General features: G+C 42.5%; 1 protein-coding gene across 6 annotated transcripts; it reads left to right on the top strand.

Moving 5' to 3' along the window:
- Window positions 1-25,299: 25,299 nt before the first annotated feature.
- On the top strand, window positions 25,300-106,589 carry LOC127423031 (sterile alpha motif domain-containing protein 14-like). 6 transcript variants are annotated; one of them, XM_051667013.1, is made up of 11 exons: window positions 25,300-25,533; window positions 26,858-26,907; window positions 65,416-65,489; window positions 67,942-68,099; window positions 69,107-69,350; window positions 69,457-69,495; window positions 69,702-69,789; window positions 70,167-70,235; window positions 70,350-70,485; window positions 83,049-83,153; window positions 106,302-106,589. In XM_051667013.1, the coding sequence occupies exons 3-11, from the start codon at window positions 65,438-65,440 to the stop codon at window positions 106,467-106,469; spliced, it is 1,059 nt and encodes a 352-aa protein (XP_051522973.1). In that variant the 5' UTR covers window positions 25,300-25,533; window positions 26,858-26,907; window positions 65,416-65,437; the 3' UTR covers window positions 106,470-106,589. The 6 variants fall into 6 exon arrangements, with proteins under 6 accessions (XP_051522973.1, XP_051522969.1, XP_051522971.1 ...); XM_051667009.1 differs by having other exon boundaries at window positions 69,005-69,350; XM_051667011.1 differs by lacking the exon at window positions 65,416-65,489 and having other exon boundaries at window positions 69,005-69,350.
- Window positions 106,590-118,345: the final 11,756 nt, after the last annotated feature.

The raw sequence follows: 118,345 nt of genomic DNA, 5'->3' as shown, positions 1-118,345 counted from the left end.
GTATGAGAGTGACAGTGCTGTGAGTTGAAAGCGATGGACGAAGACAATTTATGGTGCGTAAGTGGAAGTAAGCAGTCCGGGTAATATTATTTACATGTGCTTCAAAAGAAAGAGTGCTAACCAGAATGACACCCAGACTCTTAACTTTGAAACAGGGAAGGACAGTGGAATTGTCAATGGTCAGAGCAAAACTTTTTGAATTGATAGGATTATGCTTAGTACCTACAAGAAGTACCTCAGATTTATTACTGCTGAGTTTGAGGAAATTAGAAGAAAACCATGATTATATTTCAAGGAAACAGTTATGAAGGGAAAACAGTGGAAGAGAAGAATTTAGCTTGGTGGACATATAGAGCTGGGTGTCATCTGCATAGCAGTGAAAGTGGATTCCAAATTTCCTAAAAATATAACCAAGAGGTAGAAGATAGATTATAAATAATAAAGGGCCTAAGACTGATCCCTGTGGAACTCCAATAGTAACTGGAGAGCACTGTGAACGAAAATATTTCAATTTAACGAACTGAGTGTGACCAGAGAGATAAGATTTAAACCAAGCGAGAGAAGTGCCTGTAATACCAATGGATAATAATCTCTCTAATAGAATATTGTGTGAGATAGTGTCAAAAGCTGCACTTAAATCAAGAAGAATGAGTATAGACAGAAGTCCTGCATCAGCTGAAATTAACAGATCATTAGTGATTTTGACCAAAGCAGTTTCAGTGCTGTGATGTGGGGAAACCTGATTGGAACTGTTCATAAAGGTTATTAGCTTGAAGATGTGTGTGAAACTGAGAAGCAACTATCCTTTCTAAAATGTTTGAAAGAAATGGTAAATTGGAGATAGGTTGGTAATTATCAAGTATTTGAGGATCTGAACCAGGTTTCTTCAGTATAGCACTGATCACAGCAGTTTTAAAAAATGACGGTACACACCCTGAAATAAGAGAGGAGTGTATAATTTTAGTTATAATGGGGAGTAGGGAAGGTAAACAGGCTTTAACCAAATATGTAGGGAGGGGATCTAGCTGAGAAGTAGATGATTTGGAACTATGAATAAAATGAGATATTTCAATACCTGTCAGGAGATCAAAACTCATAATATTTATTAAAATTATAGCTTAATTTTACTTTAGAAAAACAGTAATTATTCAATTCATAAAAAAAAAAATAAAAAAAAGATGAAATCTTACACACAAAAAACAGGTGACTGAGACTTTCACTCTCGCTTTTATAAAATGTATCACTCTCATCACAGTATTTGGATAGAAGTGTATTACATGGGTAGATTTTGTGCAATATTTTAAAATTAACTTCTTTGATTTTATTAGATATTCAATACTTATATGTTATCAACCATGTTTTCCTCCAATGAATATAATTAATAAGAGAAGTCCAAAAGAATTTCCCTCTTGGGGAAATTGAAGAATGTAATAATTGCCAAATAAACTTATTATTACAGGATTTACTCAACAACAAGGCTCCTATCAAAGACAGTTGAGGCAATTGTTTATGGTATATCTCATAACTTGAAGATTTCATAAAAAAAAAAATGACACCATTCGGATGGCTTTTATAATGGAGTGAATTCTTTAAAAGGAACAGGGTGTTGGTAAATCTTCATAAACTCCTTGTACGATAACAGATCACCTTTACTATCAAATAAGTCTGCAACAAGTATTATATTTTTACTGAACCATTTGTCCAAAAGAACTGACCTGTTTTTAGTCTTGATATCACCATTATTCCAAAGAATAGTTTTGTGGGGGGGAAAGTTGTGATTGTATAATAACTTCCAAGCTAACAAAACTTGCTGGTGAAATTGAGCCAATTTGATAGGTCATTTGCCTATAGAATAGTTTAATTTCATTAGAAAAGAGAGGCCACCATTTTTTAAAAGATATTATTGGGAATAAAATACCATAAGAGTCATTGCCAAGTATACATCTTTGCAACCAGTTAACTCTGAATGTGTTGTTAATATCATCATAATTAAGAAATATTTTTTTTTAAATTTCTTTTTTTTAGTTTGTGTGATTTAATTTGCCAAATAAAATCAAGGAATACTCTATTAATTTCTTTTGAGATTTTGTTGTCAAAATCCCCTGAGGGGGGGAAGCGACATAACTAGCATGGGAGCAGGCCACGCCGGCCTTTTCTTTCTATGTTTTCTCTCCACAGAGTATTAGATCCGGCTGGGGCCATCTAACACTATTATACACATCGGGGAAGGTGTTCTTTTCCATTCCTATTCTTTCAGGGAGAAAAGACCCCGCAGAGACCACATCCTGCCCAAAGGGGAGGTCAACATGTGGCAATACAACACATGGACTCACCAGCCACACATGGAAGGGGCGCGGTGGTAGGTCCTTCCTCGAAGGGGAGGAGCTCTACAAACACGGCAGCCAGGGGCAGAGAGGGCCATGCCCAAGGGACACGCGAGTCTGCTGACAGGGAGACCGTACCATGGAAAATACATCACAGGGGGTTACCTGAGTAATCGGCACCTATGGAGCACCTATCCCAGTACAGGGCATATTAGTACCCATAGTGGGTCTGGCTGCGAACTTCTCCACTGAATCCGCAAGCCATGGGGCTAGGGAGGAAGGACATCCAGGGTCCACGACTTTGTGAACTCGACTGGGGGTAAAAGTGCAGGCTTTCGCCTCAGGGAAGGGGAAAGGCACTATACGCAAGCGATACACCCGGCTAGTTGTTCCGTATTACCAAACTCTACCTGTTCGTACCTGACAAAACACTGGACGAAACCGGCTCAACCTGGAGATTGTAAAATCTCGCAATGGTATTGGGTGTAGCCCAGCCCGCTGCTCTGCAGATGTCTGCTAGAGAGGTGCCATGGGCCAGTGCCCACGAGGATGCCACACTCCTAGTAGAGTGTGCTCGTATTCCCAAAGGGGCGGGCATGGCCTGGGCCTGGTATGCCAGAGTGATGGCATCCAGGATCCAGTGGGCAAGCCTCTGTTTGGAGACAGCGTTCCCTTTCCACTGTCCGCCGAAGCAGACAAAGAGCTGCTCAGAGCGTCTAAAGCTCTGCGTGCGATCCAAGTAGGTGCGCAAAGCACGTACCGGACACAGCAACAACATGGTTGGGTCTGCCTCCACCCGGGGCAGCGCTTGCAGGCTCACCACCTGATCCCTGAAGAGGGTCATGGGAACCTTGGGCACATAACCCGGCCGGGGTCTCAGGCTCACATGAGATTCTGCCGGACCGAACTCCAGGCAAGTGTCACTGACAGAACCTGATGATCAAGTCGTGCTTCCCTAGGGACTTACCATTCACTGCGTCATGGTTGGCCGATATAGCGGCTACATATACCTTCAAGGTGGAGGGGGACAGCCGCTCCTCCAGCCTCTCCTGCAGGAAGGAAAGCACTGACCCTACTGCGCATCTCTGGGGGTCTTCGGCTCGGGAAGAACACCAATTCGCGAACAAGCACCACTTCAGGGCATAAAGCTGCCTTGAGAACCAAGTCTGGGCCAATATGGGGCCACGAGGGTGACTCGTTCCTCGTCCTCCCTGAACGTAGGCTCAATGGGGGGAACGCATATTTGCGCAGCCACCGGGGCCAGCTGAATGCAAGTGCATCTGTCCCGAGGGGGGCTCCCGTCAGGGAATACCAGTGCGGGCAGTGGGAGGATTCCCGGGAAGCGAACAGGTCTACCTGTGCTTTGCCGAATCGACTCCAAATCAGCTGGACTACCTGGGGGTGGAGTCTCCACTCTCCGCTGAGTGTCACCTGCCGCAACAGCGCATCAACTGTAGCGTTGAGGCTGCCCGGGATGTGAGTGGCCCGCAGTGACCTCAGCCACCGCTGACTCCAAAGAAGGAGATGGCGGGCGAGTTGCGACATGCGAGGAGAGCGTACGTCGCCTTGGCGATTTATGTACGCTACTGTCGCTGTGTTGTCCGACCAGACCAACACATGCTTGTCCCAGATCAATGGCAATAGCCTCTGCAGGGCGAGCAGTACAGCCAGCAACTCTAGGCAGTTGATGTGCCAACCCAGTCGCGGTCCTGTCCAGGAACCAGCGGCTGTGTGCCCGTTGCACACGGCACCCCAGCCCAACTTGGAGGTGTCTGTGGTGACCACGACACATCTGGACACCTGCTGTATGGGAACTCCTGCCCGCAAAAACATGAAATGTGTCTATCCAAGGGCTGAATAAGTGGCGGCAGAGCGGCGTGATAGCTACATGATGTGTGCCGTGGTGCCATGCCCATCTCGGGACTCGAGTCTGAAGCCAGTGCTGAAGCGGTCTCATATGCATCAACCCGAGTTAGAGGCACTAAAGGGACAATCGTGTCTGACGTACCTGGAGGTGGGGCCTCGCGGCGGGGAGGAGCAGGTGACGCCATGTCGAGGAGCATTGCTTCGTCCCGAGTTGGCTGCGCTGAGGGGGACCTTGAAGCATTTACCTTGCTCTGCATATCCGGCATAGGGCAGGTTAGCAACTGAGGAGGAGGACCTCTCGGGTCGTCCTCAAGACCCGTCACAACCGGTTGGCCGTAGGCATGGCGCAGCCGGGCGTGCGAAAGTGGGGAGACCGCATTCGCAGGGCCCTGGCTGCGAGTGCTCGGTGTCTGGTCGCCGTGAGAACGGCGGTCGTGAACACCGATTATGTGACCCAAGAGTGAGGAAACCGCTCTTTTTTTGACAAAAAAGAGAAGGAAACAAAAGATTTACCTCCCGGCCCTCCACCGGGGGATTGAGGCCGAGAGCTGGGCTCGGGCGGAGCCGCCTGGGCTTATGCCATTGCAGGGGGACGTCCTCAGCAAGCAGACGGGGTGCGGGATCTTGAGCCACGCCGTGGCAAGATATGCTGGATGGCCTCCGTCTGCTTCTTCGCTGCCAAGAACTGCTGGGCGAAGTCCTCAACGGTGTCGCAGAAAAGTCCAATCTGGGAGATGGGCAAGTTGAGAAAGCGTGCTTTGTCGACATCCCTCATCTCGACCAGATTCAGCCACAGGTGGCGCTCCTGGACCCCCAAGGTGGACATCGCCTGCCCGAGTGCTCGTGCCATGACCTTCATTGCCCGGAGGGCGAGGTCGGTCACCGAGCGCAGCTTCTGCAGCACATCGGGATCAGGAATACCCACGTGCAGTTCTTTTAGTGCCTTTGCCTGGTGTACCTGCAGGAGGGCCGTGGCATGCAGGGCGGAGGTGGCCTATCCAGTGGCAATGTAGGCTTTGGTCGCCAGAGATGACTGCCCCACCGTCGAGGGTAGTGGGAGCGCACGAACCCTGAAGTCTGTTTCGGGCAGCGAAAGGTGCCCTCCACGACCTCGTCAGTTCGTTGTGCACCTCTGGGAAGAAAGGAACCGGGGGGGTGTGACCATGAGCACCGCCCCAAACCCAGGAACCAATCATCAAGCTGCGAGCGCTCAGGGGAGGGTGGAGGGTTCCAGTCCAACCCGATACTCGCGGCATGGTGGTCAGCTCTGTGTCAGCCTCAGACTGGGCGGGCAGACCCGAAGGTGGCAGCCCAGTCGAGTCCTCAGCGTCCGACATCGCCAGTGCGCTCTCTGATGCAGTGATCGAAGACTCATCATGCTCGCAGGCCCTGAAAGAGACGTCAAGCTGGCCATGAGGCTTGCTGCTCTCATTTCGGAACCGGACGGGAGTAAACGAGCGTGTTGGGGAACGGGAGGTCCGCGGGGAATTACCCGGCGAGACCGCACCCATTGAACTCCCCAAATCGCCTCCAGCGCCAGCCGGGCCGGCCTCATACCCGTGGGTAGAAGTCGCAGTGCGGGGGCGGCTAGAGTGGACATTGACGACATTCTCATCTACTCACAAGACATGGAACAACATATCCAGCAGGTCAAGACAGTCTTATCACGTCTCCAGGAACACCAACTATTTGTCAAGGCAGAAAAATGTGAGTTCCATACCTCCCATACCACTTTCCTAGGTTACAATATCAGCCATCAAGGTGTAGAAATGGATGTCTCTAAGGTAACAGCAGTCACCGAATGGCCTCGACCTTCCAAAATCAAGGAACTACAGTGGTTCCTGTGCTTTGCCCACTTCTATCGCCGTTTCATAAGGAATTACAGTATCATTGCAGCACCACTCACATCGCTGCTCAAGGGAAAGCCCAACAAATTGCCATGGAACGATGCCGCATACCAGGCCTTCATCTCACTCAAGTCAAGCTTCACAACCACTCCGATACTGAAACATCCTGACCCCAATCTTCTCTTCATCATTGAGGTAGACACTTCAGATTGCGGAATTGGAGCGGTCCTGTCACAACGTCACAGAACCCCAGGCAAGCTTTACCCTTGTGACTTTTTCTCCAGAAATTTGAACTCAGCAGAACGTAACTATGATGTGGGGAATAAGGAATTACTTTCCATGAAGGCAGCACACAAAGAATGGTGTCACTGGTTAGAGGGGGCAGTCCACCCATTCCAAGTTATCACTGATCACAAGAATCTTGAATATATCAAGGCAGCCAAGAGATTGAACCCATGTCAAGCCCAATGGTCATTGTTTTTCTCCAGGTTAAATATACAGTCACTTACCGCCCTGCAGGCAAGAACAGCAAGGCAGATGCACTTTCACGCAGACATGATCCACCCCACCTCCAACCTCACCCTGGGTCCATTCTGCCACCATCTGTCATCATAGCACCAATTAGTTGGGACATCATGGAAGAGATACATTGAGTAAAACAGCATGAACTGTCACCACCTAACTGCCCCCCGACCAAGCACTACGTACCCCAAGCTCCACATCAGAGGACTATCCAATGGGTCCACACTTCCTTGAGCACAGGACACCCTGGCATCCAAAGAACTGTTACCATGGTACGTAATTCCTTCTGGTGGCCATCTTTGATTCATGTGTGACTAACTATGTGAAGTCTTGTCAGGTGTGTGCCCAATCCAAGACCCCCAGAGAACTGCCCACGGGGTTGCTCCAACCACTGCCAATACCACAAAGACCATGGTCCCACCTGTCTATCAACTTCGTCATAGACCTGCCAAACTCCAACGGATACACTACCATTCTGGTGATAATTGATCGTTTTGTTATTACAATTTTTATTGATTCATAAATTATATGATTACATAGATGACATCATGATGGTGCCGCAGATGGCCGCCTCGGTGTGGAGCGCTTCTATTGTTTTGTTATTTTTGTTTGTTTGTCCTGTGTTTAGTAATCTTTTTTCAGTCAGTTTTACCAGAGACGAACTGCTGAACATTCGACAGAATACACCAGTCAATATTTTCCCGGATTTTGAATATTCTGACGTTTTGTTTGACATTCTATTTGGAAGCGCAGCTGTGTTGTTTAAACGCGCTAGGAGACGCAGGCGAGGGAGACGAGCAGGCGAGCTGGTCAGGCTCCATCGGCGCGGCTTTCGAGCAACGCTGCCGAGTGTTCATCTTGCGAATCTCCGCTCTCTCCCTAACAAAACGGACGAACTACATCTCCTCACCTGCACAAACAAGGACTTTTCAAACTCTGCTGCCTTGTGCTTCACAGAAACCTGGCTGAGTGAAGCCATTCCGGACAGCGCGTTACATCTGCCGGGCTTTCAGCTGTTCAGAGCGGATCGCATTGTGGAGTTAACGGGGAAAACCAGAGGCGGTGGAACATGCTTTTACATCAGTGAAAGTTGGTGTACAGATGTAACAATGTTAAAGAGGATGTGCTGTCCTAATTTGTAAACGCTCTTTATTAACTGTAAGCCTTTCTACTCGCCGCGGTAGTTGTCCTTGTTTATTCTGGTGAGTGTGTATATCACGCCAAATGCGTGTTTGAATGCGGCGCTGCAACAGCTGGCTGATCAAATCACAGACACAGAACAACAATACCCGGACTCAGTTATTATTATTCTTGGGGATTTTATCAAAGCAAACCTCACACGTGAACTGCCCAAATACAATCAGCACAATACATGCCGCACCAGAGACAGAAATATATTGGATCACTGCTACAAAATAATAAAGGATGCATATCACTCTGTTCCTAGAGCAGCTTTGGGACTATCTGATCACTGTCTGGTTCATCTTCTTCCAACCTACAGACAGAAATTCAAATCTGCTAAACCTGTATTAAGGACTGTAAAGAGATGGACCAACGAAACAGAGCTGGAACTACAAGCCTGCTTTGACTGCACTGATTGGAGTGTTTTTGAGGCTGCAGACATCAATCTGGATGAGCTCACAGATACTGTTACATCATATATCAGTTTTTGTGAGGATATGTGCATTCCTACTAGGACTTATTTAACATTTAACAATGACAAACCATGGTTTACAGCAGAACTCAGGCAGCTTCGTCAGGCCAAAGAGGATGCTTACAGAGTTGGGGATAAAGTCTTGTACAATCAGGCCAGGAACACACTGAACAGGGAAATCAGAGTGGCTAAAAGAAGATACTCTGAGAAGCTGAAAAACAAGTTTTCAGCTAACAACACTGCATCAGTGTGGAGTGGCATGAAACAACTTACGAGCTATAGGACTCCTGCCCCCAACCCTGTGGTGGACCAACAACTGGCTGACAACCTGAATGTGTTCTACTGTAGATTTGAAAGGCCCAATCTCACACCCCACACCCACTCTGACCTTCACTTCACACAAACACCAACACCTCCTGCAACCCCCTCCTCCCGCCTCCTTCTACTCAACCTGCACTTAAGATCTGTGAAGATGATGTGAGCCAGGTCTTTCGACAGCAAAGATAAGGAAATCACAGGGCCCAGATGGCGTTTCACCTGCATGTCTTAGATCCTGTGCTAACCAGCTGGCCCCCATCTTCACACAGATCTTCAATAGATCACTGGAGCAGTGTGAAGTCCCATGCTGCTTCAAACGTTCCACTATCATCCCCATCCCAAAGAAACCAAAAATCACAGGACTTAATGACTACAGACCTGTCGCCCTGACGTCTGTGGTCATGAAATCATTTGAGAGACTGGTGTTGGCCCACCTGAAGAACATCACTGGACCCTTTCTAGATCCCCTTCAATTTGCTTATCAAGCAAACAGGTCTGTGGATGATGCAGTCAACATAGGATTGCATCATATCCTGCAACATCTGGACAGACCAGGGACATATGCAAGGATCCTTTTTGTGGACTTCAGTTTGGCTTTCAACACCATCATCCAGCTATACTCCAGAATAAATTACACCAACTCTCTGTTCCCTTGTCTGTCAGTGGATTACCAGCTTTCTGATGGACAGGCAGCAGCTTGTGAGACAGGGGAAACTCACTTCCAGCACCTGTACAATCAGCACTGTGCCCCCCAGGGATGTGTGCTCTCCCCACTACTCTTCTCCCTTTACACCAATGACTGCATCGCCAAGGACCCCTCTGTCAAGCTCCTGAAATTTGCAGATGACACCACTGTCATCGGCCTCATCCGAGATGACGATGAGTCTGCATACAGAAGGGAGGTTAAACAGCTGGCTGTCTGGTGCAGTCAAAACAACCTTGAGCTGAACACGCTCAAAACGGTGGAGATGATTGTGGACTTTAGGAGGAACACCCCAACACTGAACCCCCTCACCATTCTAAACAGCACTGTGGCAGCAGTGGAGTCATTCAGGTTCCTGGGCACTACCATCTCACAGGACCTGAAGTGGGAGACCCACATTGACTCCATTCTGAAAAAGGCCCAGCAGAGGTTGTACTTCCTTCACCAGCTGAGGAAATTCAACCTGCCACAGGTGCTGCTGATACAGTTTTACTCAGCAGTCATTGAGTCTGTCCTCTGCACTTCAATAACTGTCTGGTTTGGTTCAGGTATGAAATCAGACATCAGAAGACTACAAAGGACAGTTCGGACTGCTGAGAGGATTATTGGTTGCCCCCTGCCCCCCCTTCAAGAACTATATACTTCCAGAGTAAGGAAAAGGCCCGAAAAATCACTCTGGACCCCACTCACCCTGCCCACTACATTTCTGAACTGTTGCCTTCTGGCCGACGCTTCAGAGCTCTGAGCACCGGAACCGTCAGGCACAGGAAAAGTTTTTTCCCTCAGGCTATCCATGTCATGAACAGTTAAATTGCCCCATTGAGCAATAACTATGTGCAATACACAGACTAAACTTTCTTATATTTATCCAACACATCCAACCTCTTCTGCCATTTCATTCCTCTGAAAAAAAACAAAAAAAAAAACATTTGAACGCATAGTAATAAAACAAAATCTTAGGTAGGCCTAGCCCACCTTTGTCAATAGGCCTATGTAACATGTTGAAATGTAACCTGGGACGCTTTCCATTCCAAATGAAGGACTTCACTATGCTATAAAATTGCTTGTAAGAGAGGGGGACATCTACAGGGACAGATTGTAGTAGGTAGTTGAATTCTGAAATACAATTTATTTTAATAACATTAACAATCATCGATAAATGTAATGAAGCCCACAAGAGCTTGACAAAATCCATTTGTTTGTACCGCCACTACAGGGTCAAATCAAAATCAAATCAAATCAAATCACTTTATTGTCACACAGCTATATACACAAGTGCAATGGTGTGTGAAATTCTTGGGTGCAGTTCCGATCAACATAGCAGTCGTGACAGTGATGAGACATATACCAATTTACAATAACATCAAATTAACACAACACAATTTAAACATCTGTTATACATAATTACACTCAACTTAAAACATCAAATTAACACAACACAATTTAAACATCTGTTATACACATAATTACACTCAACTTAAAACATCAAATTAACACAACACAATTTAAGCATCTGTTATACACATAATTATACTCAACTTAAAACATCAAATTAACACAACACAATTTAAACATCTGTTATACACATAATTACACTCAACAATATACAAATAATAACATACACTGTACAGTATACAATATGCTGTTTTTGTTTTTTGTTTTTTTGTTTTTTACTATATAGATACACATTATTCAATAAAAATTAAAAATTACTATATATATATATATATATATATATATATATATATATATATATATATATATATAAAAAGTATATATATATATATAGAGAATGTACAGTATTGTACTGTATTGACATTCAGGCTGTCGGTTGATAGTCAGTTGTTAAGAGAGACATAATATAATAATAGTAATATAATTTATGACAGTCCGGTGTGAGATAAAAGAGTAATAAAGTGCAGGGCTGATGTATTTTGATCATGGGAGATCAAAAGTTCAAAAGTCTGATTGCTTGGGGGAAGAAGCTATCATGGAGTCAGCTGGTGCGGGTCCTGATGCTGCGATACCGCCTACCTGATGGTAGCAGTGAGAACAGCCCATGGCTCGGGTGGCTGGAGTCTCTGATGATCCTCCGAGCTTTTTTCACATACCGCCTTGTATATATTTCCTGGAGGGAGGGAAGCTCACCTCCAATGATGTGTTTGGCAGTTCGCACCACACTTTGCAGTGCTTTGCGGTTGTGGGCGGTGCTATTGCCGTACCAGGCGGAGATACAGCCAGTCAGGATGCTCTCCACAGTGCAGGTGTAGAACCGTGTGAGGATGTGGCAGTTCATTCCAAACTTCCTCAGCCGTCTCAGGAAGAAGAGGCGCTGATGAGCCTTCTTCACAACGACTTCAGTGTGGACGGACCATGTGAGTTCCTCAGTGATGTGGACACCCAGGAACTTGAAGCTGCTGACTCTCTCCACTGGTGCTCCATTGATGGTGATGGGACTGTGTTCTCTGTCTTTTCTTCTGAAGTCCACCACAAGCTCCTTTGTCTTACTGACGTTGAGGGAGAGATTGTGCTCCTGACACCAGTGTGTCAGAGTGTGCACCTCCTCTCTGTAGGCTGTTTCATCATTGTCAGTGATCAGACCTACCACCGTCGTGTCATCAGCAAACTTAATGATGGCATTGGAGCAATGTGTTGCCACACAGTCATGTGTGTACAAGGAATACAGTAGTGGGCTGAGAACACAGCCCTGCAGGGCTCCAGTGTTGAGGGTTAGTGATGAGGAGATGTTGCTGCCTATTCTAACCACCTGGCGTCTGCTTGACAGGAAGTCCAGGATCCAGCTGCACAGCGAGCTGTTTAAGCCCAGAGCCCGGAGTTTCTCATCTAGCTTGGATGGGCACTATGGTGTTGAATGCTGAGCTGTAGTCTACAAACAACATTTTCACATAAGTGTTCTTTTTTTCCAGGTGGGAGAGAGCAGTGTGTATTGTAGATGCAATGGCACCATCAGTGGAGCGGTTGTTGCGGTAAGCAAACTGCAGCGGGTCAAGATTGAGTGGCAAGACAGAGCAGATGTAATCTCTGATTAGTCTCTCAAAGCATTTGCTGATGATGGGGGTCAGAGCAACAGGACGCCAGTCATTTAAACAAGTTATTTTTGATTGTTTTGGAACAGGCACAATGGTGGATGTTTTAAAGCATGTGGGGACTACAGACAAAGAGAGGGAAAGGTTGAAAATGTCCGTAAAAACACCAGCCAGCTGGTTCGCGCATGCTCTGATGACGCAGCCCGGAATGCCGTCTGGACCCGCGGCTTTGCAGATATTCCCCCGTCGGAAGGATCGGGTTACATCCGCTACAGAGACGGAGAGTGAACTAACCTCTGTAGCTTCGGCCGTGAGAGCTCTCTCCGCGCGGGTGGTGTTATTTCCCTCGAAACGAGCATAAAAAGTATTTAGCTCATCTGGTAGAGAGGCAGCGGTGTTCATGGCGGAGTTTTTATTCCCTTTAAAGTCCGTGATGATGTTAATTCCCTGCCACATGCTTCTAGAGTTGGTGGTGTTAAACTGTCCTTCAATCTTGCTCCTGTACTGGCGTTTTGCTGTTTTGATAGTTTTCGGAGGGCATAACTGGCTTGTATATGCTCCTCCGCGTTCCCGGAATTAAAAGCGGAGGTCCGCACATTAAGTGCCGCGCGAACATCGCTATTGATCCACGGCTTCTGATTCGGATAGATTCGTACAGTTCTGGTCGGAATCACTTCCTCTACGCACGTTCTGATGAAACACATTATGCTATCAGCGTAAAGCTCGATGTCGTCATCAGAAGCGGACCGGAACATCTCCCAGTCCGTGTGATCAAAACAGTCTTGTAGCGTAGAGTCTGATTGGTCCGACCAGCACTGGATCGTTCTGAGGGTGGGTGCTTCCTGTTTCAATTTCTGCCTGTAAGCGGGCAGAAGCAGAATGGAAGAGTGGTCTGATTTGCCAAATGGTGGGTGGGGGAGGGATTTGTAGCCATCCCGGAACGGAGAGTAGCAATGATCCAAAACCCGGTCCCCTCGTGTGTTGAAACTAATGTGCTGGTGATATTTTGGTGCGACTGATTTTAAACTGGCTTTATTAAAGTCCCCGGTCACAATGAACGTGGCCTCAGGGTGCGCGGTTTCCTGCTCACTTATAATCCCATACAGTTCCTTGAGTGCCCGGTCTGTGTCGGCTTGTGGGGGAATGTACACAGCAGTGATAATGACCGCTGTGAATTCCCTCGGTAGCCAGAATGGTCGAAACAGAAGCATAAGAAATTCCAGATCAGGAGAACAGAAAGACTTGATGGAATGTATGTTCCTCTGATCACACCAGGATTTGTTGATCATAAAACATACACCACCTCCTCTAGTTTTACCTGAGAGGTCTTTCGCTCTGTCCGCTCGGTGCATGGAGAACCCCGCGGGTTCAATGGCTGAGTCTGGAATCTCCGCAGACATCCAAGTTTCCTTAAGGCAGATAATGCAGCAGTCCCTCGTCTCTCGTTGGAAAGAGATCCACGCTTTCAGCTCGCAGAGCTTGTTATCCAGAGACTGAACATTTGCCAGTAGAATAGTGGGTAGCGGGGGTCTATTTGCGTGGCGTCTTACTCTGATGAGAACGCCGGCTCTGTTTCCCCTTTTCCTCCTGCGTTTCCGCGGCCGTGCTGCCCAGACAAAGGGCTCCGCTTGCGTGTTTGTAAACAGCGGGTCGGCATTGAGGAATGTGAAGTCCGGTTTTCGGTGTGAGATCGCTGAACCAATGTCCAAAAGTGTTTGTCTGTCGTAGACAATAAGGCAGACAACATCCAAGACAAAAAACATAAGAATTGTAAACAAAACAAACAAAACATTGCTATGTTGTGTCGGAGCTCGCAACGCAGCAGCCATACTCGGCGCCATCTTGAGTCCTATATATTGGGTGTCTATAAAGTAACTTAATCCATCCAATAAAAGTATTTCCAAACCCATACATTTCCAAAATCTTAAAAAGATAATCCCATTCTACCATATCAAATGCCTTTCGGTGTCAAGTGAGATGGCAGCGACCGGAGTCTGATCATTCGCCACTGACCACATGATATTAATGAAACGCCTAATGTTGTCAGAAGAGCTGCGGCCCCTAATAAATCCCACCTGATCTATATGTATAAGAGATGTCATAACTTTACTTAATCGATTAGCCAGAATTTTTGCCAACATTTTTACATCTAGCTGGATCAGGGAAATTGGACAGTAACTTTTACACTCGCTTGGATCTTTGTCCTTTTTAAGAATCAGACTGATCCGGGCTTGTGTCATGGTTGGCGGAAGCTTTCCATTCTTTAATGATTCCGTATAAACTTCTAACAAAAGTGGAGCCAGTTCTATAAGATCTAAAAAATTCAGCGACAAAGCCATCTGGCCCCGGAGCCTTGCCTGTAGGCAGGGCCTTAATTACCTCGTCAAGCTCCTCCAAGCTTATCTCAGAATCAAGAAAATTTTTTTGCTCAGTCATCAATTTAGGGAATTCTAGAGGTTCCACAAAGTTTCTAATATCTTCATCAGTAGACGAAGACATGGAACTATAAAGATCAAGATAGAATTCTTTAAAAGCATTATTAATATCAATGGCCAAGGTAAATATTTCACCACCAGCAGATTTCACTGAGGGAATGGTAGAAAAAGACTCTCTCTGCTTTATATATGTAGCCAACAGCTTCTCTGCTTTGTCCCTCGACTCAAAGTATGACTGTCTTGCCCTGAATAATCAAAACTCCACTTTCTGTGACAAAATAGTATTATATCTGTATTTCAATCGGGTCAATTTGCTGAGGCCATTAGACGACATTCGTTGCTTCAGCTCTGCTTCTGCACTTTTAATATTCCCTTCCAACTCCACAAGTTCTCATGCTTTGGATTTTTTGTGAATGAGGCATACTGTATGATCTGACCCCTAAGAAATGCCTTAAGTGCCTCCCAAGCCACACCCATAGAGGATACTGAGGACCAGTTGGTCTCCATATAACATTGATTTCAGCATTTAACATTTGTTGGAAATCAAAACTATATGATTTCTTTTTCTCCGTATGTGGCAACACCTCTAAACACACCAGGGCATTTTCTGAAACTAAGATATTTCCAATTGAGCAGTCAACAACAGATGAAATGAGGGACTTAGATATAAAATTAAAAAAAAAAAATCAATTCTAGAATAAATCTTATAGACTGATGAAAAAATGTATAGTCCCTATTAGATGGGTTCAAAAGTCTCCAAATATCTGTAAGACCAAGATTTTTACACATCCTGTGAAGTGTCAGTGTTACTCTAGGGGGCTTACACACTTTTGCTTCACTATAATCAAGGACTGAGTCTATCAATAAATTAAAGTCTCCTCCCAATATTATATCATGAGGGGTGCCAGCAGCCTGCAGCATCCCTTCAAGATCTATAAAAAAGCCTTGATTATCAGCGTTAGGTGCGTAAATATTAGCCAAAATCAAACTTTGCCCCTGAATTTCTGCTAAAACAATAATAACTCTTCCTAATTTATATACTTTGTTTGAGACATTTGAATTGTAGATGTTTATTTATCAATATAATGACTCCCCTACTCTTACTTGAGCCAGCACTAAAGAAAACATGTCCACCCAATATCTTCCCAAATTTTTCAGCTTCCTGCGGGGAAAGATGCGTTTCTTGAAGAAACACTATATCATATTTTTAACGCTTAAGAAAAGAAATAACCTTCCTTCTTTTTATGGGGTGCCCCAACCCATTCACATTCCATGTGGAGAGAGATAATCCACTCATATTAACAACTGACATATTGATATAATAGAAAAAAATAAATTTTGTGTCAAAATCAAGATTATAAAGACCACATTCCCCATTAAAGCAACAATAAAACCTCAAACTTCCCCCCAAACTAAACAAACAGAAAAAAAGAAAAACATGCGCATTAACCCCGTGCACGACAGCGCCAACCAGCATCCATCCCTCTAAACTCAAAAGGTCCATGTACGCATGCAAGAACCCCCGTGACAACTTTGCCATCGGATTGCTCAAGTCCAGTGCTTCTGCACAAATTTTGTGAGGCAAAATGCTTTGTAAAACAGACCCCAGCCAACAGGCAGAATAAACACAAAGAACATGTAGACTCATTCACAGAACTGTTGCGAAGGTGTGTTCCTCCACAAAACAACTTCCAGCTGATATAAAGCTGTTCAGTTTCCTCGGACAGACAGACAATTGTTCAGTGAGCCAGCTGTTATGAGTGCAGCAGATGACGAAATCATTCCAATGTCTCGTGAAAATACTCCACAAAAACAAACTCCAGCCGCTAGGCGGAACCAGCATGAAAAGAAACAAAACAGGCATCCCAGTTCCTCGGATGATCAAGAGCCAAACTCACTCGGAGGCCGCATAAAAAAGTACATCATGACTTATTCAGCCATAAAAGACGTCCATTATATGAGCATGTAGATATGTCGCGGTTATCCATAGTGTCCATTCTCAATCTGTCCGGGAACTTCAGTGTAAAAGCGATCTTCCGTCAATGCAAAAATTTCTTGAAGGAGTGTTATTCCACAAAACAAACTCCAGCCACTAGGCAGAGCCAAAGAAACAAAAATGTTTCAAAAAGAAACAAAAATGGCACCCAGCTTCCTCAGACAATCAAGTCACTGAACAGCGTGTCAGTCCACTAATATAAGAAACATCAAATGGCTTACTCACTCCAATGTATTTATAAAGCAGAGTGCCTGTTTGGGGCATGTAAATACTTGCTGCCATCCCTGGTTTTTATTCTCAGTTTGGACGGAAACATCAGTGCAAAAGTGATCTTCCGTTGATGTAAGAGTTTTTTACATTCCTTGAACTGATCGCGTTTCACTCTTGTCGAACTCGCAAATTCCGGGAACAAGAAAATATTGTGACTCCTCCAAGAAAGCTTTCCTTTGCTCCTCGCCTGGCGCAACACGAATCTTTATCGGATGATCTCAGAAATTTGGCCAGAATTGATCGGGGCCTGTCTTCCTCAGCAGATCTGCGGGCTGGGACTCTGTAAGCTCGCTCGATTTCCAGTTTATGGCCTGTTATGTCGAGCAGACTCGGAAAGAGCTCGTCAAGGAATTTCACCATATCTCTGCCCTCTTCATGCTCAAGAATTACAACAATTCGTATGTTATTCCTTCGGCTCATATTTTCGAAATATTCAAGTTTTTCCAAAATGTGTTCCAAGTCTGTTTTGGATGCGGTCGGACTAGCGGATAATTCCCTTTCCGTTGACTCCAGATAATTGATCCGTTTCTCAACATCCGACACTCTTGTGACCAACTCAGAGAATTTTAGTTTCCATTGCCATAATCGAGCAACGTATTACAGCGAGATCCTCCAAGTCAGCAACAACCTTCGTCAGCATCACCGAGATGTTGGACAGTTGACGCTGAATTTCTTCTCCCAACGTGCTTTCCAAATCGAGTCCCTGGCTCGCAGTCCCATCAGAGGCCTCAGCTTGAACACGTAAGTGTCTTTTAATGTCTCCAGAGTCTGAGGATTTTGACTTCTTTGCCATGTTTACCTCAAAGAGCAAATATGTAACTGGGTGTATCGAATCTCCCACATGAAAATAATAAAAAAAACTAGCAAAGTGCACAGAGCTAGTTGCTCACACGTTTGCTTCTCGCATGGCGTCACGTGTCCCCCCATAATTGATCCATTTTCTAAATCAGGTAGACTTTTTCCACCAAGTATTTAGGGTCTATGGCTTACCAGAGGACATCGTGTCCGATCGAGGTCCACATTTCACGTCCCGAGTTTGGCAGGCATTCTGCAAGCAACTGGACATCAATGTGAGTCTCACCTTTGGCTATCACCCTCAAGCCAATGGACAGGTGGAACGTCTAAACCAAGAGATTGGCAGATATCTTCGGAGCTATTGTAGCCGTGAACAGGAGAAGTGGAGCGACTGCCTGCCCTGGGCCGAATATGCACAGAATTCTCTCACTCATACCTCTACGGGTCTAACCCCCTTCCAATGCGTGCTGGGCTACCAACCCCCGATGTTCCCTTGGTCAGGAGAATCTTCTATGGTGCAGCGGTGGACGATTGGATTAGGCGAAGCGAGAGGGTGTGGGACAGCGCACATGTCCGGCTACAGCGAGCGGTCCGAGCACAACGCTGCCAGGCTGACTGACGGAGGCACCCCCAACCCAACTATCAGCCAGGACAGAGGGTCTGGTTGTCCACAAGGGATCTCAAATTGCGGCTACCCTTTAGGAAGCTCAGTACAAGGTATGTGGGTCCTTTCAGATTTATCCGTCAAATAAACCCAGTTACTTACCGTTTAGAGCTTCCTGCTAATTACCGCATCTCTCCTTCCTTCCATGTGTCCTTGCTGAAACCCGTCCACCTGGCATCTGACTCTGGAAACATGGATTCTGAGTCTCCACCTCCATTGGAGGTAGATGGAGCCCCAGCGTATATGGTCAGAGAGATCATGGACTCAAGACGACGAGGGAGCCAGATGCAATACTTGGTTGACTGGGAGGGCTAAGGACCAGAGGAGAGATCATGGGTAGCTGCCAAGGACATATTGAACCCGTCCCTGATCCAAGAATTTCATCATACCCATCCTAATCATCCAGCAACACAACCAAGGGGACGTCCCACCAGAAGAACACCAGGAGTTGTTCGTGGGGGGGGGGTTCTATAACATCCGAGGTTGTTACCCCTCCTACCAACCACCAGAGGGAGCCCTCTCCCGAATACTGATCATCGCCCATTTCTTCTCTGCTCATTTCCTGTTTACCCCATGTATAAATAGCCATTCACCTCCATTGTTTCTTTGCGAAGTATTGCCAGTTAACCCTGACTTTCCAAGCATTTTTCCATTGCTAATGCTGATTGTTTCATGTTATGACCATTGCCTGTTTTTCTGAAATTACTGCCTTTTGGATACCCCTTTGTATTGTTTGCCTTGTTGGACTGTCTTTTTGGTATATTGGATTTTACCACCATCTTAACGACTATGTCTATTTGCCTGCCGATTTGGATTGTTTGCTTGTGTTCTTAATAAACTTCCTGCACATTATGGATCCTAACACTGTCTCCATGGCCAGTTCATTACAATAGCATATTAAACAGAAATATGTTCACTACCTTTCACTGTTGAGGCTGCTGCCATATTGTTTTTTTCACATGACGTCACAACTGTCAAGTCGGAGCTTTCATTGAATTACAAGTTTACGACGTGTAATTACGAGCTCTGTGGAGACGTGAACGCTCTTTACAAGTCGGCCTCTTGTAATTACGGTAATTCCAATATGATGTGAATGCACCTATACTATTTTTAACATATTAGTCATATACTGTATACTGTCTACCACAAACTGATGAGCCTAATTTTAAACAGAAATTGAGCTTTAAAAACGGAAAAGTTTAATTATGGGAAATAAAATGCATGATGCTTAATTTTTTGTCAAAAGTGTTGTTTATTAAAACTGTAAATTGCTAAAAATGTGGTTCTCCCAGGTCGTTGTATTAAAGCGGTTTTCATTTTAAGTGTATAGGGGCCGTTCACACCAAACACATTTTTGCGTCTGTCCGCGTTATTTTTCAATCGTCTTACAATGTAAACAAGCTCTAAGTGGGCCTGTTTTTTTTTTTTTTTTTTTTATTAACATTTTTATTGATTCATAAATTAACACAAAAAATACAACAACATCTATATAATGAATCAAACACTTTAAACATTAAACCCCCACTATATCCCCTCCCCCTACCAAACTCTCAACCCACCCTGACCCCCCCACGAACACCCCGTGGTCAATAGAATATAGACACACACAGAAAACTAAAACAACAACATAAAATAACATACAATAATCAAGTATAATAATAAAAAATCAAAAAAATTCTAAATTACTTCCTCCACTGCCCCACCTCGAGATTCCCTCAAAAATGCTAAATAATTGCCCCATTTCTTATTGTAAGATTCCCTAACCCCCATCCTAATGCTTGACCCCTCCTCGAAGGCAGCCACCCTCCCCATCTCCGCGCACCACTCCAGGAGCGAGGGTGCTCCATCCGACTTCCAACTCCTCAAAATAACCTGCCTACCAATCATCACACTGGTCAAAACCCAGTCCTTCATGTACTTATCTACCAAATCAATGATCTCCCTATCTCCCAAAATACAGAGTCTGGGGCAGAACGAGACCTGAGTGCCCAACACATCACACACAAAACTTTGCACCTTCTGCCAAAATTCTTGGATCTTAAGGCACCCCCAAAAAACATGGATGGTGTCTCCATCTTCAGTATGGCATCACCAGCAGATGGGTGTGTCCATAAGACCAAGCCTATACAATCTAAAGGGGGTCCAAAAAAATCTATGTAAAATCTTAAATTGCATAAGGCGAACCCTTGCATCTCTAGATGCAGACTTTATGTTTTTTGCACACTCCCTTAAACTACTCTTAAATGCACACTCCCTCCTCCAATACCAAGTTTAAATCTTTCTCCCATAATCTTTTGAGAGAATTTAAAGCTCCATCCCCCAGACTCTGAATTAACAGGGAGTAATACACTGATGCCTCACGACCCTTCCCAAAAGCAGCAATCACCACTTCCAGAGTATCTGCCACTCTAGGGGGGTGTATGCTACTCCCAAAAACAGAGCAGAGCAGGTGGCACAGCTGTAAATACTTATAAAATTGAGATCTGGGAATCCCAAAATGTTGAATCAAATTTTCAAAAGATCTCAATACTCCACCCTCATACAGGTCACCAAGTGTATTAACCCCCCTCACAATCCAATCTGACCAACAGAAAGGGGACTTATTAATACATAGTTTAGGGTTCAGCCATATGCTTGAGGCTATGTTTAAATAAATATCAGAATTAAACACTCTGGACACTTTTGTTCATATCGAGTGCAAATGCAAAATAATGTCAAGAGAGATGGCAGCAACTGGAGATTGATCATTCGCTACTGACCACATGATATTGATGAGACGCCTAATATTATCAGAAGAGTGACGGCCTCGAATAAACCCCACCTGATCTATATGTATAAGAGATGTCATAACTTTACTTAATCGATTAGCCAGAATTTTGGACAAAATTTTTACATCTAACTGGATCAGAGAAATTGGGCGGTAACTTTTACACTTGCTTGGATCTTTGTCCTTTTTAGAATCAGACTGATTCGGGTTTGTGTCATGGTTGGCGGAAGCTTTCCGTTCTTTAATGATTCCGTACAAACTTCTAACAAAAGTGGAGCCAGTTCTGTAGAATAAGATTTGAAAAACTCAGAGGAAAAGCCATCAGGCCCCGGAGCCTTGCCTTTAATGAATGAGGCATACTGTATGATCCGACCCCTAAGAACTGCCTTAAATGCCTCCCAAGCCATGCCCACAGAGGATACTGAGGACCAGTTGGTCTCCATATAAACACTGATTTCAGTCTTTAACATTTGTTGGAAATCAGGATTTTGCAAAAGGGACACATTAAGGCGCCAACTATATGATTTCTTTTTCTCTGTATATGGCAACACCTTTAAACTCACCAGAGCATGATCTGAGACTAAGATATTTCCAATTGAGCAATCAACAACAGATGAAATGAGGGATTCGGATATATATATAAAAAAAATCTATTCTAGAATAAATCTTATGGACTGATGAAAAAATTTATAGTCCCTACCAGATGGGTTCAAAAGTCTCCAAATATCTGTAAGACCAAGATTTTTACACATCCTGTGAAGCGTCAATGTTGCTCTAGGGGGCTTACACACTTTTGTTTCACTATTATCAAGGACTGAATCCATCAAAAGATTAAAGTCTCCTCCCAATATTATATCATGAGGGGTGCCAGCGGCTTGCAACATCCCTTCAAGATCTATAAAAAAGCCTTGATCATCAACGTTAGGTGCGTAAATATTAGCCAAAATCAACCTTTGCCCTTGAATTTCAACTAACACAATAATTACTCTTCCTAATTTATCTTTAATCTGTTTGAGACATTTGAATTGTAGATGTTTATTTACCAATATAATGACTCCCTTGCTCTTACTTGAGCCAGCACTAAAGAAAACACGTCAACCCCGTATCTTCCCAAATTTTTCAGCTTCCTGCAGGAAGAGATGTGTTTCTTGAAGAAACACTATATCATATTTCTTACGTTTAAGAAAAGAAATAACCTTCCTTCTTTTTATGGGGTGCCCCAACCCATTTACATTCCATGTGGAGAGAGATAGTACACTCATATTAACAACTGACATATTGATATAATAAAAAAAATAAACTGTGTGTCAAAAACAAAATTATACAGACCACATTCCCCATTAGTGAAACAATCAACCCACGAACATCCCCCCGAACAAAACAAACAGAAAAAAGAAAAACGTGCGCATTAACCCCGTGCATGAAAGCGCCAACCAGCGACAATCCCTTTAAACTCAAAAGGTCCATGAATGCCCACGAGCCCCCACGACAACTTTGCCATTGGAATGCTCAATTTTTACATAAAATTACATAAAAGAAAATACTTTGTAAAATAAACCCAGTCAATAGGAAGAATGAACACAAAGAACGTGTAGATTCATTCACAGAACTGTCTCAAAGGTGTGATCTTCCACAAAACAAATTCCAGCTGATATAAAACCGTTCAGATTCCTCGGACAGACAAACATATATTCAGTGAGCCAGCTGTTATGAGTTCAGCGGATGACATAATCTCGTAAAAAAAAACTCAACAAAACAAACTACAGCCAGTAGGAGGAATAAGCACGAAAAATGAACAGATTAATCCACAGCTGTTCCAAAGGAGTGTTATTCAATAAAACAAGCTCCAGCCGCTAGGTGGAACCAATACAAAAAGAAACAAAACCGGCATCCCGGTACCCCGGATGATTGAGTCAATTCACTCGGAGGCTGCATAAAAGTATATACCATGACTTACACAATCCGTCAACTTTATAAAAGACATCCTTTGTGTGAGCATGTAGATATTTTGCGGTCATCCATAGTGTCCACTCTCAATCTGTCCGGGAACTTCAATGCAAAAGTATTCGAACGTTATTCCTGCGGCTTCTATTCTCAAGATCTTCAAGCTTTTCAAGGAGATGTTCCAAATCAACTTTGGTCGCAGGTGGATTAGCTGTTAATTCCCTCTCCGAAGATTCCAAAAAATCTATTCGTTTTTCAACATCAGTCACTCTTGTACCTAACTCAGAGAATTTTATTTCCATCGCCGTAATCGATCGACATATTACAGTGAGATCCTCCAAATCAGCAAGAATCTTCGTCAACATCACCGACATGTTGGACAACTGACGCTGGATTCCTTCTCCCGCCGCGCCATCCAAATCGAGTCCCCGGTCTGTAGGCCTGTCGGGACTTTCATCCTGAACACGTAAGTGTCTTTTAATGTCTCCAGAGCCCGAGGATTTTGACTTCTTTGCCATGTTTTGCAACAAAGGGCAAATGCGTAACTGGGTGTGTCAAATTTCACCAGATTATAACATGAGAATAATCGAAAATTCAGCAAAGTGCACAGAGCTCGTCGCTCACACGTCTGCTCCTTGTATGGCGTCACCCTAAGTGGGCCTCTTTAACCATTGCCCAGTATCTCATGCCGGAGCCCTGCTGGATTATTTTATTCCTATTTAAAGGTGCTGTGATTTTTGCATGGAAATGTATGCAAAAATTTTTACTACTCCCTGAAAGATATTAATTAAATAATTGACCTGAGATATCTCACCAGTCTCTGTGACAGTTCTACACTCTGAAAACAGCAAACATATTGACACTTTCGACTTGTCAATCATTTCTTGCGTTCTCATAATGTTGTAGTTTCAGCGAATTATCGAGGCATAATGCCATTTTTATGCCAACAGTTGTCAGTTGAGGGCACTATTTTGCTGCTGTTGTTTTTGACAACCGTTTCCGCTCTCAGTAAAGCTCATTTGGTATCTTTGGAGTGTGGCTGAAATCGCTTACAGCACCTTTAAAGCTGGATTGTCCCGTGTATTGGCTTTTAGAATGTTGGCAACCCTAGTAACCTTACGAAAGCTGTTTTATTCTACATGGAGAGGGTCTCCTCACGGGGGCTGCCATGTTAGAATCACATGACCAGCCGAATACTACTCACTTAATCTCATTAACCATCCTGTTATTGGACACTTTCACTCATTGATTAAAGTAATCACATGTGACTGTGAATACTACATTTCTACAATGGCATCTGAAAATGACAACGATTGATTTTAAATGATACTGCATCCACATCGCTATAGAGGATAAAGAAAGTTTCCAACCATCTTTTCATTTTTGCATTTGGATTTTTGGTCTGAAAACAGAACTGTTAAGCATTAGACAGACCCTTTAACAGTGAAAAATATCAATGATAAGTGTCAACAGTATACTACATACCACATATCAAGAATTTCACACACCATTGCACTTGTGTATATGGCTGTGTGACAATAAAGTGATTTGATTTGACATATTATTTAGGCTTCAAGTTTACACTGTTGTCACTGTTTGCATTTGCATTATGTTTGCATTGTTTTTGCAAAATATTTGCACTGCTGTCATTATATTTCTACTGATAGAAAATTATTTATAGAATGAGAATTTGTGGATTAAACAGGCTAAATTAAATCATATTTTAGGTATTTAGAAAGTTTGAAGTAATTTCTTCAAATTATTTTTATTAATTTCATTATTATCAACAACAACAATAATAATAGTCGTAGTAGGAAAAAAATATTAAAATCATTTAGATGCTTTAAGAGTAGTAAGTTTGATTGCATTCTTTAAAGATGATAATAATCAGTCTTAATATACACAGATGAAAAGAACATCCATACACACAAGTCTGTTTTCATTTTAAATGAATTCATAAGTGAAGCAGGCACACACAGACAGATACCAAGATTAGATATCTGTTGTGACGGGGCATACAAGCTGATTGGCTGTTGGAGTGGTAATAACATTGATTCATGATGCACATGTGCTTCTACCCCCCTCCCATCTCTCTCTCTCTCTCTCTCTCTCTCCTTCATTTCATCGCTGTCCTTGGGTGTGTTTAGCAGTGTATGACATTCTGTTGCTGACAACACTCTCTCTCTCTCTCTCTCTCTCTCTCTATGTGTGTGTGTGTGTGTGTGTGTGTGTGTGTGCGGGCAGAGCAGCTCTATGACTTTGTAAATTTGTGCTCATCCAGGAACAGGAGTCCTCCGGCAGCAGCAGCATCATTATCCTGTGAGCAGGACAGAGGAGCAGTATGTCAGTGAGCTCTGTGTGTGATACGCAGCTATATAGAGGTGAGTCTGTTTATCCAGCTTTCTAATCCATCCATTTGTCATAATGAAATATTCATGATTTACAGCCTATTTCTGTCCTGATTGTCATCTGCAACCATTATAGCAGAGGTGAGCTATATTAATTCTTTCTTTAAAGACTGTAAGTACGTCTTTCAGACATTTTCATTATCCAGCATACAAGGTTATATACAGCTACGTTGGCCAGGAAATGTTGGTGAGCATATATTATTTTTGTTGTTTTAGCCCTGCAGTGCAAGTAAGCTGTTATTTGCTGATATGAGCACACAGGTCAGATTCGTTCCCTCCCATCTCAATATTGATTTGTTTGCTATTGCCATTCCCTGCCTGTCAGCTACTTAACAGCCCTGCCCCCTTATTCTTATAGATGGGGTAATGTGTGGTGTATAGGGCAGTTTTATGGCCATTATCTTAACATATCTCCATCTCACTGAGATGACTTGAAACTGAGGCATTCACAATGACAGAGTCAGTTGCCTAGACGGTTAGACTGGAGTACTTTCTCAATAAGAAAAAAAAGTCTGACATTTGTACATTGTTGTCCTGTTTTGTGTGTATTCTGTATTTGGTGGATATTTAGCTCTAGAAGAGGCTCTGATTAATGGATCAGGGTTTTGAACTGTACAACAGGGGAGATGAACCTTTCAACCACCTCACAATCCTGTTCTGCTCTCTCTTTCATAAGGATTAACAGGAAAGGATGGATCAGTCCAGATAATGCATAAATGGTTAGATTTGTTGGATAGACAATTAGATCAGCTGGGTACATACTGTAGATAGTTGGATCAGTTGGGAAGACAGATAAATCTGATAGTAATATAGATAGTTAATGAGTTGAGTATATAGATAGCTTGATCTGTTGGGTTTATAGATAGTTAGAGAAAGGGCATAGCCTGTGTTGAAGGTGCAGGGCAGCAGATGGCACAGGGGCATGTTGTCTGGACACAGTGCATGTGCCAACCAAATCCAACCTGGCCAACTGTGCAATGTACATTTGTGTGCCCCTAAAGTGTGAGTTTGTGTTAAATTAAACAATCATATACAATATATATAATACATATTACACGTAATGATACATGTAAATGATTTTAAGTAATATAAAAAAACAGGTGGAAAACAAACACAGAATGGAAAAGGCAATAAAGAGACAAATAAATGATTAATAATACATGTGCATTGTCTTGTAATAGCTTGGTGCAGTAAAACACTCTTAGTGTGTAGCTGCTCTTTATTATTTGTGTGCACAGAAATATTCTCTCATCCATATGCAACTACATTGTAATTGTTCACAATTTGCCTCTTTCAGATTGAAGATGTCCTCCACTCCACTGGCCGAGGCAGAGGAGGATGTGTTTGGTGAGTGACCTCTCTCTCCCGTCAGCCCACCCCCACCCATTAATGCCCAGATCTTAATTTCCACACTCCCAATACACTGCATTACAGGAGGAAGCAGGGTCTGAATACACTCTGAGCATGTGGAACACTTTGTTGTTTGAGTTGTAAATATTTTATTAAACATTTCTGTGAAATTTAAAGGCCATTTACAGTGGCAGAGCAGTAATGGTAGACATGGTGGGAACATTGAGAAGCCAACCTCTTCATATAATGTCTGTCATGTGATTTTAGTACAGACTTTGGTGCAGCCTGCTGAGTCAGTGTCAACACCATCACACACTTTAGTGCAGAGATCTGAAAACAAGTTTGGGAAGGAAAGAGTAAGGGTTTGGCTGTGGAGCTTAATAGAGGTGAAGTATGGTGAAAACTGCTTATGGAGGAAGGCATTTCCTGGTGGTACTTTTGGGGTCTCTAGCTCAAACCCTTTAGTGCCACCAACTGATCAAACTTTTTAGTTTTTCTTTTTTACTCTGACACATGAAAAAGCTATTAAAACTTTTTTATTATTATTGAATTTAGCATCGACAAACAATATGCTCTTAAATCAGACATATGAATGTGTCTGCATTACAGTATTGAAAATTGAGATTATGAATAAAGAGCAGAGAACCTTCTTGATTATTAATGTTATATGCTATGAATGCATAAAATGACATAGTATAAAAGTAATAATTACACAAGAAGCATGTTTAACAGTTTTATTTCTCATATTCTCTGAACACTGTTAATGAAGTGAGCTAAGACAGTGAGCAGCAGAACAAAATCTATAATAAAACAGTTTAAAGATCATTTGCAATGGAGGGAATCCCATGGCAGGCGCTGAACCTGAGAAACAGATAAAAGCGAAATTTCAGGGAAATATTCTTCCATTATTTTGAGCTCAGTTACAGGTTAACAAATACCTGTACATAGTCCAGTCACAGTAACATATTTTATGTCTTTATCTATACAGAGTAGCATTTGCATATATTTATTTTACCGACAGCTTAAAGAAGAAACATTTAGCTGTATTATTTAGCGTGCTACAATGTGTTGTTGTTTGTAACATACCTTTGCGTGGCAATAATGTGGTTGTCTTCTTGATTGTTCTTTCTCACTGGTAAACGTTGTTGGGCCTCATGTATTCAGATAGAAGACAAAGGCAGGCCTAACACAGTCGTAAAACCTGACTGAGGCCCACACAGAGTCATAAATCTTACTGATAAAAACCGTGCCAAAATCAAACAAAGGGAGTCCAAAACAGACTACAAATCCCATGAAGCCTTGCTCACTAAATGATCGAACTCTCAACTCCTATTGGATGAGGCACATGAGAGAACGCCCCTCAACCATGATGTCATCAGGAATAGAAATACCTCAGATCCTTCCGGGAATTGCTTTCAGCAACTTTGCTCGCCGTGTGTAGACGCAGCTCATCGCTGCTCTCAGGTGTAGCCTCGTGGCACAAGGAAGTAAAATCCGACTTGAAACTGTGGCTATACAATCTCTATCTCGTTGGATGAGTTGAGATTACTCTGTGTTCCACCGAAGGAGACCACCGAGCAATCCGCATCTTCATCCGTTTGCCTGCAGAAGTGAAGAGAAAAAGATTTCTCTTCCCTCTTCAATCAAGTCGACATCGCTGATTTCTCCGCCAGCCCGCCGAGAATCAGCAGCCGTACCGCCCGCCAACAGAGCGAGGAAACGGCCTCCTGTCATCACCCGAGCCTTGAGGAACTGAGTCGGAGTTAAAGGACGGATGAACACACATTCTACCTGCGTCCTCATACGATTCAAGTAAGAGGTTTACGTCTGGGCAGAGATAGAATATTATAGTGTGGTATTCTTGTGCATCAAGGTTATTGCTTGTACAGTTTACAGACTGCCGAGTCTGCTCATTGCTGCTAATAATACTCAAGGTATTACTGTAATGTACTGTTATCATGAATGAGATCTGCTGTGTTGTATTCCAACCACATTGGACTGTTGTGTATTTCCGCCATCGCGGGTGAGACCGGCACACTGAGTTTATCCATTAAAGAACCAAAGACCGCGGGACGGTTTATGAGCCATCCACCGCGTCTCTGAGTGATAAACTAACAGCTGCTTTCTCTCCCACGATCGCGAAACTGGCTTTGATGCCGCCACTTTATTCTCTCTCACTCGTACTAACCACACACACACACACGCGGCCCCTCCCAAACATTCTCGCACACACTTTTAGCTAGTAGATAACTTCGTGATAAAGTTCAGCTTTGTCCCTAAGTTATCGTACAAGCGGAGACACGCGGTAAATGGGCAGACGCCATTAACTGGCGTTAATGTATTATTGGATTATTTTGGTTACCATATCTAATCATGTCACTATTTAGTTTGTAGTTGTAAGTCGGAAGTTTATTGACTGCATTGTATTGATTATTAATTGATATTACTGCATAAATAAACTTTGTTATATTTCAAAGAGAAGTGTTTTGGTTTGTTTTGCATACACCTGTGTCAAATGCTGGCAGGGGATGTCAGTGCTCGGATTCAAGCCTTCATTGTTTCCTTTTGAATGTCGATTTTCTTAAGAGAACAATCTAATATTGAGACTGTTATACTGTCTGGTTATTAGTCCCTGATTCCAGGGTGGTGCCCCGGCGATATTAATCCTTATTAATATTCTGTATTTTGATAATTGATAATTATCTTTGATGATTGTTGAATTTGAAGGATCAATATGCTAGTGTTTTTTTTTTTTTTTTTATTTACAATTTTTTACAATGAATTGTAAACATACACACACACACACACACACACACATATATATTTTTATTATATAAAATCAACATTTAAACCCCACAACCCCGCCCCCCCAACCCCGCCCCCCCCAAAAAAACAACCCTGTGGTCAATATACATACCTACATATACAAACATAAATACATATATATACACATACATACACACGCACACATAATAATCACACAAACTATAATACACTACTCTCTCCACACCCCACCCGAGAGCCCTCCAAAAACTCCAAATACCTGCCCCAACTTATCCAAGCCACCCCTTCTTCCAGATGACACCTCCTCATAAGCTGCCACCCTTCCCACCTCCTTGCACCACTCTGGATATGGGGGCGCACCAACTGACCTCCAACCCCTCAAAATAACCTGCCTGGCGATCATCACACATGTCAGAACCCAGTTCCCTATATGGCCATCCCCCACATTGATGACCGCCCCATCGCCCAGAACACAAAGTCTGGGGCAAAATGAAACCTGAGTGCCCACCACGTCGCACACAAAATTCTGAACCTTCGACCAGAATTTTTGGATCTCGACATACCACCAAAAAACATGGGCCATGTCTCCATCCTCCGATTGGCATCTCCAGCAGGTGGGTGTGTCTTTAAGATCAAGCCTATACAGTCTAGAGGGGGTCTAATAAAATCTATGCAAAATTTTGAATTGTATAAGATGCACCCTTGCATCACTAGATGCAGACTTAATGTTTTTAAGAATCTTAGCCCACACTCCTTCCTCCAATGCCAAGTTGAAATCTTTCTCCCATACTCTTGAGAGAAGTTAAGGCTCCATCCCCCATACTCTGAATTAACAGGGAATAGTACACTGATGCCTCATGACCTTTTCCAAAAGCTGCAATCACCTCTCCCAAAGCATCTGCCTCCTTAGGGGGATGTGTGCTACTCCCAAAAATAGTGCAAAGCAGGTGGCACAGTTGTAAATGCCTATAAAACTGAGGTCTGGTGATCCCAAAATGTTGGACCAAGTTTTCAAATGATCTCAACACACCACCTTCATATAGGTCACCGAGTGTAGCAACCCCCCTCACAATCCACTCTGGCCAGCAGAAAGGAGACTTGCCAATACATAGTCTTGGGTTCTGCCATATGCTCGAGGCAGCATTTAAATGAGTGTCCAATTTAAACAATCTGGACACTTTAGTCCATACCGAGTGTAAATGCGAAATAACGGGGTGTAACTTAACTTTTCCGATTAGTTTGATAGAGATGCTTTGTAATGGCGAAATAGGGGCAAGAACTGCCTGTTCAATAACAAACCAGGGAGGGGCTCTCTCAGGTGGAAGTGACCAATAAGCCAAATGTCTGAGACTGAACGCATAGTAATAAAACAAAATCTTGTGTAGGCCTAGCCCTCCTTTGTCTATCGGCCTATGTAACTTATTAAAATGCAATCTGGGACGTTTACCATTCCAAATGAAGGACTTTGCTATGCTATCAAATTCCTTGAAATAAGAGAGGGGGACATCTACAGGGAGAGATTGTAGCAGGTAGTTACATTTTGGAATACAATTCATTTTAATAACATTAACCTTCCCAATCATCGATAAATGTAATGAAGCCCACCTGCTGACATCGCTCGAAACCCGGATGAAAAGCCGTTACTGGGCAGTACGCTGTCAAAGCCAAAGCTTCGGATTTAGCCCAACTGAATTTGTATCCTGAGAACTTGGAAAAGGAATCAATAATTCTGTGGAGGCAAGGCAAAGCTCTAGTAGGTTCAGAGACAAATAATAAAATATCATCTGCGTAAAGCAGAAGCTTATGCGGCACACCTCCCGCCACCACCCCTGGAAAATCATCCTCCTTTCTTATCGCGGCTGCTAATGGTTCCAGGGCAAGACAGAACAATAATGGGGAAAGAGGGCAACCCTGATGAGTGCCCCTATTCAAAGTAAAATAATCTGAGATTAATCCATTTGTTTGTACCGCTGCTACAGGGTGTCTATAAAGTAACTTAATCCAACCAATAAATATACTCCCGAACCCGTACATTTCCAAAATCTTAAAAAGATAATCCCATTCTACCATATCAAACGCCTTTTCGGCATCAAGTGAGATGGCAGCGATTGGAGACTGATCATTCGCTACTGACCACATGATATTGATGAGACGCCTGATGTTATCAGAAGAGCTGCGGCCCTGAATAAACCCCACCTGATCTATATGTATAAGAGATGTCATAACTTAATCGATTAGCCCAAATTTTTGACAATATTTTTACATCTAGTTGGATCAGGGAAATTGGACGGTAACTTTTACACTCGCTTGGATCTTTGTCCTTTTTAAGAATCAGACTAATCCGGGCTTGTGTCATGGTTGGGGGAAGCGTTTAATTCTTTAATGATTCAGTATAAACTTCTAACAAAAGTGGAGCCAGTTCTGTAGCATAGGATCTAAAAAATTCTGCTGCAAAACCATCTGGCCCCGGAGCCTTGCCTGTAGGTAGGGACTTAATTACCTCGTCAAGCTCCTCCAAGGCTATCTCAGAATCAAGAGAGTTTTTTTGCTCAATCGTCAGTTTAGGAATATCTAATGGTTCCACAAAGTTTCTAATATCTTCATCAGTAGACGAAGACGTGGAACTATAAAGATCAATATAGAACACTTTAAAGGCATTATTAATATCAATGGTTGAGGTAAATATGTCACCACCAGCAGATTTCACTGAGGGAATGGTAGAAAAAGACTCTCTCTGCTTTATATATCTAGCCAAAAGCTTCCCTGCTTTGTCACCCGACTCAAAGTATGACTGTCTTGCCCTGAATAACCAAAACTCCACTTTCTGTGACAAAATAGTATTATATCTGTATTTCAATCGGGTCAATTCTCTGAGGCCATCAGCTGACATACGGCGCTTCAGCTCTGCCTCTGCACTTTTAATATTTCCTTCCAACTCCATAAGTTCTTGTGCTTTGGATTTTTTGATGAATGAGGCATACTGTATGATCCGGCCCCTAAGAACTGCTTTAAGTGCCTCCCAAGCCATGCCCACAGAGGATACTGAGGACCAGTTGGTCTCCATATAAACATTTATTTCAGTCTTTAACATTTTTGGAAATCAGGATTTTGCAGAAGGGATACATTAAAGCGGCAACTATATGATTTCTTTTTCTCTATATGTGGCATCACCTCTAAACTCACCAGGGCATGATCGGAGACTAAAATGTTTCCAATTGAGCAATCAACAACAAATGAAATTAGGGATTTGGATATCAAAAAAAAAATCTATTCTAGAATAAATCTTATGGACTGATGAAAAAAATGTATAGTCCCTACCAGATGGGTTCAAAAGTCTCCAAATATCTGTAAGACCAAGATTTTTACACATCCTGTGAAGCGTCAGTGTTGCTCTAGGGGGTTTACACACTTTTGTTTCACTATGATCAAGGACTGAATCCATCAAAAGATTGAAGTCTCCTCCCAATATTATATCATGAGGGGTGCCGGCTGTTTGCAACATCCCTTCAAGATCTATAAAAAAGCCCTGATCATCAGCGTTAGGTGTGTAAATATTAGCCAAAATCAACCTTTGCCCTTCAATTTCAGCTAAAACAATAATTACTCTTCCTAATTTATCTTTAATCTGTTTGAGACATTTGAATTGTAAATGTTTATTAATCAATATAATGACTCCCTTGCTCTTACTTGTGCCAGCACTAAAGAAAACATGTCCACACCATATCTTCCCAAATTTTTCAGCTTCCTGCGGGGAGAGATGTGTTTCTTGAAGAAACACTATATCATATTTCTTACGTTTAAGAAAAGAAATAACCTTCCTTCTTTTTATGGGGTGCCCCAACCCATTTACATTCCATGTGGAGAGAGATAGTACACTTATATTAACAACTGACATATTGATATAATAAAAAAAAAGAAATTGTGTGCCAAAAACAAAATTATGAAGGCCACATTCCCCATTAGTGAAACAATCAACCCCCGAACATCCCCCCGAACAAAGCAAACAGAAAAAAGAAAAACGTGCGCATTAACCCCGCGCACGACAGCGCCAACCAGCGACAATCCCTCTAAACTCAAAAGGTCCATGAATGCCCTTGAGTCCCCACGATCCCAAACAACTTTGCCATCGGATTGCTCAATTTAATTACATAACAGAAAATACTTTGTGAAATAAACCCAGTCAATAGGAACAATGAACACAAAGAATGTGTAGATTTATTCACAGAACTGTCTCAAAGGTGATTCAGAATCCTCGGACAGACAAACGAATGTTCAGTGAGCCAGCTGTTATGAGTTCAGCAGATTACGTAATCATTCCAATGTCTCGTAAAAAACTCCAAAGGAATGTTATTCAACAGAACAAGCTCCAGCCGCTAGGTGGAACCAATACAAAAAGAAACAAAACCGGCATCCCGGTTCCCCCGGATGATCGAGTCAATTCACTCAGAAGCTGCATAAAAGTATATACCATGACTCACCCAATCCGTCAGCTTAATAAAAGACATCCTTTGTGTGAGCATGTAGATATTTTGCGGTCATCCATAGTGTCCACTCTCAATCTGTCCGGGAACTTCAATGCAAAAGTTTCTTTAAGGAAAAGTGTTATTCACAAAACAAGCTCCAGCCGCATGGCGGAGCCAACGCAAAAAACCTAAAATGTCGCCCAGCTTCCTCAAGAGTAAGTACAGCGAGTCAGGCTCACTCACATGAGAAACATCCAATGGTTTACTCAGACATTGATTCTATAAAAGACATTGCCAGATTTGGACATGTAAATACTTTGCGACCATTTTTCATTTCTATTCTCAGTTTGGCAGGAAACATTGAAGCAAACGAGATCTTTTTCTGATGTAAGAGTTTCTTGCATTCCTTGAACCGATCGCGTTTCTTTCTTGTCAAACTCGCAATGTCCGGGAACAAGAAAATATTATGGCTCTTCCAAGAAAGCTTCCCTTTGCTCCTCGCCTGGCGCAACACAAGATCTTTATCGGATGATCTCAGAAATCTGGCCAGAATCGATCTGGGCCTATCTCCCTCAGCAGATCTGTGAGCTGGTACTCTGTGAGCTTGCTCGATTTCCAGCTTGTGGCCTGTTATGTCGAGCAGACTCGGGAAAAACTCGTCTAGGAATTTCACCATATCTCTGCCCTCCTCATGCTCAGGAATTCAAACAATTCGAATGTCATTCCTGCAGTTTCTATTCTCAAGATCTTCAAGCTTTTCAAGAAGATGTTCCAAATCAACTTTGGTCACGGGCGGATTACCGGTTAATTCCCTCTCCGAAGATTCCAGAAAATCGATTCGTTTTTCAACATCAGTCACTCTTGTAGCTAACTCAGAGAATTTTGTTTCCATCGCTGTAATCGATCGACGTATTACAGCGAGATCCTCCAAGTCAGCAAGAATCTTCGTCAACATCACCGACATATTGGACAACTGACTCTGGATTCCTTCTCCTGCCGCGCCATCCAAATCGAGTCCCCGGTCTGTAGGCCTGTCGGGGCTTTCATCCTGAACACGTAAGTGTCTTTTAATGTCTCCAGAGCCCGAGGATTTTGACTTCTTTGTCATGTTTTGCAACAAAGGGCAAATGTGTAACTGGGTGTATCAAATTTCATCAGAATATAAAATGAGAATAATCGAAAATTCAGCAAAGTGCTCAGAGCTCGTCGCTCACACGTCCGCTCCTTGCATGGCGTCACATGACCCAATAAGCTAGTGTTAATTCTAAGCAATGTTCCATTGATTTTAATAATTAATGATTATCTTTGATAACAATTAATATTCTATTGAATTTGATGGTTATCTTTGATTGTTGATGTGAAGGATTAAAAGAGATAACATTGATTCAAATCAATGTTCTATTGATTTTAATAACTGATAATTATCTTTGATAATTAATTATTGATTATATATTATAAAATAATAAATTACAAAAAAAAAAAAGAAAAAAAAAGAAAAAAAGTTCCACATATTAATTAATTTACATATATTTAATCAAAATTGTCCCTCTCCACTGCTCCTCAGTGGCAGCCTTCTAGGAAGGCCAAATAAGTGCCCCACTTCTTGCCATAAGCACCCAAACTGCCCAGCCATCTACACTACCAGTCAAAGGTTTTGAAACAATTACTCATTCTTTATTATAATTTTTTTTTTTTTTTCACATTTTAGAATAATAATAAAGTCATCAAAACTATGGAATAACATAAATGGAACTATGGAAATTATGTTGTGAATAATAAATCAAAACTGTGTTATATTTTAGCATCTTCAAAGTAGTCACACTTTGCCTAGAATTTGCAGACATGTACTCTTGACATTTTCTCAACCAACTTCTTGAGGTATCACCCTGGAATGCTTTTTAAACAGTATTGAAGGAGTTCCCATCTATGTTGGGCACTAATTGGCTGCTTTTCTTTATTATTTTGTCCAAGTTATCAATTTCAAAAACCTTTTTTTTTTTTTAAATACAATTGTAGTTTTATAATGAAATAAATTAATATGGTGGCACAATTATATTTTTGTCTACAAAACTAATTTCAAACATTTAAGCATACGCCTTCAGATCAAAAGATTTTTAAGATCGTGAGAAACATTTCAGTCAAGTGTTTCAAAACTTTTGACCGGTAGTGTATGTGACATCTCTTCAAGAGCCGCCACTCTGCCCAACTCGATGCACCACTCATGAAATGAGGGCACAACAGCCGACTTCCATCTCCTAAGAATTACCTGCCTACCGATCATCACGCTGGTAAGGAACCAGTTTTTTTATATGTTTGTTCCTTATGTTAATACCCACCCCATCACCCAAAATACAAAGTCTGTGGCAGAATAAAATCTGAGTGTTCAAGAACTCTCTAGGTGAAGACAATATGTCAAAGAACTCAAAATCCTCGGGCTCCAGAGATATTAAAAGACACCTATGTGCTCAAGCTGATACCCCTGAGCAACAGGCCTCAGACCGGGGACTCGGTTTGGATGGTGCGGTGGGAGAGATTCAGTGTCAACTGTCGAGCATGTCGACAATGATGGTGAAGGCCGTTGCTGACTTGGAGGATCTTGCTGTAATACATTGTTTGATCACTGCCACGGAGACGAAATTCACTGAGTTAGTTGCAAGAGTGGGGGACGTCGAGAAACAGACCGATTATCTGGAGTCATCGGAGAGGGAATTTGCTGCTAACATGCTAGTGACCAAGACGAACGTGCATGTTTGGGAAAAGTTGGAAGACTTGGAGAATCGTAACCGGCGAAACAATGTCCGAATTGTTGGAATTCCTGAGAACGAAGAAGGCCGAGATATGGTGAAATTCCTAGACGAGCTCTTCCCATGTCTGCTCAAAATAAAAGGCCATAAGCTGGAAATTGAGTGAGCTCACGGAGTTCCAGCTTGGCAGTCTGCTGAGGGAGACAGGCCCCGATCAATTCTGGCCAAATTTCTGAGATGATCTGATAAAGATCTTGTGTGAAAGGAAGGCTTTCTTGGAAGAACCACAGCATTTTCATGTTCCCAGACTTTGCGAATTCGACAAGAGAGAAACGTGATCGATTCAAACTCTTACTTCAACGGAAGGTCGCTTTTGCACTGATGTTCCCAGCCAAATTGAGAATAGATACTAAGGATGGCCGCAAAATATTTACATGCCCACATCAAGCGATGTCCTTCATAAAGTCAATGGAATGAGTAAGACATTGTGTGATGCTCTCGATGCAGCCGAGTGGACCTGACTCACTGAACATTCACTTGACCGTCCAAGGAAACTGGGTGCCTTCTTTGTTTGTTTTTGTGTTGGAGTTTTGTGGAATAACACTCCTTCGGGACAGTTTGTGGATGTATCTGTACATTCTTTGTGCTAATGCCTCCTATTGGATGGAGGTTGTTTTGTTGAATATTTCTTTCAAATCATTAGAGTGATTAGGGCATGTGTTACACTCATGTAACAGCTGTAGGGCTTTACTGGTTGTTTAGATCAGTGTTACTATCAGAAATAATTGGTAATTATTTCTTTAGTTGTTAATTAATATTTAAATTAATTAATTTAATCTAACTCATTAAAGTCTCATATGGGGCTCCATTAAATGTAGTGCGCTATGTTTAGGAGCGGGTTTGGTTATTAGCAATAATTAATAATTATCAAAGATAATTAAATTATAAACCCCCTTACACTGGTGTAAGGGGGTTTAGAGGAAAGGTGGAGGCGAGAAGCGGCTTGACAACTTAAATAATAATTTATTAACCAAAAACCCAACCAAAAACACACAACTAAAAACACAGCACAGCTGTCTGTAATTCTCTCTCTCTCGAACTGTCGTCCCCGGCCGCCTTTATCCCTCGTGCGCCCCACCAGGCTGATTGGGGACCGGGTGTGTCTCATTCCAGCCCGGCCCCGCCCTCCTCAGCTCTACAGTTACATAGGCCGATTGACAAAGGTGGGCTAGGCCTACCAAAGATTTTGTTTTATTTTTATGCATTTGGTCTCAGACATTTGGCTCATTGGTCACTTCGACCTGAGAGAGCCCCTTCCTAGTTTTGTATTGAACAGAAAATTCTTGCCACTATTTTGCCATTGCAAAGCCTTTCTATCAAACTAATCGTAGAAGTTAAGTTACATCCCGTTATCTCACATTTGCACTCGGTATGGACAAAAGAGTCCAGAGTGTTTAATTCTGACATTTATTGAAATGTTGCCTCAAGCATATGGCTGAACCCTAAATAATGTATTAATAAGTCACCTTTCTGCTGGTCAGAGTGGATTGTGAGGGGGGTTACTACACTCGTGACCAGTATGAGAGTGGAGTGTTGAGATCTTTGAAAATTTGGTTCAACATTTTGGGATACCCAGATCTCAGTTCTTTAGGTATTTACAGCTGCGCCACCTGCTCTGTATTGTTTTTGGGAGTAGCATAATAGTAAAACAAAATCTTGGGGAGACCTAACACACCTTTGTCATTTGGCCTATGTAACCTACTTGAATGCAACCAAGGGCGTTTACTATTCCAAATAAAGGATTTAGCTATACTATCAAATTGTTTAAAATAAAAGAGGGGAACTTCAATGGGGAGAGACTGTAGTAGGTAGTTGAAATTTAGAATAGAATTCATTTTTATAACATTAACCTTCCCAGTCATAGATAAATGTACTGAAGCCCACCTGTCCACATCACTCAAAAACCTTTTTAATTAATGAAACGCCTAATGTTATCAGAAGAGCTACGGCCCTGAATAAACCCCACCTGATCTATATGTTTAAGTGATGTCATAACTTTACTTAATCGGTTAGCCAACATTTTTGACAATATTTTAATGTCTAGCTGGATCAGGGAAATTGGACGATAATTCTTACACTCACTTGGATCTTAGTCCTTTTTAAAAATCAGACTGATCCGGGCTTGTGTCATGGTTGGTGGAAGCTTACCATTCTTTTATGATTCCATATAAACTTCTAGCAAAAGTGGAGCCAGTTCTGTAGCATAAGATCTAAAAAATTCAGCGGCAAAGCCATGTGGCACCGGAGCCTTGCCTGTAGGCAAGGTCTTAATTAACTCACCAAGCTCCTCCAAGGTTATCTCAGAATCAAGAGAATTGTTTTGTTCAGTCGTCAGTTTAGAAAGTTCTAATGGTTCCACAAAGTTTCTAATATCCTCATCAGTAGACGAAGACGTGGAACTATAGAGATCAAGACAGAATTCTTTAAAAACATTATTAATATCAATGCCATGGTAAATATTTCACCACCAGCAGATTTCACTGAGGGAATGGTAGAAAAAGACTCTCTCTGTTTTAAATATCTAGCCAGAAGTTCCCTATCTGTCACTCACTCGACATTGTGTTGATGTAGTGACACTAGGGGTCACTCTTGGGAGCCCGAAACACCTCTGGTCTTTGATAAAAGACTAATGAAAATTGGCGAGTGGTATTTGCATGCCACTCCCCAAGACATACGGGTATAAAAGGAGCTGGTATGCAACCACTCATTCAGATTTTCTCTTCGGAGCCGAACGATCATGCTCATTGAGCTAAATTCTCACGACTGTTCATTCACCTCTGCTGGATCTGACGGCGCATTTCAGCGGCTTCTCCGTCCTCTGCACTGGTGCACTGCAGAGAACACCCCTGGGCGCTTCGGCAGAAAAAAGAGAGTATATTTTTCTGAAAGAGTATATTTCTCTAAAAGAACGGCACACACGGAACATCTTTTTAAAGACGTGTCTTTTTAAAGATGTCTTTCCGATTGTGTGTTATTCCTGGTTGCAGTCATTACCTCTCAACATCAGATGGTCACGATCGTTGTCTTTCGTGTCTGGGCGTGACCCACACGGAGGCAGTGTTCGTGGATAGTTCGTCACTGCGAGAACATGACCATGGCAACGTTGTGGTAATGGCTTGCCACCCCAGCGGCTCCCCGCCTCGGTCCTTCTACCTATGGGTTTGAGGCCAGCGCGGCTAGCACTGGGGGCGATTTGGGGACTCCAATGGGTTCGCCTCTGCCGGGTATCCCCCCGCGGACCTCCCGTTCCCCAGCACGCTCGTCTGCCCAATCGGACTTCCGGATGAGTCCGCTGGCTCGTCTCATGGCGCGTTCGACCTCTTGTTCGGAGCCCGCGAAGCTGATGAGCTCTCAAGCGCAGCATCGGAGAGCGGGCTTGTCCAGTCAGACACAGAAGCCTCAGCTTGGCTCCCCCCTTCGGGGTCGATTGCCCAGTCACAGGCTGATGCAGAGATGACGGACATGCTTTCCCGGGCAGCCGCGAGTGTCAGGCTAGAGTGGAACCCTCCGCTCTCCCCTGAACCCTCGTGGCTCAATGATTGGTTCCTGGGCTCGCTGCACCGCTCAAAGCAGCCATGCCCCGCTCCAGTGCCTTTCTTCCCGGAAGTGCACGAGGAACTGACGAAATCGTGGGAGGCACCTTTTTCTGTCCGGTCCTGATTTCTCAGTTCCCCCACCCTCACTACCCTCGATGGCAGGGTGGCCAGGGGCTATACGGCGATTCCCCCAGTGGATAAGGTGCTCATGGTGCACCTATGCCTGCAGAGCGCCGCCACCTGGCGTGGACGCCCAAAGCTCCCGTCCAAGCCCTGTAGGTTCACGTCGTCCCTGACAGCCAAAGCCTACAGCGCTGCTGGACAAGCCACCTCTGCCCTACACGCCATGGCTCTCCTGCAGGTCCACAAAGCCAAGTCACTAAAAGAACCGCATGAGGGTAGTTCCGCCCCAGATTTGATGCAGGAACTGCGCTCGGCGACCGACCTCGCTTTCCGAGTGACGAAGGTCATGGCGCGGTCTCTCGGACGGACGATGTCCACATTAGTGGTCCAGGAGCGCCACCTGTGGCTCAACCTGGTCGAGATGGGTGAGGCTGACAAGACATGGTTTCTTGCTGCCCCCATCTCCCAGGCTGGCCTATTCGGCGACACCATCGAGGACTTTTCCCATCAGTTTTCGACGGTGAAGCAGCAGACGGAGGCTATCCAGCATATCCTGCCCAGATGCGGCTCAAGATCCCGCACCCCGTCTGCTCGTCGCCAAGGGCGTCCCCCTGTGGTGACTGCACCGGGTCCGCCACAATCCACCCCTTCGGCCCGGCCCCGGCGTGGAGCCCACCGCAGGAAGCAGATGCCACCTGTCTCACAGCCGGCCACTAAGAACCCACGAAGGTCGTCAATGCGCCCCTGAGATTTGTTGTCGTTTCTGTGTCCGGTGTGCGCTTTACGCATCTATTACGCAGAGCTTTAGGATCTCTGAGCAGCTTTGTCTGCTTTGGTGCACAGTGGAAAGGAAGCGATGTCTCCAAGCAGAGGATCGCCCACTGGCTCATTGGCGCCATAGCTATGGCATATCACGCCCTGGATGTGCCGCCCCCGGTAGGGCTACGAGCCCATTCTTCCAGGGGTGTGGCAGCTTCCTGGGCCCTGGCCAGGGGTGCCTCTCTAACAAACATTTGCAGAGCAGCAGGCTGGGCAACACCCAACACCTTCGCAAGGTTCTACAACCTCCGGGTGGAACCGGTTTCTTCCCAGGTAGTAGCACACAATACAAGCAGATAAGCCCAAGATAGCTGGCTGGGTGTACCGCTTGCACATAGCGTCTTTCACCTCCTCTGAGCTGAAGACGTGCGCCATTAATTCCCAGTAGTGTTCACAAACTATGTTCCGGTGTCCTCTCCTTGGGAGGGACACCCCCGAACTAGACCTGGCGGCCCAGTCAGATAATCTCCCTTCTTTTTTAGAGAGTAGAAAAAAAGAAGGGGAAAAGGGGCCATGACTGGGTTAGCCTGTCTCTATCTTTTGGGTAGTCAACTTGTCCCCAAAGGGCCATTCGACACTCATAACTATGTTGGGGAAGGTTACGTGTCGGCCTGGTGCGCTGGCTACGAGGCACACAGTGGTCTGCCCGTCACACACCGCCAGTTCACGTAACACAGTTCAGCCAGTTGCGGCGTTTTGTATAGGGACCCCTAGTGTCACTACATCGTCACAACGTCGAGTGAGTGACAGATAGGGAACGTCCTGGTTACTTGCGTAACCTCCGTTCCCTGATGGGGGGAATGAGACATTGTGTCCCTCCCACCACAACACTGACCTACCCGCTGAAATGGCCAGACCTTGTCTCAGCTCCTCAGCATAAAACCTGAATGAGTGGTCGCATATCGGCTCCTTTTATACCCGTATGTCCGGGGGAGTGGCATGCAAATACCACTCGCCAATTTTATCAAAGACCAGAGGTGTTTCAGGCTCCCAAGAGTGACCCCTAGTGTCACTACATCGACACAATGTCTCGTTCCCTCCATCAGGGAACAGAGGTTATGCAAGTAACCAGGGCATTTTTCTGCCTTGTCCCCTGACTCAGAGTATGACTGTCTTGCCCTGAATAGCCAAAACGCCACCTTCTGTGACAAAATAATATTATATCTGTATTTCAATCGGGTCAATTCCCTGAGGCCATTAGATGACATTCGGCACTTCAGCTCTGCCTCGGCACTTTTAATATTCACTTCCAATTCCACGAGATCTTGTGCTTTGGATTTTTTGGTGAATGAGGCATACTGTATGATCCGACCCCTAAGAACCGCCTTAAGTGCCTCCCAAGCCACGCCCACAGAGGATACTGAGGACCATTTGGTCTCCATATATAGACATTGATTTCAGCCTTTAGCATTTGTTGGAATTCAGGATTTTGCCAAAGGGATACATTAAAGTGCCAACTATATAATTTCATTTTCTCCATATGTGGCAACACCTCTATACTCACCAGGAATGATCTGAGACTAAAATGTTTCCAATTGAGCAATCAACAACAGATGAAATGAGGGACTTAGATATAAAAAAAATCTATTCTAGAGTAAATCTTATGGACTGATGAAAAAAATGTATAGTGCCTACCAGATGGGTTCAAAAGTCTCCAAATATCTGTAAGACCAAGATTTTTACACATCCTGTGAAGCGTCAGTGTTGCTCTAGGGAGCTTGCACACTTTTGCTTCACTATGATCAAGGACTGAGTCCATCAAAAGATTAAAGTCTCCTCCCAATATTATATCATGAGGGGTGCCAGCGGCTTGCAACATCCCTTCAAGATCTATAAAAAAGCCCTGATCATCAACGTTAGGTGCATAAATATTAGCCAAAATAAGACTTTGTCACTGAATTTCAGCTAAAACAATAATGACTCTTCCTAATTTATCTTTAATCAGTTTGAGACATTTGAATTGTAGATGTTTACTTATCAATGTAATGACTACCCTGCACTTACTTGAGCCAGCACTAAAGAAAACATGTTTAATTGCGAAACGGAATGCGGCACAATAATCGTTTTATCTCGATTTTCTTGTTTTCATAATTGTTGAAAGCCTAAATCATAATTGAAAATAAAATTGTATTAATCACCCAGCCCTACTACACCACCACTACTCTAGTATTCACCTTATGTGCCAGAGAAACTAACGCACAGCCATATTGAAAAATTTGTCTCGGAACTTCCGTTCTAGCGGTTCTATATAGATATCTATGGTGTTTGAGCATTAAACCGGGATGGGGGGAAGGGTGACACTATATTTACACACACACACACACACACACACACACACACACACACACACACACATATACATACATGTGAAAGTGTATGTTTTATTTTATATTCCGTTTACAACAATTTTAATCACATTTAAGCCTCTAAAAATGTCAGGTGACAAATTAATTTTAAAAAGTACAATTGTAACTTCCTTTAATGTTGAACTTGCATGTGTAATAATACGAGCTGTCACTGTTGGAAATTTCATGTCAACTACACATTTTGACACAAATTATTAACAAGTTGATACCTAAAAATTAAGCAAATTTACATATATAAAAATTAAATGCTTGTATTATGAAAAAGTGCAGTGTGTCATAGCTGTCTGAATGTGATCTGCCAGGTCCAATTTACCTCCGCAGGTGTCGGAAAAAACTAACATTTTGAGTGACAGAAAAAACACCATCAGCATTTTCACGTAGTAAAGTGGTGCTGTAGACTCACACCATCAACTCTTGATGAAAAATACTTTCTGTGCTCCCACACATAATCCATTTTGATCGACTCTTCTTAGTAGATTCAATACAAACAGGAAGTTAGATGACAAAATGCAGAAGAACAGAGTGTGGAAAAGGAGTGGGGCTGAAAAAGGTGAACATTTAGTTTCCCCAGGACTAGTAGTACTTTTCATCATTTTCGCACCTAAGGAACTATAGTTCCTCATAGCCGTTTTAAGGGACATTTTTAGCTCCTACTCCGTTGGTACTTTTGCTTTTTAAACTGTTCAGAGACCAGTTTCCTTAAGAGTTCCATTCATTAAAAAATGCTGTCGTTTAAACCATTAACTGATTAGGCAGCTGCCTACGTTTTCAGATGCAGCCAAAGTTTGTGTAAAATAGCCCTCACAAAAGTGTAGCTCAGATCATGGCGTCCTCCGTCGGTGTTGTTGATTTTGTTGTTGTTGTTGCTATGGAATCGTGTGTAAAAACGGCAGAAGAAAAATTGTCGATACTAGATGACTTCACTATGGGGTTACTTTTGTGAGTGCTAATGCATGAGGGTAAAAGTCTCCTCAGGTGTCCCATTCCTCTTAAAGGGATAGTTCACCCAAAACTGAAAATTCTCTCATCATTTACTCACCCTCATGCCATCCCAGATGTGTACAGGTGCATCTCAATAAATTAGAATGTCGTGGAAAAGTTCATTTATTTCAGTAATTCAACTCAAATTGTGAAACTCGTGTATTAAATAAGTTCAGTGCACACAGACTGAAGTAGTTTAAGTCTTTGGTTCTTTTAATTGTGATGATTTTGGCTCACATTTAACAAAAACCCACCAATTCACTATCTCAAAAAATTAGAATATGGTGACATGCCAATCAGCTAATCAACTCAAAACACCTGCAAAGGTTTCCTGAGCCTTCAAAATGGTCTCTCAGTTTGGTTCACTAGGCTACACAATCATGGGGAAGACTGCTGATCTGACAGTTGTCCAGAAGACAATCATTGACACCCTTCACAAGGAGGGTAAGCCACAAACATTCATTGCCAAAGAAGCTGGCTGTTCACAGAGTGCTGTATCCAAGCATGTTAACAGAAAGTTGAGTGGAAGGAAAAAGTGTGGAAGAAAAAGATGCACAACCAACCGAGAGAACCGCAGCCTTATGAGGATTGTCAAGCAAAATCGATTCAAGAATTTGGGTGAACTTCACAAGGAATGGACTGAGGCTGGGGTCAAGGCATCAAGAGCCACCACACACAGACGTGTCAAGGAATTTGGCTACAGTTGTCGTATTCCTCTTGTTAAGCCACTCCTGAACCACAGACAACGTCAGTGGCATCTTACCTGGGCTAAGGAGAAGAAGAACTGGACTGTTGCCCAGTGTTCCAAAGTCCTCTTTTCAGATGAGAGCAAGTTTTGTATTTCATTTCGAAACCAAGGTCCTAGAGTCTAGAGGAAGGGTGGAGAAGCTCATAGCCCAAGTTGCTTGAAGTCCAGTGTTAAGTTTCCACAGTCTGTGATGATTTGGGGTGCAATGTCATCTGCTGGTGTTGGTCCATTGTGTTTTTTGAAAACCAAAGTCACTGCACCCGTTTACCAAGAAATTTTGGAGCACTTCATGCTTCCTTCTGCTGACCAGCTTTTTAAAGATGCTGATTTCATTTTCCAGCAGGATTTGGCACCTGCCCACACTGCCAAAAGCACCAAAAGTTGGTTAAATGACCATGGTGTTGGTGTGCTTGACTGGCCAGCAAACTCACCAGACCTGAACCCCATAGAGAATCTATGGGGTATTGTCAAGAGGAAAATGAGAAACAAGAGACCAAAAAATGCAGATGAGCTGAAGGCCACTGTCAAAGAAACCTGGGCTTCCATACCACCTCAGCAGTGCCACAAACTGATCACCTCCATGCCACGCTGAATTGAGGCAGTAATTAAAGCAATAGGAGCCCCTACCAAGTATTGAGTACATATACAGTAAATGAACATACTTTCCTGAAGGCCAACAATTCATTAAAAATGTTTTTTTTTATTGGTCTTATGATGTATTCTAATTTTTTGAGATAGTGAATTGGTGGGTTTTTGTTAAATGTGAGCCAAAATCATCACAATTAAAAGAACCAAAGACTTAAACTACTTCAGTCTGTGTGCACTGAATTTATTTAATACACGAGTTTCACAATTTGAGTTGAATTACTGAAATAAATGAACTTTTCCACGACATTCTAATTTATTGAGATGCACCTGTATGACTTTCTTTCTTCTGCTGAACACAAATGAAGATTTTTTGAAGAATATCTCAGCTCTGTAGGTCCTCACAATGCAAGTGACTGGTGACCAGAACTTTGAAGCTCTTAAAAGCACATAAAGGCAGCATAAAATTAATCCATAAGGCTCCAATGGTTTAATCAATGTCTTCAGAAGCAATCCAGTTGGTTTTGGGTGAGAACAGACCAAAATATAACTCCTGTTTCACTGTACATCTTGCCATTTCAGTCTCTAGGTATGATCATGACTTCCCTCATAATTGTGACAGGGCGTGTTTGATGACATAATCGAATACTGTCTATAATATGATGCTTAATTAGTATTGAGGGTTTGTTTTATACAGTAGTAATATATTTCTGTTATATTGACTTCACCTTCACTTGGAGCTTTTATTTTGACAGAACAATGATAGTGCACTGCAGTGAAACAGATTTCTGTGCGTGAACACAGAAAAGCACATCACCCTTTGAGTGTTTTGCCATCTGACCGGGGGCCCCTGACATTGCATGACTGGCTGCAATGTCCTGAGTGTACAGGACCAGACAGAGTCACCTACTGCTCAAAACATCATCAAATTATTATAACTTTAGAATAAACAGCTTCATGTTTCCAAATAACGCTGAATTCTTGCAGCACTATGATAACCAATTTTCCAAGGTCCGTTTTATGGCTTTTTGCCATTTTTAACTGAATCTTGTAAATTTTTTTTCTCCTCCTTTGACAAAATTGGCTCAGACCAATTGGTTTTTGGTGTCCAAAACCATTTTCCAAACACTAAACTGTAAGCCGGCATCACACTGGCAGACTCCAAACAACTACGTTTTGTCAAGGGTCATTGACAAGGGTGACACACGTACCCCTGCAATGCTGAGATCTCGCTCTCTTACGCCTGTTCAACTTAAGTCTCTGCCTGGAGAGAGTGCCGGTGCTCTGGAAAACATTATGTCTGGTTCTGGTACAAAAGAAAGGGCGCCCCACCTTCCTTAATGACAACAGACCAGTAGCACTGATTTCTGATATCATGAAGACGATGGAGAGGTTGGTCTTGGTTGACATGCGACCCCTGATAGACTCATGGATGGCCCCTGCAGTTTGCCCACTGGTCTCAGGTGGTTGTGGACGATCCTATCATCTACATGCTGCAGAAGGTCTACTTCTTTAACTTCTCCAGTGCCTTAAATACCATTCAGCCAGCATTACTGGGAAGAAAACTGGAAGTAATGCAGGTGGACACCTCTATGATCACCTGGGTCACTGACTACCTCAAAGAACTGTATGTTTGAGCCTTCACACTCTCATGACCAGTGGTCACTTGGGGGACTTTTTGCCTACACTACTGAAATGTCACTCTCATGCCATATATTCAATTCATCACTCAAATTCCATTGGCTCTGAGAGCTGTGAACCCCCCCCCCCCCCCCACACACACACACCCACACACACACCCACACACCACCACCCAAATATAGTTACAGAGAATGATTTACAAAATTTCATATTGTCATATTGTTGATAATTAGACTTTATGCTAATCCTACTACTGATGTTGTTGCTGTTATACCTCGTCTTCCATTCTAAGACTCCCTTGTCCATCTTATCAAACTCTTAGTATTATGTCCCTTTATAGTAAGTCAGTAAAATCCTCTCACCAATATACCTGACTCCTGATGCACAGAACACTTTCACTCACTCTCTGACCTGGTGCCTTGTTATTGTTATAGTATTGTCTATATATTAATGTGCTAAATACACAACTCGTGTAAAATAATGTATAAAACTCTACTTTGTTTCATCTGTAAACTAATATGAATATTATTTTTTACTTAAAATATGCTTTACTTGCAAACACAATGTTATACATTACTTCCTCCCATGACAAATTATGTTGAGGGAAGTCACAGTGTGCACTGTGCAGGATCTTTTGCTATATATTTTCATCATGATTCAACCACTTGCTTGCTGGTGTTTTGAATCCAGCTTTGCAAAGAAACACTCCCTTTAGCAGTGTCCCTCCACTCTTTCTGTCTCTATCTTCTTTTTTGTGAAGGTGTGGTACTATAAACAGTGTGCAACACACAATGTGAACATATACAATATGCACAGCATGATGTGATGCCTGATATGCAGACCTGGTGTTATTTAAAATGATGCCGAAAAATTCCAAGGTTACTAAAGTGTTATGTCTTCATTGCTATTTTTATATATATAGGACTGACATAGGCTTTATATATGTATGTACACTTTAATACACAGTATATTGTAGAAGACAGCTTGCTTCATATATTCAGTTATCATTTATATTATAACTTTATGATTTAGCTGTGTAGCAATTGTAGTAATTGGACAGCCTACGTTTAAGTTAAAATAACTACAAAATGAAAGAAGCATATACATTTTTAGGGACTTATGTTAGTATAATCTAATGCACATTTTTTAACGCATTTGGGCCTGCTCAAGCAATGTCAGTAATAATTTATGCAAATTTTGGACACATTTGGACCTGCTCAAGCGCTCCTCCCCGTCACGCCTAATCTGCTGCCCTGCAAAACAAGAGATGAAACACAACAGTCAAAGATGGTCATCTAGCACGTTTACATAAACAAACAATAAATAAATTATGAAGAGAGTGTTTTACTATCCATCATGTATTAATCTCTTTGATGCTGTGGATGAAAAGCATCTGCAAAATGAATATTTGCAAATATAATTTCTTTCTGCAGAGGGCCACCTCAGCCCAGCAGGGCAAAGGGGCAGTGGCTTGGGCCACCGAGCCACCCCCCGTGCACGTCCCTGATGGAGAGGAACACTTTAAGTGATTAAAACCTTTAGTTTCACTCTGTTCCTCACACTGAGCTATCGTATGGTTTCAGAAGACTATCTCTGTTTCTCTTTACTCTCTATACCTCAGACTTTAAATACAACTCAAAATCATGGCGCCTACGTAAGTTGGTACAGATTACTCTGCTGTTGTTGGTTGTATTAAGGGTGGGCAGGAGACCGAGTATAGGACACTGGTCAACAGCTTTGTGGAGTGGAGCAAACCACCTATAAATTAATGTCACAAGAACAAAGGAATTGGTTATTGATTTCAGAAAGTAAAAGGACTAACCCTCTCCTGTCTCTATCTATGGCAGTGACGTGATAATAGTGGATTCATATCGGTATTTTAGAATTCACATAGATGACAGACAGAAATGAACAAAAAGGGCCAGAGATGGCTCTACTTCTTGAGAAGACTCAGGTCCTTCAGTGTGTGTAGCAAGATGCTTCATATCAGTCTGTCATTGCTAGTGCAGAATGGTGGCAAACGGAGTGGTGGTGGCATAGTGGGCTAAAACACAGAACTAGCTAGCTGATTCGATTCCCACAGACACCACCATTATGTCCTTGAGCAAGGCACTTAACTCCAGGTTGCTCCGGGGGATAGTCCCTGTAATAAGTGCACTGTAAGTCATTTTGGATAAAAGTGTCTGCCAAATGCATAAATGTAAATGTAGTGCCTTGTTCTCACTGTAGTGTGCTGGGGTGCAGGGATTAAAGCTGGTGATGCCAACAGGCCAAATAAGATCATTAGGAAAGCAGGCTCTGTTATTGGAGTAGATCTGGACATGCTGGAGGCTGTTTCTGAAAGGAGAATGATGTCTAAACTGCTGACCATCATGGACAACTCCTCTCACCCCCTCCATGACCTGCTTGCTTGAATGAGGAGCACATTTAGCAATCGACTGATACAGCCCCGGTGCTACAGAGAATGCAATTAGACTTTCATGCCATTAGACTGAACAATTCATTTACCATGTTGTAACAGAGTTCATAGTTTTGGGGCAAATGGAGGAGTCAGGAGGCAGCGGAACAGTCAACATGAGTATTTTTAATACTCCTTTAGCATCAGACAGAACTTAAACAACAAGAGCTCTTTGTGGGCAAATAATCACACAGGCAAGTCAAATGAGAGTTCACATCAATATTCGTAGTCACACACAGCTGACTCTCTCCTTGCTTCCTCTTTCTGCCGACTGATGCCCTTTTCGGCCATTTCATGTCTCCCTCTGCCATCACTATAACGAGAGACAGGTGTTAATGATAATGACAGCCCAGGTTAAGAGCCTTACCGCACTCCCTCTCCCGCAGACAGACACACGACCATGCTCGCATTCCCACATTTCCCCACCGCCTGACTCAGGCCGCAGCAACATCTGGCCTGCCAACTCCCCACCTATTTCTGGAGAGAAAGTCAGCCACAGCCATCTGCGCCCCCGGTCTGTGGATTACCTCGAATTTAAATGGCTGAAGTACCAGGTACCAACGGGTGATCAGCATGTTGGTATCTTTCATGCGGTGGAGCCATTGGAGTGGGGCGTGATCTGAACAGAGGGTGAAGGCCCGCCCCAGCAGGTAGTAGCGGAGGGTGAGAACATCCCACTTGATCGCAAGAAACTCCTTCTCGATGATACTGTACTTTGTCTCCCTCAAGGAGAGCTTGTGACTTATGAACAGTACCGGCCATTCCTTCCCTCCCACCTCCTGTGAGAGCACTGCTCACAGCCCCTGTTGGATGCATCTGTCTGCAAAATAAAGGGGAGAGAGAAGTTAGGAGCATGTAAAAGTGCAGACTTTACTTTTAGGAAAGCCTGTTGGCAAGACTCCGTCCACTGAACCGGATCGGGGGCCATCTTTCTAGTGAGATCAGTCAACGGGCTGGTGACATCAGAGTAACTAGGAACAAACCTTCGGTATTAGCCAGCCAGCCCCAAAAACTGTTTTACCTCCTTTTTGGTCTTGGGCCTTGGGCAAGCCACGATCACTGTGGTTTTGTTAACCTGGGGTCACACCTGCCCATGACCCAAGTGGAACCCCAGATACCGAACTTCCACCCGGCCAATTGTGCACTTCTTTGGGTTGGCCATGAGTCCCGCCCATCGCAGCGACCTCAGGACAGCTCTCAGATGTTTCAAATGCCGCCACAAGTCATTACTATAAATAATAATATCATCTAAATATGCGGCGGCATATGCTGTATGTGGTCTGCAAATTTTGTCCATGAGATGCTGAAATGAGGCCAGGGCCCCGAACAAACTGAATGGAAGAGTCACAGGTTGGTGTAAGCCGAACGGTGTGGAAAAAGATGTTTTTCGGGAGATTGGAGTTAAAGGGATCTGCCAATAACCCTTTGTTAAGTCCAGTATTGAATACATTTACATTTACATTTACATTTATTCATTTGGCAGACGCTTTTATCCAAAGTGACTTACAAGAGAGAATAATATTGAGCCACGCCCAACTGATCGAGCAACTCATCAATCCGAGGCATTGGGTATGCATCAAATTTGGACACCGCATTCACTTTACAATAGTCTTCAGAGAACCGGACCGTCCCATCACTCTTAGGTACCAGAACCACCGGGCTGGCCCAATCGCTGTGCGACTCTTCTATTATGCCTCGAGCAATGCCTCTAATTCTTCCTTAACAACCCTTTTCTTGTGTTCAGGAAGGCGATAAGGGTGGCTACGAACCACCACCCCTGGGGTGGTCTCGATATGGTGTTCTATGAGGCTCGTGTGACTGGTGAGAGTGATTCTGCTTGCAACTTGTCCACGTCTTGAGCTACGATGGTGAGAGGTGTTCTCCACACGGAACCGGGGTGAATACATTTTGTTTGAGAGCCACCTCCGGTCCGAGTTCTGCCCTCTCTGGAACTTCCGTCACCAAGGCCACAGGGACCACCTCCCTCCATGATTTTAGGAGGTAGAGGTGGCAAATTTGACGTGCCCTGCCCCTGTCCATTCTACTAACCTCATAATCAAGATCTCTGACTTGCCATGTGACCTCAAAGGGCCCTTGCCACTTGGCAAGTAATTTAGAGCTTGAGGTGGGCAGTAATACAAGTACTTTATCTCCCGGTGTGAATTCCCATAGTCAAGTGCCCCTGTCATACAGTCGGCTTTGATGTTCTTGAGCTTGGAGCAAATTCTCCTGTGTTAATTGACCCAAAGTGTGGGTTTGAGAGGTAGAAGAGAAAGAGAGAGAAGAGAGAGAAGAGAGAGAAGAAAGAGCATCTGGTTCACAGCCTCCTGGAAACGTCGTCATGTAGTCTTCTGCCATGCTGGGCGGTGGCACTGGACCCACTCGGCCATCCCCCATGGGAGTTGAGAGATGAACTGCTTCAGTGTCATCAGGTTGACGGCATCCACGGTGCTGTGGGTTCCCTCAGCCAGCAGTCATAATCGACAGGCATCCCAGAGCTGTTGCACAAAGGGAAACGGGTGGCCATGCTTCCCAAACTTCAGGGTCCTGAAGTGCTGGTGGCTCTGCTCAGGACTACGGCCAACCTGTTGCACTATCGCCTTATTCAGGTCTCTGTAGTTGAGGAGGCTGATGGCAGGAAGTTGCTGGGCTGCTAGCTGCGCTTCCCCGGAGAGCAAAGGTAACAGGCGGGCCGCCCATTTGTCGAGTAGCCATCTCCACACCTCAGCCATCTTTTCAAATGAGTCGAGGTAGGCCTTGGAATTATCGCTTGGCCCCATCTTGATGAGGGTAACAGGGGTTATGGGCTCCAGGGTCACAGCTGCAGCCCCCTCTCTGGTGATCAGGCTCCGGAACGCCTGCCGATCCTCGGCTTGGGCCTGGAGCAGGAGTTGGAAATGCTGTTCCTGCTCCAGGCATAAATCCATGAGGGCTTGGTGTTGGTTTTGCTGGATACTGGCGAGGGACTTGATTACTTCGTCCAGTGGTGAAGGGTCCATGACGATGTTATCCTCCAGGTTCCTGGGTTTCGGCACTAGTGTAACGTAGTTTCAGGGCAAATGGAGGAGTCAGAAGGCAACGGAACAGTCAACGTGAGTATTTTTATTTAATGACAATGACGGCCCAGATGACGAGCCTTACCGCTCTCCCTCTCACGCAGACAGACACACGGCCACGCCCCCATCCCCACATATGTTTAGAGGCATCATTGACCATCAAGCTGGCATCACACTAGCCAACTCAACTCGTTTTGGCCGAGTGATTTAGGAAGCGATTCACGGAGAGACCTTACCATGTGAATGTGTGTAAATTGTGTATTTATCCCCTCAGGTAAATCTAAACTGCCAGTTCTGCCTCCGCTTTCTGATTTAATTCATCATTTTAGTGTAGGAGAACCCCAGAAAAAATGCTTGGTAACAGAATCACTATGGATTACAGTCGGCGTTTGTGATGATGTGCAGTTATTAGTGTGATCGCTGATGAAAAATTTCAGATCAGCAAGACGTCTTGTCAGTTCTTCAGTAAAAAAAAGCCCATTGGTCACTTGACAAAACCACAAGAGCCCGGCCCAGTTCATGTTCAATTTGCTTCAGTTGCCGGAGCCATTAACTCAGCAGGGAGTTGCGTCAGTCAAGGGATTAAGGACCTCCTGCTGGCAGATGCTAATTCGTTCTCTTAATCCCTCCTTCTGGCCTGGAATTATGTAAATGAAGCTTACACCTGAAAATCAGAGGAAAAATTGGCTAGTGTGACGCCGCTTTACATGTACCACAATGCCCACAGAAATTTGGTACAATGCCACCTACTGGTCAGAAGTTATAGATATTGGTAACTACTTTCCTAAATTCACCACTGGAAAATCCATGACCAAATAAATCTTCTAAACCTTTCATTGTCCTTGCCACACTGTGTGCTTGGTGCTGTAATGTTCTGTCCAGCTCAACATAGCAACAATAGCTGCTTTCCCACCATCGGGCCGAATGGTTCTGAGCATGGTGAGCAACAGTTCAAGTAGAATTTCCACTTGAGCATGGTTTGGCACAGCACAATTACAAACCATTCTCAACTTGGATTTCTCAGCACGTTTAGCTAACTGTGCTTAATCATGCTTAACCATGCAGGTGGAATGGCTTTAGTACGTGGCAACTCACGATTGCCAATTTGCTAACGTCAAAGTAACTAATTTGTTTCTAGGTAGATGGCAAAGTTCGCTATGGTGAGGTTAATACAATTTTATTAAAAAAATATATTGTATGTGTGGTGTATCTTCATGATTTTATAATGATTGTTTAACTAGTATAGTACATACAGTCTCCGGCCACTTTAATATGTACACCTGTACATCTACTTATTTATGCGATTATCTAATCAGCCAGTCAAGTGGCAGCAGTGTAATGTATAAAATCAGGCAGATATGGGTCAGGAGCTTCAGTTAATATTCACATCAACTATCAGAATGGGGAAAAAATGTGATCTCAGTGATTTTGACTGTGGCATGATTGTTGGTGCCAGACGGGAGTGGTTTGAGTATTTCTGTAACTGCTGATCTCCTGGGTTTTTCACACACAATAGAAAACACAATACATGCACAATAAAAAACATCCAGTGAGCAGCAGTTCTGTGGACGGAAACGCCTTGTTGATGAGAGAGGTCAACAGAGAATGGCCAGACTGGTTTGAGCTGACAGAAAGGCTATGGTAACTCAGATAACCACTCTGTACAATTGTAGTAAGCAGAATAGCATCTCAGAATGCACAACATGTCGAACCTTGAGGCGGATGGGCTACAACAGTAGAAAACCACATTGGGTTCCACTTCTGTCAGCCAAGAACAGAAAACTGAGGCTGCAGTGGGCCTACCATTTGTGTACTTCAGCAGAAATCCATATTTGTCAGACCAGGGGATGTTTTTCCAATAGTCTACTGTCCAGTTTTGGTGAGGCTGTGCCCACTGCAGCCTCAGTTTCCTGTTCTAAGCTGACAGTAGTGGTACCCAGATGGGTCTTCTGCTGCTATGTTCGACATGTTGTACACTACCGGTCAAAAGTTTAGGGTCACTTACTCATTCTTTATTATTATTATTTTTAAAATGTAAGGATAATAGTAAAGTCATCAAAACTATGGAAGAACAGAAATGGAACTATAGGAATTGAGTTGTTTCTAAAAAAAATCAAAAATAAATAAAAACTATGTAATATTTTAGCATATTCAAAGTAGCCACCCTTTGCATAGAATTTTCAGAAATGTACTCTTAACATTTTCTCAACCAGCTTCTTGAGGTATCACCCTGGGATGCTTTTTAAACAGTTTTGAAGGAGTTCCCATCAATACTGGGCACTTATTAGCTGCTTTTCTTAATTACTCGGCCCAAGTCATCCATTTAAAAAAAAAAAAAATTTTTAATAAAATTTTTGTTTTGTAATGAAATAAATTAATATGTTGGCACAATTATGTTTTTGTCTACAAAACTAATTTCAAACATTTAAGCATATGTCTTCAAATCAAAAGGTTTTTAAGATCATGAGAATAATTTCAGTCAAGTGACCCCAAACTTTTGTACGGCAGTGTACATTCAGAAATGCTTTTCTGCACAGAACTGTTGTAACATTTGTTTATTTGGGTTACTGTCACCTTCCTGTCAGCTTGGACCAGTCTGACCATTCTCCTCTGACCTCTGTCATTAACAAGCCACTGGATGTTTTTTTTTTTTTTTTTTAATATATAACAAAATAAAATAAAAAAACACAACATATATAAACTGAATCAACATTTCACATTTAAGCCCCCCTAATACTCCTCCCACTCACCAAACCCACCCTAACCCCCAACGAACACCCCTGTGGTCACAAACAGATACACACAAAAAAACCAAACAAACAAACATAATAATCATATATAAATAAAACAAAAAATCTATCTCCCCAGCCCCTCCCTGAAAGTCCCCCCAAAACACCAAGTAATTACCCCACTTCCTGTCGAACACATTCTGAACACCCAGCCTTCTGCTTGACATCTCTTCAAAAGCAGCTGCTCTCCCCATCTCTGCACACCACTCTGGAAATGAGGGTGCCCTTATCCGACTTCCGTCCCTTTTAAATAATTTGCCTGCCCACCATAATGCTGGTCAGAACCCAGTTTTTTATGTGTTTATCCCCCAAATGTATGACCGTTCCATTGCCCAGAATACAGAGTCTGGGGCAGAGTGAAATTTAAGTGCCTAAAACATCACAAAAAACTCTGAACTTTCAACCAAAGTTCCTGGATCTTAACACACCCCCAAAAAGCATGGGTTGTGTTTCCGTCTTCTGACTGGCATCGCCAGCAGGTGGGTGTGTCTTTAAGACCAAGCCCATACAATCTAGAGGGGTCCAATAGAATCTATGTAAAATCTTAAATTGCATAAGGCGCACCCTTGCATCTCTTGATGCAGACTTGACATTTTTTAGAATCCTAGCTCACATTCCCTCCTCCAATACCAAATTTAAATCTTTCTCCCATAATCTCTTGAGAGTAGTTGAAGCTCCATCCCCCAGACTCTGATTTAGCAGGGAGTAATACACTGATGCCTCATGACCTTTTCTGAAAGCCGTAATCACCTCTCCCAGAGTATCTGCCACTTTAGGGGGGTGTGTGCCACTCCCAAAAACAATAGAGAGCAGGTGGCGCAGCTGTAAATACCAATAGAACTGAGATCTGGGAATCCCAAAATGTTGAACCAAATTTTCAAAAGATCTCAACAGTCCACTCTCATATAGGTCACAGAGTGTATTAACCCCCCTCACAATCCAGTCTGACCAGCAGAAAGGGGACTTATTAATACATTATTTAGGGTTCAGCCATATGCTTGAGGCAATATTTAAATAAATGTCAGAATTAAACACTCTGGACTCTTTTGTCCATACCAAGTGCAAATGTGAGATAACGGGATGTAACTTAACTTCTACGATTAGTTTGATAGAAAGGCTTTGCAATGGCAAAATAGTGACAAGAACTTTCTGTTCAATACAAAACCAGGGAGGGGCTCTCTCAGGTGGAAATGATCAGTGATCCAAATGTCTCAGACCGAATGCATAATAATAAAACAAAATCTTTGGTAGGCCCAGCCCACCTTTGTCAATCGGCCTATGTAACTTATTGAAATGTAATCTAGGACGCTTACCATTCCAAATGAAGGACTCTATGACGCTATGCTATCAAATTGCTTGAAATGAGAGAGGGGGTCACCTACAGGGAGAGATTGTAACAGGTAGTTAAATTTTGGAATACAATTCATTTTAATAATATTAACCTTCCCAATCATAGATAAATGTAATGAAGCCCACCTGCCCACATCGCTCGAAAAACTTTTTATTAAGGGGTCAAAATTAACGAAATCAGACAAATTTGCTGGGAATAAAATGTCCAAATACTTAATGACCTGTTTGGGCCACCGGAAGGTGTCCAGCTGAAAAGTTACTGGGCAGTACGCTGTCAGTGCCAAAACTTCGGATTTAGACTCTATATCCTGAGAACTTAGAAAAGGATTGAATGATTCTGTGGAGGCAAGGCATGGATCTAGTGGGGTCGGACACGAATAATAAAATATCATCAGCGTAAAGCAAAAGCTTATGCGCCATACCTCCCACCACCACCCCTGGAAAATCATCTTCCCTTCTTATTGTGACTGCTAATGGTTCCAGGTTAAGGCAGAACACTAATGGGGAAAGATCCAGAGTAAAATAATCTGAAATTAATCCATTTGTTTGTGCCGCTGCTACCAGGTGTCTATAAAGTAACTAAATCCATCCAATAAAAGTATTCTCGAACCTGTATATTTCCAAAATCTTAAAAAGATAATCCCATTCTACCATATCAAACGCCTTTTCGGCGTCAAGTGAGATGGCAGCGATCAGAGTCTGATCATTCACTACTGACCACATGATATTGATGAAACGCCTAACGTTATCAGAAGAGCTGCGGCCCCTAATAAACCCCACCTGATCTATATGTATAAGAGATGTCATAACTTTACTCAGTCAGTTAGCTAGAATATTTGACAATATTTTAATGTCTAGCTGGATCAGGGAAATTGGATGGTAACTCTTACACTTGCTTGGATCTTTGTCCTTTTTAAGTATCAGATTGATCCTGGCTTGTGTCTTGGTTGGCAGAAGCTTTCCATTCTTTAATGATTCCATATAAACTTCTAGCAAAAGTGGAGCCAATTCTGTAGCATAAGATCTAAAAAATTCAGCAGCAAAACCATCTGGTCCCAAAGCCATAATATTTCCTTCCAACTCCACGAGTTCTTGTGCTTTGGACTTTTTGATGAATGAGGCATACTGTATGATCCGAGCCCTAAGAACCGCCTTAAGTGCTTCCCAAGCTATGCCTACAGAGGACACTGAGGACCAGTTAGTCTCCATATACACACTGATTTCAGCCTTTAACATTTGTTGGAATTCAGAATTCTGCAAAAAGGATACATTAAAATGCCAACTATATGATTTATTTTTCTCTGTATGTGGCAACACCTCTAAACTCAACAGGGTGTGATCTGAGACTAAGATGTTTCCAAGTTAGCAATCCACAACAGATGAAATGAGGGACTTAGATATATATATATATAAAAATCTATTCTAGAATAAATCTTATGGACTGATGAAAACAATTTATAGTCCCTACCAGATGGGTTCAAAAGTCTCCAAATATCTGTAAGACCAAGATTTTTACACATCCTGTGAAGCGTCAATGTTGCTCTAGGGGGCTTACACACTTTTGCTTAACTATGATCAAGGACTGAGTCCATCAAAAGATTACAGTCTCCTCTCAAAAAAAAAATAAAAAAAAATACAAAATAATAATAATATATATATATATATATATGTTTTTTTTATTTATTTTTTATTTTTATTATTTTGTATTTTATTTCTCCCCTTTTCTCCCCAATGTGTGCCCAATTCCCAGTGTGCTCTAAGTCCTCATGGTGGTGTAGTGACTCGCCTCAATCCAGGTGGCGGAGGACAAATCTCAGTTGCCTCCGCATCTGAGACTGTCAATGCGTGCATCTTATCACATGGCTTGTTGAGCACATTACCACATAGTGCATGTGGAGGCTTCACGCTATTCTCCGCGGCATCCACGCACAACTCACCATGCACCCCACTGAGAGCGAACCACATTATAGCGACCACTAGGAGGTTACCCCATGTGAATTTACCCTCCCTAGCAACTGAGGCAATTGATTGCTTAGGATACCTGGCTAGAATCACTCAGCACGCCCTGGATTCGAACTCGCAACTCCAGGTGTGGTTGTCAGCATCAATACTCGCTGAGCTACCCAGGCCCCCAGTCTCCTCCTAATATTCTATCATAAGGGGTGCCAACGGCTTGCAACATCCCTACAAGATCTATAAAAAAAGCCCTGATCATCAATGTTAGGTGTGTAAATATTAGCCAAAATCAACCTTTGGCCCTGAGTTTCTGCTAAAACAATAATGACTCTTCCTAATTTATCTTTAATCTGTTTGATACATTTGAATTGTAGATGTTTACTTATCAATGTAATGACTCCCCTGCTCTTACTTGAGCCAGCATTAAAGAAAACATGTCCACCCCATAACTTCCAAATATTTTCAGCTTCTTGCGGGGAAAGATGTGTTTCTTGAAGAAACACAATATTATATTTCTTATGTTTAAGAAAATAAATAACCTTCCTTCTTTTTATGGGGTGCCCCAACCCATTCACATTCCACGTGGAGAGAGAAAATCCACTCATATTAACATTTTACATTTTGACATATTAGAAAAAATAGATTGTGTGTCAAAAACAAGATTATAAAGACCACATTCCCACATTACTGCAACAATCAAACCTCAAACTTCCCCCCAAACCAAACAAACAGAAAAAAGAAAAATGTGCGCGATAACCCTGCGCACAACAGCACCATCCGGCGTCCATCCTTCTAAACTCAAACAGTCCATGTAAGCCTACGAGAGCCGCCGCGACAACTTTGCCATCGGATTGCTCAAGTCTATACAAATTTTGTGAGACAGAATTACATAACAGAAGAAAATCTTTAAAACAAACTCCAGTCAATAGGCAGAATAAACACAAAGAATGTGTAGATTCATCCACATACTGTCCTGAAGGTGTGTTCCTCCCCAAAACAAGCTCCAGCCTCTAGCGGAACCAGCACACACACACACACACACACACACAAAAACTTTCAGTTTCCTCGGACAGTCAAACGAATGTTCAGTGAGCCGGCTGTTTCATAAGTGCAGCAGATGACCTAATCATTCCAATGTCCTGCAAAAAATTATTCCACAAAACAAACTGCATCCAATAGGAGGCATAAGCACAAAGAACGTGCAGAATCATCCACAACTGTCCCGAAGGAGTGTTATTCCACAAAACAAACTCCAGCCGCTAGGCAGAACTAGCACAAAAAGAAACAAAGAAGGTGCCCATTTTCCTCGGACGGTCAAGTGAATGTTCAGTGAGTCAGTTCCACTTGGCTGCAAAGTGAGCGCCACACAATGACTTACTCATTCCCTTGATGTTATAAAGGACAATGCTTGTTGGGGACAAGTAAATACTTTGGGGCCATCCTTAGCATCTATTCTCAATCTGGCCGGGAACTTCAGTGTAAAAGACACCCTCTGTCGATGCAAAAGTTCCTTGAAGGAGTGTTATTCCACAAAACAAACTCCAGCCACTAAGCGGAACCAACACAAAAAGAAACAAAAAAGGCGCCCAGCTTCCTCAGACAGTCAAGTGAATTATTAGTGAGTCAGGCTCACTTTGCAGCAACGTGAGAATCACACCATGGCTTACTTATTCCACTGACTTTATGAAGGACAATGCTTGCTGGGGAAATGTAAATACTTTGCGGTCATCCTTAGTATCTATTCTCAGTTTGGCCGGGAACATCAGTGCAAAAGCGATCTTCCGTTGATGTAAGATGTTCTGTTGATGTTTCTCTCTTGTTGAATTCGCAAAGTCTGGGAACAAGAACATTTTGTGGTTCTTCCAAGAAAGCCTTCCTTTACTCCTCGTCTCGCGTAACACAAGATCTATATCTGATGATCTCAGAAATTTGGCCAGAATTGATTGGGGCCCGTCTCCCTCCATGGATCTCTGAGCCAGGACCTTGTGAGCTCACTCAATCTCCAGCTTATGGCCTGTTATGTCGAGCAGACTCGGGAAGAGCTCGTCTAGGAATTTCACCATATCTTGGCCTTCTTCATTCTCAGGAATTCCAAAAATTCGGCCGTTGTTTCGCCGATTACGATTTTTCCTAACTTTTCCCAAACACATTCAAGTCTGCCTTGGTCGCTAGTGGGTTAGCAGCTAATTCTCTCTCCGATGACTCCAGATAATCAATCCGTTTCTCGATGTCTGACTCTCTTGTAACCACCTCAGAGAATTTCGCCTCCATGGCCATAATCGATCGACGTATTACAGCAAGATCCTCCAAGTCCGCTACGACCTTCGCCAGCATCACCGACATGCTGGACAGTTGATACTGAATCTCTATCACCGCACCGTCCAAATTGAGTCCCTGGTCTGTGGCCCTGCCAGGGGTATCAGCTTGAGCACGTAAGTGTCTTTTAATGTCTGTAGAGCCTGAGGATTTTGAATTCTTTGACATATTGACTTCATAGAACAGTTATAGAACAGGATGTATCAAATCTCACTGGTTTATGACACAAAAAGAATTAAAAACTAGCAAAGTGCGCAGAGCTCGCCATTCACACGTCCGACCCTCGCGACCCGCCTTTTTAGCTAGTCTTGGAACTTTTACCTCTCTGTGTGTTAGTGTGGCATACACAACCCCTCAGCAAATAATGATAAACCTCTCGCCCTTTCTCTTTGCTTTCTTTTTTGCAATATGCAAAATGTCTTTTCTGTGCATTAGCAGAGTAAAAACCAGGGGAAAAAGCAGTCCTAAAAACTGGAATATGTGATTATCGTCCATAGAGCACTCGTTTCGATTTTTACCTCTCACGCCGTCGCCAACTGATGTATTTGTTACATACATTTAAGCACCACAGTGGAAAAAGAAACTGTAACCGTGCCAACTTGCCCGGATCAACATGGAAAGGCATGGTTTTACAACAAAAACTGTGGCTATTAACTTGACCAATGGTGTGAACTTTGGGGTGGGACTATCTGTTTTCCGACCAATGGCAGAATGGGGGAACCTTTTATTTTTTCCATAATGTTTGACACTAGTGGTGCAAAAATTACACACTTCTGTTTTAAATTAAACTCACTCTGAGGATTACTGGATTGCAGCTTTTATCTCAATGTTGATTTTGGTGTCTGTATACTTTGCTAGATCAGGGATTTTCAAACTTTCTAATGTCAAGGACCCCCAAATATGATGTTCCCCTTGCGGGTGCCCCCCTTTCTATAGGCAGCTACAGTATAATTTATTTTACACCGACCCATTTGCATTATTTAAGAAAAATAGTAGACATGATATTAAGACATTAATATTAAACATGTTGTTTCTGAAATTAAATAATTGTCTTTAATTAGTTATCGTACTGTCAAGTCGTCATTTTTATTTGTAAAGTGCTTTTCAACATTGTTCAAAGCAGCTTTACAGAAAATTATGCTATAACAGAAAATTAAGCTGTATGGAGTCTGTGTGGAGCGGGACGTGGTCATGTGTCTGTCATTGGGGAGAGAGGAAGCAGTAAGGCCCATCACCTGGTGATTATTGATGCTTAACACCTGTGTCTCATTACAGTGACGACGGAGACAGGCTTGAAAAGGCCTCCGAGAATGCCAGAGAGATTGAGAGATGCTGAGGCACACAAACACCGAACCTGAATGCCGAAAAGCTGTTACTGTGACCGACGTTGTGCTATTTAGTGTAATTAATGAAGCTGTGTGTGCTAAACAATAGAGACTAGAGATATTTGTTGTGAAGCTGAAAAGCCAAAGACTGTGTTTGTGAAGCTGAAAAGCCATTAAAGGTTGATTTACCTGGACTGCAATCCCGCTTCCCGCTTCCTACCTACTTGAATCTTTTACAGTCTGTAATGTCTTAAAGTCATCATTGTGCAGTTTTAATGAATAATGTGATTGTAGATTATGCCTTAAAAACTATATTATTTGTATTTAGAGCCCCATAACCCTTTATTTTGTGGCTGATGAAGGCATTAGTTGGTAATTAATTTATTATTTAGGTTATTTAGAACATCCCCTTTTCACAGAGATTAAATGAAGCCCAACTCTATGATCTTTATTTCAGCTCCCAAAGCAGCCAAGAAACTGCACCTGGAACCCCCAAAACCTTGTAAAAGGAAGTCCCTAGATGCTTCTTCCACCCCTCAAAAATCATTCCTGCATCCCAAGGTGCTACCACAGCATCGCCATTCCTCAATCCATTAATTTCCCCAAACAGCAGAACAGCCATCACTGCCATGTCAGCACTTCCTCAAGCTGCCGTCTCCATCGTAACCAGCCCCGCCCCTTTCACATGCCCTCCTGTACTCCCTTCTCACTAGGCTGCTAGCTCAGTTCCAGATCCTACCACCATGCTTACTAACTTCAGACAGCAAAACAAAATATCAAGCCCTGCCCATCCCTAACGAAGCCCTCCTCTACCAGAATCCTTTTGCTATCCCTCCAGTCCCTTTCCCACCTGCTCCCGGAGAGAATACCACCATGAGGCTGCCTTCACAATTAACAAGCGCTCTGGGTTTAACCTCCTACAGCCCAGTTCTCACTGTTCCTCCTCCACTCTCCAATCTCCCTCATGCAGGGGCCGATCACAGCATACGGTTACTTCCGCAAGCAGTAACTGCCTCCGCTTTCCCTACAGCAGCAATGCTTGCCAAAACCCAACAAAGCCTCCTTCCTACACTCTATTTACAGCTACTCCGGTAGCAGTTCCCTCCCACACCGTTGCTATGGAGCCATTGCTTGTCTCTAAAATCCTCTGCTCCCAAATACTACCAGGTTTGGATGTGGATCTTGCCTCCCGACTGTCTTCTATCCCACATAAAGGGTTGCATCGCTCCATGGACTGCATTTCCTTCTCCGTCACCTTGAAAGATTTAACCCCCAGCTCAAACCGCATTCTCTCTTTCGTGGAATTCTGCCTGGTATTCACAGGATTTTCAGAAATAATCTGTTCTGCCTTTCTGAACAGATGTTAAGAACTAAATTATTACGTCCATCATCACTGAATTGTCTCTTTCTTTTGATGGTAGCCACTTCTATACCTACCACAAATTCCGCCAAATGTGCCGTGAGAGTCACACAGTGGAACCAGTGTCCTCACTGGGGGCCCTGGATTTCAATCTCTATAACAGAGTCTTCCAGGGATGTCATAACATCTCCTTGCTATATGCCGATAAACTGATCACCCCTCATCCACCTGCCCCTTGATTTGCCAGAATCCTTCAAATCTAAATCCAGCCACTGTACCCATCAAATCCATCTCCTACGTACCGCAGTCCAGGAATGAGAGCACCTCTTCGAGACCAAACTCAAATCGCTCCACCGCCTCCACTTCAAGTTTCCAAACCTGCAACAATTTTAATGAATTAAGATGTTATAGACAGCGCTGTCAATTCTTGCTACATTAAACATTAGACAATCTCTTAGTTGCCCAGGAATGTTCTCTCAGTGCTCGCCATGCAGATTGTACTCCAAGGCCGTCCGTTTATTTCCCACCTGCTTTTTATAGCTTCAGCTGTCCCATCTCTAAACGACCCCATATCCCTGAATTCCCCCTGCAAAACAGACATGAAACTTTGGATTTCGTTCCTCAGAAAATGGAACAGACTCACCTTCTTTTACGAAGATCACATCTCTCTCGCCTCAGACCTCCATTTATTCACCAATGCAGCCCCATCCGGCGGTTTCGGTGGATACTATCAAGGTCGCTGCTTCACGTCTCACTGGACTCCAGAGCTTACCAATTTTGCGCCTTCATCCTCATCCTCCATGCTCTATGAATTGTATCATATCGTTGTGGAAAAGAGTGGTCGTCTAAAAGCGTGCTATTTCACTGTGACAATGTGGCTGCAGTTTATAGCATCAATAAAAGACAATCTAATTATCCTGATTTAATGTTGTTCCTGAGACGTCTAATTTGGATCTCCGCATGCAACCAATTCATTGATAAAGCTGAACATATTCCAGGATATAAGAATCAAATTGCTGACTCACTTTCCCGTTTTGCCTTTCAGAAATTCAGGACATTGGCTCCTCATGCAGACCCGTCACCCACCCCAGACCAACCATTTTTGGAGATGTCATTCCAGTAAATCATCCACTTATCACCTTTGCAGTTTATCAGTAGATTTAATTCTACAAGCAGTATCCGCCAAAACACTCCAGTATTATTTCACAGCATGGAAAAGCTTCAAATATTTCCATTCAGTCAATAAACTCCTTTTCCCTTTTAGTCTCCTCTTTCGCAACCTACATACATCAAATAAAACACAACCAAGCCGGAACCATCAAAGCTTACATTAGCGGCATCCACTTCTTCTTTCATTTTCGGCCAGCTATGTCCCATTATAAACAATCTACAAATCTCTCTTGATCAAAGTTATCCAAAAATCCCAACCCTGCCAATCAGATTCCAGGTTACCACTTACCTTGGATCTGTTAAGCAGATGCTTAATCACTCTTCGCTCAGGGTACCACTCAGGAAACATAGCCAGAACTCTCAACACCCTATTCACCCTGGCTTTTTTGGGGTTTCTCGGATGTGCAGAATTTACGTGTAATTCCAAATTCTACCTAAGCATACACCCCAATTTTTCTGACATCCAGGTAGTGGATAAGGACACTATCAGTTTCAACATCATACAAAGTAAAAAAGATCAAACTAAAAGAGGCAATGCCATCATTGTTTTGAATTTACCTTCACCCATTCAGCCTTTCCAGTCACTCTCCTCATATTTAGACTACAGAAGAAAACAAATTAAAGCCATTTCCGATCTGCTCTTTGTAGACGATTCCAATAATCCAGTTTCTAGAAACTGGTTCCAAAAACATCTGTCCTTCTCAAATCAGAATTCCAGACAAATCACTACTCCAGCCATTCCTTCCGTTTTGGCGCAGCAACTGCAGGCGTGCAAAAAGGCTTGCCCGTACTCCTAATCAAATCACTCTGCAGATGGTCTTCAAATGCATTTCATTCATACATAAGAACCAATGTATCACACATTAGGCAAGCACACCAGGCTCTCGTTTGCTAAAATTAAATAACCCCCTACATATACTTCTACTGCAGCAGCAGTAGAATTCTTCCAAGCCCTTGCAGGAGCCTATCTTATTCATCCCTAAAATTTTTGCCTCTACAGTAAGATCACCCCAGCTCCTGCAGGAGCCTATCATTTTGTCCTGAATTTTTGGCTGTCACAGCAGTTCGTTTTCCTCAGTTCCCACAAGATCTTCGTCCATTCTGAATATTTAATTGCCGCAATTATGATATTAATATTTAATTGCTTTTATTATGAAATAAAAGTCACCAAATTAAATAACCAAGCACTGTTTACTTTTGGGACAATGCCAAATTAAATTACCTTTACCCTAATCCAAATCCAAATTAAACAACCAGCTTGCTCCTATTCAGTAAAATATTTTTCCCAATTCGAGTATCGATCTCGAGCCCCTTCGACAGAGACAACAAGACAATCCTGTTTACCCATATGGTCACTCTACCTTCAAGGGCTGGATGGGCAGGTGAACTTGTGAATTATTATTAGTACAATTGGTTAATAAGTAGTTATTAATAATAATAATTGTGTCCAAAGCAGCTGAAATAGTGTCTAATAACCGGTGAGCTAGCAAAGAAGAAAACAGAAAAAAAAAAGAAAAAAACTAGAAAGATACCAAATGTGCATATTTATGTTGCAAGGAAGGAAAGATGAATACTTTAAAATTATTTTTCTTTTCCTATTTGCAGATCTGTTTTTTTATTATTTACCATTTTCTCTCATATTTTCTGTGGACCCCCTAGCAGCCACCTTGTGGCCCCCTGGGGGTCCTTGGACCCCAGTTTGAAAACCCATGTGCTAGAAACATTAACTGTTTAATATGGAAATATATTAGACCACAGTATAATTAGTCCATAGTGGTGAGTTTACAGAGCAGTACTGTATATACCACATCAAATTTACATTTGCACTTATGAACTAATGCTGGGAGCATTTATGTTGTGCAGTTTGGCTTTTAATAACACATTTATTCTGTAAACACAAAGACTTGAAATATTTCAGTAACACATTCATAATAATAAAAAAATCCTTGTAGATCTTGGAATTGGGTTTGTGATTTACATGGATTTACACTGGCTACTGCCATTCTATCAGTCTGTAGTTGGAAGTATTTCTGTGTGTGTATGTGTGTGTTTGATTCACTCCCTGACCTGCACATACACCCCCAGGGCTCACACTAGGAATGGTGGCCCATCATTCATATAAGTAATCTGGGCTGCCTGACAGCTTCATAGCACTTCAGGCTGCTTTACAGTGTCACTGTGCTTTTATGAATTGTAACGAGAACACTAATATGTGTGTGAGTGTGTCATGAGCACTGCAGCACTCTTTTATCCTATTTTTTTTATTTATCTTTTTTTTTTTTTTTTATCATATTTGTGATGTTTTTTTGTGTGTCTATGTGTGTGTTGTTTGTCTCTAAATATTTGGGATCAAAGCAACTCAGGCAGTAAAAATATGTCAGAGTGTTTTATACCACATCAGATCTGACGGAGGTGGTTCCTGAGACCGAACGACTTGACAGCAGCCTACAGAAAGCCAAAGCACAACTGTCAATCAAAACCAGGAGGCACCGCCCCTCTCGAACCCGCCTGAGAGACAGTTTGAGCTCCATAGATGGAGATGACAGCATTGATAGAATGGTGTGTGTGCTGTATATTTCATGCATCTGATTATAGGAATAGTTCACCCATAAATGAAAATTCTTTCATTATTTACTCACTCTCATGTCTTTTAAAATCCATATAATTTTATTTCTCCCATTGAACACTACAAGAGAATTTTGGAAGAATATTGAAGCAGCTCTTTTCCAAACAATGACAGTTCATAGTGACCATGTCTGTCAAGCTCCAAAAAAAGACCAAAAAACACCATCAAAGTAGTCCATATGTACGAATGGAGAATGAGATTTAACTATGAACTCTCATTGTATGGAAAAGAGCTATGTGAAAATTCTTCAGAATTCTCCTTTTGTGTTCCAGAGAAAAAAATACAGGATTAAAACATGAGAAAAGTCAAAATAATTTTTGTTCTGAGTGAATTAGTTCTTTAATAACTACCAATATTGATCTATCAATAGATGACCAAATCTCATTCTAAATATCTGATTGGAAACATTATACTTTGTCATAACTGAGAAATAACATTATTATTGTATTATTAATAAAATATTCATAATGTATATTATGTTTTATGTCTGATGATGATTATTTAGCTATCATTGTTTCAAAAAGCAGAAATAGGTTAACTTAAAGAAATCTGAGGATTTTAGTGGTGCAGAAATCTGGAAAATAACTGTATGACTGTATGTCAACAGTATGAACTAACATGAACTGACAATGAAGAATTGTATTTTGATAAATTAACATAAATCAAGATGAATAACTGCTGTAAAAAATATTGTTTACTGCTAGTTCATGATACCTAATGCATAACTAATGTTTACAAATAAACGTGTTAACAAAAACATTATGAGCTGATCTCTGCTGTAGATTTCATGCACCCTGGAGACTCATGGGACACGTGTTTGTTTGTGCATTTGCTCTAGAGTTTTGGAGGTTCACTGCAGACCTCCTGTTCTTCTCATCACCCCTCCTTTCACTGCTCCTCTCCCTCCTCCGACCTCCTCCTCTCCTCCCCTTCCTCACAGAGAGACCGAGACTTCACCTTTGACCTCTGCACTGTGGCTGGAGACAGGGATGTACACGATGAGAGGCGGAGCTACAGACACCTCCTGAACACCTCCTCTCAGGTGGCTTTACCTCACACCCCATCTAAATCCCCCACCAAACCCTGCAGCATCCATTCAGAGACGTCTTCTCCAGCACACCTGTGTCAGATGCGTGAGGGGAGTCAACCGCTCCTACACTATGGAGAATACTCACACAGTGAAGGTTTGAGCAGCTCATCTCACATTACTGTACATCATACTACATGACAGGTTCCATGTGTGTTTGATATGATCATATATTATAAATATTTGATATGGCATGTTTACAGTGTTCTTTGGAGAAAACCACCAAGTCATCATGACTACTTGTAAGTGTAATTTAGTGAATTTCATTTTACATTCTGAAACTGATCAAGAGTCTTATTTTGATTCCAGTTCTGATTCTGGTCTGGATTTTATTCCAATTCTGGATCCTTATTCTGATTTCAATTCTAATTCAGAGTTTGGTTCTAATTTTGATTCTGATCAGGATTTAATTCTATTTTAAATTCTCATTTTGATGATATGTTTTCAGATGACAGTCACGACACAGGTCCTGATGAACCGGACAGTCCAACAGTGCTGCTGGATAAGAAAACCAGGAGACGATTTCTTGATCTGGGGTCTGTGTCTTCAGCAAATAAATATGTTTGATTAAGGCTGGTTTAATGTGCACAGAAGACTATAAATAAGCCACTTCCTGAAGAGTGTCTCTGTGGCGCTCTGTTTCGTTGACTGGTGTGACATATCAGCTTCTGGCTCAGCCAATGGTGTTAGTTTGGGGTGGGTCTACCTGTTTGGCTGATCAATGGTAGACATGGGCAGGGCTGGAGGAGTGTTAGTTGTGTGCCACTAAACATTTGACCTTTAACATAGAAGTACATGATATCAGTGTTTCTTGTGCTCTCTTTTAGATGAATACTAACAGTCTTCAGACACTGTAATCACGGACTGAACATCTAGTGACTCTAAATGTTAGCTGTTTTTTTCTTTGACACAGGGTCACTTTACGTCGCACGTATGGGAAGGTCAAGAAAGACAGATCGAACAGACTATCAGCAGAAAATCGGTATGAGTGTGTTTGTGTGCACCAGTCATCTGAACACCAGCATGTTTTCTTGTGTATATGTAGCTGTATAGATACAGACGTGTAAAGTGTTTTGTGTGTTTGTATGGGCTTCAGGGATTCAGAGAGAACAGAGAGCCAGTCCTCACGTTCTTCTGGTCCACCGTTTGTGCCTTTCTCCTGGTTCAGTGAAAGAATCAGAGGCTCTGGCTCCCCCAAGAACACACAGTCTCCAAACAAACCTTTCACACAGGTAACCTCAACTAGACTCAATATTATTGTAAGTGTGAAACGGTGGCAGAAAATAACATTTTCTACATCAAAACACAGTTGTAAAAACAAAGTTATGAAAACTTGAGTTTCATGTTTTGCTGCAAAAGAACGCAGATAACATAATAAATGGACCTCAGGGAAAAAATAAAATCCTAAAAAATGTGTGATATGATCACTGATACAGTTGAAGTCAGAAGTTTACATACATTTAGGTTGAAATAATTAAAACTCATTTTTAACCACTCCACAGATTTAATATTAGCAAACTATAGTTTTGGCAAGTTGTTTAGGACATCTACTATGTGCAAGACATGAGTAATTTTTCCAACAATTGTTTACAGTCAGATTGTTTCACTTTGAATTGACTATTGCCTTAAAGCAGCTTGAAAAATTCCCAAAAATTATGTCAAGCCTTTAGACAATTAGCCAATTAGCTTCTGATAGGAGATGTACTGAACTGGAGGTGTACCTGTGGATGTAGTTTAAGGCCTACCTTTAAACTCAGTGCCTCTTTGCTTGACATCATGGAAAAATCTAAAGAAATCAGCAACAACCTCAGAAACAAAATTGTAGACCTCCAAAAGTCTGGTTCATCCTTGGGAGCAATTTTCAAATGCCTGAAGGTACCACGTTCATCTGTGCAAACAATAGTACGCAAAAATAAACACCATGGGACCACGCAGCCACCATACCGCTTAGTTAGGAACGAAGTTTGGTGCAAAAAGTGCAAATCAATCCCAGAACAACAGCAAAGGACTTTGTGAAGATGCTGGAGGAAACAGGTAGACAAGTATCTATATCCACAGTAAAACGAGTCCTATATCGACATAACCTGAAATGCTTCTCAGCAAGGAATAAGCCAGTGCTCTAAAACCACCATAAAAAAGCCAGACTACAGTTTGCAAGTGCACATGGGGACAAAGATCTTACTTTTTGGAGAAATTTCCTCTGGTCTGATGAAACAAAAATGTAACTGTTTGGCCATAACGACCATCATTATGTTTGGAGGAAAAAGGGTGAGGCTTGCAAGCCGAAGAACATCATCTCAACCATGAAGCATGAGGATGGCAGCATCATGTTGTGGGGGTGCTTTGCTGCAGGAGGGACTGTTGCAGTTCACAAAATAGATGGCATAGCGAGGAAGGGAAATGATGTGGATATATTGAAGCAACATCTCAAGACATCAGCCATGAAGTTAAATCTCGGTCACAAATGGGTCTTCCAAATGGACAGTGACCCCAAGCGTACCTCCAAAGTTGTGGCAAAATGGCTTAAGGACAACAAAGTCAAGGTATTGGAATGGCCATCACAAAGCCCTGACCTCAATCTGATAGAAAATTTGTGGACAGAACTGAAAATGTATGTGCGTGCAAGGAGGCCTCCAAACCTGACTCTGTTACACCAGTTCTGTCTGGAGGAATGGGCCAAAATTCCAGCAACTTATTGTGAGAAGCTTGTGGAAGGATACCCAAAACATTTGACCCAAATTAAACAATTTAAAGGCAATGCTACCAAATACTGACAAAGTGTGTTTAAACTTCTGACCCACTGGGAATGTGATGAAAGAAATAAAAGCTTAAATAAATAATTCTCTCTACTATTATTCTGACATTTCACATTTTTAAAATAAAGTAGTGATCCTAACTGACCTAAGACAGGGAATGTTTTCTACGATTAAATGCTAGGAATTGTAAAAAACTGAGTTTAAATGTATTTGGCTAAGGTGTATGTAAACTTCTGACTTCAACTGTATACATGAGTAGTGTTGCATATCTTAAAACCTTTTATTCTGTTGTTTTAATCAGGGCAGATAAAGAATGTTAAACTTATCCTGCATTTCAAAAGCAACAGTGCCCATGTTGCTTACAATTAGGGTTGCCAACTTTCTGCCAGCCAACTACAGGACAATGCAGCTTTAAATATGGGACTTTTTTTCAGCTGATCTCAGGTGTGAGAGGATGCGCAACGGTTAAAGAGCTCCACCTAGAGCTTGTTTACATTGGAAAACAATTTAAAAACAGTGCAGATGGACTCAAAAACACTTAGAACCAAATTTATATCAATCTTCACTTTTAATAAACATTACTTTTTTGCCAAAAGAATGAAGCTGCAATCAATGGAGAAAGACGATATTAATATAATATAAGCTTATCATTTTTAAAGCATAATGAACTAGCTTTCCGTTTTTCGTTAAACTGGGCTCATCAGTTTGTAAACAGTATACAGAATATGACTAATGTGTTAAAAATAGTTTATATGACAAAAACATTATAATGATAATTTGGCCTTCCATGGCCACTGTCTCAGTACAAGTCTTAGTACTGTTTTAAGTAATCATGCATCATGATGAATTTTTATGGGAGAGAAAACATGAAATAGTGTATTTCTCTTTGGATTTCAGTGTTGTTGTTTTGTCATTAAATAGTGTTCACAACGGAAATGTAAGAAAATCACATTAAGCGTTTTAACTAAACCTGTACTGTATTTTACTTCCGAACGTAAAGTGCTGCAGTTTTTTCCACCGTTATTAAGAGTCTCTTTTTCAGAACGAGCACTGACATAATTTATACAATGCAATATAATGTCATGTCAAGAATAACTGGTGTTTTTGAAATCACAATGGTAAGAAACAATTATCATGCTCTCAAATGCTTTATGTTTGGCAAAATTCTCCTGCTTCTGACTGAAAACATGACAGAAAACGTGTGTTGATTGTCATTGATCTTTTCCCCGGCCGCAATCTGTCAAGTGTGGCATCCGTGTAACGCTTAGTCGATATCTCACACATTTGCGAAAGGTATGTGTTTCAGGTCCATTTCTCTCGGTTTGTAAAACATTCTCAGCAGTTTGGGTGTGAGACTGTTTGACATATAGATTTCATACGTTATGCAATTTTGTTTCCTCCAAAGTTATTATAGTTTTGGGTTTTTAAATGTTATTTTTTTTCTTTTTCAATTTCAAATTATTATTTAGTTTAGTTTCAGTTATTTTACCAACTGTGTTTTTTAGTTTTAGTTTTTCAATTCATTTTAGTTTCTGTTTTTTAGTCTATCAATATATTTTAGTTTTTATTTTAATTTCTAATTCAGTTAACACAGATGGTAAATGGCTTGGCAGGGGACAACTTTGTGTAATGTTCTTTAAATTAAACTATTCCCTGTCCAGTCCAGATTACACATAGGTCTACATAGTGTTTAGCTAGGCAGACATACAACATGGTAAAAACAACCAAGAACTTATAAATATGGACATACACTCACTGACCACTTTATTAGGAAAGGCCTTAATTACCTCACCAAGCGTCTCCAAGGTTATCTCAGAATCAAGAGAATGTTTTTGCTCATTTGTCAGTTTAGGGAGTTCTAATGGTTCCACAAAGTTTCTAATATCTTCATCAGTGGAGCTAATTCTTTAAAAGCATTATTAATTTTAATGGCCGAGGTAAAAATGTCACCACCAGCAGCTTCCCTGCTTTGTCCCCCGACTCAAAGTATGACTGTCTTGCCCTGAATAGCCAAAACTCCACCTTCCATGACAAAATAGTTTTATATCTGTATTTCAATTGGGTCAATTCTCTGAGTCCATCAGATGACATTCGGCGCTTCAGCTCTGCCTCGGCACTTTTAATATTCCCTTCCAACTCCATGAGTTCTTGTGCTTTGGATTTTTTGATGAATAAGGCATAATGTATGATCCAACCCCTAAGAACTGCCTTAAGTGCCTCCCAAGCCACGCCCACAGAGGACTGAGGACCAGTTGGTTTCCATATAAACATTGATTTCAGCCTTTAACATTTGTTGGAATTCAGGATTTTGCAAAAGGGATACATTAAAGCGCCAACTATATGATTTATTTTTCTCCGTATGTGGCAACACCTCTAAACTCACCAGGGCGTGATCTGAGACTAAGATGTTTCCAACTGAGCAATCAACAACAGATGAAATGAGGGACATATATATATATATATATATATATATATATATATATATATATATATATATATATATATATATATATATATATATATATATATATATATGTCTAAAAAATATATTCTACAATACATCTTATGGACTGATGAAAAGAATGTATAGTCCCAACCAGATGGGTTCAAAAGTCTCCAAATATCTGTAAGACCAAGATTTTTACACATCCTGTGAAGCATCAATGTTGCTCTAGGGGGCTTGCACACTTTTGCTTCACTATGATCAAGGGCTGAGTCCAACAAAACATTAAAGTCTCCTCCCAATATTGTATCATGAGGGGTGCCAGTGGCTTGCAACATCCCTTCAAGATCTATAAAAAAGCCCTGATCATCAGTGTTAGGTGCGTACATTTTAGCCAAAATCAACCTTTGCCTTTGAATTTCTGCTAAAACAATAATGACTCTTCCTAATTTATCTTTAGTCTGTTTGAGACATTTGAATTGTAGATGCTTACTTATCAATGTAATGACTCCCCTGCTCTTACTTGAGCAAGCACTAAAGAAAACATGTCCACCCTATCATGTCATCATTGTCTTCACTCCTACCACTTTATCATCAACCCTCTGTTCATAAGGACTCTTATTTTGACACTTTTATTGTCTTCTGTTGTAGTTTGCCCTATACTACAATTCCCATGATGCACTGCCCTCATCACATCCATCTGTTCCCCATCTTCCTCAGCTGTTCCCTGTTCCCTCATCAGTCATCCGTGTGTATATATTTGCCCTCATGTTCTCTTGTTCTTTGTCAATTCTTGATCATTGTTGCATGTGTTTATGTTACCACAGACGACTGTTATGTTTTGTAACCTTCTTCTTCATCATATTCTCGTATTCTATGTATTCTCGTCTTCTTTGGTTGTGGATTAAAGGATTACTGCATTTAGATCCATTGCTCTCTCGCCTCATCACTACAAAACGTTACACACCCCATATCTTCCCAAATGTTTCAGCTTCCTGTGGGGAAAGATGCGTTTCTTGAAGAAACACTAGATCATATTTCTTACGTTTAAGAAAAGAAATAACCTTCCTTCTTTTTATGGGGTGCCCCAAACCATTCACATTCCATGTGGAGAGAGACAATCCACTCATATTAACATCTGACATTTTGACATATTAGAAAAATTGATTGTGTGTCAAAAATAAAATTATAAAGACTACATTCCAACATTAGTGCAACAATCAAACCCCAAACTTACCCCCAAACCAAACAAACAGAAAAAAGAAAAATGTGCACATTAACCCCACGATGGCCAGCGCCAACCGGCGTCCATCCCCCAAACTCAAACAGTCCATATATGCCTACGAGAGCCCACGCGACAACTTTGCCATCAGATTGCTCAAGTCCGGTGTTTCTATACAAATTTTGTGAGACAGAATTACACAACAGAAGAAAATATATAAAACAAACTCCAGCCAATAGGCGGGATAAACACAAAGAACGTGTAGATTCATCCACATAACTGTCCCTAAGAAGTGTTATTCCACAAAACAAACTCCAGTCGCTAGGCAGAACCAGCACAAAAAGAAATAAAAAAGGCGCCCAGTTTCCTCGGACGGTCAAGTGAAAGTTCAGTGAGTCAGGCCCACTCGGCTGCAACATGAGTAACACAAAATAACTTACTCATTCCACTGACTTTATGAAGGACAATGCTTGCTGGGGACATGTAAATACTTTGCGGCCATCCTTAGCATCTATTCTCAATTTGGCCGGGAACATCAGTGCTAAAGCGATCTTCCGTTGATGTAAGAGTTTCTTGCATTCCTTGAATCGATCACATTTCTCTCTTGTAGAATTCACAAAGTCTGGTAACAAGAAAATTTTGTGGTTCTTCCAATAAAGCCTTCCTTTACTCTTCGCCTTCGAAACAAAAGATCTTTATCGGATGATCTCATAAATTTGGCCAGAATTGATTGGGGCCTGTCTCTCTCAGTGGATTGCTGAGCCGGAACTCTGTGAGCTCGCTCAATTTCTAGCTTATTGCCTGTTATGTTGAGCAGACTCGGAAAGAGCCCATGAAGAAATTCCACCACATTCTGACCCTCTTCTCCCTCAAGAATTCCAACAATTCGTACGTTATTCTGCCGGTTACGATTCTCCATATCTTCTAACTTTTCCCAGATGCGCTCCAAGTCTGCCTTGGTCACTAGCAGATTATCAGCTAATTCCCTCTCCGATGACTCCAGATAGTCGATCCGTTTCTCAATATCTGCCACTCTTGTAACCTTCTCACAGAATTTAGTCTCCATGGAAGTAACCAATCGACATATTACAGCAAGCTCCTCCAAGTCAGCAATGACCTTCGTCAACATTGCCGACACGTTCATCAACTGTCGCCGAATTTCCTTCACCTCTCTAGCCAAATCGACTCCTGGGCTTGCGGCCTGCTGCTCGGGGGCTTCAGCTTGAGCACGTAAGTGTCTTTTAATGTCTCCAGAGCCCGAGGATTTTGAATTCTTTGACATATTGTCTTCCTAGAACAGATAAAAAATCAGGGTGTATTGAATCTCACTGGTTTATAACACAAAAAGTATTAAAACTTGCAAAGTGCACAGAGCTGTCTGTTCACACGTCCGACCATTGCATGGTGCCACGCGACCTCTCCTCTTTCGCAGTTTCTTAGCCATGAAGACCTCTCCTGGATCTTTTTCTTTGGAGTTTCTGTCATTTTATCTCTAAAAGATATTCATACACACCCCCTTTTCTGTTGTACTTTAATGCCAGTGGCGGGCCGTGCATTTACAGACTAGGCCTTCAGTGTGATTCATGCCATTAAGAAAGCACAGTTTCACAATGAATAAGACACCCTATGCCTTTGGGCATCATACATTATGTCGCAGCTAACTAGTAATACCAGTTTACATTTTAAAAACATGTCCACGCATGAAAGCCAGAACTTGAAATGACACTTAATGCTCAAGCAAGCCTAATTTTAACTGCAGCATGACTGTTTTGTGAAATGAACGTCTCCCGAACAGACATTCAAAAATCATAATTTTTCATATGAATCTACCAAGGAGGTCTATAATACCTGGAAAAATCTATCTAATAATATTTGTGATTTAAAAGTTGCTTGCAATAAATTTCATTTCATCAAGGTACACGGTTATGCTGCGTTCCATTCAAGTTGGATGTGGGATATTCTTACTTGATATCTCCGACCATAAATGCATTTCATTCCCCGATATTTGGAAGATGACGTTTAAGGAAACAAAACTGCAATGCTCCCGTTAGCTTAGCAGGGGTTTGACTCTCATTAGAGATGTCTCCTAGCAACCCAACTGATAAACAATGCTGCAGCGCTAGCATATGTGCTTCAGGTGTACGATTACACTGTGTAACACATTTGTTTTTTCCCTGGGTAGTAAGTGTTATTTCCTAATTGCTTATGCCTCAAAAGTATAGAAATTGGTTATTATTCCCCACAAACTTTGCTTTTGTGACCAGGACAGTGATATTTTGAAATTTACCTATTTCCAATGAGAAAACGGGCGAATCTGTGTCTTTTCGTTCACATAAAGTCAGAAAAAAACAACATATGAATCCAAATTAACATGTATTTATACTAAAGCAATATTTAAAGCCGTGCTGGTTCATAATGGTAACAAGTACCCGTCTCTTCCCCTGGCTCACTCGTGCACCTCAAAGAGGATTACAACAGCATCAAGACCTTGCTGGACGCCTTGAAGTATGATGAGTACAGCTGGGAGGTCATAAGAGACTTCAAAATGGTGGCATTCCTGATGGGTCTCCAAGGCAGTTTTACCAAGTTTCCCTGCTATATTTGTCTTTGGGACAGCAGGGACACCAAGGCGCACTACCACAGGTGGGACTGGCCACAGCGGACCGAGTTCTCTGTGGGGAGGAACAACGTCAAATTGAAGCCACTGGTGGACCCTGGGAAGGTGCTGATGCCACCACTGCACATCAAATTGGGCCTTATTTGTCAGAGCTCTAGATAAGGAGTCGGCAGCTTTTAAGTACCTTCAAGACTTCTTCCCTAAGCTGTCTTAGGCAAAGGTCAAAGCCAGTGTCTTCGTCGGTCCACAGATAAAGAAGGATTTTAGTTGTTTTTTTCTGAATTTATGTGAACGAAAAGACACAAATTCGCCTGTTTTCTCATTGGAAATAGGTAAATTTAAAAATATCACTGTCCTGGTCACAAAAGCAAAGTTTGTGGGGAATAATAGCCATTTTCTATACATTTGAGGCATAAGCAATTAGGAAATGACACTTACTACCCAGGAACAAAAATTGTGTTACATAGTGTTATCAAAAGAGATTATAATTTACCATGTTTTATACACCTGTTTCTGCAGGCATTTGTTAAACAAGTTTTAAAATCATGTAATGTGGAAACGAACTAATTTATCGATATTACTTAATAAAGTGAATATTTATCACTTACTTTGTATATCTCCTTGAGTGTCAACATGTTTGTGTGACATCGTGCACCTGCATCTCAGCGAAATCAGAGTTGAGAATTTCTGCACGAGCCTACAAGTTGTAATTCTGACTTCAAGATGCATTCCATTGCACTTTTTAGGAAGTTGTAAAATCCGACTTTCCGAGTTGAATGGAACGCAACACTACTTTTCAAAACTTGATCAGATACTGAATGCTCAAGCAGCCTAATTTACACTTTGAAAACTCCTGATTTTGCTATAACAATGCAAAAATCACTTACCAATTTACTTGAAGTGAAAATCAGTCCTCCTTTCCTGTTTAATAAATTAAGCAATCACACAGTCATGCAGAACATCTCATGTTTTTAAATCCATAAGGATCTCTTTCTCAATGGCGATAGCAGCAGTGATAACAGCCATCTTGTCAGACAGCTTGATCTTACGCTTTTCGCTCTTGAATTACGTACATCACTTAAAGCGAGACTGCATCACTCAAGGCCAGCTAGAAGGCCTCAACCGGGACATATCCTAAAGACTACACCCACCAAGAACAAATAAATCTGACTGGCTGATGAATCTGACAATCTGACTTTAGTTGCCCATTCATTAGCACTGTTGAGGGATTCTGATGAAATTCTGAAGACCTGATGGGGTGGAGCACAGACTCACACGCTGCTTCGGATTCGGGCATGCGATTTGTGAAACAGTTGTCACACTTTGCTTGTAAGCATCAAGGAATAAATTCTGACTGGATAAACTTTTTGTTTTTCTCTACTTGTTTGTAGATTAATTAAGAGTGGAAAGCGATTAAAAATACATAGGCAGAAAGGTGATTGAGAATGAAAGGATGAAAAATATTTATTTATTTGGCATGTTAGGCCAGCAGAGAAGGCTTTGCTGGCCCTGAGAATTCGCTACTGTTTAATGCTAACTACACATTTGTCTGGGTTAGATTCTGGTTAAACTGTTCTGTTACGTATATATTTTCTCCTCTTTTAAATGTAAAAAACATAAACATAATAAAACAGTTTAAAGCAGTTCAAAAACTTTTCCCTCTATTTAAAGTTTTGCGATTATGTTGAAGCCAGTTGATTATCACACATACAGAGACTCACATTTAACTGACATGCTTTTATTATTCTCAAAACTGATTCACTGATGCCATCTTCTGGACATTCAAAGGAACTACATTATAAGCATGGTAATCACATCAAACTTATAAAATAGCATAACCAAGGTAAAATATAATAAATTTGTAAGGTAAGTATAGTTGTAGTATTATAGTTAATCACTCAGGGTAAATATACAGCAAATATATAATAAAACAGGGTTCTTGCATTTATCTCATTATCCAAACAGTATATACATCATTCGACCGCTCCGGATACATCAACCATTGAATAAACTGCTTTTGTGTGGAAACAGTTCATCATATAATAGACTGACATACACTGTCATTATTTAATATCTGTGTAATACATGCTCATTTTATGGTTAGATAAATAATGAAGTTCGCAGATGACACCACTGTCATCGGCCTCATCCGAGATGACGATGAGTCTGCATACAGAAGCTGGCCGTCTGGTGCAGTCAAAACAACCTGGAGCTGAACACGCTCAAAACGGTGGAGATGATTGTGGACTTTAGGAGGAACACCCCGACACTGACCCCCCTCACCATTCTAAACAGCACTGTGGCAGCAGTGGAGTCATTCAGGTTCCTGGGCTCTACCATCTCACAGGACCTGAAGTGGGAGACCCACATTAACTACATTGTGAAAAAGGCCCATTAGAGGTTGTACTTCCTTCACCAGTTGAGGAAGTTCAACCTGCCACAGGTGCTGCTGATACAGTTTTACTCAGCAGTCATTGAGTCTGTCCTCTGCACTTCAATAACTGTCTGGTTTGGTTCAGCTACGAAATCAGATATCAGAAGACTACAAAGGACAGTTCAGACTGCTGAGAGGATTATTGGTTGCCCCTGCCCTCTCTTCAAGAACTATACACTTCCAGAGTGAGGAAAAAGGCTGAACAAATCACTCTGGACCCCACTCACCCTGCCCACTACCTTTTTGAACTGTTGCCTTCTGGCCGATGCGTCAGAGCTCTGAGCACCAGAACCATCAGGCACAGGAACAGTTTTTTCCCTCAGGCTATCCATCTCATGAACAGTTTAAACTGCCCCATAAAGCAATAATTATGTGTATTCACTGTCTGGTCTTTTTATATTTATCCAACACCTCTTCTGCCATTACATTCCCTTTTACTGTATATAACAGATTTGTATTTAGTTTTGCACTACGTATGTGTATATGTGTATATATGTATGTATGTGTATGTATGTATGTGAATGTATGTGTATATATATGTATATGTATGTATATGTGTGTATATATATATATATATACAGTGTTGGGGAGTAACGTAATACATGTAATGGGATTACATATTTAAAATACAAAATATTAGTAACTGTATTCCACTACAGTTACAACTGAAATAATTGGTAATTAGAATACAGTTACATTCAAAAAAGTATTTTGATTCCCGAAGCATTTTATTGTTATTTGTTTCATTTAATATTTAGTCCTTTCAGATGGAAAACATTTATACATATAAATGATGCGATCCTGTCACAGTCTGTCTCCCTCATTTTCCGCTCCAACATTTATAATTAAAAGATTAAAAGGAATCTACTCCTGCGTCTACTCTGTTCCTCTTCCTCTCCAAGACACCCACGTTACAGATCCAAAGTGCATTTGAACAGCGATGAAACACTTTCTTATGATGTGTTACATTCATACAAGCAGACAGAGAAGTTTGGAGCAGAAGAAATAGAAATAAACCTTGTGTAAATTGTTAGTTTTACACTAAGCTAAAATGCTATTTCTAGCCATTTTACATGCATGTTACCAGACACGATCATATTTTTGTTATCAAGAAAATTCACATTAGATCGTAATTTCTTTTTTTCTAGTAAGACCTTTGATATTAGGGAAAAAATCATATTCTTGATAACTTTTGTGTTGTTTTCCTGTAAAATATCTAAAAATCCTTAAAACAAGATCAATTTGATTTATCTTGTTTTAGAAACAACACTGCATAAGATATTTGGGTTTTTCAGAGAATGTATTTTTAACAGGTGTATTTTGTCTTACTGTACCTGCAGAGTTTTTTAGTCAAGTGAAACAAGTGTCATTCAAGTGAAACAAGTGACAAAATCTACCAGTGCTGAAGAAGTAATCAAAAGTATTTAGAATGTTACCGACCTCGAGTAATCTAGCGAAATACATTACAAATTACATTTTACAGCATGTAATCTGTAGTGGAATACATTTAAAAAATAATCCTCCCAACCCTGTATATATATATATATATATATATATATATATATATATATATATATATATATATATATATATATATATATATATATAGTCTTATTGTGTGTTCTATATACACTTTATTTTATTCAAATTTTTATTATTTGTATTTCTTGTTGCTGTTTTGTATTGTTTTTGTATTGTTGTGCACTGGAAGCTCCTGTCACCAAGACAAATTCTTTGTATGTGTAAGCATACTTGTCAATAAAGCTGATTCTGATTCAAATATGCAAATTATAGACTATAAATTGCACTGAAATTATTTTATCTTATTTAGTTTAGTAGCCCAGATTATGGTTTATAATATATATGGAACTTGCTATTTGAAGGATTGGTGCTATATAATTTAATAAAAAAATATATTCTGGATATTTTTGGGGCTAGATTCATTCATGGTTATGACCTATCTGCCCATTGCAATTATGATCACTAGTCCCATCGCTTTTATTAGAAGCTACAAGCATTACCATTATTTATAAGAGCATTTTAGCAATACTCTGTTGACTTTTAGTTTTTATATAATATACAACATTGTCTAATGCTTATAGAAACTCAAATCTTGTGAAAATTGCCTGGAAAAAACTCACTTTCAAAGGAACAGCTGCTAATGAGCTATCTACGTACATGTACTGTATGTTCTGCATATCTATGGATTTGACCCATTTAATGAAAATAAAAATAATACCATACTGCATTTTTATAAGATAGCTCCCACAGGTTAAATCTGACCCCTGTGGTTTCACAAAGCACTGATTTGTCTTTGTTGAAGGGCTCCAGCACTGATGAGGACTTCGATTCTTCAGTGGGTTTACTGGATGACTGCAAGACTGAGTCATCACAACCATATCAGATCCTCCCGGAGCACTCCGATGGGGTGAGAGTACAGAACACATCAAAACTGAACACAGCACAACAGTCAAATCACATTCATTTTCATAAAGAAACATATAAACATATAAATTTCAAAATCACAGCAAAAGAGCTCTGCAAATGAGTCCCTCTCCCTACACTCTAAATCTACTTCTATATTTGGATATATCTAAATATGTTGTAATAAAAATATAAGGTATTTTATATGAATCGTTCTGGAACATGTAAAAACGGGATGTTTGCATTATCTGCATTTGCATTGCATATGCTGCATACTGTTGGGCCTCATGTGCAGGGCCGTAGCTAGTGGGGTGAAAGGTGGTAACGATTCTATGGGCCCAAAGGTCCAGGGGGGCCCCACAACAAATTCGAAACTGTATTTTTTAATAGGAAAGGGGCCCAGAGCAATGTACAGCAGAGGGCCCAGATTACCTTGCTACGGCCCTGCTCATGTGCTCAGACAGGCGACAAAGACAGGCCTACACACAGTCATAAAGCCTGACTGAGGCCTGTAGGAACACTCAAAGCCTGATAACAAAGGAAGTCCAAACAGACTGCAGATCCCATCAAGCCTGGCTCACTTTACACCTAAGTGTGAAATTCTGTAGGATCGAACTCTCAACTCCTATTGGATGAAACAGATGACAGAACGTGTCCCTCAACCATGATGTCCAAGAAAGTATAAAACCCCAGAGATTCCTCCTAAGCCTTGCTTCCAGCGAGAGTATGCGCCGTGTCTAGGTGTAGCCTCGTTGCCCAAGGAAGTAATGTACCTCCCTGAACTTTGGCCATACAATCTCCATCTCGCTGGATGAGCAGAGATTCTCCGTGTTCCACTGACCACGTTAACAAATCCGAAGGAGACCGCTGAGCAAAATGCATCTCACCCTTTTGCCTGCAGAAGTGAAGAAGGAAGATTTTTCTTCCTTCTTCAACCGAGTCAACTTCGCTGATATCTCTGCCAACCCGCCGAGAATCAGCCGCTGTACCGCCTGCTGACAGAGCAAGGAAAAGGCCTCCCGTCATCACCCAAGCTTCGAGGAACCGAGTCGAATGAGTCAAATGACGGATGAACACACATTCTACCAACGTCCTCACATGACACGTGAGAGGTTTACGTCTGGGCAGAGATAGATTATTATGTTGTGTTTTTCTTTTTTTCTTTTTTTTAATTAACAATTTTTTATTGACTCAAACGTATAAGAAAGAAAAAACACAACATATATACATTGAGACAACATTTAACCCAACCCCCACTATTACCCCTCCCCCTCCCCAATCACCAGCCCGACCCCCATCGAACACCTCTGTGGTTACAAAATAGAACACACACACACACACACACACACAAATATGATAATCATTTATAATTAAAACTAAACCTCTGTGTCCACAGCCCCTCCTGAGAGTCCCCCAAAAAACCCAGACACCTGCCCCACTTCCTTGCAAACAAATCTCGAACCCTCTGCTCGACATCTCATCAAAAGCCGCCACCCTCCCCATCTCCGCACCCCACTCTGGAAATGAGGGAGGCCCATCTGACTTCCATCCCCTTAAAATAATCTGCCTGCCAATCATAAGACTGGTCAGGACCCAATTTTTCCCCATTGCCCAGAATACAGAGTATGGGGGAAAACAAAATTTGAGTGCCCAAAACGTCACATATGACACTTTGAACCTTGGATCTTAACACACCCCCAAAAAACATGGGTTGTATCTCTTCTGATTGGCATTGCCAGCAGGTGGGTGTGTCTTTAAGACCAAGCCTATACAATCTAGAAGGGGTCCAATATAATCTATGTAAAATCTTGAATTGCATAAGGTGAACCCTTGCATCTCTAGATGCAGACTTGATGTTTTTTAGAATCCTATCCCACACTCCCTCCTCCAATACCAAATTTAAATCTTTCTCCCGTAATCTCTTGAGAGAAGTTGAAGTTCCGTCCCCCAGACTCTGAATTAGCAGGGAGTAATACACTGATGCCTCATGACCTTTTTCAAAACCAGTAATTACCTCCCCCAGAGTATCTGCCTCTTTAGGGGGGTGTATCCCAAAATGTTGAACCAAATTTTCAAAAGATCTCAATACTCCATTCTCATATAGGTCACCAAGTGTAGTAACCACCCTCACAATCCAGTCTGACCAGCAGAAAGGGGACTTATTAATAATTACATAATTTAGGGTTCAACCATATGTTTGAGGCAACATTTAAATAAATGTCAGAATTAAACACTCTGGACACTTTTGTCCATACCGAGTCCAAATGCGAGATAACGGGGTGTACCTTAACCTCTCCGATTAGTATGATAGAAAGGCTTTGCAATGGCGAAATATAGGTAAGAAGAAGGAGGGGCTCTATCAGGTGGAAGCGGCCAATAAGCCAAATGTCTGAGACTGAATGCATAATAATAAAACAAATTCTTGGGTAGGCCTAGCCCACCTTTGTCAATCAGCCTATGTAACTTACTGAAGTGTAATCCGGGACGTTTACCATTCCAAATGAAGGACTTCGCTATGTTATTAAATTGAGAGGGGTACATCTACAGGGAGAGTTTGTAGCAGGTAGTTAAATTTTGGAATACAAATTCATTTTAATAACATTAACCATCCCAATCATAGATAAATGTAATGAAGCCCACCTGTCCACATTGCTCGAAAGCCTTTTTATTAAGGGGTCAAATTTATCTCTAACTAAATTAGACAAATTTGCTGGGAATAAAATGCCCAAATACTTAATGCCCTGTTTGGGCCACTGGAAGGCGCCTGGCTGGAAAGCCGTTACTGGGCAGTATACTGTCAGAGCCAAAGCTTCGGATTTACACCAATTAACTTTGTATCCTGAGAACTTAGAAAAGGAATTAATAATTCTGTGGAGGCAAGGCATAGAGCTACTACGGTCGGAGTAATACAATATCATAAAATATCATCTGTGTAAAGCAAAAGCTTATGCGCCATACCTCCCGCCACCACCCCTGGAAAATCATCCTCCTTTCTTATCACGGCTGCTAATGGTTCCAGGGCCAGACAGAACAATAAGGGGGAAAGAGGGCAACCCTGCTGGGTGCCCCTGTCCAGAGTAAAATAATCTGAAATTAATCCATTTGTTTGTACCGCCGCTACTGGGTGTCTATAAAGTACCTTAATCTATCCAATAAAAGTTTTCCTGAATCCAAATATATCCAAAATCTTAAAAAGATAATCCCATTCTACCATATCAAATGCCTTTTTGGCGTCAAGTGAGATGGCAGCGACCGGAGTCTGATCATTCGCCTGATCATCACTGACCATATGATATTGATGAAACGCCTAATGTTATCAGAACTGCTGCGGCCCCGAATAAACCCCACTTGATCTATATGTATAAGAGATGTCATAACTTTATTTAATCGGTTAGCCAAAATTGTTTACAATATTTTTATGTCTAGCTGGATCAGGGAAATTGGATGGTAACTCTTACACTCGCTTGGATCCTTTTTAAGAATCAGACTGATCGGAAGCTTTCCATTCATTAATGATTCCGTATAAACTTCTAGCAAAAGTGGAGCCAATTCTGTAGCAAAAGATCTAAAAAATTTAGCGGCAAAGCCAACTGGCCCTGGAGATTTGCCTGTAGGCAATACCTTAATTACCTCGTCAAGCTCCTCCAAGGTTATCTCAGAATCAAGATAATTGTTTTGCTCAGTCATCAGTTTAGGGAGTTCTATTGGTTCCACAAAGTTTCTAATATCAACATCAGTAGACGAAGACATGGAACTATAGAGATCAAGAAAAAAATTTTTAAAAGCATTATTAATATCAATGGCCGAGGTAAATATTTCCCCACCAGTAGATTGCACTGAGGGAATGGTAGAAAAAGACTCTCTATACTTTATGTATCTAGCCATAGCTTCCCTGCTTTGTCCCCCAACTCAATTTACCCTGAATAGCCAAAACTCCACCTTCCATTACAAAATAGTATTATATCTGTATTTCAATCGGGCCAATTCTCTGAGGCCATCAGACGACATTCGCCGCTTCAGCTCTGCCTCGGCACTTTTAATATTCCCTTCCAACTCCACAAGTTCTCGTTCTTTGGATTTTTTAGTGAATGATGCATACTGTATGATCTGACCCCTAAGAACCACCTTAAGTGCCTCCCAAGCCACGCCCACAGAGGATACTGAGGACCAGTTGGTCTCCATATAAACATAATTTCGGCCTTTAACATTTGTTGAAATTCAGGTTCCCTATCTGTCACTCACTCGACGTTGTGTCGATGTAGTGACACTAGGGGTCACACTTGGGAGCCCGAGACACCTCTGGTCTTTGATAAAAGGCCAATGAAAATTGGCGAGTGGTATTTGCATGTCACTCCCCCTGACATACGGGTAGAAAAGGAGCTGGTATGCAACCACTCATTCAGATTTTCTCTTCGGAGCCGAACGGTCATGCTCACTGAGCTGAATTTCTACTGTTCATTCACCTCTGCTGGATCTGATGGCGTATTTCATTGGCTTCTCCCTCCTCTGCACTGGTGCACTGCAGAGAACGCCCCTGTGCGCTTCAGCAGAAAAAAAGAGAGTATATTTTCTCAAAGAGCTTTTTCCTCTAAAAGAGTATATATCTCTAAAAGAGCGGCACACATGGAACGTCTTTTGAAAGACACGTCTTTTTAAAGATGCCTTTCCGACTGTGTGTTATTCCTGGTTGCGGTCCTTATCTCTCAACTTCGGATGGTCATGATAGCTGTCTTTCGTGTCTGGGCGCGACCCACACGGAGGCAGCATTTGTGGATGGTTAATTTTCTCACTGCAAGAACATGACCATGACAATGTTGCGGTCGCGGCTTGCTTTCGTAAGAACCCATGGAGGTCATCAAAGCGCCCCTGAGACGGGTGACCCAGGGACGATGAAACCCACTCACCTGGAGCTGGTAAGAAGACCATTGGGTTGCGGCCAATCTTGGACCTGTAAGTACTGAACTGGGCCTTACACAGACTCCCGTTCAAGATGCTGACGCAAAAACGCATTCTGGTGAGCGTCCGACATCAAGATTGGTTCGCAGCGGTAGACCTGAAGGATGCGTACTTCCATGTCTCGATCCTTCCTCGACACAGACCCTTCCTGCGGTTTGCATTTGAGGGTCAGGTGTATCAGTACAAAGTCCTCCCTTTCGGCCTATCCCTGTCTCCTCGCGTCTTCACGAAGGTCGCAGAGGCAGCCCTTGCCCCATTAAGGGAGGTTGGCATTTGCATTCTCAACTATCTTGACGACTGGCTAATCCTAGCTCACTCTCGGGACATGTTGTGCGCACACAGGGACTTGGTGATCTCACACCTCAGCTGACTAGGGCTTCGGGTCAACCGGGAAAAGAGCAAGTTCCTCCCGGTTCAGAGCATCTCTTTTCTCGGTTTGGAGCTGGACTCAGTGTCTTTGACAACGTGCCTTACGAACAAGCGCGCCCAGTTGGTGCTGGCCTGTTTGAAGGCGTTCAAACAGAAAACAGCGGTTCCACTGAAACCTTTTCAGAGACTCCTGGGGCATATGGCATCCTCAGCGGTAGCCACCCCGCTCGGGTTGATGCATATGAGACCACTTCAGCACTGGCTTCAGACTCGAGTCCCAAGATGGACATGGCGCCACGGGACACATCGCGTGGTCATCACGCCGGTCTGTCACCGTCTTTTCAGCCCTTGGACTGACCTCTCATTCCTACGGGCAGGTGTTCCCCTAGAACTGGTCTCCAGGCACATCGTGGTCACGACGGACACCTCCAAAACGGGCTGGGGCACTGTTTGCAACGGTTTGCCTGTGGACGGGCCTGCGACTGCATTGGCACATCAACTGCCTCGAGTTGTTGGCAACTCTGCTCGCCTTGTGGAGGTTTCGGCCGTTGATCCAGGGCAAGCAAGTGTTAGTTCGGACAGACAACACGGCAATGGTAGCATATGTCAACCACCAAGGTGGTCTGCGCTCTCGCTGTATGTCACAACTTGCCCGCCGTCTCCTCCTCTGGAGTCAGCAGCACTTCAAGTCGCTGTGAGCCACTCACATCCCGGGCAACCTCAACACTACAGCGGACATGCTGTCATGGCAGGTTACACTCAGGGGAGAGTAGAGACTCCACCCTCAGGTGGTCCAGCTGATTTGGAGTCGATTCGGATGGGCACAGGTGGACCTGTTCGCCTCCCAAAAATCCTCCCATTGCCCGCTCTGGTACGCCCTGACCGAGGCCCCCCTCGGCATAGACATAGAGGTTGGAAGGGAGGCTGTCCCCTACCACCTTGAAGGTGTATGTTGCCGCCATAGCAGCACACCACGACTCAGTCGACGGTAAGTCCTTAGGGAAGCACGACCTGATCATCAGGTTCCTAAGAGGTGCCAGGAGGCTGAATCCCTCCAGACTGCACCTCGTTCCCTCATGGGACCTCTCTGTAGTTCTTCAGGGTCTACAGAGAACCCCCTTTGAGCCTTTGTAGTCAGCTGGGCTTAAGGCACTCTCCTTGAAGACTGCCCTCCTGACTGTGGTCACTTCCGTCAAGAGGGTAGGAGACCTGCAAGCATTCTCTGTCAGCGAAACGTGCCTGGAGTTCGGTCCGGGCTTCCTCACGTGATCCTGAGACCCCGACCGGGCTATGTACCCAAGGTTCCCACGACCCCTTTTAGGGACCAGGTGGTGAACCTGCAAGCGCTGCCCCAGGAGGAGGCAGACCAAGCCCTGTCGTTGCTGTGTCCGGTGTGTGCTTTACGCATCTATTTGGATCGCACGCAGAGCTTTAGGATCTCTGAGCAGCTCTTTGTCTGCACACAGCGGAAAGGAAGCGCTGTCTCCAAGCAGAGGATCGCCCACTGGCTCATTGACATCATAACTATGGCATATCATGCCCAGGACATGCCGCCCCCGGTGCCGCCACACACCACCAGTTCACGTAACACAGTTCAGCCAGTTGTGGCGTTTCGTATAGGGACCCCTAGTGTCACTACATCGACACAACGTCAAGTGAGTGACAGATAGGGAACGTCCTGGTTACTTGTGTAACCTCCGTTCCCTGATGGAGGGAACGAGACGTTGTGTCCCTCCTGCCACAATGCTGAACTACACGCTGAAATGGCCGGACCTTGTCTCTGCTCCTCAGCATAAAACCTGAATGAGTGGTTGCATTCCAGCTCCTTTTATATCCGTATGTCCGGGGGAGTGGCATGCAAATACCACTCGCCAATTTTCATTGGCCTTTTATCAAAGACCAGAGATGTCTCGGGCTCCCAAGAGTGACCCCTAGTGTCACTTCATCGACACAACGTCTCATTCCCTCCATCAGGGAACAGAGGTTACACAAGTAACCATAAAGATTTTGCAAAAGGGATACATTAAAGCGCCAACTATATGATTTATTTTTCTCTGTATTTGGCAACACCTCTAAACTCACCAGGGCATGATCTGAGATTAAGATGTTTCCAATTGAGCAATCAACAACAGATGAAATGAGAGACTTTTAGGTGTGTAAATATTAGCCAAAATCAACCTTTGCCCCTGAATTTCTGCTAAAACAATAATGACTCTTCCTAATTTATCTTTAATCTGTTTGAGACATTTGAATTGCAGATGCTTACTTATCAATGTAATAACTCCCCTGCTCTTATTTGAGCCAGCACTAAAGAAAACATGTCCACCCCATATCTTCCCAAATATTTCAGCTTCCTGCAGGGAAAGATGCGTTTCTTGAAGAAACACTATATCGTATTTCTTATGTTTAAGAAAAGAAATAACCTTCCTTCTTTTTATGGGGTGCCCCAGCCCATTCACATTCCAAGTGGAGAGAGATAATCCACTCATATTAACGTTTGACATTTGACATATTAGAAAAAATAGATTGTGTCAAAAACAATATTATAAAACCACATTCCAACATTAGTGTAACAATCAAACCCCAAACTTCCCCCCAAACCAAACAAACAGAAAAAAGAAAACGGGCGCATTAACCCCGCGCACGACAGCGCCAACCGCCGTCCATCCCTCTAAACTCAAACAGTCCATGTACACCTACGAGAGTCCCCCCGACAACTTTGCTGTCGGATTGCTCAAGTCCAGTGTTTCTATACAAATTTTGTGAAACAGAATTACACAGCCGATAAGTGGTTTAAACCCCAAAAACGTGTAGATTCGTCCACATAACTGTCCCGAAGGTGTGTTTCTCCACAGAAGCTCCAAGCTCCAGCCGCTAGTAGAACCAGCACAAAAAAATAAAAATAAAAAATCAATACAAATACAAAAATAATAATAAATAATTATAATAAAATAAATAAATAAATAAATAAATACAAATAAAAAGTTCAGCTCTTTGGTTAGTCAAACTAATGTACAGTTTACATTTGACCGATACATGAGTGGCCCATTCGACCGATACATGAGTGCAACAAAAGACCCAATCACTCCAATGTGCTGCAAGAGATATTCTAGAAAGCACACTCCAGGCCACAGGAAGCATAAGCACCAAAAACTAATCATGTTACTGTTTAGTTTGTAGTTGGAAGTCGGAAGTTTATTGACTGCATTGTATTGATTATTAATTGATATTACTGCATAAATAAACTTTGTTATACTTTAAAGAGAAGTGTTTTGGTATTGTTCTGCATGCACCTGTGCCAAGGGCTGGCAGGGGATGTCAGTGCTCAGATTCAAGCCTTCACTGTTCCCTTTTTGAATGTTGATGTGCTCCGGACGTCGACTCTCCTAAGAGAACAATCCTATATTGAGACTGCTATACTGTCTGATTATTAGTCCCTGATTCCAGGGCTGAAGCTCCGCAGAGGTCAGACAACCCAGCACTGCAAGATGTAGTTGCCGCTGTCCTCCATCTCTCCATAGAGGAGAGAGATAACCTCAACGGCTACAATGTTAGTCATTGTGATGAAGCATTGCATGAACTAGTTGATTATGTCAACATCCCGGTCGGGAAGCCAGAGCACAGAACCCAACTGCAAACCGCAAAGCAACAGGCCCAGTTCGCCCAGCTGCAGAACAGCTACCAAATGGTACAGAGGGAAAATCTCAGCCTGTGCCAAGAAGTTAGGTGCACCCAAGCTGAGAGAATCCGGGCACAGGAAGATAATGAAAGGAGGTAAATGAAACCCTGCACAGGCAGCTCAAAGCTGCCCAGCTAAGAGCAGAGTAAGAGTAGAGATCAGGTAAGTCCAGCTGCTGACCTGGCCACCCAGGATATGCAAAGCACCACATCTGACAGCAAAGAGGGCCCCCTCTTTAGCACAACCAGTAGAAATGTGCCCCTTGGAAACTCAGGGACACACACTAGGAGTTGAGCTTCCCGTAGTGGTACAGTCTCTGATTTTGTTCTCCTAGACACCTTTCAAGCTCCTCCAGTGGCCCGCTGGTTGGATGCAGGTGCCCCTCCTTCCGGTTGCCCCCCTCAGTCCATTTTCAGTCATGCCACCTTGCGTTTCGACCAGACTGATTCCACACCATGAAATTACTTCCAAGCCCAGAGTAGTGTAAGCGGCTCGAGGGCCCCGTTAGCCAGGAAGCTGTACGCAACACGGGGCCCACCCCCATGCGTCGAGAGGTCTCCATCCCACCACAAAGGGGAAGAAGTCGTCCTCATCGCTATAGCGATCTGAGTGTTTCAGATGACTCGGACGACCCATGGTCATACTGACACCAAGGCTTGCACACTCAACAACTCGAGTCCCTCGCAAAGAACATAAAGCACTTTGACCCAAGTAGTTGAGATTCAAACATCGATAATTATCTCAGAGAAATTGAGCACTGCCTTGTTGACTTACCTCATGCTCATATGGAAGACCACAGTGAGGAGTGTCCATGCGTTCATTGAAACGTTACAGACTGGTACCAGAGACCACTACTCAGCTCTGTGTTAAGCCCAACACGAGGAGTATTTGCCGTATACCGACAAGGCCTCCACTAACCCTAGGTGATTTCGCCATTGCGCAGAAAAGTCATGAGCCTCCTCGTGAGTATTACAGATGCCTGAGAACCGCGTACTGACGGACTTTCAAGTCTCTCTTCCTTCACAACCCGACCGGCAAGCGGTGTCTCACCATTGACTATCACCCTCTGAAAAAGCAGGTACCACATTTCCACTGGCCCATGATCCATTAGGACCAAGAACTGGCCAAGGTCAAAGGGGCCCGCTTCTTCTCTACAGTGGACGTGGCCAATGGCTTCCGGACAATGAGAGTCAACCCAGCTGACCAGTACAAGCTGGCTTTCTCTTTTGGTAACTACCAGTACACCTGGACCGTTGTCCATTCGGATATTCGAACACCCCAGCCGAGTTCAATATCTTCCTCCATAAGGCCATTAGTGATGCCACTGCCTGCGGTAACCTCATCTACGTGGATGACATCCTCATGAGGCACCAGACCTTTGAGGAACACTTGACCGAGATCTGACATGTACTTAACCAACTCTCCACCACTGGAGCCAATCTTGCACTAGCCAAGGGACAGTGGTGCCACACCAAGGTTGAGTATGTGGGTCTAACAGCGAGAGCAGATGGCATCGAACCCCAAGCTGGGAGAGTTCGAGCCATCCGCGACATCAAAGCTCTGACAGGTTTGTCAGAACTCAGAAGCCTCCTAGGTGTATGCAACTACTCTTGACAGTTCATCGAGGACTATGCAGAGATAGCCAGACAAGGATAAAGAGTTCCACCTTGAGGCAAGCTTCTCATCCATCTGTCTCAGTGCCGCCCTGACACAGAAACAAGACACAGACAAACGTGTCATCGCCTACACGAGCCGACCTCTTAGTGTTGTTGAGATGAAGTTCTCTGACTGCGAGAAGGCCCTCCTGGCCACCGTATGGTTTGTGGAACACTTCTGTAGCTCCTTTGGGTCAGAAGACAGTCATTGAGACTTGTCACCAACCTGTCACCTTCCTGAACAGCCAACGGCTGAGGGAGGGGCGGGTATCCAACAGCCACATTGCTACTTGGATGATGGCACTGCAAGGCTACAAAATATGGTCAAATATGCCCAGAACCATAAAATGGCCATGGGCCAGGGCCTGGCTGAATGACAACACTGTGACTGCGAAGGGCAACTGAGCCCAGAATCCTTACTTGTCACCACTCCGCTGCTCCCATCAAATCATCATTACTATGATGAGAATGCCTGTGCAGACCTCCCAAGGGTCTACATGGATGGTTGTTCATTCCGCCATGAAAGTCAGACTCGGACAGGAGCCGGTATTGTTTAGTTCAAACGCAACCACCCGCAAGACCTGGCCATCCAAACCATCTGGCAGAGGGTAGCAAACCCTGCAACACAAGGAGCCTCTCAAACCCCACCGTGTGTGTCAGAGGAACTACATGCTCTCCTTCACGACCAGCTGTGTCTTAAACTGGAAAAAGGTTTGTTGGTTTATACACAGACTGACCTGGGACCAGCTCGCTGGGTTGTCCCAACCGATCATAGGGGGGTGATGCTAGCCCCCGCTCTCGACACGCCTGTTGGAGGCCACCGGGGTTACAAGACTACCCTCAAGACCCTCCAGCAAGTCATTTATTGGCCATCGTTGGCCCGTGATACCCATTCCTATTTCAAAGGATGCCTGGTCTGTAGCCAGTTCCAGATGTCCAGACCGCTGGATCGGGCCCCACTCCAGAAACGAGGGATCACCTCCAAGTGGATTGGATTGGACCAGTCCCCAAGTCCTCATGAGGTAACAAACTGCGATTTCACCAAGTGGCACAATAACTGCAGTCCTGCTGCTGAACCATGTGTTCAGCCACTGGGGGCTACCCCTCTCTGTTGATTCGGATCAAGGCACCCATATCACCTCAAGCGTCATGACTACCATGTATGAAATCATGGGCATGGAAGTGAACTTCCACATCCCGTATCATCCCCAGTCATCTGGACAGGTCGAACGTGCCAACCGCACCATTATCAACATGCTTAAAAAGTATTTTAACACCAATGACAGAGATTGGGATGTGAAACTCCCCCTGGTGCTGATGGCCATTAGGTCTACTCCGCACCACTCCACAGGAGTCACACCGTATGAAGTGATGACTGGAAGAGAAATTACCCTTCTGCTACACCTTCTGTACCGCCCCAAAGACATCAGTGTTGCAACCGCCTATGCGGCGCACCAATACGTGACGGACCTGTGTGACCATCTTTGGGCCACATTCATGTGGGCCCAGAAGAACTTGGAAGCCAGCGTCAAGGGATCCAAAGCCTACTATGACAGGAAAGTGTCTCACCGTGAGTACCAATTAGATGACAAGGTACTCTATTTCAGGTTCCTCAAACCAGCAGGAATCTCTAAAAAGTTCCTACAAAGTTGGTCAGGCCCCTTCAAGATAGTGGAAAAGCTCTCACCAGTAGCCTACCGCATCAGGGTCTCATAACCAAGCCAAACACTGGCATAAAAATGGGTCCATTCGAATCAGATTAAGCTCTTCAAGCCATCTTCACTCCAAAGGGGAGAAGATGCACCACAGTAGCACCATAAGGATAGCTGCATGCCTCAACCCATCCTGTCGGCATGCACTAACTCCTAGCACCACTCTACTTTCATACAGTAATCAAACCAAAACAATTTCTCAGGGCCTGCTTGCTGTGGCATCAGCAATCAGGCCACTGTTCTCCACTGGCCTTTCAACTGCCAACTCTGTCGGCATCAGTGTGCTTCAAAGGCACATGGGTGAACTCGATAAGGAAATACCAGGTATCCAACAGAGACTCCTCCTCCAACAAGAACAATTACAGAGCCAGGGTACTATAGTCACTGTAAATTTGCACTCTGCTCTTTTTAATAACACTTTGCATGCTTTAGGGACTTTGTCAGATGTTATCAGAGAAGACATAACTTATGTGCATATCATTAATGCAAGACATCATCAGGGAAATTAGCTCCTCAGTCAACAGTCTGAGTGGTGGAAGGATTCCAGCTTACCTGGTCTCCTTAGACCTTGACGAAAAAATCCTTAGATCTGCTACTTCCTCCATTGTGCAACCTTCACAGAAACACCTGGCATATAGTCTTGGCAGTGCAATTCCAATCTATGTAAATCCCAAATCCAATGTAAATGAGGACCCCTCGCTCTACTTTATCCCTAAGGTAGAGCATGTGTACCAAGACAAAGGACATTCATTGGGTTTGTCCAAGCAACCCCTTTGTTAGAGAGGTGACTAACTACCAATGCGGCCTAAGAGCCGAATACAGCCACTAAACAAAAGCTACCAAACCAGACAGTGTTCTTAATGGTTCTCCAAGGAGCCACCGTGCACATTGACGATATTGTCCTCCATCTCAGCATCAACAAACATGATGCGGAAGTTGAGATCATGGATGCATTTAGAGGTCACAACCTCACCATTGATGACACCCTTCAACAGCAGCATCAGGCTGAAGGGACGAAATTAGTAAAGTTCAGTCTCAAACTGACTGGCTTGAACACTATATTTCTTAGTCACATAAGCAGATCGTCATCTTACCATGAACATCCTATCAGTCTGTTTGCCCTCTGGCTCCTCATTAGTGGTTGGATCATCACGGCAATTATTGCACATGCCATGTACAGGTACATTCAAAACACCAGTCTGAGCCCATCCCACAGGTTAACCCCAATCATTTCCAAGGATAAGACTTTTATTTAAGATTAACATTTTTATTGATTCATAGAGATGACAAAGATAAACAAAACATATATGCAATGAATCAAAATTTAACTCCCACTACTACACCTCCCCCTCCCCAATCAACAACCCCACCCTGACCCCCAACGAACATCCCTGTAGTCTCACATAAGTAGACACACACAGAAAAATAAATGCATATATATATATATATATATATATATATATATATGCAGTTGTGCTCAAAAGTTTGCATACCCTTGGAGAATTGGTAATATATATACCGTTTTTAAAGAAAACAGCAGGCAAAACACATTTGTTTTATTTCTTATGGGATTCATATTCAATTGTAGGTTATAACAGAATGGCACAATCATAAAACAAAACATGGCAACAAAGAAAAAAATGAAATGACCCCTGTTCAAAAGTCTTCATACCCTTAGTTCTTAATACTGTGTATTGCCCCCTTTAGCATCAATGACAGCATGCAGTCTTTTGTAATAGTTGTCTATGAGGCCCCAAATTCTTGCAGGTGGTATAGCTGCCCACTCGTCTTGGCAAAATTCCTCCAGGTCATGCAAAGTCTTTGGTCATCTTGCATGAACCGCACGTATGAGATCTCCCCAGAGTGGCTCGATGATATTAAGGTCAGGAGACTGTGATGGCCACTCCAGAACCTTCACCTTTTTCTGCTGTAACCACTGGAGGGTCAACTTGGCCTTGTGCTTAGGGTCATTGTCATGCTGGAAGTCCAAGAGCATCCCATGCTCAGCTTTCGTGCAGAAGACTGCAAATTGTCTGCCAGTATTTTCTGATAACATGCTGCATTCATCTTGCCATCAAATTCCACAAGATTCCCCGTGCCTTTAGAGCTCACACACCCCCAAAACATCAGTGAGCCACCACCATGCTTCACAGTGGAGATGGTATTCTTTTCACTATAGGCCTTGTTGACCCCTCTCCAGACATAGCGCTTATGGTTGTGACCATAAAGCTCTATTTTAGTCTCGTCACTCCAAATTACAGTGTGCCAGAAGCTGTGAGGTGTGTCAAGGTGTTGTCATTTGTGGCATTGGCACAGTAAAGGCTTCTTTCTGGCAACTCGACCATGCAGCTCATTTTTGTTCAAGTATCGCCGTATAGTGCTCCTTATAACAACCACACCGTCTTTTTCCAGAGCAGCCTGTATTTCTCCTGAGGTTACCTGTGGGGTCTTCTTTGTATCCCAAACAATTCTTCTGGTAGTTGTGGCTGAAATCTTTCTTGGTCTACCTGATCTTGTCTTGGTATCAAGAGATCCCCGAATTTTTCACTTCTTAATAAGTGATTGAACAGTACTGACTGGCATTTTCAAGGCTTTGGATATCTTTTTATATCCTTTTCCATCTTTATAAAGTTCCATTACCTTGTTACACAGGTCTTTTGAGAGTTCTTTTCTGCTCCCCATGGCTCAGTATCTAGCCTGCTCAGTGCATCCACATGAGAGCTAGCAAACTCATTGACTATTTATACACAGACACTAATTGCAATTTAAAAAGCCACAGGTGTGGGAAATTAACCTTTAATTGCCATTTAAACCTGTGTGTGTCACCTTGTGTGTCTGTAACAAGGCCAAACATTCAAGGGTATGTAAACTTTTGATCAGGGCCATTTGGGTGATTTCTATTATCATTATGATTTAAAAAAAGAGCCAAACAACTATGTGATGATAAATGGCTTCATATGATCATTATCCTTAAATAAAATACTTTTTGCATGATCAGTCATATTTTCAAAATCAATGCCAAAATTTCACAATTTCTGCCAGGGTATGCAAACTTTTGAGCACAACTGTGTGTGTATGTATATATATATATATATATATATATATATATATATATATATATATATATATAATCATACACATCTAAAACTACGCCTCTCTCTCCACAGTCCCTCCCTGAGAGTCCCCCAAAAACATAAAATAACTGCCCCATTTCCCATAAAATGAATCCCAGATCCCCAGACTTCTACACGACACCTCCTCGAAAGCTGCCACACTCCCCATCTCCTCGCACCACTCCCGAATTGAGGGCGCTCCAGCCAAATTCCATCCCCTTAAAACAGTCAGCCTGCCTGTCATAATGCAGGTCAGGACCCAATTTTTTATGTATTTATCTCCTATAACGATGACCGCCCCATCGCCCAAAACACAGAGTCTGAGGCAACACGAAACCCAAGTGCCCAACACGTCACACATAAAACTCTGAACCTTCAACCAAAATTCCTGGATCTCTGCACACCACCAAAAAACATGGGCTGTGTCTCCATCCTCCGATTGGCATCGCCAGCAGGTGGGTGTGTCTTTAAGACCAAGCCTATTCAATCTAGAGGGGGACCGATAGAATCTATATAAAATCTTGAATTGCATAAGGCACACCCTTGCATCTCTAGATACAGACTTGACATTTTTTAGAATCCTAGCCCACACTTCCTCCTCCAATAGTAAGTTAAAATCTTTCTCCCATAATCTCTTTATAGAAGTTAAAGCTCTGTCCCCCAGACTCTGAATTAGCAGGGAGTAATACACTGATGCCTCATGACCTTTTCCAAAAGCAGTAATAACCACTCCCACAGTGTCTGCCGCTTTAGGGGGGTGTATGCTACTCCCAAAAATAGTACAAAGCAGGTGGCGCTGCTGTAAATACCTAAAAAACTGAGATCTGGGAATTCCAAAATGTTGAACCAAATTTTCAAAGGATCTCAACACTCCACTCTCATATAGGTCACCGAGAGTAGTAACCCCCCTCACAATCCACTCTGACCAGCAGAAAGGGGACTTATTAATACATAATTTTAGGTTCAGCCATATGCTCGAGGCAACATTTAAATAAATGCAAGATAATGGGGTATAACTTAAATTCTCCAGTTATTTTGATAGAAAGGCTTTGCAATGGTGAAATAGGGGCAAGAACTTCCTGTTCAATACAAAACCAGTGAGGGGCTCTCTCAGGAGGAAGCGAGCAATAAGCCAAATGTCTGAGACCGAATGCATAATAATAAAACAAAATCTTGGGTAGGCCTAGCCCACCTTTGTCAATCAGCCTATGAAACTTATTGAAAAGGACTTCGCTGTGCTATCAAATTGCTTGAAATAAGAGAGGGGGACATCTACATGAAGAGATTGTAGCAGGTAGTTGAATTTTGTAATACAATTCATTTTAATAACATTAACCTTCCCAATCATAGATAAATGTCATGAAACCCACCTGCCCACATCACTCGAAAACCTTTTTATTAAGGGGTTAAAATTAACTCTAACTAAATCACACAAATTTGCTGGGAATCAAATGCCCAAATACTTAATTTCCTGTTTGGGCCACTGGAAGACACCCGGCTGAAAAGCCAATGCTGGGCAGTACGCTGTCAGAGCCAAGGCTTCGGATTTAGACCAGTTGACTCTGTATCCTGTGAACTTAGAAAAGGAATTAATAATTCTGTGGAGGCAAAGCATAGATCTAGTGGGGTTGGAGATTAATAATAAATTATAATCTGCATAAAGCAAAAGCTTATGCGCCATACCTCCCACCAGCACCCCTGTAAAATCACCTTCCTTTCTTATCGCAGATGCTAATGGTTCCAGGGCAAGACAGAACAATAATGGGGAAAGACGGCAACCCTGCCTGGTGCCCCTATCCAGAGTGAAATAATCTGAAATTAATCCATTTGTTTGTACCACCACTACCGGGTGTCTATAAAGCAATTTAACCCATCCAATTAAAGTATTCCCAAACCTGTATATTTCCAAAATCTTAAAAAGATAATACCATTCTACCATATGAAATGCATTTTCGGCATCAAGTGTGATAGCAGAGATAGGAGTCTGATCTTTCGCCACTGACCACCTAATATTGATGAAACACCTAATATTATCAGAAGAGCTGCGGCCCCGAATAAACACCACCTGATCTATATGCATAAGAGATGTCATAACTTTACTTAATCAGTTAGAAAAAATTTTGTACAATATTTTTACGTCTAGCTGGATCAGGGAAATTGGACGATAACTCTTACACTCACTTGGATCTTTGTCCTTTTTAAGAATCAGACTGATCCAGGCTCGTGTCATGATTGGTGGAAGCTTTCCATTCTTTTATGATTCTGTATAAACTTCTAACAAAGGTGGAGCCAGTTCTGTAGCATAAGATCTAAAAAATCCAGTGGCAAAGCTGTCTGGCCCCTTAATTACCTCACCAAGCTCCTCCAAGGTTATCTCAGAATCAAGAGAATTTTTTTGCTCAGTCGTCAGTTTAGGGAGTTCTAATGGTTCCACAAAGTTTCTAATATCTTCATCAGTAGATGAAGACATGGAGCTATAGAGATCAAGATAGAATTCTTTAAAAGCATTATTAATATTAATGGCTGAGGTAAATATTTCACCACCAGCAGATTTCGCTGAGGGAATGGTAGAAAAAGACTCTCTCTGCTTTATATATCTAGCCAGAAATTTTCCTGCTTTGTCCCCTGACACAAAGTATGATTGTCTTGCCCTGAATAGCCAAAACTCCACCTTCCATGCAAAATAGTTTTATATCTGTATTTCAATCTGGTCAATTCTCTGAGGCCATCAGACGACATTCGGCGCTTCAGCTCTGCCTCGGCACTTTTAATATTCCCTTCCAACTCCAAGAGTTCTAGTGCTTTGGATTTTTGATGAATGAGGCATACTTTATGATCCAGCCACTAAGAACCACCTCAAGTGCCTCCCAAGCCATGTCCACAGAGGATACTGAGGTCTAGTTGGTCTCCATATAGACATTGATTTCAGCCGTTAACATTTGTTGGAATTCAGGATTTTGCAAAAGGGATACATTAAAGCGCCAACTATATCAATTCCTTTTCTCCAAATGTGGCAACACCTCTAAACTCACCAGGGCATGATCTGAGACTAAAATGTTTGAACAATCAACAACAGATGAAATGAGGGACTTAAATAAAAACATTTTTTTTTAAAAAACTATTCTAGAATAAATCTTATGGACTGATGAACAAATGTGTAGTCCCTACAGATGGGTTCAAAAGTCTCCAAATATCTGTAAGACCAAGATTTTTACACATCCTGTGAAGCATCAGTGTTGCTGTAGGGGCTTACACACCTTTGCTTCACTATGATCAAGGACTGAGTCCATCAAAAGATTAAAGTCTCCTCCCAGTGTTATATCATGAGGGGTGCCAGCGGCTTGCAACATCTTTTTAAGATCTATAAAAAAGCCCTGATCATCAGCGTTAGGTGTGTAAATATTAGCCAAAATCAAACTTTGCCCCTGAATTTCTGCTAAAACAATAATGACTCTTCCTAATTTATCTTTAATCTGTTTGAGACATTTGAATTGTGGATGCTTACTTATCAATGTAATGACACCCTGCTCTTACTTGAACCAGCATTAAATAAAACATGTCCACCCCATATCTTACATTTAAGAAAAAAAAAATAACCTTCCTTCTTTTTATGGGGTGCCCCAACCCATTCACATTTCACGTGGAGTGAGACAATCCACTCATATTAACATCTGACATTTTGACATATTAGAAAAAATAGATTGTGTGTCAAAAACTAAATTATAAAGACCACATTCCAACAGTAGAGCAACAAACAAACTCCGAACATCCCCCAGAACAAAACAAAAAAAAGAAAAACGTGTGCATTATCCCCGCACATGACAGCGCCAACTAGTGTCCATCCCTCTAAACTCAAACAGTCCATGTACGCCTACGAGAGCCCCCGCGACAAATTTGCCATCGGATTGCTCAAGGCCGGTGCTCCTGTACAAATTTTGTGAGACAGAATTACACAGCAGAAAATAATCTATAAAACAAACTCCAGCCAATAGGAGGCATAAGCACAAAGAACATGCAGATTCATCCACAAACTGTCCCGAAGGAGTGTTATTCTACAAAACTCCAGCCGCTAGGTGGAACCAGCACAAAAAGAAGCAAAAAAGGTGCTCAGTTTCCTCAGACAGTCAAGTGAATGTTCAGCGAGTCAGGCCCACTCGGCTGCAACGTGAATATCACACAATTACTTACTCCATTGACTTTATGAAGGACATTGCTTGCTGTGGGCATGTAAATATTTTGCAGCCATCCTTAGTATCTATTCTCAATTTGGCCGGGAACATCAGTGGAAAACGGACCTTCCATTGATTTAAGAGTTTTTTGCATTCCTTGAATCGATCAAGTTTCTCTCTTGTCGAATTCGCAAAGTCTGGGAACAAGAAAATGCTGTGGTTTTTCCAAGAAAGCCTTCCTTTACGCCTCACGTAACACGAGATCCTTATCGTATGATCTCAGAAATTTGGCCAAAATTGATTGGGGCCTGTCTCCCTCCGCTGATCTCCGAGCCAGAAATCAGAGCTTGCTCGATTTCCAGCTTATGGCCTGTTATGTCGAGCAGATTCGGGAAGAGCCCATCTAGGAATTTCACCATATCTTGTCCTTCTTCGTCCTCAGGAATTCTAACAATTTGGACGTTGTTTCATCGGTTACGATCCTCCAAGTCTTCCAACTTTTCCCAGACGTGCTCCAAGTCTGTCTTGGTCGCTAGCGCATTAACAGCTAACTTCCTCTCCGATGACTCCTGATAATTGATCTGTTTCTCAACATCCATCACTCTTGTAACCATCTCAGTGAATTTTGTCTCCATGACAGTGATCGACATATTACAGCAAGAACCACCTTCGTCAGCAATGCTGACACGTTCAACAATTGACGCCAAATTTCCTACTCTTCACCGTCCAAATTGACCTGCTGCTCAGGGGCTTCAGCTTGAGCATGTAAGTGTCTTTTAATATCTCCAGAGCCCACGGATTTTGAATTCTGTGACATATTGTCTTCCTAGGACATTTAAGAATCAGAGTGTATCGAATCTCACCGGTTTATGACACAAAAAGTATTAAAACTAGCATAGTGCGCAGAGCTCGGCATTCACACGTCCGAACCTCACATGGCACCACGCGACTCCCTCAAGGATAAGCCTTTTAATCTCTAACCCTCATTTCCTTTCCACTAACCCCGTTTTGGTCCTAGTATCCATTGTCAGGTTCTACCATGATTTTGTGTTATGACCAAAGAACAGCAAAGGATTGTGTTACGGTTAATGCTGTGCCTACCTATAACTTGGAATGTTTGACTTTATGTGTGATGCATGTAGTTTTAGACTTAGCTAGAAGTCCTATGTCCAGATGTGCCTCAGTCTATGCCCAGACGATAAAGCCTCTGTGAACTCTATGAACTGTATGGACTGTGCAACCATTTTCTTTTCTATCAGGAAGACACGGACGGTGTAACCCACATTTTACTGTGAACCTACAGGAACTGTTCGGCCCTTCAGTTGCTCTAAAGATGCTGGACAACAACCAACTCTTCAGACCAAAGGGGGGAATGTTGGGCCTCATGTGCTCAGGTAGGAGACAAAGGCAGACCTACACACAATCATAAAGCCTGACTGAGGCCTGTAGGAATACTCAAAGCCTGATAACACAAAAACAGTGCCAAAATCAAACAAAGGGAGTACAAACAGACTACAGATCCCATCAAGCCTTGCACACTTTACACATAGGTGTGAAATTCTGAAGGATCGAACTCTCAACTCCTACTGGATGAAACGCACGACAGAACGCATCCCTCAACCATGATGTCATAAAACGAGAGTATAAAACCCTGGAGATTCCTCCTAAGCCTTGCTTCCAGCGACAGTATGCTCTGCATCTAGTTACAGCCCTGCTGCTCCCAGGTGTAGCCTCTTTGTCCAAGGAAGTAACGTATGTACTTTGGCTATACAATCTCCATCTCACTGGACGAGCCGAGATTCTCTGTGTTCCACCAAGCATGCTAACGGATCTGAAGGAGACTGCCGAGCAATCCGCATCTCACCCTTTTGCCTGCAGAAGTGAAGAAAGAAGATTTATTTTCCTTCTTCAACTGAGTCGACTTCGCTGATACCAGCCGAGAATCAGCTGCCATACCACCTGCCGACAGAGCGAGGAAACGGACTCCCTTCATCACCTGAGCTTCGAGGAACCGAGTCGGAGTCAAACGACGGATGATCACACATTCTACCCGCGTCCTCATGCGACTCAAGTAGGAGGTTTACGTCTGGGCAGAGATAGATTATTATAGTGTGTTATTCTTGTGTATCAAGGCTATTGCTTGTACAGTTTACAGGCCACTGAGTCTGCTCATTGCTGCTAATAATACTCAAGGTATTATTGTAATTTACTGTTACCACGAATAAGATTTGCTGTGTTGTCGTCCAACCACGTTGGGCTGTTTGTGCATTTCCACCATCACGGGTGAGACCGGCACACTGATTTTATCCATTAAAGAACCAACAACCGCGGCGGATGGATTACAAGCCATTCACCATGTCTCTGAGTGATAATACTAATGGTTGCTGTCTCTCCCACAATCGCTAAACCGGCTTCGGCTGTTCTGTCTCTCTCGTACTAACCGCACATGCACATGACCCCTCACAAACATACCCGCACAAACATTTGGTGAACAGATAACTTGGTGATAGAGGCCAGCTTTGTTCCAAAGTTATCGTACCAGTGGAGACACGCATTAAATGGGCAGATGCCATTAACCAGTCTCTCCGCCCACCTCGCGAGATGTACTCTCCATGAGAGCCACGCACGCCATTTTGTGAACCTCCTTCTATCCTTACACACACATACACACATACACCCATTCACACACATACACATGCACACCTACCCTCCTCTCATGTATTATAGGCTTATCTGTTATCATATCTAATCATGTTACTGTTTAGTTTGTAGTTGGAAGTCGGAAGTTTATCAACTGCATTGTATTGATTATTAATTGATATTACTGCATCAATAAATTTTGTTATATTTTAAAGAGAAGTGTTTTGGTATTGTTCTGCATGCACCTGTGCCAAGGGCTGGCAGGGGATGTCAGTGCTCGGATTCAAGCCTTCATTGTTCCCTTTTTGAATGTCGATGTGCTCCGGACGTCGACTTTCCTAAGAGAACAATCCTGTATTGAGACTGCTATACTGTCAGTTATTAGTCCCTGATTCCAGGGTGGTGCCCTGGTAATTAATTCTTATTAATATTCTATTGATTTTGATAATTGATAGTTATCTTTTATTTGAAGGATTAATAAGCTAATGTTGATTCTAATCAATGTCATATTGATTTTAATAATTATCTTTGATAATTGTTGATTTGAAGGATTAATAAGCTAATGTTGATTCTAGTCAGTGTTCTATTGATTTTAATAATTAATAATTATCTTTGATAATTGTTGATTTGAAGGATTAATAAGCTAATGTTGATTCTAATCAATGTTCTGTTGATTTTAATAATTAATAATTATCTTTGATAATAATTAATTATTGCTAATAACCAAACCAACTCCTGAACAAAGCCCCAACAATATCCCATTTTTGCATCAATGTGTAAAAGTAAAAAGGGTTTATTTTGATGTCCTGTTGACTTTTTTGTTGATCTGCTTGTCCAGTAATTCTCCTGTATTTTTCAGAATGACTGTGACAGCAGTCGCAGCACAGATTTCAGTTTTAAAAAGAAGATGCTTTCTGCGGCTGGTAAAGACAGAGACAGGACAGAGAGACAGAACGGTGTCTATGGGAAACGAGACAGTGGGAAAAATGGACACAGTGAAGAAGGACAAAAATTACTGACCACTTGATGGCGTTTCTGAAAGACTGAGTATTACACACTGCAGGTGCCATTATTACTGTTCAATATTGAGTTTGCTTTCACAATGTATAACTGATGGACATATTAATAAAGATTACTTCCAATTACACATTTTATTGAATATGTTTGTGATTTTACAGCCTTGGCAGGATGTGTCTTATTTATCACTTGGATTGTATTGATTGTATGTTAAAGAGAGATGCCTAATAGTGTCAGTATATCAAAGTATGGACAAGACCATCAGAAAAATACCCATCCAAAAAAGAATCATGAATAAAAGAAAAAAGAAAGAATTGGTGAGTTCCTAATGATTCAAGAAATCGTGGAAAATAAAGATATGAGGCTTGCTTGAAGACAGACATTTTATTGTGTTACTCATACACTCATACTCATCATGAACACTCATACACACATAGACAATACATTGTCACTTTCCTACTAATGATTGAAAAAACTAGAAAAGAAAAGTTGGCCTGACAAAGCCTTGTCTGTTTAAAAGTTTAAAATTGTTTAGAAAGTGTTGAGAGCCAAATGTTAATTGGAACTTATACATATTGAACACTTTATTGTGCTCTCAAGTTTAGGATTTTTCTTGAGGCGTGGGGCGTGGCCTGACGAGCCAGGGCATGGGGCATGGGACCAGGGCAGAGTCAATGGAAGGTGGGGCCCTGAGAGGCTCGAGGGGTGGAGCCGTGGAAGGTGGGGTTGAGAGAGACTTCAGGGGTGAAGCCAGGCTGAGGCGTTGCTGTGACATGGCATGGAGCAGGCTGAGGCATTGCTATGACATGGCATGGAGCAGACTTAGGCCTGGCTGTGACGTGACATGGAGCAGGCTCAGGTGTGGCTGTGACATGGCACGGAGCAGGCTGAGGATCCAGGACAAAAGATGGCACTAGCTCAGCGACCATGACGAGAAACTCTGGCTCGGCGGCCATGACGTGAAACTCTGGCTCGGCGGCCATGACGTGGGACGCTAGCTAGGCGGCCATGATGTGGGACGCTGGCTCATCGACCATGACGTGGGAATCCGGCTCGGCATCTGCCTCCCCCACAGTGAACGTAGAACCAGTGATCTACAGAGCAAGGTCGATATACTGAGTGAGGCAGAGGGAACTGTGATCGCCAGGCATCGAAGTGGAGATTTGCTCACTCAATCTAAAACGCAAAATGTCTTTGAGGGCAACCTTATTAAAGTCCACCCGGCAGGCCAGATCGCAGAAGTCCTCTACATAATGCTCCAGGGGTCGATTCCCCTGATGTAGGCGGATGAGTTGAATTGCTGGGTTCATTGTTTGGTCAAGTATTTCTGAAACGAGTGGTTGCTGGCAATGACGATGATGAAGACGATGAACTGAAGAACCCAAGTGCAATTTTATTAACTAAAGTGAGAACCAATAAACCCTAACTATAAACATGAATGAGACATAAACATGAACTTGACTTGACTTAAACTTGACATAAACTTGACTTAACATGAACACGTTATCAAACACAATACCTGACAAATGACAATGGAAAACATGAGAGCTTAAATACTTGGACATGGGAGAACATAAACCACTGAACAAACAGAACTCTAAACAAGATAATCAAACAATGAACCAATGAAAACAAGACACATGAACATGGAGGAAAAACAGGACATCACATGACTAGGGAACACATGACATGAAATAGGAACTAAACTTTTCAAAATAAAAGACATGAAAAACATGAATCAACAAAATACACATGACAATATTTCTATATTGTCTTGCTTTTATTTTAATACCTGAGTCCTGATTGCCCCTAAAGAGGACATGCAACAAAATACATTAAAGGTCACACATTTCTAATGTTTCAAACACTGAAATGACATGAAAGACACAAAAGAGAAAACATTTAAAACAAAAAGTTTGTTAAGAAGACGAGTTCAGGAATAAGACAAAGATGGAAACAGATGACACACACTCTTCTTTAGGCCTCCTAATGATAGTCTTTAATTTTTTTAAAACTCAGAAATTGTGACCTCATACTAAAAGAAAGTTGAACAGGAAAATTAATTAAATAGTTTATTTTTCACCATTACAAAAATTCTTTTCACAGGATAAATATTCTGTGAGCATTTTTAAAAGATACCTCTTTAGTTTTATTTGTTACACAGTAATGATTTAAAAATCCCCACATATTTTACCATGTCACAATAATATTGGAATCAAAATTGTGCTTCTTTATCTCATATTACACTAAAACACACAATTTTCTCGGCTTGTATAGCTAATGTGCATGCGTGTTTAAGAGTTAACTGACAGGCGATGTCTGTATCTAAAAAAATGATTGGCTTTTTTATCTGTAAGGCGGGGCTTCCTTTCTACATCCGTGCTAGAGCTTCTTGGTTGGGCATTCCACTTTCTCCCATTCATTTAAATAGAAGTGACCTGACTCTGCTAAATAGTCTCTGGTTTTTACATACAACATCACTAACCAGGGAGATAACTTGGCTATGCAACAGAGCTGAATTTCTGGGAAGTTTTTGTGAGCTCTCTGTTCATGAATGAGGTGTGCATTAGTACTTGAGTTTTCAACATGTGGGTGCCTGTCAAGGGAGGCGCGAGATATAGACACACTTAAGTGAAGCGAAAAATAATTGGAACTGCTGTGAATTATATAAGTCCATATCAAGATATTGTATGTGGTAACATCCCCTCAGTTACAGTATTGTTTAGAGAGGAAAATCCAATAACAACAGCGAGCGGGACCGCTAGAATCTGTCAGACTCTTCCTCCTGAATAAATTACATTTCCTTCATAACCACTGCAGGGTCCAGATACCAATAAATCTGTGCTGATGCGCCAAAACACCAAGGATTTCTTTATTGCAAAATCCTATCCTAAAGTATGATTTAACTATGTCCTCCACATCCATCTCTTTCATTAATGAAGCTGCAGGCTCGGCGTCCATTCTATCGTTGTGATAATGACACTCTGTTTAGCCTAATATTTCTACTTTATTCACACAATATACTATCAATCAATCAATCAATCAATTTATTTATAGAGCACAATAAAAACAATAGTAGTTGACCACTGTGCTGTACTGCTATAATAAAAGAAATATCACAAAAATACATCACATAAATACATCACCAAAATACATCAATACAGCTATGCTGTACAAACCGCAATGCAAGATAAAGAGGTACATCAAAAGCACATATATAAGTTTACATCTATGGACTCTAAGGATAATTGTAAGCCTGCGCAAAAAGAAAAGTTTTTAACTTCGATTTAAATTCTGATTCTGTCGAAATTTCTCTAAGGGATATTGGTAAACTATTCCACAGTTTAGGGCCGGCAATGGCAAAAGCACGGTCACACTTCATCTTCAGTCTAGACCTAGGAACGTCCTGGTTACTTTCATAACCTCCGCTCGCAACCACTCATTCAGGTTTTGTGCTGAGGAGCCGAGGCAAGGTCCCGGCCATTTCAGCGGGTAGTTCAGTGTTGTGACAAGAGGGACACAATGTCTCATTCCCTCCATCAGGGAACAGAGGTTACGAATGTAACCAGGACTTTCCCTATCTGTCACTCACTCGACGTTGTGTCGATGTAGTGACACTAGGGGTCCCTATACAAAACGGCACAATGACTGAACTGTGTTATGTGGACTGGCAGTGCGAGATGGGCAGACCGCTGTGTGCCTCGTAGCCAGCGCACAAGGCCGTCACGTAACCTTCCCCGACGCTCCTACGAGTGTCAAACGGTCCCCTGTACTTCGGGGATAAGTCGACTACCCAAAAAATAGGGACAGGCTAGCCCAGCCATGGCCTCTTTTCCTATTTTTTCTCCCCAAAAAGAATGGAATTTGTTTACCGACTGGGGGCCATAAGTGTCTACGTCGGGGGGTGTCACTCCCAAGGGGAAGACACTGCGGAGACCACACCCTGCCCGGGTATTTTGAGTGGAAATACATCACATGGTCTTACCGAGTCTTGTCGGTAGTATGTAATGTGGAGAAGTCCCATGGTAGGCTCTACAAACACGGTGACCGGGGGTAGAGGAACCTCTGCCCAAGGAAGATGCAGTTTACCAACAGGGAAACGATTTAGCAGAAGATATAACACATGGGGTCACCTATGGGGAACCAGCACATGTGGAGCACCTACCCCAGTACAGGGCTTAGTTAGCACATGTACTGGGCCGACAGCGAGTTTTTCCACAAACTCATCTGCCACAGGGCTAAGGAGGAAAGTCATTCAGGGATCACAACTTTGTGAACATGACTGAGAGTCAAAGTGCATGTCTTCACCTCAGGGGAGGGGAAAGATGCTCTCCATTAATGCCACTCTTTTAGAAGGGAAAATATACTCTTTCAGTAGGAAGACTATACTCTTTTAGCTGCTGAAGCGCCCAGGGGTGTTCTCTGCACTTCACCAGTGCAAGAAGGGGAGAAGCTGCTGTAATGCGCCATAAATCCAACAGCTTTTCGAGGTGAATGGATCGGCAGAGTAATTCAGCTTGCTGAACACAACCGCTCGGCTCCGAAGAGAAAATCTGAATGAGTGGTTGCGAGCCAGCTCCTTTTATACCTGTATGTCCGGGGGAGTGGCATGCAAATTCCGCTCGCCAATTCCCATTGGCCTTTTTTCAAAGATCAGAGGTGTTTGGGGCTCCCAAGGGCGACCCCTAGTGTCACTACATCGTCACAATGTCGAGTGAGTGACAGATAGGGAACCATCAATAATCTCTGATCAGATGACCATAGATGTCCAACAGAAGTATTTGCACTCAGAAGGTCAGAGAAATAATTTGGTGCCAGGCATTCAAGGCTTTAAAAACATAAAGCAGGATTTTAAAATCAATTCTGTATTAGACTGGCAACCAGTGAAAAGAGAATAAGACAGGGGTAATGTGTTCATATTTCCGAGAACAAGTCAAAAGTCTAGCAGCTGCACTTTGAACAGTTTGAAAACAATTAATGTACGAATGGTTTATCCCTATATAAAGTGAATTGCAGTAGTCGAGTTGAGATGAAACAAAAGCATGTACCACTCTCTCAAACTCTACAAATGATAAAAAACTCTTAACCTTAGCTAGGAGCCTTAATTGAAAAAAGCTAGATTTGACAACTGCATTTATCTGTTTGTCACATTTCAGTGCAGAATCGAATATGACACCCAGATTTTTCACAGAGGGTTTAACATAAGTTCCAAATCTCACAAATCATAAATCATACTACTTTATTCTCACAATGCAATGACTTTATTTTTGTAATTTTTACTTTATTTTCTAAATATTATGACTATCATCTCAAAATGCTTCGACTTTATTCTAACAATTTTTACTTCATTCTCATCTAAATTTAATCACATAATGCTACAACTTTATTCTTAAACTATTACGATTTTAATCTCGTAATGCTACAACTTTATTCACACAATATACTACTTTATTCTCACAATGCAACGTCTTTATTCTTGCAATTTTTACTTTATTCTCTGAATATTATGACTATCATCTCAAAATGATACGACTTTATTCTAACAATTTTACTTCATTCTCATCTGAATTTAATCTCATAATGCTACAACTTTATTCACACAATATACTACTTTATTCTCACAATGCAACGACTTTATTCTTGTAATTTTTACTTTATTCTCTAAATATTATGACTATAATCTCAAAATGCTACGACTTTATTCTAACAATTTTTACTTCATTCTCATCTGAATTTAATCTCATAATGCTATAATTTTATTCTCAATCTATTATGATTTTAATCTAATAATGCTACAACTTTATTCACACAATATACTATTTTATTCTCACAATGCAACAACTTTATTCTTGTAATTTTTACTTTATTCTCTAAATATTATGACTATAATCTAAAAATGCTACAACTTTATTATTTTTTTTTACTTCATTCTCATCTGAATTTAATCTCATAATGCTACAACTTTATTCTCAAACTATTACGATTTTAATCTCATAATGCTACAACTTTATTCTAATAATTTTTACTTCATTCTCATCTGAATTTAATCTCATAAACTACAACTTTATGCTCAAAGTATTAAGATTTTAATCTCATAATGCTACAACTTTATGCTCAGACTATTACGATTTTAATCTCATAATGCTACAATTTTTTTTTTATTTAACGTGGCAATAAATTCCATCATGGGATCACTGAGTAAAGTTTAAAATAACTTTAATTTTTATAAACGCATCTCGAAACACCTGCGTTGGGTTTCGTGACTATTACACATTAAACATGATTCCAGGTTGTTTTTAACAAAGCAAAGTTTCAACTTAAGGGTAAGTGTTTTTTTCCCTGTAGAAAAACTCTTTGTTTGGGTAATGGAGGAGTCAGGAGACAGTGAAGCAGATTCAAGGTCAGTTATTTTCATTTGAAGTTTTTCACACACACACAACATACGACGGTAACCGTCATTGTCAACATAAAGGTAACACTCTCTCAGAAGCTCTGACTGCTGTGGCTTTCTGGTCACTCTCTCTCTCTCTGAAGCTCTGGCGTGCCTTTTAAGTCTCCCTCCGCCATCACTATAATGAGAGATAGGTGTTAGAGATAATTATGAACCAGGTGACGAGCCTTACCGCTCTCTCTCTCCCGCAGACCGACACATGACCACACCCCCCATGCCACATTCCCCCACCACTGACTCAGGCCGGGGCAACATCCGGCCTGCCTACTCTCCCCCCCCCCATTTCTGGAGAGAAAGTCAGCCACAACCATCTGCGCCCCTGGTCTGTGGACCACCTTGAATTTAAAGGGCTGGAGAGCCAGATACCAACGGGTGAGCCGTGCTTTAGTATCCTTCATGCAGTGGAGCCACTGCAGAGAAGCGTGATCGGAACAGAGGGCGAAGGCTCACCCCAGCAGGTAGTAGCAGAGGGTCAGAACAGCCCACTTAATCGCAAGACACTCCTTCTCGATGGTACTATATTTTGTCTCCCTGAAGGAGAGCTTGCGACTAATAAATAGCACTGGCCATTCCTCCCCTCCCACCTCCTGCGAAAGCACCACACCCAGCCCCCTGTGAGATGCATCAGTCTGCAAAATAAAGGGTTGAGAGAAATCAGGTGCATATAAAAGCGGCCCACCACACAGTGTGGACTTTACCTTAAGGAAGGCCTGTTGGCATGACTCTGGCCACTGGACCGGATCGGGAGCCCCCTTTTTAGTAAGGTCAGTCAGCGGACTGGTGACATCAGAATAACTAGGCACAAATCTTCGGTAGTAGCCAGCCAGCCCCAAAAACTGCCTTACCCCCATTTTGGCCTTGGGCGCCGGGCAGGCTGCGATCGCTGCGGTTTTGTCAACCTGTGGACACACCTGCCTGTGACCCAAGTGGAACCCCAGATACCTAACTTCCACCTGCCCAGTTGCACACTTCTTTGGGTTGGCTGTCTCAGCGCTCTCAGGACCGCCCTCAGATGTTGCATATGCCGCTGCCAATCATTACTGTAAATGATGACGTCATCTAGATATGCGGCGGCATATGCCACGTGTGGTCTGAGGACCTTGTCCATAAGGCACTGAAATGTGGCTGGGGCTCCGAACAAACCGAACGGAAGAGTCACAAATTGGTGTAATCCGAACGGTGTGGAAAAACCTGTCTTTTCTCAGGACATTGGTGTTAAAGGCATCTGCCAATAACCCTTCATTAAGTCCAGCGTTGAGTAAAATTGAGCTGCGCCCAACTGATCGAGTAACTCGTCAATTCGCGGCATTGGATAAGTGTCAGATTTGGACACCGTGTTCACTTTCCGGTAGTCAACACAGAAGCAGATCGAGCCGTCGCTCTTCGGTACCAGAACTACCAGGCTGGCCCAATCGCTGTGCGACTCTTGTATGACGCCCATTTCAAGCATTGCCTCCAATTCTTCCTGAACAATATTTTTCTTGTGTTCAGGAAGATGAAAGGGGCGGCTCTGAACCACCACCCCCGGGGTGGTCTCAATATGGTGCTCTATGAGGTTTGTGCAACCGGGAAGGGGTGAAAACACGTCCGCGAACTCCGCTTGCAACCTGCCAATATCTGTAAGCTGCAACAGCGAGAGGTGGTCTCCGCAAGGGACCGGGGTGAATGAACTTGATTTGGGAAATACCTCCGGCCCGAGCTCCGCCCTCTCTGGGACTACCGTCGCCAAGGCTACAGGTACCATTTCCCTCCATGGTTTGAGGAGGTTGAGGTGGTTTGACGTGCTCCTCTCCTATCTGTTCGCCTAACCTCATAATCAAGATCTCCAACTCGTCGTGTGACCTCAAATGGTCCTTGCCACTTGGTGAGTAATTTGGAGCTCGAGGTAAGCAGCAATACAAGCACTTTATCTCCCTGTGCGAATTCCCATAGTAGAGTGCCCCTGTCGTACAGTCAGCGTTGACGTTCTTGCACTTGGAGCAAATTCTTCTGTGTTACCTGCCCCAAAGTGTGGAGTTTTGCTCTAAGAACGCTCTGGTCAAGAATGTATTGAATTTGATTTTTACTATTCTAAGGTTCTTCCTCCCAAGCTTCCCATATGACATCAAGCATGCCGCGCGGCCAGCGCCCATACAGTAGCTCAAATGGGGAAAACCCGGTGGAGGCTTGCGGGACCTCTCGTACTGCAAACAGCAGGGGTTCGAGCCACTTTTAGCATCTTCGTGTACAAACTTACAAATCATGTTTTTTAAGGTCTTATTAAATCATTCGACCAACCCATCGGTTTGCGGGTGAAAAATGCTGGTGCGAATCGACTTAATGCCTAATAATTCATATAGTTCGCGTAGTGTACGTGACATGAATGTTGTGCCTTGATCAATGAGGATTTCCTTTGGAATCCCCACTTGGGGATAATTTTGAAGAGTGCCTCCGCAACACTATTTGCTGAAATGCTGCGCAGGGGCACTGCTTCTGGATATCACGTTGCATAGTCCACCAGAACTAATACAAATTGATGTCCGCATACAGTCCATTCTAATAGCCTGACGAGATCCATGCCAATTCTTTCGAAGGGGATCTCAATCAACAGCAGCGGGCGCAATGGCGCTTTTGGGGTGGCTGGTGGATTTACCAACTGACATTCACAGCACACTGCACACCACTTGCGAACGTCCCCGTGAATGCCTGGCCAAAAGAAATGGGCCATTATACTGTTCAAAGTCTTTTTGTGACCAAAGTGGCCAGCCATTGGATTATAGTGAGCTGCCTGGAAGAGTGTTTCCCAACGGCTCTTTGGTACTAACAGCTGAGTTGTATTCTCCTTGGTTTGATTGTCCTGCGTCACTCGATACAACCGTTCTTTGATAATAGAAAAGTACGGGTATGTGAGCGCAACCCCGGGCTGGAGCTGTTGACCATCAATTACTTTTCTGGCACCGCCTCCTCAGCCATAGTATCGCACGTCACACCCCGCGCCACTACTTTGCAGGACCCGTCCACACAAGAAACCTGTAGAAGCTCATGATCGGATGGATCCTCTTGACCGGGTACCATCTCCGTCAACATTTCCGACATCGCCTTAGTGTTCCCACGGACAATGTCCAACTCACTGCGCAGCTTGCATATCTAGTAAACATATAATTACATTATTATTCAATCTATTAAAACGAATGCCAATCCATGCAATTTAAACTTATGCGGTTAAAAGAATGAAAAACGGACCTGTTCAGGGGAAGGATTGATGGGTCCAGAGATGTGCAGAATGGGCATCTGTGGAGAAGTGTGGGTAACAGGGGCAGAGAAGGGAGGAACGGAGCCAGAGTGAGGCTGTGGCTTGGGTTGGGCTGGGGGATTGTATTTTGGCTGGTCCATCTCTTGAGCCGTTTGTTGCTATTATTTGCAGAGCAAGACAATAAGAACAGAGATAAAGAGGAATGGTAAAGCTAAAAAGTTAAGTAATGATAAGGGATGGAATATGTTTACGAGACCTAATGTTAACATTGAAATTGTTAATGCATTACTGTAAGTAGAAAACATTTATCAGTGAGCCTCTGTGACAAACAAACTATAATTTGTCTGACGTCAGCACCTACCCGTTGTGGTGTGTGGATGGGGGACAAGGTCTCCAAGTCAGATCGAGGAAACTCTATACCCTTCCTTTTCATTTCTTCATAGATGTGGACTACTCCTGTCAAATCTGGACTACTCCTGAAGCCATCTGCCCAAGCCTGAAATTTAGAGCATATGTAAACTATTTATATGCCTTGAAAACTTGGCATTAACATGGCATATGCGTTGGAACATAAGTTCTGAGTGCCCAGATCTTCTTTACTGGAACAATTCATACCTTAAATATTTGTAGGCACAGTGCAAAACAAGATTTTGTTATACTATGCTGTTTAAGTAAAAAAACAAAGTTGTCTTAATGGAAACATGTCGACAAGCACAGACTTATCTTGCCCAATTCTCACAAAGTGACAAGAGATTATGTGAGATTTTATTTGTGTTATTTTGAGTCATTTCTGGCATCACATTAAATGTGAAATACTACTAACAGTAATCACACTCAGAGCATATTGAAGTCGCCCTTGGTCACTTGAGCCAATCCTGGTAACCAGATCCACTTGGTTGTAATGAGCGCAAGTGCCAATGAATTGGCCAGGTCTCCTTGACTACGGAGCATCAGGTAACTAGCCCCATCATGCACCTTCTCTCTCTGCGACACTGTCCTTTTGAAACACCTCATGTCATATCTTTCCTTCCCTCATGTTATGTGTAAACCAAGAGCTAATACAATTTTCTCACATTATCAAAACCAAAAGCCCGGGGGCCTGGGTAGCTCAGCGTGTATTGACGCTCAGCCAGGTCTCCTAAGCAACCAAATTGGCCCGGTTGCTAGTGAGGTTAGAGTCATATGGGGTAAATTCCTTGTGGTCACGATTAGTGGTTCTCGCTCTCAATGGGGTGTGTGGTAAGTTGTGCATGGATCGCGGAGGGTAGCATGAGCCTCCACATGCTGCGAGTCTCCACGGTGTCATGCACAACAAGGAACGTGATAAGATGCGTGGATTGGCGTTCTCAGAAACGGAGGCAACTGAGACTTGTCCTCCGCCACCCAGATTGATGCGAGTAACCGCGCCACCATGAGGACCTACTAAGTAGTGGGAATTGGGCATTCCAAATTGGGAGAAAAAGGAAAAAAAAAAAAAAAGTCCAGGTGACTTTTGCCATACCTGTATCAGAGCTAACACTTTGTCCTGCACTATGGCCAGTGGATTGTTTTTAGGAGATATGATTTTCACCAGAACACCATCGATGAAGTCCCGGGTGGTGACGAGTGAGTGGAACCGATATCCACAGTTCTTTACACATGTCTCAAGAACCTGAACATATTCATAAGATGATGTTCATGAGAATCAGATTATAGAAGTCAATCCAAGGCTGTTTTGTCAGCTGTTATTAAGACTGTAAAGGGTATCTTTTATTTGATTTTTAAAAACCAGGCCAATTGGTTCCCAGAAATAGTGGATGGGTGAGGCGGGAATTAACCACGGCCTCGACTCTATGCCTTTTTCCCCTGAATCGTATCTCAGTGGTAACCACCGGACACCTGTGAATGTCACCATGCACACACCTCACCCTCACCAGTTTATTTTTATCCAATGCCCTGCCTTGCACCAAGCGTTGGTGGATCGAGGTTTGAGAACAACCTGTATCCACCATAGCTTGATGTGTATCCCTTTCACTCATACTGGTGTCTGATACACCCCTGCCCGATTGGGGGCAGCCTGTGGAGCATCGGGGATCCAGACCAGTGTCCCCTCCTCCATTACTGGACACCGCTCCTGGCTGTGTCCAGTTTCCCCACAGCTCCAGCAGACCGACCCAGGTCTCGCCAACCTGGAGGGGATAGCGGAGGGAGACGGGGGGGTAGG

This window comes from Myxocyprinus asiaticus, chromosome 32, assembly GCF_019703515.2.
Source record: "Myxocyprinus asiaticus isolate MX2 ecotype Aquarium Trade chromosome 32, UBuf_Myxa_2, whole genome shotgun sequence".
Taxonomy (NCBI): domain Eukaryota; kingdom Metazoa; phylum Chordata; class Actinopteri; order Cypriniformes; family Catostomidae; genus Myxocyprinus; species Myxocyprinus asiaticus.
Note: the sequence above shows the minus strand (reverse complement) of the source record. Positions and strands in the feature narration are given on the sequence as shown.

Coding starts and splice junctions, on each gene's coding strand:
- LOC127423031 (XM_051667009.1), top strand. CDS start 65,438: ATGCAGACCCGTCACCCACCCCAGACCAACCATTTTTGGAGATGTCAT. Junction 65,490..67,941: donor TTTTTGGAGATGTCATTCCA/GTAAATCATCCA, acceptor ATACCACATCAG/ATCTGACGGAGGTGGTTCCT. Junction 69,790..70,166: donor AGACGATTTCTTGATCTGGG/GTCTGTGTCTTC, acceptor TCTTTGACACAG/GGTCACTTTACGTCGCACGT.